The sequence below is a fragment of the Miscanthus floridulus genome, chromosome 1 (assembly GCF_019320115.1).
Source record: "Miscanthus floridulus cultivar M001 chromosome 1, ASM1932011v1, whole genome shotgun sequence".
Lineage (NCBI taxonomy): Eukaryota > Viridiplantae > Streptophyta > Magnoliopsida > Poales > Poaceae > Miscanthus > Miscanthus floridulus.
Genome location: NC_089580.1, coordinates 36683602 through 36824267, shown reverse-complemented (window position 1 = coordinate 36824267; position 140666 = coordinate 36683602). Strand labels below are relative to the sequence as shown.

Here is a 140666-nt window from a genome sequence, read left to right as displayed (position 1 = left end):
TTTGGCAAACTACGTGCTCAAGTACATGACATCACCGAACGAGAAGTAATCGAAGCTTTCTCTCACGGAATCATGGCTAGGTGGCAATTTTAGGACTTCTACAAAGAAAATCCGAGAAACAATAAAGAATTCAGACGTACAGTAGAAAAGATTATTACTGCAGAGGAGAAGACACGAGAAAGCTTCCCGGATAGAAACAACCGAGACAACCCGGACAAGCAAAATCATCGAAACATCGACAGCTGGCGCATACAAGTTGATAACTGAAGATGGAAAAGAAGTCAACAATACATGGCACATCAGCCAACTAAGAAGATTCTACACATGAAAACAACTCAAGGGAGAATATATATACAAGCCACCAGAGATCAACGTTCATGATCAATAAAGATGGTGTTCCTCGACAACATATGTCTTATTATGACTTTTCCCGAGTTGTTTTCACTAAACAGACCGGCCAAGAGCAAAAGAGCTGAAAAGATGCTTGAGCCCGCCGATGAGGATAGCTAATAAGCTAACACCTGAACCAAAAAGCAAAATGGCTGAAAACATGCCTGAGCATACTGGTCGGGAGCAAAAGAGCTGAAAAGATGCTTGAGCCTGCCGATAAGAGTAGCTAATAAGCTAACACCCGAACCAAAAAGCAAAATGGCTGAAACTACGCCTGAGCATATCGGCCGAGAGCAAAAGAGCTAAAAAGATGCTTGAGCCCGCCGATGAGGGTAGCTAACAAGCTAACACCCGAACCAAAAAGCAAAATAGCTGAAAATACGCCTAAGCATACCGGCCGAGGGCAAAAGAGTTGAAAAGATGCTTGAGCCCGCCGATGAGGGTAGCTAATAAGCTAACACCCGAACCAAAAAGCAAAATGGCTGAAAATAAGCCTGAGCATACCGGCCGAGAGCAAAAGAGCTAAAAAGATGCTTGAGTCCACCGATGAGGGTAGCTAATAAGCTAACACCCGAACCAAAAAGTAAAATGGCTGAAAATACGCCTGAGCATACCGGCCGAGAGCAAAAGAGCTGAAAAGATGCTTGAGCCCGCCGATGAGGATAGCTAATAAGCTAACACCCGAACCAAAAAGCAAAACGACTGAAACTAAGCCTGAGCATAAATCAGAGCAATTTCAAGATAAGACCCTCCAGCTCCTTGTTCCAAATAGCAAGAGGCTCGGGGGCTACACTTAGAAGATTCCAAGAAGCACTACATGGTTTTGCTCAGGAAAGCACTCAGACGACGCTTGTACCTACTCGGTAGGACCTGAAGGAACAAGACGAGGCTTCTAGAACTCAACCATGAAGTGCTCGGGGGCTTATCGACCCTAGGATGTTTTTGTAACCAGGGAAAGGACCAGATGCTGACCACATCCCGAGTTAAGCCAAAAAGAAGAAGCTGAAGATACTTGAGATCGCCGGTCCTAAGTCTTTTCAGTACTAACAAGAACACAAAGTTTGTCAAGACAACGATCTATACCGAGTTGCTTACAAGTCACAGACGAAAGCTAGACAAGCACTCATTAAATCAAGAAAGTCTGTTAAGACAACGATCTACATATACCAAGTTATTTACACGGCGCATATGAAAGCCAGACAAGCACTCGACAAATTAAGAAAGTTTGTCAAGACAATGATCTACAAATACTAAGTTGTTTACATGGCGCATATGAAAGCCAGACAAGCACTCGACAAATCAAGAAAGTTTATTAATACAACAATCTACAAAAACTGAGTTGTTTACACGGCACAGATGAAAGCCAGACAAGCACTCGACAAATCAAGAAAGTTTGTCAAGACAATGAACTACAAAAATCGAGTTGTTTACATGGCGCAGATGAAAGCCAGACAAGCACTTGACAAATCAAGAAAGTTTATCAAGACGATGATCTACAAATACCGAGTTGTTTACACAGCACGGACAAAAGCACGACAAGCACTTGATAAAATCAAAGACATCTAGGCAAAGAAGACATCAACGAAAAATAAAGGATCTTCATTCAAAAAGAAGTATAATATCCTTATCACAAAGGCTGGCGTACAAAGGTCAATTACATCAAGCATCGTCATCAGGAGAAGAAATATCAATATAAAGATTATCCACAATCCTCCTGGCTAAATCTTCGACCTCAGGCTCCACCTTTTCAATGGCATCCAGATATTCTTGACTCTCGGCTTCCTCCGTAATCTTGGACAAAGGGACCTCTAGAGCAAGAACATAGATCTGGGCAAGAACATTTCTAGTACATTCAAGATATACAAGAACTACAAAATACGCCCGAGGGCTGCTCTACTTCAGAAACTATCATATTCATGACTACGGAGATTTTAGACCACGCAACAAAATGCTCGATGAATCAAAACAGCATACCAGAAGGGTATTTATAGACCAAAGAAGCGGTGCACATGAACCGGTGAAAGGTCCTAATGGCTAGAGGGGGGGTGAATAGCCTAATAAAAATTTCTACAACAACACTTAACCAAATGGTTAGACAATTATGAGGCAAAGCGAGTGTTGCACTAGCCTACTTAAAATGCAAGCCACCTACCACAATTCTAGTTTAGATAGTGTCTATTCACACAATAGCAAAGACACTATCCTATGTTAGTGTGCTCTCAAAGACTAACTAAAGAGCCACACCAACCAAGCAAGCAAGCTCTCACAACTAGCTACACTAAAGAGCTTATCAACTAGTTTGCGGTAAAGTAAAGAGAGTGGTTAGGATAGTTATACCGCCATGTAGATGAAGAACCAATCAATCACAAAGATGAATAACAATGAAGACCAATCACCTTGGAATCAATGATGAAGACAATGATTTTTTACCGAGGTTCACTTGCTTGCCGGCAAGCTAGTCCTCGTTGTGGCGATTCACTCACTTGGAGGTTCACGCGCTAATTGGCTTCACACGCCAAACCCTCAATAGGGTGCCGCACAACCAACACAAGATGAGGATCACACAAGCCACGAGCAATTCACTAAAGTACCTTTTGGCTCTCCGCCGGGGACAAGGTCAAGAACCCCTCATAATCACCACGATCGGAGCCGGAGACAATCACCTCCTCCGCTCGACGATCCTCGCTGCTCCAAGCCGTCTAGGTGGCGGCAACCACCAAGAGTAACAAGCAAAATCCGCAGCGAAACACGATCACTAAGTGCCTCTAGATGCAATCACTCAAGCAATGCACTTGGATCACTCCCAATCTCACTATGATGAAGAATCAATGATGTAGATGAGTGGGAGTCCTTTGGCTAGGCTCACAAAGTTGCTATGTCAATAAAAATGTGCAAGAGTTGTCCCTTGAGCCAGCCATGGGGCTATAAATAGAGCCCCCATCAAATAGAGCCGTTATACCCCTTCACTGGGCAAAACGCGCTCTGACCGGACGCTCCGGTCATACTGACCGGACGCTGGCCCTCAGCGTCCGGTCGCCCAATGGACACCACGCGTCATCAGCTTCAAACGCTGTACGTCAGATCCCAACGGTTATGACGCTGACCGGACGCTCCGGTCAAAACTGACCGGACGCTAAAGCCCCAGCGTCCGGTCGTTTCCAGTAAGCTCCCCGAGGTATGTTTTTCCGACCGGACGCGTCCGGTCCACCTTGACCGGACACAGCCAGCGTCCGGTGCTCAACCCTAGCCTACTGTGCCGTCTGACAGCTCGACCGGACGCAGCCTTTCAGCGTCCGGTCGCTGAGTGACCCAGCGTCCGGTCAGTAGACCGACGCCAGCATCATTTCGACCAACTCCATTTCAACTCTAACTTCTTCACCCTTGCTCAAATGTGCCAACCACCAAGAATTTTGCATCCGGCGCAATAGAAAATAGACATTTCATTTTTCCAAAAGCGCCGAATCCCGCCTCGCAAGCTCGGCGGGAGGGAGAGAGGGACCCAAACCCATCTCAACCCTACAAACACCTTGTGCACATGAGTTAGCATATTTTCACAAATGTTATCAAGGGTGTTAGCACTCCACTAGATCCTAAATACATATGCAATAAGTTAGAGCATCTAGTGGCACTTTGATAACCGCATTCCGATACGAGTTTTACCCCTCTTAATAGTATGGCTATCAAACCTAAATGTGATCACACTCTCTAAGTGTCTTGATAACCAAAACAAAATAGCTCCTATAAGTTATACCTTTGCCTTGAGCTTTTTGTTTTTCTCTTTCTTCTCTTCAAGTTTAAGCCCTTGATCATCTCCATGCTATCACCATTGTCATGTTATGATCTTCATTTGCTTCTCTACTTGAAGTGTGCTACCTATCTCATGATCACTTGATGAACTAGGTTAGCACTTAGGGTTTCATCAATTCACCAAAACCAAACTAGAGCTTTCAACCGGGAGCACCAACGGAACAAACCTAACAAAGGACACAATGAAAAGATAGAATTCAATGAAAGAGGACTCAGGCATGAAGGAACAGTACTCAAGAACAACCATATTGGGAAGAATATACCAACACTGTACAACTCATTAACAAACAGCGTTTACACTCAACCACTACCATACAACAACATCTGACAACAGCAGACTACCAGAGAATATGCCAAGACCCTGCACCTGAGTTCTTTTTGGGCGAAAGAACCCGGATATACGCTCGGGGGCTGCAACAGAAGAGGATTCCTCCCATGTAATCCTAGTAGTAATACTACCCTATAATCCTACTAGGACTCTATATTATAAACCAACTAGGACTCTGGCCTCCTGACTATATAAAGGAGGGCAGGGTTCCTGAGCCCAGACAGAACATAACGTAACAGAACACTTCACAATCAATCCAACGCAAAGGCTAATACCGACTGGACATAAGGCTATTACTCGATCACGATCGAGGGCCAGAACCAGAATAAATCGACTGTCTCTTGCATTAATCGTCGAGTTCTGCATACGCTGAAGCCCAAACAAACTACCCCAGGTACCCCGTGGCAGGCTATCGGTGGTGAAACATCGACAGTCAACTGATCCTGTGAATTCCTCCTGATGCGTGCCAGTCAATTTCACATTCAATTGACAAGAAGATAAAGTTTATCAGTAATTTAAGGTGAAACATACCGGTCTTTGCATAGACAGTTCCAAGTATGCCACTTCGGGAGCAGCCAGACAAGAAAATTGACTAAATAGCTGATACGCACAGAAATCGGTTGTTACGGACAGTAGTGCTTATGGATCGCGATTGATTTTATGTTGATAAGTACAATGCCCGCAGATGTAAGTGAAATCATCAGCTAGATGGATATTACCAGTGTAAATCATTGAGCCGATGAATTTAATAAAAAAGGATATAACATGTAAACAAATCGACTGTCTAGTATAAATGGATCTATAAACGCTCTGAATCTAATCTGTTACTATCAACAGTGAGGTTTGACCGGATCAATGACAGCTATGATGATAATAACAAACTAAAACCTTAGAATCCATAGAACCATCTACACATCGATAGGCTTTCTAAAAGACACGCTATATATGCGAAAGCTCAAAGCGGATCGACTGAAATAGCCGATTTTGGTGAAAATGGACTACAACGTGTGAACAATCGACTATTTCACGTGGATAAACCTATAAACTCATTAGACCTAACCTGCTATCTGTAACAGTGGGGTTCGACCAGATCGATGCAACCATGATAAAGACAACAAATCAAACCTTTAAAGTAAACAGATCCATTCATATTTAACAGAATCATGGAGACACACTATAGGCGTTAAAGCACAAGCGATCGGCTATTTAGTCAATGCAGACATAGCAAATAGTTAAGGTCACGCCTAATCAAGAACAAATCTACTAACTAGCATCCTCCAATCTACAGTGCCATCAGTGGGGATCGACCGGATCGTTACAACCATAATAGCAAACTATAGACCATATTTAACTAACCAATAAACCTCTTCAAGATCATACATGCCTTAACCATGCGCTATGCACGATCAAGGTCGAAGTAAAAATAGTCGATGAAACATAACCCGTCGATCAAAGTAAGAAACATCGTATTGTAACAAAGCAAACGACAGACTAAAAGGATATATGGCCAATCTAAATCGATCTCGACCGGATAGATTGATGTTGCTGTAAACTAATAATAATAAGAACATCAGTAAGATCAGTAACTTAATAAATCTACCCGAAGGACGTCACCCTTAGATATAGCCGATAACTTGACCTTAATCTAATTCGAGCAGTGGAGGTCGACCGGATCGATGCAGCCGTACTTGAACTAGACAAGAGTCGATAACTAGCTTATACTAGAGTTCGAAGTGGAGGTCAAACTTAACTGATATAGCCATAAAAATAGAAGTATAAGCTATGATGGTACTTACAGACAAGCCGGAGGTCGACCGGACTGATACAGCCCTGCTTGTTGAAGAACTCGCCGAGATCTACACTACTGCTACTCCTAAGGGTTGGCACGGAGCCGAAAAAAGTAAATTGTATTTGATTGATTAGATTCTCTTTTATAATAGCCGGGGTCCAATATTTATACCTAGAATCTAAGCATGAATCCTACTTACACACGACTCATTATAATCTTTAGCATAAGAGAAAATATTCCTAATTTAAGATAACTTAGACCCTAATCTTCCCCTTTTTGTAGAGTCCGACATGTTTCTCTCGATGTTAACCGTAGCTTTTTATCGTTATCTGCTGGCATTATCCGAAGAGAGCCGATTCTAGTGCTGCATTTGAACCAGCTAATATCGACCTTTATGCAATCGATTCCACGATCTTTGGGAGCTTTGAGTTCCCGCATTTTTCTTCTCAAATTTTGGTGTAAACATTAACCTAGATCCTCTGTTGATGCATATTTACTGTACCCTCTTATATTTTGAATTGAATATATAAGAGGTTGTATACAACATTAAATCTGTAGTTTAATTGTTATTTTGCCTAGCTTTATTTTTCTAAATTGATAGTAGATTAATTCTAAAAATATTTCTATGCTTTGAATTTAATTCTGAAAAATGCTAGTGCAACCTCGTCATGTATACCATGTATTTGCAAGAGTAAATTTTTTGAATGATTACACAAAAACATGGTATAACGTATATGGGTTCTCTAAATCCTGTAGACCTTAAACTTATCACCTTTGAGAGACCTATATTTATTTTTCCTAGCATAATGAATTTTTGGGATGAATGAATGTTTGGTATTAATTCTAAAAATTTGCATATACCATAATCCTGAAAAATGATAGAATGCTTCTAAGAATATTTTGTATAACCATCCACTATCTTTATGCACCTTGCTACTTGTTTACACGCAGTAAACCTATACGCACATGATTCTAGTTATAATGATATATATGAATGATAGAATTATATAGCATGGTCATTGTTGAATCCTAGTTGGATATTCTACTACCACCGAAGTGGAGTAGACTCAGGCACTATAGTTCCTGGTATTACTCTCAATAATGAGTATGTGGCTATAATAAATTTCAAAGGTCATATGGGACTAACTTAATGAGAAATTTTAGAAGATGTCATATATTATGATTGCATAATGTTAGAAATATTAAAAATTAAATTTTCATGCTTATATGGCCATATGGGATATAAATGCTACTCTATATAATACAATTAGCTTGAAGCTTTGTGTTAAAAGTCATAGAAGACGAGATGATAAAGACAATTTTGTCTAATTCCAGAAGAAATGTTACTTGAAATAGAAGATCAAGAGTATTGAAGTATTATAAGTATCTAATATCATCCAGAATTACTCAATATCAAGTAGAAATTGAGTCAGAATTTTTAGATAGCTCTATGAATTAGGATATGTGACTTGCATATATTATACTCTTAAAAGAATCGAGCAAGCACGAAGCTGCTAAATGTCAAGAATTGAAGCTAAACATGTAAGAATGGATAGAGATTAGAACATTTAAAGTTTCTCTTAAAGAAGAACTTAAATCATGTGCTTATAGATTTGTTTCTTTTAAAATTCATATCCTAAAGTATTGGTATAGTGGTGGTAGTGCTTTAAGTTTTAATTCTCGCTGAATTAAGGGGATTATGTAAACTCATAGAAGAGTTAATGGTTACTTTATTAGCTTGAAGACTAATACGAAGCATTTAATATTCTTAGTTGCATTTTTTACTTGTAGTAATATATGTTAATCTTGCATGAAATGAATTATGTTTTACATATAAATAATTGCCTATTGTCTATCTAAATAAATTTTGTATTAATTTTATCCACAAAGAAGCCTCAATTAACTATGAAGATTATAGTTCTTTGTGCACTACTACCATGTAGGTAGAAGGAAAACTAAATTTCTAGAAGCACATGAACAGTGGGACTATACTAGCATATTAAATGATCTTAGAAGGATCAATTTAGCCAAAAAATAGTATAATCCTAAAACTAAGTATTGAATAATTTAGCTCAAAAACTAGAAGTTTATGTCCTACCATGAATATATTGTTGTACACTGAATAACACACTAGATATGTGAATTTTATGCCAGCACCAATGAATACTAGAAGTATGATTGGAATCTATGGAACATTAGAAATGATTATTCATACATGATGCATTTAGCATATTACTACATGAAGTAATTATAGCATGAAAAGAGGGAGGAATTTTGGGGAAAGGCGCAAGAAAATATGGGTAATATATATTTAATAGACATAGCCGTTCTAAATCTATTTTTAAGTGCATGTATCAGGACTTGAAGTCATAACCGTGTCCCTTTCAGGTCGTTCTCTGCATTGCACTAATTGCATGCGAGCTTGTAGGTTTGTATTTTTTGTTGTTATCTATTCCATTAGATTGAATACCAACATTCCACATTACATATGAATGTGTATTACTATGTTGTGCTCTCAATGAGCTGCAACTACCTCTACTCTTGTATGAATATTAGCATAAGCGCTATATTTGTAGCTAGTAGCTACCTTTGCACTTCCCTCATAATTAAATTGGCTAGATAGCACGCTATGTCTATATAGTTCTCGTTGAACTAAGAAATATTTTGCTTTCAATGCATTGCATGCATAAGCAATGGATTAATCTAGGGCCAAATAGCCTAAGATCAGGGGGAGTGAGTTAATATAAAATTAGCTCAATGGAGACTAACCTAATTAATGGGATGGATAATTGTGGAATTAAGATGGTAGATAACACACCTATAATGATTTGGGATTTAAGAAGAAAAGGCATTTGGAAAATTTTACATTAATGGCAATTAGAAAGTCTAAAAGAAATTCCACGTAAGTTTGAATGTTGCGTATTCTATATTTTTTGAAGTATATGGTCCATTTTTATGTATGAGTACTTGGAATCAATTATTTTGGTTAAACAATAAAGAAGCTAGACAATGAAATAGTTTTCTAAATTATGATATGTGCAAATCAGGGGAGAACATCCTTGAGTTTATAGGAATGCTAAACATTCTTAAGTGCACTTTATGCATTCTAGCTCGCTGCATCAATGGATAATAACCCATGTGTTTAAATATGTGCGTTAATATTTCCAATAAATCTCTATCATAGCATATATGGATGGGCCTCCACTTGTAGTTGGAGATACATGAATTTGATTTTTAGCCCATGATAGGGGATATCTCTTGAAGTATACTATTAAAGATCTAATAATATTGGTATTAGGGGGAAGAGAAAGCCTATTTTGAATGCCAATTATTATTTCCACGAAAGAAAAATGATCTTAAGAGAAAAATATTCCTTGAAGCTTGAAGCAGGAATAGTATCACTGCACTAAATCAAACAATAGTTTAACTAATGCTCTTGTGAAGCATAAAACGGTGCATATGCCAGATATTTTTGAAAAACGAGAGGAGTAACTCGAAGCTACAACCCAAAAGTTGTGTTTACTAGTAGTAAACTAAATGTTGTATACTATCAAACTAAAATCTATGAGGACATCTGTGGGTTCTAGTTTAGTGTATACTTGTTAAATAAAATAAGAATAAACTCCATTTTCATGAAGAGTACACCTCATTAATAATGTTAAGCACCTCATGAAGAGAGACATCGTGAAGATGAAAACTAACATACTATGCGCACACATCATTAGTGTTGGGTATACAGACCAACAAATTATCTCTTGTTTGGAAAATAACAAAGAGATAGAATAATCTCACAATGTGAGAATATTGGAAGAAAATAATAGTTGTCGACAACACTACCTCTATAATTGCAAATGTTTCTCTTATGAGAGAATCTGGATCCGGAAAACAAAGTCCATAGCAAAGTCGCTTGCAGCGATTATATCGGGTCAATGAATAAAGCAATTGAGGCTGAATCTCCTACTAAGAAGAAATAAATGCTCTGCTATATCTCTGGCAAATGAAATGAATGAATATGAAATATGTAGTTAATAAGTGGATTATGAAGATTCATATAGTTCCTGAAGAATATAAATCGCAACATATGGAAATTAAATCTCATATACAAAGTATTAAGAAGTCTAAGATATAATATATTTCTGAATGAATATTGAAGTCTCAGAAGAGCATGTCCTAGAAGGAATAGTCATCGAATGACTTTATAGTGAATAACACTATCTCATCGTGTATATCACATAATAATCTCTCTTATAGTAGAGAATATATCTCATAGAAAAGAAATATTATTCACTAAGAATGAGAACATCCTTTAAGGATTTAATCGATGAAGGATTTACCGGTCGATTCTTGAAAAACACCATTAATCACTGAAGTGAATGTAGACTCAGAGAGAAAGAAAATGAGGAATCCTAAATACTATGAAGGTGTCATATAAACACTTAGAAAGTGTATATTGTAAAACTAACAATGAAGTTTTGATATCATCTGAATACCATAGAAGGTATAAGAATAATGATGACTTTGGCAATTAAATTATCCCCTAAATGCCAAATGCAAGACTGGATTTATTATTTAGTGGTATAATTAAAATCTCAAAGATTTATAGAGCATATAATTTGAAAATCCACTAAGGAAAAATTATCAGTATTCAGACTCTAGTATAAGTTTGATACGCTATCTAGAAGATATTGAATATTAACTTATTTACCCCCATAATCCTCTAAAAGGATTTATTACCCTGAAGGATAAAATTTATTTGTTTTGCACAACTAATAAGTGGTTATTATGCATGAAGCATATTGCTCTTGTTTATACCCATATATAATTCACAGAAGAATTACGAGCTAACTTTTTGAAAGATATAGTATTGGGTGCTACATACCATTAATTAAGTACACATTTATGAAAAGTGTGGTTTGAACAATGAAGTTCAAATTTTGGCTTTACAAGGGGAGCATATATTTATTGAATCTTGAAGATAAACCACTGGAATTACAAAGATCAAACAGATCATATTTGCTAAAATACTAAAGTTTATGCATAGATCATGAAGATCAATATATATTTATAAAGAATAGAATATCCTAAAGAATACATAATCAAGAAGGTTAAATGTTGTACTTTTTTTTCCCTATGTGAGTTTTTACTTGAAGATTTCTCACATAAGGTTTTTAATGAGACAACATGTGCAATGCAATTAACGAATGCGATGTACTCTTTTATCCAAGAACCGTTTTTTCCACCAGGTTTTCGGATGGAGTTTTTAATGAGACATGTGCATATCATGGTAATCGTCCAAGAGGGAGTGTTGTAAAACATACGAACTCTATCCTAGAAGGAAATGAGGAATCCTAATTCTAGTCTGTTTGTACGTAAGTTCTTGGCAAACTCTTAGACCTTGGCAGGGCTATATATACATGGGAGCTATATGTTGTAATCACTAATATTTAGAGAAATAAAGAATAATCTCTCTATCTCTTGTGTCTATGTATTTCACTTTCTATCAACTATATTAATCATGAGAGACGAAGAGGGAAATATCCTGACCGCTGGCAAATGTTTTATAGGCCCTGTTCGGTTTGTTGAAACTTGGCTGAAAGTGGCTGAAAACACTGTTTTGACTGAAATGTTGTGAGAGAAAAATAGTGTTTTAACTTGGAAAAAAAAAACCAAATAAACCGGATATAAGGTAAGCCAAACGTGGCCAGCAGGTTGCTCTGCAATTCTGCACCTATTCACGCCCGTACGTGGGCCTGTATGGCTGGGACAAGCCAGGCTGTATTGGCAAGGAAATCAATCACGCCCGTATATAGCTTTGCGTTAACATAGAAAATAAGCCCAAGTGATACAAAAAATCCACGATCAAAGAACACTACCCAGCAGCTGAATGATTTGACAAGTTAATAATGGTTGAAGACAAATTTGCTCCCATTAATTAGACGGGAAAACAACAGCTACAGCCCATGGTCAATGCACCATTGCATGAACAAATTAAAATGGAACTTTGGTTGGAACAAGAAAAGAAAACAGTTTCGTCCACTGCATTTTATTTCATGCATTCCGATTTGCCGTAAAGAGAATACTTGCGACCATGTCTATCCAGCACTTTAGGGAAGTGTTCTCTGGTAGAGTGGAAGGGCTCCCAGTGCTTCACGCTCAGCGTTTTCCTTTTTCACCTGCAAGAAATTTGAGATATCAAACAATAGCCACTTCTCATATGAATTCAGACAAAATAAAAAAGGGAAACAACTTTGCTGCTTTTAAGACTAAATCAAGAACTCTGCAGCATAGTGCTAATCAACAGCTTGAGCTAAGGAGTTTGTTAAGCAGTGACACATCCAATCACATGTCTGCAGTTAAAATTCTACTCCTAGAGTCACAACAAAAATCATGTTAAGTTGCAATGTTGTTTACAAATTGGTTATTGTACACAATATTAGAAGCACGCCATATATAAGCTGTCCAAGAATTTGTAAAAGCTACGATTTCTATCTTTCACTGAATATTGGTTTGCAAAAGTAAAATAGCATCAATATGATAGTGACCATGAAAAGGAGTGAGACCAAGTAAAGGCCAATGTACTGCACACAAGAACAATTCATGATAGCCTGAGATGAACTTTATCATTGGATGCCACATGATATGATAATGATTAATGAACTACCTAATACAATGGAAATGATAATAATTAATGAACTACCTAATACAATGGGGGTAATGCTTAATACTCCATCCAATCCAAAATATATTGCAATGCACATTTTCCCTGATTCTTCCATGTCTACCTCTACTTAAATGCTAACTAATCAATGCAGTAGACTTGTCAGTTGTACCCATATTAAATCTAGCAATGACTGATAGGCAATACACTCCCAAACTTAATTTTTATCATGTAGATTAGCTTCCTTGTACGCATGAAAAAGAGGGAGTGGAGTAACTCTAATGCAAAGGCATGTGAAAATGCCAATGGCATGAAGTAAAACGATTCTTACCAGAGCCAACATGTCACTTAAATATCCTCTGAATGGAACCTGCTGTGCCTGTACAAAAAAGGTAATGTTTCACAATATGTAAGTTTACAAGATTATATTAAACATTATTTTATGATACTGTAAGCATTACACAATGTGAAAAGAGTATCCGGACACAAAACTCAAGTCCATAGTTGATAACGATATGATTTCACACATTGGAAATTCATATTTTAATTTTTTAAATGAACTATTGGCTTTACATACTCCCTCTATTTTAAAATGTTGGCATTTTAGCTTTGTCCTAAGTCAAAGATCTCTAACTTGGATCAATCTATAATACCAAAGAAATGTACTATCAAGAGATTTAATGGTGAAACTAAGTTCATGCTGTAAATGTTGGTCCATTTTATATATAAACTTGGTCAAAGTTAAAGAAATATGATATAGAACAACTAAAATGACCTAAATTTTGGAATAGAGGGAGTGCATAACAATATCTGCAAAGCTGAAGAGTAGAAACAAGATTCAGATATAGCATTCATCTAAACAACTAAGTGGAACATCTTCAAGGCAAAATGTAGGACGAACACGAACATTAATCTAGAACAACGAAAAGAAATTCACAATCCAAAATGGTGCACTGAATTAAAAAACTGCATAAAATGCCTGAAATAACCGAAACAAAGTCCCTCCTAGCCAATGTCTACATTTGGAGACTGCATATATAAAGACAGGCTCCACCATAAAAAATCCTGGAATCAATCTGCTCATCAGCCTGAAGGCAAATGCTACCCTAACAACAGAATCCTGGAATCAATCTGCCCATCAGCATGAAGGCAAATTTTCTCCTAAATTCCTAAAAGCAACGGCGTCATCACCCTAATGCTTACTTCGATCTCATCTCTCACCAAAACTTAGTTGAAGTGTCCACCCCTATTCAGAATCGTTGGCCTCCTTTGAAACTTCAGGCAAGTAGAACCATATGAATCAAAGGTACAGCCCAAGCCCAAACACATCAGCGGACACATTTCACTTGACATGCAATCATTCGCAACATTACACCGATAATGAGTCACGTCAGGAGTAGTTTTCAGTAGTGCGACCTCGGACGCTACCGTCACAACAACCACGACCATAATACGAATCGAGAGATCCAGATCAAGGGGAAATGAAGGGGCACGAACCTGGAGGTGCTCGGGGAGGTACTGGTGCTTCAGGGAGAGGTCCATGGCGCGCTTGAGGCGCTGGATGCGGGCATCGACCACCTCCCTAGGAAGCCTCCCGAGCGCCTCCTTGATGTCCAGGTCGAAGTAGGGGTCGTACAGGTCGTCGTATCTCAGCCCTGTTAGATCGGATCACCGGATCACACGCACGCAGCAGATCCGAAACGCACCGCCAGTCAGATCAAGGGAACAAGAAGAAAAATGACGCAATCGCAAAGGGAACCCGGCAGGATCGAGGCCGTCTCGGATCCGGGATTACCGTATTTCCTGAGGCGCGAGGAGACGGCGTGCATGTGGAGGCGCGCGAGCGGGTTGCGGCGCGGGTTCACCAGCCAGTTGGACAGCGCGTTCATCAACGACGACATGGTGGCGGCGCCGGGAACGTGAACCTCTTCCTCGTCTTGTGCGGCGGCGGGACGCGTTGTTGTCCTTCACGAGAAAATTGGCTATTTGCCATTCGGCTTTGCAAAATTGCCATTTAAAAAATTGACTTCGCAATATACACTTTGTTTTTTTTTTTTGCCATAATCCTTATTTAGCTCCTTTGTTTCTATTTTTTGGATTGTCCTCCACGCGAAAAGACATTGCTGTCCTTGGCTACTGGGAGACGTCCGTTTGTACCTTGGCTTAATCAGACGTCAGAAAGATAGTTCAAATCCATATCCACTCGCAAACTGCATCGGACGTCAGAAAGATAGCTCAAATCTATCCACTTGCAATGGCAAATAACCAATTTTTTCCTGCATCGGACGTCAAAAAGATAGCTCAAATCTATCCACTCGCAAACGAAGAACGCTCGCGTGCCCTAGACGTCCACGATGTAGGGCGGCCGTGACGCGGCACCACCGGCGGACGCGCTCGCCGCCGCCACACAACCACCCGTGCTCAGCGCCGCCACGTCGTCACCCGCGCTTGCAGCGACCACGATGGCCGTCGGCACGACCATGGAGGAACTCGCAGCGACCTCGGCAGCCGTCAGCACGACCACGGTGGAACTCGGAGTGACCTCGCCGCCCCTCGTCTCATTTCACATCGTGGTGGATACATGTGATGCTGGCAGAGATAAGCTAGAACAGTTTCAGGAATGTACATGTGACGCTGGCAGAGATAAGCTAGAACAGTTTTGAGAAAATTTTGCGTTCCTGTAGTACAATTACATTATAAAATATATTGCTCCGTATTCTCGTTCCCTTCCAAAAACATGACGCTGATCTTTCTGACGTCTGACGAGGTGCGAACGGTGATCCACCCGACGTCTCCCAGTAGCAAGGGCAGAAATGTTTTTTCACGTGGAGGACAATCTCCAAAAACAGAAACAAAGGAGCTAAATAGGGATTATGGCAACAAAAACAAAGTGTACATGTTTAGACTGGCAATTTTGCGAAGTTAATTTTTTGAATGGCAATTTTGCGAAGCCCATCGTTTGCAATGGCAAATAGCCAATTTTCTCGTCCTTCACCTATAGTCGTCCATGCAGCAAGAGACACGGCGACACGGCACGAAGCGTGCTTTTTTAGTCCGACACGAGCACGGCACGACCCGGTGACATGCGGGCCTGGGCTGGCCCGGCCCGAGGGAGCAAGCTGTGCCTGGGCCGCTGCTCAGGCCCGTGGACTGGCACGGCACGGCACGGCCTACGTCAGCCGGCTCGGCAGCGTCTCGGCCACCCCCCTTCCCCTCCTCACTCCACTCCTCCCCTCCCGGCCCACTGTCCCCGCGGCCCAGCTGGCCGGCCCACCGTCCCGCTCATATATGAGCGGATGAGCCGCACCCGCACCCGCACGCCGCGGCCGCGGCGGCTCTCCCCCGCGCAACCCCACGCAAATACGCAACCACGCTCGAACGCTCCCACTCCCGAACCCTAACTCCCCGTCTCCATCTCCTCCGCCTCCCCGTCTCCATCTGCTCCACGTCCCCGTCTCCCCGTCTCCAGCATCAGGCATGGCTGGCGCTGGGCGGCCCCGATCTGCTTGCCCGGCGACCATGGAGCCTCCTCCATCCCCACCCCAGGCGCGCTCGCGGCACACATGGCGGCCCCTTCCTTCACCAGCAGCAGCGGCCCCTTCCCCCCCCCCCCCACCACCAGCGCCGGAGGTGGCCCCTTCCCCACCAACAGCAGCGGGTACGGGACGTGGAGGCACTCCGCGCTGGGCAGATCTACTTCGTGCTGCCCGCGGCCACGGCGCCTCCTCCATCCCCACCCCAGGCGCGCTCGCGGCACACATGGCGGCCCCTTCCCCCACCACCAACAGCGGCGTAGGTGGCCCCTTCCCCATCAACAGCAGCAGGTGCGGGATGCGGAGGCGCTCCGCGCTGGGCAGATCTACTTCGTGCTGCCCGCCGCCGCACGCCGCCGCGGCTTGCGGCTCGAGGAGGTCGTCGCGCTCGCCGTCAGGGCCTCCGCCATGCTCTCCTCTTGGGCCGCCTCGGCCGCAGCGCCTGGCCTACCCTCTCTGGCTCTCTTACTTCCCCTGCTGATACGGGCCTCGGGCCGGCCTGGCCTGTTAAAAAGGCCGTGCTTTCCGGGCCGGCCCGGCATGGAAAGTGGCCCGACGGGCCGTGCCTAGGCCGTCGGCTAGGCACGGTGGACTGGGGCGGCACGGCCCGTCGTGCTCTACCGTGCCGTGCCCTACCGGGCCGTGCCTGGCACGGGCCCGTGCCATGCCGGGCCGGGCGGCCCGAATGGCCAGCTATACCTTCACCTCCTCGCTTTTGGGGTAGAGAAGAAGAGGAGCGGTGGTGGGCGTGCGTGGGTGCGTGGACGCCGTCTCGGGCCAGGGCCTTTGGGAACTAAATGGGCTGGGTACTAATAGCCGGCCCGCACCGAAGAATTTGTGGCCTTATGGGCTTGCCCATCGTGTTCGGTTTGGAAAGCCTCTGCAGTGGATACGATCGCAGACGGAGAGTCGCCGCTCCGATCTCGTGCGCGCCGATGGCGGCTGGCGACGATCCGGTGAAGCACCCTCCCCAGTTTCGGCGAGCGAGGTGCGAGAAGCTGCTAGGACGGAGGCAACGAGCGCATGGACCGGTGAAAAGAGACCCAAGATTCAAAGCACACCTATACCTACTGTGGATCTCGGCAAAGTTGCGCGTGATGATGCCGGCCGTTCTTCCGGCGAGATTGTCCACGGACAAGACCAAGAGCAAATCGAAGGCCTTGATTGGGATGGCGAGAAGCTCACCAAGGAGATCGATGGTTTGCGCCAGTGGATGGAGGTCTCGTCCCATGATGAGGATTATGCTTCTGCTCATGACAATGAGCTTTGGGTTCAGTACAATGAGGAGCAGCAGACAGCATTGAACCAACGCCTCGCCCTGTGTCGCATCAGGGTTCATGAGGTAACTTTTTGTTACTATTAGAGCATCAGATGTAGAATGCCATGTCAAGATCATACAAAGTTAAACTTTGTTTTGGGGACGTTGATACAGAAGCAATACCGGGCTATGGACGTTGCAAGTCTGTTAAAGCTATTCCCTCCCTCGGTTCTTGAAGACAATTGGTACTATGATCATTATGAGTGCCATTTTGATTGGTTCTTTGACCCTGCATATTGCAAGCTTCCTCATGTGGAGGATTACCAGCGCATGGTGCTTCGTGTTACTGTAAGTGTTAAACAACTATATTCCTTAGTATGAGTTGCTTTCTGTTTTGACTGTTGTTAAACAACTTATGCTTGAAATCGGAGTGAATACAACAAAAAATTGCTGCTAAGCCCACGTGGCCACATTCAGCATTGTATGTTGTGGACTTGTGGTGGATCTCTTGTTCTCCTGCAATAAAGGCAGAGAGTTTCCCCTCTGACGCCGCAGCCTGGGACTAGCTTCCTAGATTGGTGGCTGTCGCGCCGCCTTCTGCTGGGAACAGCGCGTCGTAAAGGCTTCGACTCCCTCACTATCCTTGGATCGTGGTGCCTATGGAAGGAGCGAAACCGGAAGGTGTTTGATGGCGTCGGACGGTCAGTTCTCGCGGTCGCGGACTCCATAGTGGAAGAGGCGGTTCGGTGGTCTCAAGCCGGGTACGGCCACCTAGCTGCGCTCTGGGCGGCTAGTGGCAGCGCCTGATCTTCGGCAGCCCTATCATCGCAAAATGTGTTGTCATGTAATATCGTCTTAGCCTTAGCCTTACCGTTTTTCGTTTCCTGTTGCCTGGTTAACTCGCATCCTAGGCCAACCGGAGTTACCGTTGTAACAACTCTTACTTCTACTTAATGATATACATGCCAATGCATGGTCGCGAAAAAAGTTTCCCCTCTGATGAGCCCTATTGATATAATTGCACGGTTGGCCCCTCTGATGCCTACCTATGAGTTTCCCCTCCTTTTCATTTTGCACCATCGCCCCTACTGCATCGGTGGAGCTAGAAATTTCATACCAGGTGTGCACGGGTGCAAGACTAACATCACATACATTGGAAATAAACTGCTAATTATGCTTGTACGGTAAATACAAACAGAAAGCTAACAACCATGTCATCAAAACGAGTTATTTACTCTCTATTCAGAGAAAGGCAATAGTGTACAGGATATCTTTGATACAGATGGTGGAGAACTTGTCCTGTCATGTACATGACCATGTGAGTTTTGCGGCCGGATCGATGATATATATATTTTTGAACTGTGGATCGATGATATATAGAACTTTATGGGCAGATAAGTAGTGAAATCACTACATTCAGGCACCTATGCCCAAGAATTCTTTAGCATGCAGGATTTAGCTTATATGCAATTAGCTGATGCATAATGACAAACCCAAAGTTTAGGTGTACCTGTGCGCAACGGGCATCCCTCCTAGCTCTGCCACTGCCCTACTGTTTCTGAAAATGTTTGCAGTTTGCACCATTGTGCCTACTTTGTTTACAAACCATGCAAATGCAAATAGGTAATCCTTGCAATGTGCCACGTAATACATCATTCTAAACTTTAAACCTCCACAAGGATGATAAACTTATCCCATAGTTGCTAAAGGTGTGAGACTTTTAGGAGCAGATGATGCCATGGACTGGCGCAATAGACTGGACAAATTAGTGGTCTATGCATGAATGCTGTTGCTAGCAATGAATGTGCTACTGATAATGTTTTCATTGTGCAGGTAGAGTTCGAAGGCTTGGAAATTTGCCCCTACGCTTGTAATACGCTTGCGGATGACCAACAATTTGTCCAGTTCTGGGAGAAGTTGTCAAGAAAAACTAAGGTGTGCATAATATGATTGTTGTACACTTCTGTTCATATGTCATCATATTCTGATTTGCCTTCTTGTCTCATGCAGTTGATTGAATTGTACATAACAGAGAGGTCATGTGAGGTAAATATTCACCAAAAGTCTCATGGTTAAAGGTTTCATTGAATGCATTTGATTCTTTACTCTTGCACCTTACATTCTAAAAGCCGCTTTGTTGTTTAGCGTCAAAGAATTGAGAATGTGCTCAGGTATAATGCATTGAAGATCGCAGAAGAACTTCCCTCTGTTTACAAAACTCCAATTGTCGCAAGATTCATGGTAATGTCCTGCCATCACATGTTAATTTAGTTGGCACTGCAAATTATGACGATGTTTGATATTTTTACTTTTTATTAAGGAATTTGTGTAGGGTGTGGTGGATGATTATACTTATGCTGGTTTCCTTACTAAGATGTGGGAGCTGCTTGCTAAGCAACAGGTTTTATTCTTGCCTGAATATGCTAAACCGGGGATGTTGTGTTTTCCCCTCTATTTGTTCAAGCTTTATATGCTTGCTGACAGAGACATTTCTTTGCTTTCAACATTGCTTAGATGAATTTCACAGATGCTTTGAGGTACGTGTACAATGAAGGCAAGTATCGGTCCATTTTTCTGTGGGGAATGGGATCTGAGTTGGAACCGAATCTATTTCGAATGGAACAGCATGTAAGTTGCCTTTCTTCACACATGTTATGTTACTTCAACTCTTCTAGTCCCACCCCGCCCTTCTCCCACCCCCAAAACTATTTTATCACCTGTGTCTAATTCTTTCATATGTTCTTGGTCCAATATAAAACCCTATTTGGATCGCATTGTTGAAAAGGTAACCTTCATTTACATGAGATCAATGTCTAATATGGGAATGTTTCTCCACAATAAAGCAACTTGTTGTAGGCTCAAGATGGTGATGCTCATCAGTTGGTCATGGACACCATTGTAGAAAATGTCAGTGGCTTCTTTTCCTTTCCGAGATGTTAGATGTACCTCTGTTCTGGCTTTTAATGCACGTTCAAAATTTACTTTATTTTGCTGATGTGGAAGCTAAATTCATTTTCAGTTTTGGAAACCAAGGACATACTATGAGTACGTGAGAAAGAAGATGCGTATTGCTGAAGAAATCGGTTTGATCCCCAAGCAACCCCCCCACAAGTATGCACAATTTTTCTAGATTGCGTGTTTATATAGCCAGATCAGACATTTTTAGATTAATTAACATACTATTTATAATTCTACCTTTAGGCTCTACACCCCCGGTTGTTACGATGCTGAGCGACGATGAAGACTTCTGGCGGGGAGATGGCGTGCTCTGCTGAAACTCAGGAGGAAGCTGCGCCTAGAACCAGAACCGGTGCGCACAGGCATCTGCTAGTTGAGCATATAAGCGACACAGTGACAGTCGAGGAGGCATCTCGTTGAAAGCAAGAGAAGAGAATGTCGGTTTCATCCTCGTGGGCCTGCAGATGGGCCGTCCTCTTTAAGGCTTTGGACCTGGCAGCATTCTAGCGATCTAGTATAGTACTTCCTCTGGTCTCAAAAATAATATAAATCTCTCTTCTCAAGAAGTCGAAGATTCTTAATTTGACTAAATATATATAAAAAATTATTGATGTTTATGATGTGTAATAAGTATCATTAGATTAGTCATAAAATCTGTTTTCACAATAAACATATCTGGGGATCTAGATGTAGATAATATCTTCTATAAACTTAGTCATACTCAAGATTTTTGGACTCCTCGCGAAGCAAGATTTACATCCTTTTTGGGACTGAGGAAATAGTATACTGTATAAGTGTTCTAAAAAAAATCAGTATACTGTATACCGATGTTAGCGTCTGACATTTCTACAGTAGCACTAGTACGACACTATCACTTTGGCGTCCGTACGGCCAAAACTCGCTGATGCAGAGAATAAAGAACAATTGCTTGTACTAAAAAGTTCGCGTTGCAGTCCAATAGTACTAACTTTGACAGGAAAAGAAACTCACAATCAAGGTAGCAATCAGTAGACAATAACTACCATCAGTTGTGAGGTTCTCTCAAAGGTCACCATCCAGAGGCGGCCATGCATTTGTCTGCACTTACCGGAAACGCCACATTGCATAAGCTTCAAAGATTAGGCAAGGCAACTAATCAAGTTGCGCCCATACTAAATTGGTGTAATGAATGGGCATGCACTAACACAACACACTAGTGAGTAGTGGCACTCTGTTTATTAAAGAAAACCAAGCATCAGCTGGCTTAATGAGACATCCAAAACTTTCTGTATGGAAAGGACGCTTACATTGATTTCTGCAGGAAGGTTCTGCTTGAATTTTTAAAGAGTGAAGTGATCAAGGATCAAATCCTGGTCTGGCCACTTTAATGGAAAGGAAAAATAATAAATTCTTGGCAGCCCCAGCACTGAAAGAGGGCAAAGAAAGAGAGAAAAAAATTAGTGAAGAATTTAAGTTTGATTGAGACAGCACAACAGCAAGGCAGCTTTGCAACAAAATTCATGACAAGAAATTTCATCGAGTTGCAATTGGAGAGTTTTATGAGGTTATCAATATATGAGGGTTTTCCGCTATGGCATCCCATACCCATATAAAAACAATTCAATGAACATCACTGCCCACCTAGAAGACTGTTAACCCATGGCTTTCTTGGTTTAATATTGCTCATCCCATTTCCAGAACCCACGACTTGCTCGGCAGTAGGTGACGATGATATTTGGCAATCTTAAGCTGAAAGGGAAATGCTAACAGAAAATGGGAAATTAGGAAATACTGGACATGCAAGTGATGAAATATGAAGTGGTGTTCTTATCAGTGAAGAAAAAATTGGTGGCTAAGAGAGGTTCAATTTATTGTTGCCGGCTCAAAGATAATGCCTCATTCATTTTATTAATTTTTCAACATCAGAGCTGAAGTGGTCCATCAGTTGGAAAAGCTGTTAAGTTTCATGGTCCATTCTCAGCGTCAATACGATCTCGTATGAAAAGCACTAGACCTGCACCCAACTTATTGGCTGGGCAAAGTCGGTAAACAGAAGGTGTGCTTAAAACCAGAAGAAATGCTAAAAACAATCCAAAAATGCACAAAACAATCTCTTTTTGAGTATTAAAAGTATTCACAAAACTGAACAGAATTCCCGTTGACTAGAGTTGCTTCATCTGGACTTCAGAATCCCTCATCAGGATGATCAGCTTGCTGCAGAAGACAAGCACATTCAGGTGCCCACAGACAAGCAAAAAAAAGGGCAGCTACCTGTGTTACAAAACCTTGATGCTCACGTATTCACGTGTCCTGATTCCTTAAAACTCCAATTCGAACTTTTCCACAGGTTCAAAGTTACATTGAGATGTACTCTATTTTTTTCTATCCAATAACAGCTGCACTAGATGACAGTTTATACACAGGAGAACAACACCAAGAAGCAACTCAATGTTTTGTTGAACGCTATTTATCACAACAAATAAAATGTATCAGAGCTGAAAATAACTCAAAATTGCACAAAAGGAAGACACGAAAGAATCTCTTAGAATAAGTTGTTTTATCTCAACTTCAGGATACTCATCAGAATGATCAGGCTCCTACAAAACCTAGGCACATTCAGGTGCCCACAGATAAGCACAAAAAGGCAGTTATCAGTGTTACAGACCTTGATGCCCACGTCTTCACGTGTCTTTATTCCTTAAAACTCCTAACTTTTTCACAGGTTCAATTCAAAGCTATATTAAGGAGATGTATTCTATAAATTTGCTATTCAGTGACAATTGTGAGTGCTCATAAGACAAACAAAAGGAGAACAGACGGAATTCAAGCTGTTGGACGATACTATCATGGACAAATAATCGGAGCTTTGATATACTTTACATAATGACAACATTCTCTTTCTTCAGCATTGCCACCGATGAACTATTTGATCATCAGAATTATCCTCCCTCAAGGCACAAGAAGGGTGAGAAGGAACAGGATATCACATAACTTGCCAACTATCCAAACCAAGCGTTTATAAGAGATGGCAAAACGAAAACAAAATGAAATGAAAGAACATATATTGGAGAGCCTCCATAGCATTCTGATGAACAGACACTCAACAAAACGTCTTTTGTTAGCACTAAAGAAAAGGAGGCAGGTGCAGAAGCAAGTTGTGATCCTGCAAAAAAAAACCTATTCAACCTTCCACGCATGCAGGATCAGCGAGAAACCAAGACCTTGCAACTGGGACTCCCTAAAAATCTGCGTGTAGGACCATGGCAGCGACTTCTCAGGTGCCTGGCATGTCTGAAACATGAACACCGCGTTGCTCGCCGTTGATCCAAAGAGCCAACTGTGAACATCCCAGAACACCTCCACAGGCAAGCCATCAACGAGAATTGTCTGATTTCCCCTAAACTTCCACGCCAGGACGCTTCACCTGCATCACGGGCTTCTTATCAACTCTTATTTCAAGACATGGATCCTTCAAGCCGACGGTATCGCACTCTATGGCAATGTCATGGAACTGGCCATTGTCACAGAATTGCGCCTTGGTGGAGTAGATCTTCTTCCCATATATGTGCTCCCTCCTCACCACGAACGCGGCATTCAGCATCGACCGGTTGGCTCCAGTCTTCCTGTACGCATCCTTCTTCATGTCGCCAAGCAAGAGCACGAGCTCAAGGTCGAACACCACCGCAACATAGAACCCCTCCACCGGTTCTGGCCCGGCGCCGAACTTGGCCCCCGACAGGTCCCAGAAGATCTCGATCTTGCCGTCCTCGACGTCGAGGCTCTTGGACCCCTTCTTCTTGGAGAAGAGCCACGGCTTGATGTCCGCCTTGCAGAGGCAGTGGCCTGACAAGTCGTCGACGCCGATGCTGAGGCCCTGCCCCATGAGGCTCTTGCTCCACGTGAGCGAGATCACGCAGGGCCGGCCCGAGAACTGCGTCTGGTAGAGGCAGGTCACCAGGTTCTGCGCCGCGCCCTTGCCGGCGCTGGACGACGACGACGACGCGTCCGCGATCTGGACGCCGCTCTCGCCGAAGCAGGAAGGGAAGTCCCTCATGGCTGCCTGGCCCGGTCGGGGTCCTTCGTCGAACACCTGGCGTGCAGCCGCCCGCCGCTTGGATCACAGCTCAGAGCACCGCTCCTCACCGCAGCAATCCACACCGCCCCGCGAGCCCGCCTCGCAATGCCGGCGAAGAGATGACCAGCCGCGCACAGATCGGGCAAGCAGATACGGAGGCCGCCGTCCGAGATTGCTCGATCCGGCAATGCCACCTCTCGCGGACGCGAGATCCCGCTTTTACTTGCGAAAGGCAGCACCGACAACCGCCCGGAAATCGAGGGGCAGCGGAGGGAATGGTGTCGGAGCAAGATTCCTTCACGGCCCCGCCCGCCCCTTCCTTTTCCACCGCGATACGACACAGCGGCGCCGCGTAGGCCACCTTCTTCGCCGCGAAACCGCGGCGACGGAGCGATCTTCCCTCCGCCGGGACTCCGTCGAAGGACGGCTCAGCCCTCCACCTTTATACCACAGCAGGCGAAACAGAAGCTTTCCCCAAGGCCAGGCCAGTCGAGGCGAAGGCTTCAGCTTCAAGGCAGAAGAAGCAAGCAATCACCGGTAGATGTATGGTTGCACACCCATGGCCATGGGAGAGTGGATTGAGAGGAGCAAGTGGGGGAGAACACTGGCAACCACTCCAACCAGTGTACAGGCTAGAGATGAGGGAAGAAATGCACCAAGCAGCCGCAGCAGCAAGGAGCTCAGAAGAAGTAGTGGGAGGGGTGGAGGTGGTGGTTTGGGAGGGGAAGGAGACAAAAGGTTAGCGAGAGGAGGGGATACAGTACAGCCATACAAGATACAGCACGCGCTGGCAGCCAACTCACTTCACTTCATCAGCTCAGGCTGCTCAGCTCATGGAGATGGAGGGAGGGAGAGGGCATCTCAGCAGCTCAGGGCAGGGCAGGGCAGGAAGAGCTGCAGGCTGCAGCCGCTGGATCGCTGCTCCTCAGTCCTCTCTTTCTGTGACTGCTGCTGCCATGCCATTGCCCAGTGCTACTGTGACTACCGCGCGCTAGGTACCACTACATTTTAATGCTAGGAGAGGGACTGGACTGAACTGCCTCTGTGAATTGTGATCTTGCAGATGATATTCACATCTACTGATTGTACTCGCAAAAGATCTTGAAATCTGGGACTATGAACGGCCAGCCAATCAGGAAAAGGAATCGGTCAAAACACTTGAGCCCATGCCTCAAGAAAACTCAGACAGACAGACAAACACAAGTGAACAGGTGACAAATTGCTGTAAAAAGACAGGCTTGTTTACTCTCGCAAAACCCACATGGAGGCCCTTTTTTTTCCCCCCAGTGGCTATGTTGCGCTTGCAGGATGCACATGGCGTCACTTTCTCTCCCTCTCGAGCTCTTTTTTCCTGAATTTTTCTTTACTCCGGAGAACCGGTTCACATGCAGTACAGTGGAAAATGACTGGAGTATGAGCCCGGCACACAAGTACAGGTACACCGTGAGGTGAGACCATCTCTCGCTGTTGTCTGCTCTAGAAAAATTATAGGCAGGCATGCATGCCGTCAGGATTTTTTCAGAAAAATGAAGAAGCATCGTCACTTGCCCCACTTGCTCACGGCTTATATGCTTCCCCCATGCTTGACTTTGCTATGAATGTTCAAGTGGAAATGGAGTTTTAATTTCTTACACAGAAAAATTGGGTGACGCGTGCGCTCTCAATCATTGCTTCTACATATACCAACTTATTTACAACACTCGATGGTTTTGCTGCATGACTGAGAATGTAAACTATACAGCATGTCATTTCAGAAATATTCCATCTAAGCTATCCTCATCAATAGTAGGAGAAAAGGATAGTTTTTAGGGGCAGTTTAGCAAGCTGTACTACTATGGCCTTTAATTTTCATGACGTACTTCTTTTTTTAAAAAAAAATAGACAAATGGTATAGTTCTTTTTTTTATCCCTAGGAGAGCTGTCTGTGTTTTTAGTCTGTACTTTTGTCTTCCATATGTTCATGGCTTAGAGCCTGTCTTTAAAAAGATGTAATTTATATATTTAATTATAGTCAAATTATTTTAAGTTTATAAAAATAATATCACCGTATATGACTCCAAATAGCTATATATTATGAAACTATATTTCAGGATGAATGTAACGATGCTTAGTTAGTAAATAGTAATTAGTATGAAAAATATTGATATTTTTTATATAATTTTGATCAATCTGTTAAATTGTCTGACCTAACATTATTCTAAAATTGGATCTTTTCTAGGACGGAGGGAGCAGTACACAGCAATATAGAGTGAAAATACAGATACACAGTGGTACTGGTACCATGCAGTGAGGTTTGGCTAACTGTAATCAATGAGAAGGACAACGGTTTTCTTGGATCTGGGCCCGTTTCATCCCATCCGTTAACTGCACGCCCACGAGGCCGCATTTATTCACCTCCTGGAGATCATAATCACCCCGACTTCACTCTGCTTCGTCTCCAAGCAAAGGTACACAAGGACACAGTTTCCTCTTCACATCAGTACATCGCATTCTTTTTTCTTTCTAAAGATGAATTCAATTCAACACAGTTTCCCCTTCACATCACTTTTTTTTTTCTAACGATGAATTCACTTCAACACAGTTAACTCTCGTTGAGAAGTATATTTTTAAAAGTTCGGTGCATTGGAGGAGCTGATATGAAAAGGAAAGATTTGAAGAACTTAAATCCCTAGAATTTTAACCTCAAACTATTTTCCTACGTTTGATTTTTGTGGTGAAGTATATGTACTTTTTATGATAAATGTGTAGAGTGTGACTGTGTAGGCCCGTGAGCCATATATGCACATCCCCTTTATCTTGCACCTACTTCACTAGCTAGAACTAAGTCCCTCTTTGGTTTCTACAGACGCTCCTAAAATTCCTGTCACATCGAATGTTTAGACACATGCATGGAGTATTAAATATTTACTAATTATGAAACTAATTACACAACTTGCGACTAATTTACGAGACGAATCTTTTAGGCCTAATTAGTCCATGATTTGACAATATGGTGCTACAGTAAACATATGCTAATGATAGATTAATTAGGCTTAAAAAATCGTCTCGCAAATTAGCCTCCATCTATGTAATTGGTTTTGTAATTAATCTATATTTAATGCTCTTTATTAGTATCTAAATATTCGATGTGTGACATGAATTTTAGAAGCGACTAAAGAACCAAACACCCCCTAAAGCAACAACAAATAAAGAAAGGCAACACTTCTTCGTTTTAAAGTGGGGGTAGCTAGCACACTAACACACCATGAGGGTACAAACTTGGTTGTTCATGGAGACTAGGGTCCCATGCATCTCAGGTTCTCAATAAATTACTCGCCTAGCTAGAGCCAACTACCATATACTACTTGGCATTGGTTATTGGTAGGTGTTGCCCTGCTGCTGCTTAGTTTCCAGTTCTTTTATTTTCCTCGGACAGAGTGTTAATATGATTTTGTAGACTCAGATTTGAAAGTACTTACTTCTCTAATAGTAGAGTCAAAGGTGAATGTAGTTGGAGATTATTTTTGTGAGTTGGGGTAACCAATAGGCTGACCTAAGCTTTTTCTTCCCTAACTAACCTTTTGCTAACATGGTAGTATACCAATTGGAGGATGGTGGGAGCTACCGTTCATAAGTTAGTTCCAAAAATGCAGAAGCTAACAAATAATCTATACGCTTAATTAAGGATTTAATATCCAAAACGTTTCTCTAGCTATAGAGCTCCTCCTCCTAGAGATCTCTCTTCCTCTGTCTTTGCTACTGCTACGAGAGGTTGTTACCTTAGCTGATAGGAGTAGCTAGCTAGAGAGGAGTGACTACAAAATGCACACAAACCTTCAGATGATCACTTGGCGATCGACACACCATGTTAGTCCAGGACTACTGTGCTACTAGCTCTTCCAAGTAGAAGCATGCATCATGATGTCGTCCATTCCATCTGGTTGTCACTTTGCTTTCGGACCCTGCTGGCAGTTTGGCGTGTACGTATACCATCATATGCATGCCCATGCAAAACGCAGGGCTTTATTTGCATTATATTGCCAGGAAATCTTTGTGCAGATGGGGGATCGCAGATAATGGTATCCACAAAAAGTTAAGGGCAGGAAAATACTCTTTGGTGTGCCGATGATGGCAGGAATATTGCGGCCGGGCTGGTAGACATCATGCATGTCCTTTTAGTTTATTTGGCATATATATAAATAAAATCCTTCATCAGATAGAGAAATGATTGGTTGTGGGTAGTAGATATGGGCATTATAAATTCACAACAGGCGATCCTTTCTGATTTCTCCAGGGCAGAGAAGAACCCAACAAATAAAACCAGACCTCGCCTTTCAGATGTTTCAGGTATCTCGCAGCCATGCGCCCTGTTCATTTGGCTGCCATGGCTGAAAGTACTGCTAGTTGATTTGTTGCGAAAGAAAAATATTGTTCGCTCACTGAAAAAGTACGGATTATAAGCCAAGCGAACATAGCGATGATTCCCCCTAGCAGCAGAATAGCCCATGCCACAAACATCATAAACCCATGAACAGCAAGCACCGGGCGTAGGTCCTCCACTGCTTCAGCCAAGCCGCTCAGCAGAAGAATCCTGATACGACGATATTAACACCTTCATGCAGTGGAAAGGTGGAGTGCAAGAACATAATCGACCCGACGACTCCTCTAAAGGTCATCTGGGCCATGGGTGCTCAATGGTCACCTGGCCCCTTAAGTTTGAAGAACATGCACTCGGACACAAGCAAATTTGTTTTATTTTTGGGGTGCAAGTACATGTATTTTGATGAGAAATGTGTAGAGTGCGACTGTGTGGGCCTGTGAGCCATGTAAGCACATCCCCTTTTTCTTGCACCTACTTCACTAGCTAGAACTAAAGCAATAACAAATAAAGATAGGGAAACACTTCTTAATTTTAAAGTGGAGTAGCTAGCACACTAACACCAGAACTTGGTTGTTCATGGAGAATAGGGGTCCCATCCATCTCAGGTTCTCAATAAATTAGTCGCCTAGCTAGAGCCAACTACCATATATACTTGCATTGCCTTGGTAGGCGTTGCTCTGCTGCTGCTCTTTAGTTTCCAGTTCTCTGACAGAGTGTTATAATATGATTATGTAGACTCAGATTTGAAAGTACTTACTTCTCTACTAGTAGAGTCAAAGGTGAATGTACTTGGAGATTATTTTGTGAGTTGGGGTAACCAATAGGTGGAGTTTGACCTAAGCTTACTTTTCTTCCCTAATTAACCTTTAGCTAACATGATAATATACCAATTGGAGGGTGGGAACTACCGTTCATAAGTTAGTTCCAAAAATGGAGAAGCTAGCAAGTAATCAAGACCTCCTCCTAGCTAGAGATATCTCTTCCTAGCTCTTTGACCAAACACCAAGACATATAGCAGCCTCTGTGCTTTGCTACTGCTACAAGGTTGTTACCTTACCTGTAGACATATAGCTAGCTAGTGATCAGTGACTACAAAACGCACGCAAGCCTTCAGATGATCACTTGGCGATCGACACACCATGTTAGTCATATAGCTAGCTAGTGATCAGTGACTACCATATATACTTGCATAGAAGCATGCATCATGATGTCGGGTGTTTAGTTGGGGGAATTTTGGATTTTGGGCTACTGTAGCACTTTCGTTTTTATTTGGCAATTAGTGTTCGATCATGGTCTAATTAGGCTCAAAACGTTCGTCTCGCGATTTCCAACCAAACTGTGCAATTAGTTTTTTTTTTCGCCTACATTTAATACTCCATGCACGTATCGTAAGATTCGATGTGATGGATACTGTAGCACTTTTTTGGAATTTAGCCTGGCAACTAAACACGGGCTGGGGATAGCAGATAATGGTATCCAGAAAAAGTTAAGGGCAGGAGAAGACTCTTTGGTGTGCTGATGATGGCAGCAAGATTGCGGCCGGGCTGGTATACAGCATGTCCCTTTTAGTTTATATTATTTGGCATATATATAAATAAAATCCTTCATCAGATAGAGAAATGATTGGCTGTGGGTAGTAGATATGGGCATTATAAATTCACAACAGGCGATCCTTTCTGATTTCTCCAGGGCAGAGAAGAACCCAACAAAACCACACGTACTACCATGAGATTAATAATTTACTTATTTGTTTACATAAAAAATCAAACTTGGCTTACAGCTAATTTGTCAGTCTAAAGGCAAAATAGTACAAGAATTCCGTGTGAACATTTTTATCAGTTGTGTTTTTTTTTATTATTTTATTGTCGTCATGTGGGGGCATTCTGTTTGAAGCAAAATAAGGTTTGCTTGCTCCCGGTTTGGTGGCAATGATCGCAGGAAAAGGCAAAAGTGATCAAATTAAGGGCCGGCTTTACAGGAAAAAGCCTATCAGTCCAGGATAAAAAGTGTCAGCCGCGCTAATGATGGCTTTGTTATGATCACTGACGCTGCACTTCCAGTAGTACCGCTGTGTAATATGAGCCTGTAAGGAGCGCGCCAGATGTAGGAAATCAAATAGTGCGATCCTTTTCTTTTCTTTTCTTTTCTTTGGAAGATGGCAACTCAGCTGCTGAACTAGATGTCTGGATCCATGCAAATATCTTCAAGGATCATGCATGGTTACACGAGCACTGTGATGCTATCTATTGTCATAGCATGCATGTCTGAGGACTTTCACTGAAACGTGAGAAAGCCTTTCAGACACATGTACAGCAAGCGTGAATCGTCCCAAAATTAGTCCTAGGAAAACTGGGAGAATATTATTTTAACCTGTGGACTGGCAGCCTGTTCGCTTGCTCGTAAACGATCGTAAATTTCCAGCCAGAAACGGTGTTTTTCTCTCACACCAAACCAGCCAGCAATAAATAATCCACGATCGTTTACGGCCTCCCGAACAGGCTGTGGTTTGGTGGAGGCCATCACCTACAATAAAAATGTCATTTTTATCCCACTGATCTGTCTTGAATTCTGAAAAAGTGTCACTCTGACTAGTCACATTGTGTGTGTGGATGCTCCAAAATACCATGTCAAATAGGAAAGAAAAAATAAAAGAGGTGACAATTGAAAAAGATTTTAAATTTAGGTGTCAAATAGAAAAACATGTCAACAAGTGGTCTGGATGCCCTTCCAGGTACCACACCCCAGAAGGAGGAGTCCGAGGGTGTGAGATCTGATATCGCGAGGCCCAACTCCCTTAGGGCCCCGACGAAGAGTAGGTTCAAAGCACTGCCACCGTCGACTAGGACTTTTCTGAAGAGCACCTTCTGGACGGTTGCGTCGAGGACGAGGGGGAAACGCCCTGTGTAGGGTATGTCTGCCCACTGGTCGGCCCTGCTGAAGGTGATGGGGACCTCGGACCATGGGCGATAGCTGGGGTCCGCGGTAGTTTCTTCTGAAGCGACGACGAGCACTCGTCGGGCGGCGAGCTTCCGTTCCCTTCTACTCTCAGTGGAGGCGAGGCCCCCGAAGATGGTGGCGACCACCTTATCGTGGTCCTGAAAGGCGTTGTTGTTGTTCCCAAGTGGTCGGCGGCCTCCGTTCCCACCGTTGGTGTCGTCGTCCAGTTTTTTTGTCTTGGAACTCCTTGGCTAAACCGAGGCAGTCCTTCATCTTGTGTTTGACGTTCTTGTGGAGGGGGCACGGGCCGTCGAGGATCTTCTTGTACTGCTCGTCGTAGTTGCGCTTGGCGCACGGCTCATTGACGTTACCGACAAAGTGGTCTGGCCGGCGGCGGCGATTCTGACTTGGCTTGGATCCTTCTGGCCGATCACGGGCGATGTCTCGGTGGAAACTTCATTCGTCATAGCGGCGCTCGTTGTGGTGCCGGTTGTCAGGGCGGTCGTCGTAGCGGTGAGGCAGGCGATTGGTGCCCGCGTCTTCGTTGAAACGTACTTTAGCTTCCTCCGCGTCGGCGTACTGGTTGGCCGTCGTGATCATCTCGCCGATGCCTGTAGGTGGCTTGCGGTTGAACTTGGAACGGAGCTCGCTGTGATGAAGTCCCCGGACAAAGGCGATGATGACCTTGGCTTCCGTGATGTTGGGGATAGAATTCCTCATCTCAGAAAAGCGTCTGATGTAGCTGCGGAGGAGCTCGGACGACTTTTGGTTGATGCGGTTGAGATCGTGCTTGATGCCCAGCCGCGTACATGTAGCCATGTAATTATCAGTGAAGACTTTCTTCAGCTCTTCCCAAGATCCGATGGAATCTGGGGCAAGGCTTATAAACCAGCTCATGGCGGCTGGCGTGAGCATGACGGGGAGATAATTCGCCATGACGTTGGTGTCTCCTCCAGCGGCGCGGACAACAGTGGCGTAAGCCTGCAGCCACTGAGTTGGGTTCATCCTTTCCTCATAGGGCTCGACCCCGGTGATTTTAAAACCACGGGGCCACTGGAGTGTTCGGAGCGCCCTGGTGAAAGCTGGGGGACCTTCCGGGTTGTCGGCGCCGTTGTCTACAGCGTTGCCGGCGGCGATCGGCTCCAGAGCTGAGTCTGGATCACCGTACTCTCGCTCGTACTCCTGGCGGCGGCGTACTTCATCTTCATGGCGGCCGAAGCAACGCTGCTCGATACGCCATCGTGCATCCCGAAGGTTACTGAGGTGCACTCGAGCGTCCTGTTCTACCTCCTGGTCGTGCTGGCGATTATGCTCGGCTCGGTGGCCCCCAGCTCCCCCCTGGAGAGGTAGTGACTGGTCGGCGAAACGACTTTAACTGGGGCGGCGATTGGATCTAGGCACAGCTGATCGTCGAACGGTGCTGGTGGAGCACGAAGGTCTTTGATCCTCTCGGATCTCATTGACTTGACAGTATGCTGCTTTGTGTGCCACTTTAAGCATAGCGGCGACCTTGGCGAGCTCGGGCGTCTGTGGGAGGCGGGCGAGTTCGTTGGCTGCCACCGCTAGATTGGCGCTTGGAGTCTTGAAGACATCGTGGCCGTCAACGCGGAGAAAATCTTCGTCGAGGTTGCGATGGAGTGGCCTTCCTTGTGAGTCAAATTGGTTGTCGCGAGCAGCCTTGGCCATCGCAAGGGCGCGCTCGTTTTTGCGGCGCTGCGCGCGGTTGACGTTCCTGTTTTCACGAGCGGCGCGTTCCTCATCGGTTTCACCGTTCTAGGGGGGAGCTGTCGATGCTGACGTTGAAGATCGCGCCACCCCGAAAAGGCAGGAGAGGGGGTTGCTCGGTGAAGGTTTCAGCGAGGGTCTCGGTGGAGCCCTAGGACTCGAAGTCCGGATTCTCCTCTAGGATGGTTCGGAGGGATGCTCCGGGACCTCGGCTTGCATGCAGCATGTTGACTGTTGGCGGGAGCTGATCGGCAATCTGGTCGGCAAGAGGATGGGTATCCCCCACCTAGTCGGCGAATTTGCCCCTTAGGGCGTGTTGGTATGTAGCGGCGGCGTTGTCGAGCCCGTACGGCAGGGCCGTAACCCTCGGAGTTTGCCGAGCAGCTTCTGATAGATCTAGATCGGAGGGTGGTCGGCGCTGCACCAGAGTGTCCAGAGCCGATTCGGCGATGGAGAGGCAATCGGCGAGCTTCAGACCGACCCGATCGATGGATACGATCATATCGTCGTTGTTGATCTGCCTCCTCTAGTAGCGAGGAAGTAGGCGGCGAGTTGTCGATGAAGGCGACCTCGGAAGCGGTTTCCAAGATCGGATCTGCAGCCGCGGGAGCAGGGGTGGTCGGCGCAGAACGGATCTGCACCGACTCGAGGAGCTCTCCGACTTCGTCAGCGTTGATGACCCACGAGATGGATCCGACCGTGAAGATCTGGCCGGGCTGCGGGAGGGACGAAGAGCCTGCAAAAAAAGTCATCTTGTTCGACAAGGAAACAGCACGTACACCCCTATCTGGCGCGCCAACTGTCGACAGAATATCGTCGGCAGTCCTTTAAGGGGTATCCCACGAAGGTAGATTGATCGGCAGAGGAGCGCGTGATCAAGAACAAGAAGGCAACAGAGACACACGAGTTATACAGGTTCAAGCCGTCAGTACGACGTAATACCTTACTTCTGTGGTCTGCTGATTTGTATTAGCTATCGTATAATATGCCGTGATTTTGGAGGGGGCCCTTGCCCGCCTTATATAGTTCGGGGGCAGGGTTACAAGTCGGTTAGATCTGAGAGATAACCGAAAAGTAATAACAGATTACAAGCATCATGGGATCATACATATCCTAACAGATCACGGTAGCATCTTCAGGATATCTTCCCCATATCTTGCGGAAGGCGCCGAGCAGAGTCGTGCCCCGTAAGGCTTCGTTTTGTGGGTTGAGCCGCCCCTGGGGGTGCAACCCATATGATCTGCCGTGGGTATCCGGGGTTGTACCCCAAATAGGAATTTTTCTCGTACCTAAACTAGCCATCTCAGCTGGAAGCTTTTGTTTTGTAATTTTGGGTAAAGTGACTACTGAACTCCTCACTCACACCTCAGCGCTAGCGGTCGTCAGTCAGGCAGTCAGCACTCAGCAGCAGCATGACTACCCAGTCGTCCAGTACCAGTCCCAACTCCCAACCCTGACGCGGAGCCACCATGCTACGGCAACCGCTAGCTGTCCCTACGCCGCGGCCACGGCTGGCCGCCACTCACCCTATCTATCACGCCCACGGCGTGGAAAGTCTGAACTGAACTCATCGTGCCGCCACACCACAGTGCACACAGCACAGCACAGCACAGTTCTGAGCATGCAGCAGGGGCACTGCACTGCCGCTTCGCTTTGCTTCATCTGCACTTATCCCTAGTCACACACACACGCACTCACGCTCGCCTTTGCTTCGATTGCAGCCAGACAGCTCCACTCGGCCTGTTCGCTTCGTAAACGATCGTAAATTTTCAGTTAAGAACAGTATTTTTCTCTCATATCAAATCAGCCAGCAGTAAATAATCCACAATCGTTTACGGCCTCCCGAACAAGCTGCGCACGGACGACAGTCCAAGAACACCCGGCTCGATCAGGGGACAGGGAAATCAAAATGCTTTTTGCTCCATGTCATCTCCTGCTGCATCACCCACTCGTGCTGCTGGCTCGATGCGAGTGGTCGAGTTGGGCACCGTTTTGGATGTCAAATTTTTTGGCAAAACGCTACTCTAGCGTTTTCATTGTTATTTGATAATTAGTGTCCAATCATAGTCTAATTAGGCTTAAAAGATTCGTATCGTGAATTTCATCTAAACTGTGTAATTAGTTTTATTTTTTATTTATATTTAATGCTTCATGTATGCGTCCAAAGATTCGATGTGACGGGAAATCTTGAAAATTTTGGTATTTTGGAGTGCAACTAAACAGGGCCTTGGTTTGCGAGAAAATTCCTTCATTGCCATTGAAAACTATAATAATCCTTTTATTGCCATTCAAAATTATATGTTCTCTTCGTTGCCATCGGTTTTAGATTTTTCGTTTCCTTGTTGCCACTGCTGTTACAGAAGAGTCACGGCGTGACTTCGCTCACATTCCTGACGTCCGGACACCGTCCGACGGTTCAAAAAAGTAATTCTCTGTTCTCGGCATCTAGCATCTGGCCACGCGCCATCACCGCCCTCCCGCTCCGCTCCACACCGCACGTCACGCCGTCTCTCTCTCTCTCCACGGCGTCCTTGCACGGTCGTGCATTCGGGCGGCGGCGATGACCGGCCGGCGGCCTGCGTCCGGTGCGCGCGTCGCGTGCGCAGTGCGGTTGCAGCGGCGGCGCGGCTCTACACCGGCCGGCAGCGGCGGCCCGGGCGAGGCCACGGCGGCGGCGGCGCGGTGTGTTCTAGCGAGGGGACCGCGGGCGCGGCCAACCAGGGGGAGTTCTAGGTGCTCAGCTAGCGTCGACCAGCGTGGTTGGTTGGCGCAGAGAAGATGCGAAGGCGGCTGTCCACGTGCGTTGCGATGCTGCCAGCACGTGGCGACGGTGATGATGGCGTTCCCGGCGCTACGAGGAGCCCTGGAGGTCGTGGCCACCGTGGAGCCCGCGGCGGCAAAGTGGCTGCGCGCCGAGGAGATCCAGCGGATGGGCCGCCTCAACAACTCGGCGCTCGAGGAGCGGGTGAAGAGCCTCTACGTCGAGGCGCAGGTGTGGCGCGACCTGGCGCAGTCCAACGAGGCTGCGGCCAACGCGCTCCGCGACGAGCTGCAGCAGGTGCTCAATGCCCAGCAGGCGAACTCGCAGGCGCCGCTGGCGCTGGCACCGGCAGCACCGACGACGACGAGTCGTGCTGCTGCGGGGAGAACGACGTCGCCGCCGGAGCCGGAGCAGCAAGCGCGGGGGAGCACGGGGAGGAGGCCGGGACATCGTCGCTGCCCGCGTATGGGAGGACGTGCGCGGTGCGCGGTGTGCGGCGAGGGCGCGGCCAAGGTGCTGCACTGCTGCTGCTGCCGCTGCCGTGCCGGCGTGCCGCCACCTGTGCGCGTGCGCGGCAAGGGCGTGGGTGCTCGGGCGTTTTTCCGATGAGATGGCAGAAGCAGCCGAGAGGACGAGGTGGCGTTGCAGGCGGCGACGTCGAGGAAATGGGCGGCCTGGCAGATGTAGAGCATGATGGGGACGTCGTGGCCGTCGAGGAGCTCGTCCACGTCCCGGCGCAGCGGCGCCTCCGAGGGATCGGCGGCGGCCAGGCGGAGCAACGTGCCGTTGAGGCGCGCCAGGTCGAGCGGCAGCGGCGCCGGGGGCTCCCACACGGGCGCGGGCGCGGGCGCCACGGCGCGACGGAGCGCGGTGGAGAAGGAGGCCGCGCCGACGAGCACGACGAAGATGAGCACCGCGAAGGAGCGCCGCAGCGGCCGCTTCATCGCCGCCGCGGGCGCAGCAGCCCCAGCCTAGGTCTAGCTGGGTCGGAGCCGCCGCATCCGCATGGGGGCACGTGCATGAGGCATTCCAAGGAGTGTCCGTGCGACCGAGCCGGGCCGAGCACTGTCCGAGTGGTGGAGCGGGCGCGGGCGCGGCCGCGTGGGGGCAGCGAGTTCTTTATCGGTCGCCGTGCTTGCGTGCGAGGTGGGGTTGATTGGACTTGGGGTTAGGCAAACGGGGGATCCAATGTGCCCTGCTCCGGTTCGTGCATCAGGCGAAGTAATCATTTTGCGTGGGTGGCCGGCGGCCAGCGTGGGTGGGGCCCGCCAACATGCCGGCACGATGTGACAGGTGGGCCCGTCGTACTGTACGTTTTTCCCTCCTTCCCAGAGTTCAGACCTTCACCAAGCTGCCATTGCTGGGCACTCGCCATTCGGCAGGCGAGGCGGGAGGAAGAGACGACGTCGGGTAATGGAGCGAAGTCACGCCGTGACTCTCTCTGTAACAGCGGTGGCAATGAGAGAATGAAAAATCTAAAACTGATGGCAACAAAGAGAACATGCAATCTTGAATGGCAATAAAGGGATGATTATAGTTTTCAATGGCAATGAAGGAATTTTCTCTTGGTTTGCATAGCGTACTACTCCCTACCTGTACATGCCTGCCCTGCCAACAGCAGGAGGTCTATTGCACGTAGCGTCACCTTTCGGCTGCGCTCGTCGTCGTCGTTGCTTGAATGCTTGCTTGTTCAGCAGCTAGCCGGCCGGCCGGTCTCCGCTTTCCCCGGCCGCCTCCCATTTCCATCCCATCGCCTCCTCGTCACTACTTCTACCACCGTCGCGTCACCGTCACCTCGGTCTGCGCGCGTGCACGCACTCCATGCCTCGTTTCGTCAGTCTCCATGGATGAGGACAAGGAAGAATTGGGGATGCACGCCGTGCGCAATGCATGCAACGCCTCACCGCGCCTCTCCGGTCGCGCCCAGCAGCAACGTGATGATTAGTAATTGGGAGAAATTGTTGCCGCCTGCAGCCTCGACGCGAGCAGCCCGCCCGGATTCGGCTCTCGGCTCTCGTATACGCACGCAGATCCTACGACAAGCTCATCATGCATCGCGTGCTGCGTGCGTGCGCCGTAGCCCGCAGAGAGGACCTCGATCAGTGCCTCCGTCCTGCTGATACGGTGATACCCATCGATTTGGTGACCAGATCCTCGTACATGCATGTAACCGATCCCAAATCTTCATGGTGATTTTTTTTAGGAATAAATATTCATGCTGATACCATCATAACAAACGCACGCATGCGTGAATGCAAAATGAAGAGGAGATTTTGAACCTTTTGCCGCCTTTAAAGAATAACGTGCTGCTACCATTCTTTGTCTGAGTTTACAAGTGGTGAAGTCGGAGTTGCTCTTTTATAGGGTTCAACACCTTAGAAGACATGTTCCCTTGTGGGAACGGGAACGTAGAACGAACGAAAATTGAGGTGTTATTTTATAATTTGGGAACGTAAATGTTCCTGAATCGGGAACGTGGACGTTCACGAAACGATGTTACGGGAACGAGGAACGTGGCCATGTTCCACGTTTTCGGTTGATAAGGGTTCAACGATATATATATATGATAAGCTACGATATCTTCCAAGATGTGTTGTGTATGCTATGTGTAGGTGGCGGTGTTTGGGTGGGATTGGTTGAGGTTCGCTGTGGAAAGTCAAAGTCGTTGGTCGTTTTTGTGGTAACGAAGCTCAGCAACGATGACACATGACCGACTCTATCATGGATCTTTGTTGGGCGATATAAGTTAGTGGAATGATCTGAGGTTATTGTCCGAGCTGTCGTGCTTGTTGGGATCGAATGTGTACCGCTCTGTGTGTAACCGTAGATGCGGTGAAGGCTCCTCGCCTTCTCAGTAGATGCACCGCAGCGGGGAGACGCCGGTGCCACGGTGTAGAAGGCGTCCAGCGCGGTGGAGACGATCACCAGGGGCGCTGTGGAGACCCTGCAGAGGGAGCGGCGGTGGTGGGGCACATTCCGTCGCTCGCAGCAGCTCTTTTGATCGGTTTAGGGTTTACTGTAGCGGGATGGCGGCTCCGTTCAACCTCATGAAACGAGCCCCGATCCCCACCTTCTCTATTTGTATGTGCTGTGCGACAGGGACCCACCAACCAGTTAGGGTTGGGCTCCCCCGATCAGGGAGCAGAGGCAAGGGCCCAATAGACCGTTGGGCCTATTGGTGGAGATCAACTAACATTCTCCCCCTTGATCTCATTTCATCTTTCACTTTTATATCATTTACTTTTGTTCATTCCATTATAAATTAGCTCATAGAGCATGTCTCATCGTCACGGTCCATTGCCGATAGACTTAACAACTACAACTCACTACTCTGTTCTAAAATAGATACTTATCTTTGGGCCTTCTTTTGTCTAGGAATTTTAGGCTTTCCCTTAAACCCATGCTAGCTACATGTTCTCTGAACATGTTGGGTGGTAAGCCTTTTGTAAGCGGATCCACGAGCATCTTTTCTGTACTTATATGCTCAAGACTTATGACTTGATCCCGGACTTTATCTTTCACAACATAATACTCTATGTCAATGTGTTTGGCAGCACCATTTGACTTATGTTGTGAGCATCCTTTACTGCCAGATTATAATCGCAGTATAACTTTAGTGGTCTATAGATGTCGTCAACCACCTTCAAACCGGGTATGAACTTCTTTAGTCAGTTCACCTGTCTATTGCCTCATAACACGCTACAAACTATCATACATTGTGGACGATGTACCGACGATTCGCATTGAGCTTTTTCATGAAATAGCTCCCCTTTGCGAGATGATAGAAAATCCACGTCTGGATATGAATTCACTCTCGCATAATCAGAATCTGAATAACCCACCATGTGGAGTGAATCAGATCTTCTATATGTCATCATGAGGCCTTTTGTTCCTTGCAAATAATGCAAGACTTTCTTTACTAATTTCAGTGTTCTATTCCAGAATTGCTCTGGAATCTGCCAAGTAAAACCCGGTAACAAATGCCAAGTCAGGGCGCGTACATACTTGAGCATGTTGTAAGCTTCCGACAGCTGAAGCATATGGAACCACTTTAACTTTATCGATTGAGCTCATATTGGTTCTTGGGGTATTTAAAATCCTCATATCTGTCATCCTTGACTATAGGAGCAGGTGAGAGACTATATTTGTGCATACTTAATTTCTTTAAGATCTTTTCCATGTATGCCTTTTGTGACAGTCATTATACCATTTTTCTTCTATCTCGGTGAATCTCGATCCCTAGAATGAACGAGGCTTCGTCAAGATCTTTTATATCAAGTTTTGAGGACAAAACTTCTCTGTCTCCTGTAGTAGACTGACATCACTACTAGCAAGTAAGATATCATCCACATACAGGACAAGGAAAATAAACTTCCTATTCTTAAACTTTGCATAGACACAATTGTCCTCTACATTCTCTTTTAAAACCTAAAATTTTTTATTGACTGATCAAACTTCAAGTACCACTGTCTTGAAGCTTGCTTTAATCCATAAATGGATTTCTTTAGGCGGCATTCCATTCGTTCTTTTCCTTCTATGACAAAACCTTTCGGTTGTGCCATGTAAACATTTTCCTCTAAGTCTCCGTTGAGAAATGCCGTCTTTACATCCATCTGATGTAATTCTCAATCGTAATGTGCCACTAATGCCATTATGATTCTGAAGGAAACTTTATATGAGACTGGAGAAAAGGTCTCATTGTAATCAATTCCTTCTCTTTATATAAAGCCTTTTGCCACAAGTCACACTTTATATGTCTCTATATTCCCTTGAGAGTCATGTTTAGTCTTGTAGACCCATTTATAGCCTACTATTTTGACTCCTTTAGGAATTATTTCCAAATCCCAAACTTTATTGACATTCATCGATTTCATTTCATCTTCCATGGCCTCAAGCCACTTTGATGAATGATCACTTCTCATGGCTTCTTCAAATGAGGTGGGATCATCCTCCATTTAAAATTCTTTAGTGTTATACACTTCATAATCAGCAGAAATAGCTGATTTTCTAACTCTTTGAGACCTACTAAGGGCCTTCACATTTGGCACATCTTCTATTTGAGGCTGTTGTTGCTCCCCCTCATGTGTGGTAATATGTTCTATAGAATCCTGAAGAACAGGTTCCTCATCGTCATTCATTGTTGTCACAGGTGGGATAACAACAAGTGCTGGCACCACAGTATCTAGCAATGTCGGTGTAGCGACAACAGGTAATGAGAAAATTGGCTTATGAATCATTGGAGTGGGCGCATACACCCGCTTCACTTCAAGGTCAATTTCTCAAGCTACCATGCTCCCCCTCATCAATTCATTCTCTAGGAAGACAGCGTGTCTCGTTTCCACTAACTTTGTATGTCTCTCTGGACAGTAGAAAACGAAAACCTTTTGACTTTTCTGTGTAACCAAACAAATGGCAACTTACTGTTTTGGGATATAACTTTCCAATGTTTGGGTTAAACACTTTAGCCTCAGCAGGGCTCCCCACATTCACGGAAGTGGTTTAGCGAGGGTACTCTTTCTGTCCATAACTCATACAGTGTTTTGGGCACTGACTTTCTTGATACTCTATTGAGAATATGAGTGGTAGTTTTAACGCCTCCATTCACAGGCTCAACTATAAGGTAGAGTAACTTATCATACTGCCCACCATATCCATCAGGGTGCGATTGATTCTTTTAGCTACTTTATTCTGCTGAGGTTCATCCGGTGTAGAATACTGGGCTACTATGCCATTCTTTTAGGGTATGCCGACCGCAGTACTTCCCCACGGTCAGACCTGACTATCTTAATCTTTAATATCTTGAATTTATCCAGTATATCTTTTCTTTCTTTGATTGGATAAATATAGCCATAATGGGAGTACTCATATGTGAATGTTATGAACGAATCATAACCATCCACACTCTTTACAGGAAAGCTGATCATAGATGTCTGTGTAAATAATCTGTAAAATTTCTGCGCTTCGTTTGTCATCTTTCTTAATCTTCTTTACATATTTTCTTTTATGCATTCACTGCATTGAACTTAATCTGAGAGCTCTAATGGAGGAAGAATATCATTCTTAACTTGTCTTTCTATTCTTCCCCTCGAAATATGGCCTAAACGACAGTGCCATAATTTCGACAACGCATCGTGAGCTCTCTTATGCCACATTTTCCAGATTAACACTCTGTGACCAGCTGCTTTATCAGCTAAGTGGCATATGTCTTTGAAGAGCCAGTGAACTGACTCTTTATTCTATCGAGGTACTCGGTGACCGTGTCACATTCTGGGATTGAGCCCACAATTGCAGGTTCAATCATGTTCTTTATCACAGCCAAATATTTTTTGTTTACAATGATCCACTTCCTATGCTCAAAAGCCATAGGATATCTTTTGGGATTCAAAATCCTTTTCTTTAGTTGCCCAAGTGGCATCATTCTCTTTTTGTCTCCCTCACTGGTGCCACAATCTCAGTGGAACACGGTGAGGTGACTACCCAGTCCACCTTTAGATAAGATGAAAACCAGGTCAAAACTTTTCTTAACATAAAAATAACACCATTTGCATGCCTTGATTCCAACGTTGGTCAAAATCAAAACATACAATTATTCTTATACACTAATTCTATATCACTGTTGGGCAGAAATAGAATTAATGCATAAATCTTTAACTTTTATAACTATTCTTACACACTAATTCTACATCACCGTTGGGCAGAAGTAGAATTAATGCATAAATCATTAACATTACAATATTGTTATTAACAACGTTGGTCAGAAAACAACAACATCATAATCATATCTAAACTCTTTTTCTCCAATTAAATACCACATTGATTCAAAATAACCGGAGAATCAACAATTTCTTTAGCAGCGGAAAAACTTTCTTTTGCTCCAATTAAATATTACGTTGGTACAAATTAACTAGAGAATAAATAATTTCTCTAGCTGTGGAAAAACTTCTCCTTTTCTTGAATTTTACCCACAGGGAAAATTATATTTTCTATTTCCTTTAATCCATTAATCAATTTTCAGGAAATAAACATTTACTAGAAAAACTTTTCTTTTCTCCAGTTAAATATCATGTCGGTTCACAATCACTGGAGAATATACTTTTTCTTTAGCAGCGAAAAAACTTTCACTCAATTTCTTGAATTTTACCCACAGGTAAAATACCTTTTTCTATTTTTCTTTTGAGCCAATTTGCATCTTCAATTTTCCAGGAAGTAAAACCTTTTCTGGGAAATAAAAATGAAAAATGACTCCTTCATTTTGGGCTCAAAAACCCTGACAACGGCTCGGCCCAGCCTTACTCTCAGGCCGGCCCATCTGTCTCGTGCGCGCTGCCTTCCCAGGCCGCAATGTGGGCCTGGGCCAGCAAAGCGCCGCTGCGCGCTCGCCCGCCTGGGCTGAAAGCCGGCCCACTACATCTGGCGCCATTGGATCTGATCAGACGGTCGTCCACACGTTTCGCTCGGTATATAAACCATCGCCGCGGCTGTGAGTCCCCGAACCCTAGCTCATTTCGCCGTTTGCTTTCTCTCTCTTCTTCGCCGCTCTCTCCTCTCTCTACCTCGCTCTCTCTTCTCAGCCGAGCACAACCGAGCGAGCGACGAGAGCGAGTGGAGGCGGTGGAGCGAGGCGGCCATGGCGTCGTCGCCGGCCCCCTCGTCGGCGCGCATGCTCCCCAACGGGTGAGCACGCCGCCGTCGAGCGGCCTGGCCGCGGCGCCCTTCTTCTCCTGTGCCGGCGAAAGGTTTTCTCGATGCTCGACGTGTTCTTTCTTTTCCCGCGCCGACGAAGGGCCATCCGCATGACGAGGTTTGTCCCTTCCCCTTTCCCTTTCTCTTTCTCCGATTTGGATTGATCTCTGTTTTCCGAACCGGAGGTGGGGATTAGGGTTAGGGTTAGGGTTTCTTTGATTCCTTTTCTTTCTTTTGATTCGACCGGTTAGGGATGGGGAATCGTTCTAGGGTTTGGGTTTGGGCCGACACCTTTTCTTTGTTCTTTTCTTTTGTTTTTTTCTTTGATTTGAGTTCTCCAAGATTATCCCCTTTCCCCTCTTCGGATTTGGGTCTGCTTTTCTCTTATCCGAACAAGGATTTAGATCTAGGGTTCGAAATCCGACCCTCCCCTTTTCCCCTTCTCTGATTTGTCTTTGGATCTACCATCCGAATCGGTTCCCTTCCCTTTCTTCTCCTTTCCCCTACTCTGATTTGGATCTGATTTTCTCTTATCTGAACTGATGTGGGGAATTAGGGTTTGGGTCTGGGGTTCCTTTTCTTTTGATTTCTTTTCTTTTTGGAGTTCATCCGAATGGCTTTCCCCTTTTCCCTTTCTCCACACGAGTTAGGGTTAGGTCTTAGGGTTCGGCCAAATCCGAACCCACTCTTCTTCTTTCCTTAGATCCGAACTGGATCTGTTCGTTTCTTTACTTTTGCCGTGCGCCGTCGAACGGTGCGGCTTCTTTCCCCCACGCACGGTGGCGGTGATGACCGGTAGACAGTGATGTCCGTCACCCCGGTCACTCTTTTCTTTGCTTTTACCCGGTTAGGGTTAGGATTACACAGAGGCAACTGGCTCTGATACCATTGTTAGGATCGAATATGTACCACTCTGTGTGTAATCGTAGATGCGGTGAAGGCTCATCGCCTTCTCAGTAGATGCACCGCAGCGGGGAGACGCCGGTGCCATGGTGTAGAGGCGTCCAGCGCGGTGGAGACGATCACCAGGGGCGCTGTGGAGACCCTGCAGAGGGAGCGGTGGTGGTGGGGCACATCCCGTCGCTCGCAGCAGCTCTTTTGATCGGTTTAGGGTTTACTGTAGCGGGATGGCGGCTCCGTTCAACCTCATGAAACGAGCCTCGATCCCCACCTTCTCTATTTGTATGTGCTGTGCAACAGGGCCCACCAACCAGTTAGGGTTGGGCTCCCCCGATCAGGAAGCAGAGGCAAGGGCCCAATAAGCCGTTGGGCCTATTGGTGGAGATCAACTAACAGTGCTATATTTTTTCACCGGTTTCTTTCTAATAAACCATACAGGTGTAAGGTTTTAGGGCTCAGCTTCTCTCATAAACTGGGTTAATTAATTGAATAGAAGGAGCTTCTCATGCCCTCTCCGAAGAAGAACGCTATATCCCACACTGCATGCATGCGTTGGCGTGGCAGAGCAGATCACGCTAGAGCATGTACGAGGGGTTTGCTAGCAACACATTTCACATGTGAAAAGCTTCTTGCGCCATGGAGAGTGGTGTGACCAACCTTGCATAATATCCTTTCCATCCGGCCTGTTGTTGCGCTCGACTCGGCAAAGATTTCACATGAGATTGCATTTCTAAAACTAAACCGAGCACATGCGACTTCTTCATGGCTTGATGCGATGGACCAACTGAATTCGTTGATCGTATAGTCGAGCGGAGCCGCCCGAACGAGTAATCATCCCATGCACCCGTCGTTAGACGACAGAGCTGCTTTAATTTCCCGTCAACCGATCTCTGCGATGGCGACGAACACGTGGTGGTTTAAGCAAAGTTAGCATCAATCGGTCGAATCTCGAATGGAAAGGGGCCGGGCCGGGGCTACCGGCTACGTGGACGATGGAGGTTGGACAGGCACACGTGGGGAGCCGCCGCCATGGCTGCGGTCGACCGGCAACTAAGGGCCTGTTTAGAATTCAAAAAAATTTGCGCAGTACCTGTCACATCGAATCTTGCGGCACATGCATGGAGTACTAAATATAGACGAAAAAAAAAACTAATTACACAGTTGGTCGAGAAATTGCGAGACGAAACTTTTGAACCTAATTAGTCCATAATTAGACACTAATTACCAAATACAAACGAAATGCTACAGTGAGTTAAAATCCAAAAAATTTTGGATCTAAACGGGGCCTAACCCTTTTTCCTACAGGCGCATGGCGCACGCCTCGAGCCGCGCCTGGATTTGTCTCGCTCCCGCGGACTCGAGCGACGCCCCGGGGGATTCCTGCCTAAAGATGGCAACCGGCCCCGATACCCGACGGGTATTTGATCCATTAGAAAACAGAGATGAGATTATATTTTTATCCGTGGACATCTAAATGAGCAAGAATCCATCCCCGGCGGATATAGCGGGTACAGGAATGTTCCCTGTTTATCCGTCCCCGTTACCCGTCGGGGAACCCGACTATTTGAGCTGTCATGCGAGTATTAGGCTCGAAGAAGCTCATCATAGGTATTTTGGTCCAAATCTGAACAATCATATATATAGTTTGTGTGTTCTAGGAACCCTAGTTTAATTTTTTCTCACCATCTCCGTCAGCAGCACAAGCACGCCTGCCTCACGAACGCTCGTGTCCACCGCTTTCTCAGTTCGGTCTCTCTGCCACCTTTGCTCGTCCTCCTCGCAACCAGCGGCGGATCCAGGAAATATTTTAGGGGGGACTGAACAACACTGCTGCTGGATCTTAAGTCTCAGCCCCCCTACACTATAGAACTTTGCCTAAAAATTCATAGGGGCTCTACAGTAATTTGCACTGATTCGGTTTGGGTAGGGGGGCTTGAGCCCCCCCCCCCCCCCGCCCCACCGCTGGATCCGCCCCTGCTCGCAACCTTACTCCTTCTCCTCGACATCTCCGAGACTCCGACACTTATACCCGGGTAAAGAAGAAACGTCTCCGATTGCAAAGCTGCGACCCCAAGTATCCTTGTTTACCGGGTATGCAGTACTCGTCGGGTATCTGTTACCCGACCGATGCCCGACGGGTACGGAGATGGACAAGAATCTATACACATGACAATTAACGGGGACGTAGACATGATAAATTCTCCGTAGCTAAAAAAAAAAAAGTTCCAGTTATACCCGATAGGACATCCCGTTGCCATCCTTGTTCCTGCCTGCTTGGCCCCTTCGACCAAGGCTCCTGCACGAACCACCGCCGACTGGCAGGGCCGTCCTGCGGCGCTGGAGTTGCACACCCGGCCAGTAAAGTCCAGCGAGAGGAGACCCGGAATGGACACTCAAGTTGCAGTGCGAACTGCGATGCCAAGTGTTGCTCAAAAAAAAAAAACTGCGATGCCAAGTTGACAGAGACACGCACGGGTGAGGGTGAATGCAAATGAAATGACTGTAATAAATCCCAGCGGCTATTCATCCGTTATTTTCGTTTTCACATTTGCCAGCTGTGTCGGGCCCACCTCCCCTGGACGGGTCCCAGCCATTGCTGTCCCGGAGCACTGTTCTAAGATGGCTTTGCCTTCTCGGTTGTTCGTTCTCCTTATCGTCTGGTGGCAGCCAGGGCACGTGGATGCAAGATTTTTTTTAATCACTCCTGTTTTTCTTTTTGACGTGTCGCCCTTCACAAGTCACATCCTTGGACGATTACCCTGATGTCTTCTCTCAGATTTTTCGACGGGGTTAGTGGATCGAGCGATGAGAAGAAGATCACTGTCGATCGGTGCCGTGAGCTGTGTGCTGTGCTAACCGACAGACCAACAGTCTATCATGGCGAGCAGATCCAGACATTCAGTGATGACATTCTTACGAGTTGATATTGATCTATATATCTGCATCTGATATATATCTGTTTTATATATTCATATGACATTCTTACGAGTTGATCTATATACAGGTCTAGTAGTAGGAATATGAAATTGTACATGATGCTAGAGAGCAGAGAGCGGTAGCATACACCTTAGTGTCACTGGGAGCTGGGCCCTGTCCAATATAAACAATCTACAAAGAATACTAGATCTATCTAATGATGCTTCAAATTCCAAGTTTCGGCAGATCAAAACCCTTGGTAGTACCCGCCGAACGATATGCTTGCCCGTGCAGATGATGCGCCTCCCATGACCGACGACATGGTCTGGTTCAGCCAGGAGGCCTGCTGCACAACCTGTTGGATCTTCTGAAGCACATCGAACAACCAAAACTCTGTCAGTCAGAACTCCCCATTTCTCTAGTAGCAGATTCTTTTCAATATTTTTGCAGCAAGGGATAAGTGGAGCTACGTTCAGTGACAAAAAAGAGAGAGATGAAGGCATCACATCAGGGAAGAGCCACGAACCTCGTCGTCAGCATACATGTGCTGGAGCTGGATCTTGTGACCCTGCCTCTTGTGCAGTTGCTGCTGCTTGCCACCAAGCAGCAAGATGCAGAACGTGGCAGCTGCAACCCCGAACGAGCAGAGCGCGCCGACACCATTCACTCTCAGGCTCCCCATGCCGAAGCCAGTCTTGCTGACGCCTTCTTCTTCTTCTTCCTCCTCCTCCCGAGCACACTGACTGACGCCATCAGGTGCCGCAGCTTCAACCAGCACGTCGCCGTCCTCATCGGCCTCTTTGACGGACTTGATCGTCTCCTCCTCCTGTTCTTCTGCTTCGTAGACCAGTATCTCGGCCACCTCGCTCGCGAGCTCCTCCCGCTCTGATTCGACCGCCACGACATCAATGTCCTTGTAGTCGGCTATCGGATCACCTCCATAGGCATCTTCTGATGGTAGCAGCAGGAGTGGTTTCTTGGCTTCCTCATCTAGGATGAAGTAGTCATAGGGAGGAGGAGGGTGAGACGACGTAAGGCCGAAGTGGTCCATGTCGATCACGACCAGCTCGGTCCCGAGCAAGAGCTGGTCCTTACCACCGACAACGCCATGGCTGCCATTGCTGCACTCCGAGCCCATGAGGAAGGAGCTCCTGTGGTCAGGCAGGAGGAGCTCCCAGTCGTCAAGGCTGATCGCGTCCATGGAAGCGCCTCTGCTCATGCTCATGGGCGAGTTTTGGATCAGGGATCTATATAGTAGGACGCTTGCAGCGATGATACCTAGAGTGGTCAAGAATGGATGCTTCCCAGGAAATAACACGACTGGTGGCGCGGAAGGATACTTTCTTTTTTTCTGGAGGGAAACCGCCGGTGGGAAGTGGGGAGTGGGAACAGGGGCACTTGCTGCCTGCACCCGGGGAGGGAGATGGGTAGATGTAGATAGCAAACCAAATTTGAACAGTTTTTGTGTGTCTACTGCTAGGTGGCAAGAGTGAAAATGTCCTTTGGGGCCTACCACTGCCCACTGGAGAATGCTTCCTTCATTTTTACTCAAATCACTTTTCATGTTTCTGTATGTACGATCCAGGCAGGACAAAAATGTGAAATGTTTGGTCTCCTTCATATTAAGAAAGAAGTACTCTTTATGTTAGTGATTTAAAATCTACTTAGCTACACAAATATCAAATGGTTATAGTAAGAATTTATTCTTATTCTCCCAAAATAGTTGCTACCGATTTAAATACTGCGTCCAAAGGTCAAGAAAAAGACACAGCAGCGGAAAACAAAACCTATGGTAGTCTTATTTAGACAGCCTTAAAATAGTTCACAATATTTTGTTTTCCAAACTAAATCTTATCCGGTGGTGCCAGAATTTCTGAGAAAAGTTACTCCTTCTGTCCCTAAAAAAGAGTTATTCTTGCTTCCAAAAAATCAACAACTTTTAACTTTAACCAAATATATTTAATAAAATATTAATATTTATTGTATATAATTAGTACCACTAGGTAGATCATTAAATATAATTTCATAATAAATATATTTAGAGATATAAATGTTGCACACATTTTCTACGAACCTAATCAAAGTTGAAAAAGTTTGACTAGCACAATTTCAATAGCAACTCTTTTTTAGGGACAGAAGAAGTATACACTCAATGTTACTTCTTAGTCATATTTAGACAACATAGCAAACTCATTAAATCTTTCTCTATCAGCAGTTGTCTTGTCAGAATTAGGGTGCCGCTGCCACCAAATCCGGATACACGTCCATCATTTTCAAGTTATTATGGGAAGGGTTTCTAGAATGTTTTATGCAAGTCAAATAAAATAAAATTCATAGAAAAGCAGATAACAGAGGCAAGTCAAGCAAAGGATGCGATAAACAAAATTAACATGAACAGAGAAAGGAACATATTACATGGCCTTGTTTAGTTTCTCCCCTAAAGTTTGGTCCCTATCATATCGGATGTTTGAACACATGCATGAAGTATTGAATATAGACTAAAAAAAACAACTAATTACACAGATTGCGACTAATTTATGAGACGAATTTTTTAAGCCTAATTAGTCCATGATTTGACAATGTTGTACTACAGTAAATATGTGCTAATGATAGATTAATTAGGCTTAATAAATTCGTCTTGCGGATTACTGAAGACTTCTGTAATTTGTTTTATTATTACTATCCAAATAACCCATATTACAACCAACGTGACACCCCCTAAATTTTTGCCAATGGATTTAAACACCACCCGGACAGGAGACACACGTACCGTACTGAGGCTTCGGCAGAAATGAAGTAGAGATGTGACCATAGATAGCGAATGATCATGCTGGAGAAGAATCATGCACGCAGCAATGTAAACCTCAGAGACAAAATTTGTCAAAAGAAACAACAAAATTCAATTGAAAAGAGAGTAAGTCAGATTTCACATGACCTTGCATCTTCCAAACATTATAGTGAATTAGTGACCTACAACTAAAGATAGGGACTGAGTTCCACAGAGTAGGGCCCAGCTTTGCTCTTCAAATTGGAGTATAATAACAAAGTGAAACCAAGTTCTTTAATGGAGATTACAGTGTAAACTACCAATACAGCACCACAAACAACAGAGAGAAATCATAAAAACCTACTAAGATGTTCATGATACATGGCCAAATAACTCTAGTTAATGGACAGGAAGATTAGGCGTTGCATCAGCAAATGCAGAGGTATTCCTAATATACAACAGCACATGATGTCCTCAAAATTTACATGCCTGTAAGGTTTCCCCACTTCCTGACTGCACAGAAACAGTGCTACATAGCAGGATGGGAAGCAAAGATTAAATAGTTTTGCACCATGTGAGCAGCTACCCTAACAAACATCTCCAAAATGGCTAAGCTTGTCTCGAAGATGACGGTTCACCCAGTGAAACAGAAGCAAATGAAGAAGCCCAAGCTCGAGCATTACTAGCTCCCTTCCTCAAGTCCGTTGCCTTGTTGCTCAGTCTCAGCTTGCTCCAAAGCCTCCTCATATCAAGAACATTCAAGGCTCGTTCCAAGAGCTGGTTTGATCCCTTACGGATCCCTAGGTTCAAGTTTTGGACACGGACAACTAAGAAAGCTCTCAGATGAGACATGACAACAGGTATGAAGTGCGCTGCAACCTTCAGGATGATAAAAAGAACAGCAACTAACAAATACAGCTCATCTTTGGCCATTTCACGCAGAGAATGATCCCATGGCATAACTGAGCTCAAGCTTCCTGTGCTCTCTTGCTGGACAACATCAATATATGCAATTGGATCGAGACCTGCAGCAGGAAAACACCCTTCAGAAATAGGCTTTCAAGTACTATAAGCAAATCAGTGATATAATTATCCACAAGACAACAAATGTAGCATCCGCCAATTGCCTGTTTAGTAGTTTGGAAACTGGAGTTATAGAGCATGCCTCATTGCCCCTTAAACTATTACCCCATGCCGCTGGTGTACACACAAGCATCAATCATTTAAAGACCTCAAAGAGTAGAATGTCATAGTAAGATTGCAATCTTGGTGCATGGCCACATGGGGGTCAAGAGCATCATGGAGATTATTCGTTCAAGGGTACAGCTGATTCACCATTAGACAGCAGCAATAATTTCCAAGGTCAAGAACCAAAAAGAACTTATCCAATTTATAATAGCAAAGCAATAATTATCCAAATAAGTTCCAGTAAAGGGAACCCAGTGACTGTATGCTCAATCATAAGTTTTCTCAAGTCTCAAGTAAAGCATATTTGAAAGAATTCGTGGTCATTTAATAAAGCTATGTATGCATGAACAAGGTGAGCAACAATGGTACCTGTAGTCTCTTTATAGAAATTGACCAGAGAGTTAAGATCTTTTGAACCCCGATATTGAACCATCGTAGTCTCATTTACAAAAAGAATGGCTGGGAAACCACGGACTCCATATCTTGAAAGCAAACTACAGTAAGCAGATGCAGTACAATGAGCTATATAAATCCACTGAACAAACAATGTTTGTTCAAGAAGGGACAAACTGTCTCAATTCAACAGTCTAACACTAACGAGTTCAACATTCACAAACCTTGGTGTAGCAGAAGATTCTTCAACAGCAAAGTGATGTATCTGAGGGTACATCGTGCTGAGAGCTTCAAATGTTGGTCGGAATTTGCTCGAAAATGGACACCATGCAGCATAAAAGAGAATGGAGTATGAAGCACCCCTCCTTCGATGGTTCAACTCAGTATCAACAGCCTCTCCTCTCACCTTCAGTAGAAGACAAGGTATATAAGAAACTACAACTTTCATAATTTGCAATACAAACTATCCACATTCATTGCACTGCCAGAAAATTTAATTTATTAATCGTAAACAAGGCACTTCGTCAAGTCAAAATATGCCCAACAGCGGCTAAAAGGAAAAGATGGTTCATTGATCTGCAGAAAATTAGCGCACACAAATTGCAGGGTGTCACCTCAGAAGTAATAGTTTTAGGTTGACACTACTTCCCATTTCAGTGCCACAATTAACCAAAAGTTAAGTACACGTAATTTAACCATTTGTCTGACAAATCCTATTAAAATTTGCAATACAGCTTTTCAGCTCTGTAAATAGGTGCACATACTATCACCACCAATCAAATATTGAAACATCATAAAATATATGCCACAAGTTTGGTGGAAACTTTCAGAATCACTGCATGTACAAGTAGGTTTTCACTTTTCCTAAAAGTTTAGATATGGCTGTTCGGCTTACCCAGAAACCGGCTTGTTCGGCTTGTTTTTTCAGCCAGAACAGTGTTTTTCTGTAACAACAATTCAGCCAGAACAGTGTTTTTCAGCCAGTTTCAGCCAAGTTTCAGCAAGCCGAACGGGCCCTTTTTTTTTTGACAGAGGTACACTAGCCTTCTTCTGTTTATTATATTGGCCAATTGCATTCATCAACAATTTTTCCACGCCAGCAAAGGTTTATTGAGAGACATGGATTACTCATTTGCCATGGTTTATTGCATAGTCGTGCTTCAAAAGGTTCCCATAGTACTAATTTTGTTGTTTCATCAGTTGTTAAAGAGGGAGGGTTAATTAGTAAGGCACAAGATTCGCACTTGGCTGATAATATTTGTGGCCAGAAAAAAGAAAATCACGGCATCTTTGCCTGTCTCCCTCTAATATCGCCTAGCTAGCATGCAAATCGTATATATCGACGGCAGATTAAAAAGAAAAACAGCGCTTCGCCACTAATTGCCGCGTCGACATGTAACGATTTTGACAGGAAGAGGCCGCCACCGGCGAGAGACGCCGCGGTTTAGTCGCGGGCTGGTTTGGTTCGCCGATTAGGCGGTGGACCTACCTCGAGAGGCGGGGACGGCTCGATCCGGATGAAGGGGCAGCGGGACCCGACGGCGTCGAGGAACGGCGGCGCGCCCCTCCGCGCGCACGTGCCCGCGGCCGGCGACCCCGCGGCGGTTGCGCCGGCAACGGCGGCGATGAGGGCGACCGCAAGCGCGGCGGCGGCGCAGCGCATCTTCTCTCGCCTTCTCTCCCCCCTCCCTCCTCTCTCTCTCCATCTTTCTCTCTCCCTCTGTGTCGGTTCAACTTCTACCGCTTCGGAATTTTCTCCGCGTGTGGAGGCTGGATTTGCCGAAAGCAAAAATCCGCGAGGTTATTTTGGGTGCGGGCGCGGGTGGTGGTGGGGACACGTGCGTGCTGCCGCCTGGTTGGCAGGGGCGCTGCAGCTGGCGCCTGGCGGCTCACTCACCTCGGGCAGGAGACAGCGGGGGCCCACGATGGGCAGCGCCGCAGCGGCTTTCTTTCTGGCGCCTTGATTAAGTTTTTTCACTCTCTTTTCGTCACATTAAATCTTTAGACACATACATGGAGTATTAAATATAGATAAAAAAAATAACTAATTATAGTTTAATGGTAAATTACGAGACGAATCTTTTGAGCCTAGTTAGACAATGATTAGACAATAATTGTTAAATACAAACGAAAGTGCTATAGTGCCAAATACTAATTCCTAACCTCAAACTAAATAAGGCCTGGGTTTCCAGGACCACCCAATCAGAAAAAAAAGTGAGCGAAAATGACCCAGTTCGTGGGGCCTGAATCCAACCAAAATGTTGGGCTCCGCCCATATGGTGTCCTGCTCGGTCCCCTCTCTCTCCTCTCCGCGAAGGCGCAAGCGCAAAAGGGAGCAGCGCCGACTTCACAAAGCAGATCCTCCGGCGGAAGGTTCTGGAGGCTTCCCGCCGCATCCCTCTCTTCTACGCTGCGCACAGCGGCCGCGCCCATGCGGTCGCCACGCTCGCGGGCGCGGCCGCGCGGTGGGCCCCGCCCGCCAGAGCCCCCGCTCCGTGGGCTGCCACCCAACGCCGCGGCGCCGAGATGCTCGGCTCCGACGTACGCACGAATTCCCCTGCGACTCTCGTCTTCCTCTATTTCCTGTGATCATTCTCGTTCGATCTGTGTCCCGGGTTTATCTAGGGTTTATAATGGCTTTGGTCCAGTTAGCTGTTTTAGTTACACATGTTCTATTTAGTTCGCCACGGAAATGGTAAAGATGACTTGCTCATCATTTGTATGCGGAAGGAATGGTTAGTTGCTCTTTTGTTTTCGGGGGAATTTATATTCAGTTAAGCCTGCAGAAGCATGTTATATGGAATGTAATGCAGGGTATAGCTGCGGGTTTATTACCGTAGTCATCATCATACATCTACCGAATTCATGTCATGATTTAAAATGTGCAAATTGTGTAATACATGGCGCAGTAAGCGCATGTGCATAAATGATTGTTTTGTGTAATACTGACATCTGTCCTCTGTTCTCTAAATGCTTTCTTCAGTTCTTTCTTTTTTCTGAAGCATTATGTGCTGATTAACTCTGGGAGTGTCTTCATATATTGCAGGTAAAACTTGAAAATGTAATACAAAGAAGAGGTGTGAGCTTACATCTCGTGTTTAACTTTTTCTTTCAAGTATCTTGGACTATTACTCACTTGTCCCTTTGGCCAACCTTAAAATTCAAGGTCGCATCTATCAAGTACGGAAGTTCTTGTAATATGCATTCATTGGTAGTCACTGTTTTGGTGAAGTTTGTTCTTCTACCTGTGTTCGATATAAGAAAAGCATTGCTTGTGCTCTGTTCAGGTAATAAAAGCACAACATTCGCATCAAGGAAGAGGAGGAGCCACAATACAGATCATTCATTTTATTTGTTTCATTGTTTATTTCCTGCAGCAATTGGTGCCACATACTTCACTCTCACAATTTCAAGTAATCAATGATTATTCTATTTTATTTTGAACATTTTGACTATTGCAGGTCGAACTGAGGGATGTTGACACTGGAAACAAAATAACAGAAATATTTCGTACTGATGAGAACACCACCATTCAGCTGGACGACTCGTTTGATGACACTAACAGGCGCTTTGTACGAAGGATTCAAGAATCAGAGGTCAGAGAAGCCTTAAAAAGGATGAAAGGGGGCAAAGCGATGGGCCCTGATGGTATCCCAATCAAGGGGGATATAGCTATAGTATGGCTAACCAAGATGTTCAACAATATCTTTCGATCGAACAAGATGCCTAAGGAGTAAAGAAGAAGCATATTGGTACCAATCTACAAGAACAAAGAAGATATTCAAAGTTGTACTAATTATCAGGGAATTAAGTTGATGAGCCACACTATGAAGTTATGGGAGAGAGTCATCGAGCAGCGCTATGAGAAATGACACAAATATCAACGAACCAATTTGGTTTCATGCCCGGAAGGTCAACCACAGAATCAATCTTCTTAATAAGATAGGTTATGGAGCGGTTTAGAGAGCAGAAGAAGAACCTCCACCTGGTTTTCATTGACTTGGAGAATGCTTATGATAAGATACCAAGAAATGTTATATGGTGGTCTTTGGATAAACATAAAGTTCTATCAAAGTACGTGACTCTCATCAAGGACATGTACAACAATATTGTGACTAGTGTTCAAACAAACGATGGTAACACAAATTACTTCCCGATTAAAATTGGACTTCATCAAGGGTCAGCCTTAAACCCGTATCTCATTACCTTAGTAATGGATGATGTTACTAGGAACATACAAGGGGATATCCCTTGGTGTATGTTGTTCGATGATGATGTAATATTAGTGGACGAAAGCCAGACGGGAGTAAATAGGAAACTAGAGTTATGGCGGCAGACCCTTAAGTCTAAATGTTTTAGATTGAGCAGAACTAAAACCGAATACATGAGATGTGACTTTGGCGGAGTTGTACAGGAGGAGGGAGATGTGAGTTTAGAAGGTCAAGTAGTGCCTACGAATGATACCTTTCGATATCTGGGATCGATGCTATAGAGGGATAGAGATATTGATGCAGACGTTAGCCATAAAATCAAAGCAGGGTGGATCAAGTGGCGACAAACTTTTGGCATTCTTTGTGACAAGATGGTACCACAAAAGCTAAAAGACAAGTTCTATAGAATGACGATTAGACCGGTTATATTGTATGGAGCAGAATATTGCCTACAAAGATTCGACATGTTCAACAACTGAGTGTTGCATAAATGCGTATGTTGCGATGGATTTGCGATCACACAAGAATGGACCAAGTTCGGAACGATGATATATGTGATCGCCTAGAGGTAGCACCAATTGAAGAAAAGCTTGTCCAACATCGGTTGAGGTGGTTTGACCATGTCCAAAGGAGACCTCCAGAGGCACCAGTGCATTGTGGAGTCCTAAGCCAAGCTAATAATATGAGGAGAGGTAGAGGAAGACCGAAATTGACATGGGGAAGACAATAAAAAGATATTTGAAAGCTCAGGATATGCCTAGAGATCTATGTTTGAATAGGAGTACTTGGAAAAGAGCTATTGAAGTGATTGAACCGTGACTTGGAGGTTCTTGGTGGGTTTCAACTCTAGCCTACCCTAACTTGCTTGGGACTGAAAGGCTATGTTGTTGTTGTTGATCTTAGAATGAATTTCAAGAGCAGAAGTTGATCCATAGCAAGAAACATAAATGATTAATGCCAAAAGGAAGGGGCAACAAGGGCCGCTCTACACCTCTTACTGGTAGGAACAGGTGGCAGGAATGGCCAGACAATCATGTACGGCACATCCTAATGTGTCCAATCATTCCATGTAATGATTCCCAGTAATCCCATGTCGGTGTTTTGGAACCGGGGGGCCCTCAACCAACGAGTGAATTTGTACTGCGTGTCCCTAATCCCGGATGGTGATGCAAAGAGACACAAGGTTTATACTGGTTCGGGCAATCGAGGCCCTACGTCCAGTCTGAGAGATTGATCTTGTATTCCTTGCACCGGAGTGCTCGTAGTAGGGGGTTACAAGCTGAGTGAGAGAGGGAGCTAGCCCCAGGTCTCGGCGAGGGTGGTGCGAACTGCTTGGGACGTTGCTCCCAAGCAGCGTGGAAGTGCGTGGTTCTATCGGTGTGTTTGTCTTTCCGCCCCCCCCAGAAATGGCCCTGGCTACCTCCTTTTATAGTTACAAGGAGGAAGCGAGAGGTACATGAGAAGGCTACTATTTGCTGACGTATTCCGCTCCCAGAAGCAGTATGGCGTCGTGGGAGTTCCCGTCGATGTCTAGTCGGTATGGTCTTCAAGGCTGACGACATGCTGCGCTCTTGTACTTTTGTTGACTTGGTGAAGTGCCGAGGCCTGGTGGCTGCTGTAGTAGGCTGTGTCGAGACCTATCGCGCTGAGGCCGAGACCCGCTGTGCTGAGGCCTGCTGTGCCGAGGCCTTTAGCGGGTGGCAATGTGAGGTCTGGGCGGCCATCGTCGATAGTTGATTTAGGCGGAACAGTGCCGAACATGCGTCTACAGGATACGGTGCCCTGTATCGTCAGTAAGGGATGGTAAAAAGGCGATTTTGACCGTTGTCCTGTCGCGGCATACTGCCGATCGTGGCTTACGTAGTGAGGGCAGCTGGGTGCATTAATTGGATGCGATAGCCTGCCAGAGTGACTTTTGAGGCGGAGGTGACGAGATTGCGGGACGAGCCCAGCCTCGGGCGAGGCGGAGCATGGCCAGTTCGCCCGAGGCCCTACCGGGAGTCTCGGGCGAGGCGGAACTCGGTTAGTTCGTCCGAGGCTCATCGGGGGTCTCGAGCGGGGCGGAGCGGTCGGTTCGCTGGTCCCGAGGTCACAGGAACCCGGTTCTGACTCCCCACGTCGTGTCCGTCCTTGGTGCAGGAGTTTAGGTAGCACAGTAGTCGGTAACCCTTGCACAGTCCCGTCGTGGATGGCAGGGTGCTGACGTGACGGACGTCTGGTCTGCCACGTCGCTGCACTGCGCCGTCGTGTGATTTGTCGGAGTGGTTGAGTGCCTCGATGGGACGTGCGGAAGTGACATGCTGGTCGTACTCGGTCTTGTGCGTCGTGGGGCTCCAGTACGGCTTGATGCAGGACATGGCGGGCGACGTGCGGGTTGCCGTGTAATGACGTCGTAGGGGGCAGCGGCTCTGCAGATGCCGAGGCCGAGCCATCGTGGGGGGCTCGGTGGTCATGGACCCTCAGGCTGCCGAGCCCGTGAAGCAAACTGTCGAGGCCTTGGGGGGAGTTATTGGCCTTGGGTACTGATTCCGAGGCTACAGTAGCCCAGATGTGGCTCCCCACGCTGCATTGTCCTTGGTGCAGGAGTTGGCAGCATAGTGAGGCATGGGCGTCACGGTGGTTAGTACAGTGGCGGGTAACCCCTGCCCAGTCCTGCCTCCTGTCCCATCGGCCATTCTGCTGTACTGTGCCGGGCGTGCGGCTGTTGTCAGGGGCAGCAGTTGGCTGAGTTGACGTGACACGACGTTTTGCCGGAGGGACGGGAGAAGGAGGAGGTAGCGGAGTGCTGCCGAGCCCGCCTTGCGCGAGACAGAGGGTCGGTGGCCCGGCCGAGGCCTTTGGCGGAGAATCGGCCGAGGCCCGCGGCGATGGGGCCTCGGGCGAGTCGGAGAATCGGCCGAGGCCCGCGGCGATGGGGCCTCGGGCGAGTCAGAGGATCGGCCGAGGCCAGCAGCGTTTGGCTGGTTTCGATCTTTACGAAGTCTAAGCAGTCGTTTTTTGGATCTTGCTTAGGGTACCCCTTCTCACGGTATCCGACAGTAGCCCCCGAGCCTTAGGGGGAGTGGAGGCACTCCCCCTGAGGTTCTGACGAGAATTGGCTCTTGATAGTTCCTGTCGGGATGGTGTTTTGTTTTCGAGGTTTCGGTGGGTGCGCGCGAGCGCACCCGCCGGGTGTAGCCCCCGAGGCCCTGGAGGAGTGATTTCACTTCTCCAGGGGCTTTTTTCTCTTTCGAGTGGGGAGTTACATTGTGTTTGCCGGGCCCGTGGGTGCGAGTTCGGATCGCAGGGCCTCGACGATGCTGCGGGAAGAGCCCCTTAGCCTCCGCCTGGAGCGAGAGGGCCGTCAGGGGTTCACCCGGCTTTTTGTACGACCCTCGCGCTTCCTTTTCGTTCGGAAGGAGGGTTTGTATTGCCGAGCCCCCTCGTGTGCGAGCCCAAGTCGCTGGGTCTCGGCAAAGTTCGCAGGAGGAGCCCCCGAGTCTCTCGTGCGGAGGGAGAGAGCGGTCAGAGGTCCCCCTGGCTTTTGGTTCGCCCCTCGCGCGTGAGGGTCTGTCGGCCGAGGCCCCCTCGGGTGCGAACATAGGTCGCGGGGTCTTGGCGTCTTTTGCAGAAGGAGCTCCCTAGCCTCCGTACGGAGCGAGAGGACCGTCAGGAGTTCTTCCGGCTTTTTGAACGACCCTCGCGCTTCCTTTTCGCTCGGAAGGAGGGTTTGTTTTGCCGAGACCCCTCGTGTGCGAGTCTGAGCCGCTGGGTCTCGGCAAAGTGTCGCAGGAAGAGTCCCTTAGCCTCTGTGCGGAGCAAGAGGGCCGTCAGGGATTCTCCTGACTTTTTATTCGATCCTCGCGCTTTCTTTTCGCTCGGAAGGAGGGGTGGAATGTGCCACGCTACCCTCGGTGGGCGCGAGCGATGGCACTTCCGGTGAGCTGTTATCGGGTAAGTCCGAGTGGAGGCCCGTACCCCGTTCGCTGGGGGTCGGCTAGCGATCCGGAGACGCACTCCAAGAGTACCGGAGGGTTTCTCTAGTGGGTGCCGAGGCCGTTCGCTGGGCCTCGGTGGCTCGGTGCCTCCCTACGGTGGGATCCCATTCGGAGACCTCCCTGCCGGTCTCGGACACGATACAGGGCGCGCTCATACAGGCTTGCCCGTAGTCGTCCCTGACTCTTTTGCCCTGGGGCGGCTGTCGAAACCCCCGGGGGCCCAGCCTTCGAACCCCTGGACCGTAACGGGCTTGGGTCGCTTGTCTTTATCTCGGGTGCAGGAAGAGCCCCCGAGCCTCCGCACGGAGCGAGAGGGCGGTCAGGGGTCCTCCCGTCTTTTTTGCCCGTCCCCCCGCCCGTCCTTTTCGCTCGGACGGGGGGGGGGGCTGTTTGCCGAGCCCACTCGTGTGCGAGCCTGAGCTGCTGGGTCTCGGCAAAGTTGCAGGAGGGCCCCCGAGTCTCTCGCGCGGAGCGAGAGAGCGGTCAGAGGTCCCCTGGCTTTTGGTTCGCCCCTCGCGTGTGAGGGTCTGACTGCCGAGCCCCCCTCGGGTGCGAGCCTAGGTCGCGGGGTCTCGGCGTCTTTTTGCAGAAGGAGCTCCCTAGCCTCTGCACGGAGCAAGAGGGCCGTCAGGAGTTCTTCCGGCTTTTTGAACGACCCTCGCGCTTCCTTTTCGCTCGGAAGGAGGGTTTGTATTGCCGAGCCCCCTCGTGTGCGAGCCCAAGTCGCTGGGATTCGGCAATGTGTCGCAGGAAGAGTCCCTTAGCCTCTGCACGGGGCAAGAGGGCCGTCAGGGATTCTCCTGACTTTTTGTTCGACCCTCGCGCTTCCTTTTCGCTCGGAAGGAGGGTTTGTATTGCCGAGTCCCCTCGTGTGCGAGCCCAAGTCGCTGGGACTCGGCAACGTTTCGCAGGAAGAGTCCCTTAGCCTCTGCGCGGAGCGAGAGGGCCGTCAGGGATTCTCCTGACTTTTTGTTCGACCCTCGCGCTTCCTTTTCGCTCGGAAGGAGGGGTGGAAGATGCCACGCTACCCTCGGTGGGCGCGAGCGACGGCATTTCCGGTGAGCTGTTATCGGGTAAGTCCGAGTGGAGGCCCGTACCCCGTTCGCTGGGGGTCGGCTAGCGGTCCGGAGACGCGCTCCAAGAGTACCGGAGGGTTTCTCTAGTGGGTGCCGAGGCCGTTCGCTGGGCCTTGGTGGCTCGGTGCCTCCCTACGGTGGGATCCCATTCGGAGACTTCCCTGCCGGTCTCGGACACGACACAGGGCATCCCAAGCGTCTCGCTTGCTTGGGCCTCGGCCTCGCATAGGCTCGCCCGTAGTCGCCCCTGACTCTGTTGTCCTGGGGCGGCTGTCGAAACCCCTGAGGGCCCAGCCTTCGAACCCCTGGACCGTAACGGGCTCGGTGCCCGGTTCCTTTGCCTGAAAGGAATCGGGTGGGGGTTACCTCTCTCCCTGCGGTTAGCAACGGCAGGCGCGCCTTTTGAGGCAGCTTTTTCGGGGAGGTGAAACGGCGCCTGCTGCTGCTGCGGTTGGGCGCGACGTGGCGTCAGTCGACGGGACGTAGCTGCACGCGCAATTAATGAGGAGGGAGTGGGCGGTAAGACCGGATCTGGATAACCGCGCCGGATTTTCTGGGGGAAACTTCCCCGATTTCGTCGCCCGGCGGTTTCGATTCGTCCCTGCATAAATACGCAAACAGCCTCGCCCTCTCCCTCCTTACCTTTTCCGCGTTCGCTTTTGCTGCCTCCGTGCCGTCGCTGAGAGCATAGAGCGCCGGGGAAGAGAAGTGCGAGGGCGAGAGATCGAAAGAGAGAGGGAGAGAGATTACCGCCGTAGCAGCGTCCTCCGCCGCGCAATGGCTGGTGGTCCCGTCATCCTCCCGGCGGATCCCTGGGAGCGGTCCGACGTCACCGAGGAGAAGCTGCAGTCGCTCGTGGAGGCCGGTCTTCTTCGCCCGATCACCGACCCCGACGAGCCGGAGTGGATTGCTCCGGGGGACGAGTCGGAGCCGAGGCCGCGCGACGGTTACGTGGTGAGCTTCGTCGTCTTCCACGAGCGAGGCTTCGGGTCGCCGGCGGATAGCTTCATGCGGGCACTCCCGCACTATTATGGCGTGGAGCTGCACAATTTCAGCCCCAACTCCATCGCGCAGGCGGCCATCTTCGTCGCCGTCTGCGAGGGGTATCTGGGGATCGCTGCCCCACTGGGAGTTGTGGCTCCATTTGTTCCGAGCGACGTTCACCTCCAAGCCGGGGGGAACGAGGGGGGCTCGGAAGGCGCAGAGGGCCGGCGGCTGCACCCTCCACGTGCGCCAAGACCGGCAGTCCCTCTACATCCCGGCCCAGCTGTCAACGTCCAATCGTCGTTGGTATGACTGGCTGGTTCTACCTCCGCAACGACGGCGGAGGACTTCCCCCTTATACCGGGCGGGTTGTAGAGAGTCAACCGGAGAAATGGGGGTACGGCGTCATCAAGGTCGACCAGCCTAGGCTGGAACCGCTCTTGAGGGCCTTGGGGAAGCTGCGTGACTGCGGCCTTTCGGCGGCCGTGGTCGTGGCGGCCTTTCACCGCCGGAGGGTGTTGCCGCTAATGGCCCTGGCGGCGGCGGCTGTTCGAGATGACGCCGAGCGACCCGGTCGCCGGTATCAAGATGTCCGCCTTCGCCCTTACCGACGACGAGACCCTGCGTCGGGTGAGGGAGGCGGTAGACGGGAAGCCGAGGCTCGATGACTTGACGCCGTTCCCGATGCGCCCGTCGCGGGGGTATGTCTCGCTGGTAAGTTGGATGTTGTCGAGGCTTTCGCGTCCTTCTTGTTTTTCGCCTTTTTGGTCTGTTGTCTTACTTCGTCGTTCTCACAGGGGATAAGAGACGTGCGAGGCTCCCCGCCGCCCGTTCCTGAGGACGCCCGGCGGCGATCAGTGAACAGGGCGCGTGCCGAGGAGGAGAAGAAGAAGAAAGATGCCCAGGAGGCGAAGCGCACGAAGAAGATCCTCGCGCGCGAAAAGCTGGACGCCCGTCGCCGGCGCCAGAGGCTCGACGGTCTCCCTTTGGAGCCGTCTCCCTCGTCGTCGGTGTCGGATTCTTCGAGCGACGGCGGCGGGCGCGAGGTGGGGACGGCCTGCCTGGAACACCTCCCCGACATCAGGGAGATGGTTCCCGGGGCGCCGGCAAGGAGCCTGACGCCCCTAGGAGGAGGAGGAGGTGTCCCGGGGCCAGTGGTGGCCCGTCCCGGCGCCGAGGCCGGCACACCCGAGGCGCGGGTGTCGGAGGAGCGTGCCGTCGGCCCGATGGGTTCGACGGTGGAGGTTGAGCGGGTGACGGTGGGGGCGACCCCATTATCTCCGCGAAGGGTCGAGGAGGTGCCGGGGTCCGACGGGGACCAGCTGGCGCTGGTGGACACCGAGGCCGCGCTGCTGCCACCACCGCCGCCGTTGCAGAGGAGGCGGACGGTGTCGAAGCGGTTGCATCCCCGTTCGCGGTAAGCGTCTTTCCTGGCGGAGTCCGCTTCTTGTTTGCCCCTTGGTTGCATGCTGACCTTGGGAGTGTCTTTTCTTGCAGCCAGACGCTTCTGGTGGGAGACCCTCCCTTGGCGCCCCGTAAGGCGCTCAAGGTGAACGTTGGCTCTTCCGCCCATCAGGCAGCGGAGGCGCAGGCAGGCGTGCGACGCGGCGCGGCGTCGGGTGAGGCCGTTTCGGAGGAGGCGGCTGCCCAGGAACAGGGGGCCGAGGCGGCCGAGCGAAGTGAGGCTGGGGCGTCTGCCATTGCCGAGGCCACTGAGGGCGAGGCCGGAGCCCCCAAGACCTCCGACGTCAGGGCGGTGGACGCCGAGGCCATCAAGGTAGAGATGGCGGAGGCCAGAGCCCTCGGGTCCGTTGAGACCGAGGCGATGGAGGTGGAGACGGGGCAAATTTTGGCGCCGCCCCTGGTTCAGACAATCTCGTCTGATGATTCCTCCCGAGGGAAGGAGGCGGCGGACGTCGAGGCGGCCAGTACCGCGGAGCAACCAGTCCCAGATCCCGCCGAGGGGAGTTCGGCTCTTGTCCGGCTACGGCCCGAGCCTCGCGGGTGGAACTTCCCGCGTGTTTTCTGGCGGAACCGGGCTGACCCCGAGGGGGAGCCCGTGTTCGCTCTTGAAGATACTGCAGAGGGGGGGCATTGGGACACCCTCGAGCAGTACCGCCAATTGGCAGTGCGGTCGCTGCAGACAGCGATGACTATTATGGGTCAGGATTTGCCCGGTGTCACGCGGGTAAGTACTTTCCCCTCTCGTGCCGCGTTGTTTTCTCTCCGAGCCCGCTCGCAGTGTTTGACGTGTGTTTTTTGTTTTGCCTTCTTAGGAGCTCGAGACCCGATCCCTTGGGAAATCGGTGTTCCTGCGAAATGAGAGGGATATCTGGGACCAGCTCCGGCGCCAGAAGGGCTTGCTTGCCGATGCCCAGGGACTATTGTCGGCGCGGAGTGCGGAAGTGGAGGACCTCCGCCTTCGTTGTGCTGACATTCAGGCGGAGTTGGCCATGGCTAAGGAGCAGTCCGCCCCTCTGGTGGCCAAGATCAAGGAACTGGAGGAGGAGCGAGACTCCTTCAGGCTTCGGGCCCAAGAAGCGACGGCCTCTGCGAAGGCCACAGCCGGGCAGCTGGGTGCGGAGCAGAGCGAGCATCAGGCGACAAAAGTCGCCCTGGCAGAGGCTACCAAGGCGGCCGAGGCCTCTCGGGTCGAGGTCTCAGCCTGGAAGGGCAAGGCCGAGGGTAAGTTCCGCTGAACCATGTTCCTCGTTCCATTTGCTCTTTTTGTCCTGGTTCGCGCTTGACTCCTGACCCCTTGTTGCGACGTAGATCTGGAGAAAGAGGCCTCCCAGGCGGCTGAGGCCTCCGTCGCGGCGCAAGCAGCGCTGGATGTCGAGGTCCGGGAGCACGAGGCGCTGCGCAGCGCTGTCCGGTCTGCCTGCGAGGCTCTGGACGTCGAGGAGGTCCAATCAGCTAGCTCCCTTGGGAGCCGCCTCATCGCGTTGAGCGGCCACGTCCGCGAGAGACTCCGAGGGGCGTTGCACACGGGTGTCAAGCGCGCCCTGGCCGTCGTCTCCTCGCACTACGCCATCAACCTCGAGGCTGTCAGCGACGGCTATGTGTTGCCAGAAGATGACGAGGAGGCTGATGCAGAGGTCGTGAGGCTGTTGGAGGCGGCCGAGGCACCTGGCACCGCGTTGGCCAAGCTGTTCGAAGAAGAGGTGGTCCCTCCCGCGCCAGCCGCCGATCCTTGAGCTTTGACCTGGGCCAAAAGGGGCCATGTAACCGGATTGAGTTAGTTGCCGAATCGTGACGTTTTTTGTGGCCGTCGAGGCCCTTAAAGTATTTGCGTATGTGTGCTTCTTAACCGTTTTCCATTCTATTTCTAAGTCCGTGCCCTCTGTCTCGATCGCGAAGAAATCCCTCGGAACCTAAGCCGTCCTTCGGCGAAGGGTGGTGAGGGAGCTGCCGTAGCCCAGAGGCGTAGGCCGTTCTCACGACTCGGCCGGCCCTTTGGCCTCCAGACAGGCTTTTGGTCTCTGGGTTTCTTGCGAAGGTCCCGTCGGAGCGCGAGAGAGTTTGGCGTGGAAATTTTCGGAAAAACGGTTGAGAAATGGTGTCCGGGACTTAGGGGGGTTCCCCCTTTTTAGCCCCCGAGGGAGGCTCGACTTTGCAGAGGCAGAGCCGAGTCTCCCTTATTGCGTTATAGTGACGTCGAGCCCCTATCGATAGACAACCTCTCTGCAAAGAACTTCCTCGGAACCTAAGCTGTCCTTTGGGCGAAACGGTGGTGAGGGAGCTGCCGTAGCCCAGAGGCATAGGCCGTTCTCACGACTCGGCCGGCCTTTTCGCCCTTGAGACGATCTTTCGGTCCTTAGGTTCTATACAGTCGATTTGTCTATAAGGGGGTTCCTCGAAAGATTATAACAACTAAAGAACGCTTCTTTATTGTATTTCGAGAAACAATGTAAACAACGTTTGGAAATTTAAGGGTAGAAACGACGTAGCTGTTCTATGTTCCAAGCGTTGGTGAAGATTTCGCCCTTCTCGTTGGCTAACTTGTAGGTCCCGGGCTTCAGCACTTGAGCGACGATATACGGCCCTTCCCAGGGTGGGGTCAGCTTGTGGCGGCCCTTGTTGCTCTGCCTCAGTCTCAGCACCAGGTCGCCCACCTTCAGGTCCCGGCTTTGGACGCGCCGGGCTTGGTAGCGTCGTAGGGCTTGCTGATACCTGGCTGAGTGTAGTAGCGCGACGTCGCGGGCTTCCTCCAGTTGGTCGAGGGCGTCTTCGCGGGCAGTGCGGTTGCTTTGCTCGTTGTACGCCTGTAGCCTCGGGGAGCCGTATTCTAAGTCAGTGGGGAGGATGGCCTCGGCTCCATAGACCAGGAAGAACGGTGTGAATCCCGTGGCTCGGCTCGGGGTATTTCTTAGGCTCCAGATGACTGACGGGAGTTCGGCAAGCCATTTCTTGCCAAACTTCTTCAACTGGTTGAATATTCTTGGCTTAAGGCCTTGTAGGATCATGCCGTTGGCACGCTCTACTTGGCCATTCGTCCTTGGGTGCCCTACGGCCGCCCAGGCCACCCGGATGTGGTGGTCGTCGCAAAACGTTAGGAACTTGCGCCCGGTGAATTGTGTCCCATTGTCAGTGATGATGGTGTTAGGAACCCCGAACCTGTGGATGATATCCGTAAAGAACAGCACCGCTTGCTCGGATTTGATCTGAGCGATCGGACGAGCCTCGATCCATTTGGAGAATTTGTCGATAGCTACCAGCAGATGGGTATAGCCCCCGGGTGCCTTCTGCAGAGGCCCAACCATGTCCAGTCCCCACACAGCGAATGGCCATGTGATGGGGATGGTTTGGAGGGCTTGGGCCGGGAGGTGCGTCTGTCGAGCATAGTACTGGCATCCCTCGCAGGTGCGTACTAGCTTTGTGGCGTCGGCCACCGCTGTTGGCCAATAGAAACCTTGGCGGAAGGCGTTACCTACGAGCGTCCGAGGCGCCGCGTGGTGCCCGCAGACTCCCGCGTGTAAGTCCCGAAGTAAGGATTGGCCAGCCTCGGTGGTGATGCATCGTTGGAGAATACCAGATGGGCTGCGCCTATATAACTCGCCGTCGCAGAGGACGTAAGTCTTGGCGCGTCGCGCAAGCCGTCGGGCTTCGGTTCTGTCAGCAGGAAGCTCTCCTCGGACGAGGCGATCAAGGAGAGGGACTCGCCAGTCCGTTCCTTGGTCGGCCTTGGGAGGCTCTTCGTCAATCGCCATCGCCTCGGGCTCGGCTGGCGGGGTCTCGGCGGCAGAGGGGGCCTCGGGCCCTGCGGTGGGCTCGGCCGATGGGTCCTCTTCCGTCGCCGAGGCGTAGTCGACGGATGGCTTGTGGAGGTCTCTGGCGAAGACGTTCGGAGGGGCCGGGGTCCGTGCCGACGCCATCTTTGCCAGTTCGTCCGCGGCCTCGTTGAACTTTCGTGCAACGTGGTTGAGTTCGAGACCGTCGAACTTGTTCTCTAGATGACGTACCATCGCGCAGTACGCCTTCATTTTGGGGTCATGGCAGCTTGACTCTTTCATCACCTGATCGACGACGAGCTGCGAATCACCCCGTACTTCGAGACGCCGTACTCCAAGTTCGATGGCGATTTGCAGGCCGTTGACGAGGGCCTCGTACTCGGCGACATTGTTGGAGGCGGCGAAGTGAAGCCGGATCATGTAGCGCATGTGTATTCCGAGGGGCGAGACCAGGAGCAGGCCCGCGCCGGCCCCAGTCTTCATCAGAGACCCGTCGAAGTACATGGTCCAGCATTCTGATTGGATTTGAACGGGTGGCAGCTGTGTGTCGGTCCACTCGGCTACAAAGTCGGCCAGGACCTGTGATTTGATCGCTTTCCGAGGCGCGAAAGACAAGGTCTCCCCTATGAGTTCGACAGCCCATTTGGCTATTCTACCCGACGCCTCCCGGTTTTGGATTATCTCTCCCAGAGGAAAAGACGACACCACAGTCACCGGGTGGGACTCGAAGTAGTGACGCAGCTTGCGTCGGGCCAAGATTATGGCGTAAACCAACTTCTGGATGTGGGGGTAACGTGTTTTAGTCTCGGAGAGCACTTCGCTGATGAAGTAGACAGGTCGCTGGACGGGCAGAGCGTGTCCCTCCTCCTGCCTCTCGACGACTACGGCCGCGCTGACCACTTGGGTCGTCGCGGCGACGTAGAGTAAGAGGTGTTCGCCCTCGGTGGGCGGAACCAGGACGGGGGGGTTAGTGAGCAGTGCTTTGAGCCTGGCGAGGGCTTCCTCGGCCTCGGCGGTCCAAGAAAAGCGCTCGGACTTTCTCAAGAGGCGGTACAGGGGTAGGCCTTTTTCGCCGAGGCGCGAGATGAAGCGGCTCAGGGCCGCAAGGCATCCCATGACCCTCTGCACGCCTTTGAGGTCTCGGATCGGGCCCATGTTGGTTACGGCCGAGACCTTCTCCGGGTTGGCCTCGATCCCACGTTCCGAGACTATGAATCCCAAGAGCATGCCTCGGGGAACCCCGAAGACACACTTCTCGGGGTTGAGCTTGATGCCCTTCCTTCTGAGACATGTGAAGGCAACCTCCAGGTCGCCGACGAGATCGCCGGCCTTCCTGGACTTGACTACGATGTCATCCACGTAGGCCTCAACGGTTCGTCCGATATGTTCGCCAAAGACTTGGATCATGCACCGTTGGTAAGTGGCCCCTGCGTTTCTGAGGCCGAACGGCATGGTTACGTAGCAATATATGCCGAATGGGGTGATGAAAGAAGTCGCGAGCTGGTCGGACTCTTTCATCTTGATTTGGTGGTAACCGGAATACGCATCAAGGAAGGAGAGGGTTTCGCATCCTGCGGTGGAGTCGATGATTTGGTCAATTCGTGGTAGTGGGAATGGGACTTTCGGGCATGCTTTATTTAGACCAGTGTAGTCCACGCACATCCTCCACTTGCCACTTTTCTTCCTGACTAGTACAGGGTTGGCCAACCACTCTGGATGGGATACTTCCTTGATGAACCCGGCTGCCACGAGCTTCTGCACTTCTTCGCCGATGGCTCTGCGCTTCTCCTCGTCAAACCGGCGCAGGCGCTGCTTTGCCGGCCTGGAGCCTGGCCGGATATCTAAGGCGTGCTCGGCGACCTCCCTTGGTATGCCTGGCATGTCCGAGGGACTCCATGCGAACATATCGACGTTCGCACGGAGAAAGTCGACGAGCACGGCCTCCTATTTGCTGTCGAGGGTGGCGCTGATCTTCAGTCCCCGACCGTCGGGGACGGTGGGATCGACTGGGACGACCTTGACGGCCTCCGCGGGTTCGAAGGTCCCGGCGCGCCGCTTGACGTCGGGAACCTTGCTACCAAGCTGGTCGAGATCGGCGATGAGGGTCTCGGCCTCCACGATGGCCTCGGCGTACTCGATGCACTCGACGTCGCAGTCGTATGCATGTTCGTACGTGGACTCGACGGTGATGACGCCGTTGGGGCCTGGCATCTTGAGCTTGAGGTAGGTGTAGTTGGGGATCGCCATGAACTTGGCGTAGCACGGGCGCCCCAAGATGGCGTGGTAAGCCCCCTTGAATTCAACTACCTCGAAGGTGAGGGCTTCCTTACGGTAGTTGGATGGGGTGCCAAAGCAGACGGGTAAGTCAACGCGTCCGAGGGGTCGTGTGCGCTTCCCTGGCACGACGCCGTGGAAGGGCGCGGAACCACCTCGAAGCCGTGATTGGTCGAGCTCCAGGAGCTCCAGAGTGTTGGCGTAGAGGATGTTGAGGCCGCTGCCTCCGTCCATGAGTACTTTGGTGAGCCGGGTGTTGCCGATGATCGGGTCGACGACCAGCGGGTACTGCCCGGGGTTTGGAATGTAATCAGGGTGGTCATCCCGGTCAAAGGTGATTGCTTCCCGAGACCAATCGAGGTACCGGGGGGTGGCTACCCTGACCGAGAAGACCTCCCGGCGTTCCCTCTTTCGCTGGCGCGCCGTGAGGCATGCCGAGGGTCCGCCAAAGATCATGAAAGCGTTGCGTACCTCGGGAAACCCATCATCTTTATCACCGTCCCTTTCGCCGGCGCCCCTTTTCCTGGCCTCATCGTCGTCGGGGAGCCCAAGCCTGGCGTAGTAACGCCGGAGCATGGTGCATTCCTCGAGGGCATGCTTCACCGGGCCTTGATGGTAAGGACAGGGCTTCTTTAGCATGTCGTCAAATAGCCCGGGGCCGCGGGGGCCTCGGGGATTCCTGCGATCTGTTGTGGCGACGTGAACGGCCTCGAGGACCTCCTGCTTCCCCGGGCGGCCCTTCTTCTTTCTCTTAGGGACGCGGGTGGGCGAGGCCTCGGGGGCCTCGTCCTTCTGCTTCCCCTTGGCGTCGTTGTTGGGGAAGATGGCCCCCACCGCCTCTTCGCCCGAGGCGAAGTTGGTGGCGATGTCGAGGAGCGCGGCGGCAGAGTGCGGGACGTTGCGCCCTAACTCTCGGACCAAGTCCCGACAAGTGGTGCCGGAGAGGAAAGCCTGGACGATCTCCGAGTCACCGACGCTGGGTAGCTCGGTGCACTGTTTGGAGAAGCGCCGGATGAAGTCTCGGAGAGACTCGTCCGGCTTCTGGCGGCAGCTCTTAAGATCCCAGGAATTCCCAGGGCGCACGTAAGTGCCCTGGAAGTTCCCGACGAAGATCCTAACCAAGTCGCGCCAGTCGTGGATTTGCGAGGGGGGGAGATGCTCAAGCCAGGCTCGCGCCGAGTCCGTCAAGAGTAAAGGGAGATTGCGGATGATGAGCAGATCATCGTCCGCGCCACCCAGCTGACAAGCCAGGCGATAATCGGCTAGCCATAGCTCAGGGTTCGTCTCGCCGCTATACTTGGTGAGGTTGGCCGGCTGTCGGAACCGGGCGGGGAAAGGAGCAACGCGGATGGCCCTGCTGAAGACCCGAGGTCCTGGCGGCTCAGGGGAGGGGCTGCGGTCCTCACCACTGTCGTAGCGACCGCCTCGGTGCGGGTGGTAGCCTCGGGCGGCTCCGTCGTCGTGGCGCCGTCGCCTGCCAACTACCTCGTGGTCGCCTTGTACCTCGCGTCGGTGTCCAGGTCGGTCGCGCACCGAGGGGGCCCTGTCGACCGTCGGCGCGCGAGCGGGCTCGGGACGGACCGAGGCATCCTGGCCTTGGCGAGGTCGTGCCGTGGGTTGCTCCGAAGTGCCTCCGCGCCGGCGGGAGGCGGAACTTTCGGCCTGCTGCACTGCTGCGGTCTCGAGGAGGTCGCGGAGCTCTCCGCGGACCCGTCGCCCTTCGGTGGTGGAGGGCTCGGGCATCGCTCGGACCAGCATCGCAGCAGCTGCGACATTCTGGCTAGCGCGGTTAAAGATTGGGGGTGGCTCTCCGCCCTCGTTGTCGTTGATGCGGTGATGAACGTCGCGGGCCCGCCCTCGGGCTCCTCCGCCCTCACCGCGCCCTCGCTGCTCCTGCTCGAGAGTGTCCCGGAGCTGTTGCAGAAGGAGTCGGTCCTGTTCGACCTTGGCCTGAAGCTCGCGGAGCTGCTCCAGGTCTGGGCGACGATGCCCCCCGCGGACGAGATTCTCGTTCCGTGCTGCCGGGGCTACGAGACGCGGAGGTGTGGCATCACCCGCCCCCGCCCGGGGCGGTGAATGAGTGCCTGTCCTTTCTTCCTCTTCGCCCACCGTTGGCATCCCGAGCCCGACGTGGAAGCACTCACGGGATGGATCGTAAGTCCCTTCGTCGTCGGAGTCGGAATAGCCGAGGCAGTAGTCGCTTGCGGCCAAGAATTGGCGTAAAGCCCCAGGGTTGTGGAGTTCGGAGAAATCCATCCCGGGCCACGCCTCGTCCTCGTCCGAGGGGTCGGAGTGGGTGCTCAGGTCGAGAGCGAAGCGCTGGCGGCGTTCCGAGGGGTGCTCGTGAGCGGCAGCGTAAGCGTAGGCGTAGGAGGTGGCGGCATTTCTCAACCCAAAGGGGTATGGGAACGGGGCTGTCTCCAGATTCTGCCCCGCCGGGGTCGGTTCTTCAGGGAGTGGCGGAGCGGGGTTAGATGACTGGGCATCGCCGTAAGCCCCCGGCGATTTTCCTTTGTCCAGGCTCAGGTCAGACAGGCCCCCAGCTAGGGACCTCGTACCAACAGCTGGTCGTAGGATATCGGCGGGGAGTGGTGTGCCGCCCCGGGCTCGCGTAGCGTCGGGGTGGCCTTGCTCGCGCCGTGCCTGGCGAGCGTGGCGAGAGCGGCCGCCCGGGCGCCGCCTGCGCCTGGGCTGCCGGGGCGCGACTTCGTCGTCGGACGGTGGGGTTCGAGGAGTGAGGAGTACCATGTCGTACTCATGCCCTAGAGACATGAACTCTAGGCTCCCGAACCAAACTATGGTGCCGAGACGCAATGGTCGTATGTGGTCTGCCATCCGGAACTTGCTAGGATGACGAAGCTGACACGCAGAGTCCCCTACCTGGCGCGCCAACTGTCGGTGTTTTGGAACCGGGGGGCCCTCAACCAACGAGTGAATTTGTACTGCGTGTCCCTAATCCCGGATGGTGATGCAAAGAGACACAAGGTTTATACTGGTTCGGGCAATCGAGGCCCTACGTCCAGTCTGAGAGATTGATCTTGTATTCCTTGCACCGGAGTGCTCGTAGTAGGGGGTTACAAGCTGAGTGAGAGAGGGAGCTAGCCCCAGGTCTCGGCGAGGGTGGTGCGAACTGCTTGGGACGTTGCTCCCAAGCAGCGTGGAAGTGCGTGGTTCTATCGGTGTGTTTGTCTTTCCGCCCCCCCCAGAAATGGCCCTGGCTACCTCCTTTTATAGTTACAAGGAGGAAGCGAGAGGTACATGAGAAGGCTACTATTTGCTGACGTATTCCGCTCCCAGAAGCAGTATGGCGTCGTGGGAGTTCCCGTCGATGTCTAGTCGGTATGGTCTTCAAGGCTGACGACATGCTGCGCTCTTGTACTTTTGTTGACTTGGTGAAGTGCCGAGGCCTGGTGGCTGCTGTAGTAGGCTGTGTCGAGACCTATCGCGCTGAGGCCGAGACCCGCTGTGCTGAGGCCTGCTGTGCCGAGGCCTTTAGCGGGTGGCAATGTGAGGTCTGGGCGGCCATCGTCGATAGTTGATTTAGGCGGAACAGTGCCGAACATGCGTCTACAGGATACGGTGCCCTGTATCGTCAGTAAGGGATGGTAAAAAGGCGATTTTGACCGTTGTCCTGTCGCGGCATACTGCCGATCGTGGCTTACGTAGTGAGGGCAGCTGGGTGCATTAATTGGATGCGATAGCCTGCCAGAGTGACTTTTGAGGCGGAGGTGACGAGATTGCGGGACGAGCCCAGCCTCGGGCGAGGCGGAGCATGGCCAGTTCGCCCGAGGCCCTACCGGGAGTCTCGGGCGAGGCGGAACTCGGTTAGTTCGTCCGAGGCTCATCGGGGGTCTCGAGCGGGGCGGAGCGGTCGGTTCGCTGGTCCCGAGGTCACAGGAACCCGGTTCTGACTCCCCACGTCGTGTCCGTCCTTGGTGCAGGAGTTTAGGCAGCACAGTAGTCGGTAACCCTTGCACAGTCCCGTCGTGGATGGCAGGGTGCTGACGTGACGGACGTCTGGTCTGCCACGTCGCTGCACTGCGCCGTCGTGTGATTTGTCGGAGTGGTTGAGTGCCTCGATGGGACGTGCGGAAGTGACATGCTGGTCGTACTCGGTCTTGTGCGTCGTGGGGCTCCAGTACGGCTTGATGCAGGACATGGCGGGCGACGTGCGGGTTGCCGTGTAATGACGTCGTAGGGGGCAGCGGCTCTGCAGATGCCGAGGCCGAGCCATCGTGGGGGGCTCGGTGGTCATGGACCCTCAGGCTGCCGAGCCCGTGAAGCAAACTGTCGAGGCCTTGGGGGGAGTTATTGGCCTTGGGTACTGATTCCGAGGCTACAGTAGCCCAGATGTGGCTCCCCACGCTGCATTGTCCTTGGTGCAGGAGTTGGCAGCATAGTGAGGCATGGGCGTCACGGTGGTTAGTACAGTGGCGGGTAACCCCTGCCCAGTCCTGCCTCCTGTCCCATCGGCCATTCTGCTGTACTGTGCCGGGCGTGCGGCTGTTGTCAGGGGCAGCAGTTGGCTGAGTTGACGTGACACGACGTTTTGCCGGAGGGACGGGAGAAGGAGGAGGTAGCGGAGTGCTGCCGAGCCCGCCTTGCGCGAGACAGAGGGTCGGTGGCCCGGCCGAGGCCTTTGGCGGAGAATCGGCCGAGGCCCGCGGCGATGGGGCCTCGGGCGAGTCGGAGAATCGGCCGAGGCCCGCGGCGATGGGGCCTCGGGCGAGTCAGAGGATCGGCCGAGGCCAGCAGCGTTTGGCTGGTTTCGATCTTTACGAAGTCTAAGCAGTCGTTTTTTGGATCTTGCTTAGGGTACCCCTTCTCACGGTATCCGACATCCCACAAGACTATTTGACACTAAAAGAAATAAGATAATCCATCCCTGAATTAAATCAATGTGTGTTCATTCAGGAAGCAGGTACATGTTTCCCTAATTCAATTCAAATAATTTTTCAATGAAAATGGTCAAGAGAGTGAGCTTTTGAGTCGGTCATGGGGCTTAAATGGAGGCCCCCTTGAAATAGAGTCATTGGCTCTCTGCCCTCAGCTTTTACAGGGCGATCAGACGCACAGGTCACGCTGACCAGACGTAGGCCCCTAGTGTCCAGCCATGGATCTTCATCCACGTTTCCCCTGGATTCAACGTCAGCCGCCTGATCCCAACGGTCGATTCTCAACGCCCTCATGGTTAAGTAATGACCGAACGTGCTAGTCTTAAAACCGAACGAGCCGATCAGCGTCAAGCCCCACGCGTGCACGCCAAGGCCATAGCATGACTAGACGCGCTGCTTCACTCGGCTTCTCTGCGTCAAGTCACTTCCAGTAAGTATCCAGAGCCGATTTTTCTAGACCGGACGCACCGGTGAGTCCGGTCACCTCTACCTCGCTCTAATGCTTGCGTCAGCATATGTCACAACCTGACTGGACATAGACCCTACACGTCTGGTCACAAACACTATTCAGCGTCTGATCGTTCACAAAGACCAGGCCATCACTACCCAACACTGCCCGGACGTAGGCACAGAGTCCGGTTGCTACGAGAACAGCATTCGGTCACTGTTTTCTAGGGACAAACACCTCCTTCACTTCACCAACTTCTCCACCATTGCTCAAATGTGCCAACCACCAAGTGTATCACCTTATGCGCGTGTGTTAGCATATTTTTCACAAACATTTTCAAGGGTGTTAGCACTCCACTAGATCCTAAATGCATTTGCAATAAGTTAGAGCATCTAGTGGCACTTTGATAACCGCATTCGATATGAGTTTCACCTCTCTTAATAGTATGGCTATCGATCCTAAATGTGATCACACTAGCTAAGTGTCTCGATCACCAAACCAAAAAGCTCCTGTAGAATATCACATTTGCCTTGAGCTTTTTATTTTTCTCTTTCTTCTTTTCTAAGTCCAAGCACTTGATCATCACTATGGTCACACCATCATCATGATCTTCACCATTGCTCCACCACTTGAAATAGTGCAACCTATCTCATAATCACTTAGATAAACTAGGTTAGCACTTAGGGTTTGATTAATTCACCAAAATCAAACTAGAGCTTTCAGGAGAAAGCTTCATAATCTCTTAACAGTTAGGTGTCCAAGCCACAGTATTATATAGTTAACTAAGCACATGCTTGTTATAAATAAATGCAGGTATAAAAGGGTCATGCTGGATAATGGTCTTACAGTGCTTGTAAGTTATCGACCACCATTCTATAGTGTTTCCTTTATAAGAGTGTTGTTCTCTTTATATGTATAGAAACAAAACTGATTTGTAGTTGATGATTTGGCACAACTTTGCACTTTTCTATATTTTCGTTTAAAGTTTATGCACATAAGCCTTATTCTCATGATTCATTTACCTCTTGCACTTTTTGTTCTTTTGTTGACTAAATTTTGATGCCACTATAAACCTGGTGTTGGCCAGGTAGCACACACAAGTGGGGAATTTTAGTTCTGCCAGAGGGCAGCTTGGCCTTAGCCGCTTATTCTCATTTATAGGAAAAGCAAACTTGGGATACAAGAAGGTCCTCAACCACTACAACATATTCTAACTGCATAAAGCATATACTACTTAGATGCTAAGGCATCAGCTAAAAATAGTAAAAACCTATCTAGGTAAAACTCATTCTTGTGAGAAATCCTAGACAGAGAAAAAGAGTACAGCCTAGCTCCATAGAAATTCATTGTCCTTACATCAAAGTTCACAAGTCCAAAATATTACAGTCCTGTTACATAAATCATCACTAAGACACTAATCAAGATAAAGTTCTTCAAATGCTTCTTCAAGTTTCTTGTCATCCACCATGTGTTGCAGCCTTGCTTCAGCAGCCTCCCAATCTTTGATGTAGGTTAGCATCTCCACCATCTCAGGCTTCCACCTCCTCCGTCGTTCCTCGATGATCCTGCCAGTCATATTAAAAGTAGATTCTGAAGATATGGTAGACACAGGAACAGTTAAAATATATTTAGCCATGATTGACAACACTAGATATGTGAGTTTGTGTTGATGCCACCAGTTAAAGATGTTAAAATCATCATTTAACTGGTTCACAGTGTCATAGTTCAAGTAAGAAACAAGTTCAGAAGCATTAGAAACTAAAGAAGTTGCAGCCTGCAGCAGGGCAGTTGTAGAGATATCTCTAGTCATGCTTAGAGTAGCAGCTAGAGGATGCATACCACCGGTAGAACCACCACCACCACCATCATCATCATAAATTTCATCTCAAGCAGACCTTTTCTTACCAGATAGGTTAGGAGAGACAGTCCTCCTCAACCTAACAGCTCTATATTTCTCCTCATACTTATTGAAAACATTAGTAAGTCAAGCTCTAGTGCCAAGCTAGTAAGTAGTATAATTTGTACCAGTAAGGTTATCCAACCTTCTAAGCACTCTATTGAAACCTTTTATTTTAGCTCTAGGGTCCAGGATGAATGCAAAAGAATAAAGTAAGGGTATGTCCCTCTAGTATTTATTATATTTGTCTATCATAGGTTGAACCACGGGTCTGATGTGACTGTCATTAGTATAATTATTTAGGTGTATAGCAATCTTAACAAGATAATGAATCATAAGTGGAGATGTAGGATAGTACACACCAGACAATGCAACTGTAGAACCATAAAACAATTCAAGAAATTTAAGCACTTTTTCTGCCATAGCCCAATGTTCATCAGTTAAAAGCAATGGACCACCTTCAATCCTAGGATATTGAGCATGCATGAAAGTAGTGAATGTGACCTTATGAGGAAATAAATGTTTAAGCATTAGATATGTAGAATTCCACCTTACCTCCATGTCTAGCTGAAATTTTCTAGGCCTAACATCAGTGGCAATGCAGTGACTTTTATATGCAGTAATTCTCTGGTTAGATGAGTTCAAAAATGATATTGCAGTTCTAAATGTTTCAATCAAAGGCTTAAGAGCCTCAAGGGCCTCATTAACAATCAGATTGATAATATGACATGCAAAATGCTGATGCAAGAACATTGAATTAACTGTAGTAAGGGATGATACATTGTTTGATTATGATTCAATAGGATCATCTACAACCTCAATACCAAGATATTTAGATAGCATAGGTCTAAGTTTACGCATGACAGAAACATTAGATGATGCATTGTCTAAAGTAACAGCAAACACCTTTTCAGTCAAACCATAATCTGTAAGCACAGATACAACACGGTTAGCAATGTTTTGTTCATTGTGGGACACATCAATAAGCACAAGACCAAGCACCCTCTTCTCTAGTTGCCAATCAGAGTTTATGTAATGAGCAACAACACTAAAATAGTCCTCTTTGGCATTACCAGATCAAATATCAGAGGTCAAACAGACACAATTAACAGCAGAAGAACCAAGATTATCAACAAGCTTAGCCTTGCGATCAGTGAAAAATTTAACCATGTCTCTAGTGGTGGTTTGCCTAGAGACATGAACATATTTAGAATTATTAGCAGTTATAATGTACTCTTTAAATGCATCAGTTTTACCCATACTGATAGGAACATCTAGCCCAGCAAGCAATTGAACAAGTTCAGTACGTGCAACCATAGGACAATACTCCCAATTACACATACTACCATCAGGATTAAAAGAGATCTAAGACTGAGACATACAATTTTTTTCACGTCTACTGGGGCATTTATCCCTATGCCGGATGAGGTGACCAGTGCCACCACTAGAGAGAGCAGAATATTGCTTAGAGCAATGGATGCACTTAGTGGCATACCTGACCTTCTTACCATTGACTTTTTTGAAGAGCTTCTTAAAATCTAGCCACGCTACCAAGGTAGAGGGACAAGAGCGCTTGGTGCTGTTCTCGTCCTCTTCACCTTCCTCATCGTTTGTTGTCCCGCCTTCTTGACCATCGCCGACATCAATGGGAGCTTGAGCGCTATGGCCGAACAACTCATCGACGCCCTCGCGTAGGTCGTCCTCATCGTCATCTCTGGCCAACCCGCACAACCGCCTCTCTTCGTTGGCGCCGACATCAACCGTTTTGTCGTCGGAGCCGGAAACAGATGAAACATTTCAAATATACACTTACAACATACGTGTATAGCCAGTTAAAAGGTCCTAATGGCTAGAGAGGGGTGAATAGCCTAATAAAATTTCTACAACAACACTTAACAAAATGGTTAGACAATTATGAGGCGAAGCAAGTATTGCGCTAGCCTACTCAAAATGCAAGCCACCTACCACAATTCTAGTTTAGATAGTGTCTATTCACACAATAGCTATGACACTACCTTATGTTAGTGTGCTCTCAAAGGCTAACTAAAAAGCCACACCAACTAAGTAAGCAAGCTCTCACAACTAGCTACACTAAAGAGCTTGTCAACTAATTTACGGTAAAGTAAAGAGAGTGATCAAGAAGGTTATACCGCCGTGTAGATGAAGAACCAATCAATCACAAAGATGAATAATAATGAAGACCAATCACCTCGGAATCAATGATGAACACAACGATTTTTTATCGAGGTTCACTTGCTTGTCGGCAAGCTAGTCCTCGTTGTGGCGATTCACTCACTTGGAGGTTCACGCGCTAATTGGCTTCACATGTCAAACCCTCAATAGGGTGCCGCACAACCAACACAAGATGAGGATCACACAAGCCACGAGCAATCCACTAGAGTACCTTTTGGCGTTTCGCCGTGGAAAGGTCAAGAACCCCTCATAATCACCGTGATCGAAGCCAGAGACAATCACCACCTCTGCTCAACGATCCTCGCTGCTCCAAGCCATCTAGGTGGCGGCAACCACCAAGAGTAACAAGCGAAATCTACAGTGAAACACGAACACCAAGTGCCTCTAGATGCAATCACTCAAGCAATACACTTGGATCACTCCCAATCTCACTATGATGATGAATCAATGATGGAGATGAGTGGGAGGACTTTGGCTAAGCTCACAAGATTGCTATATCAATACAAATGGTCAGGAGAGTGAGCTTGAACCGGCCATAGGGCTAAAATAGAAGCTCCCACGAAATAGAGCCGTTATACCCCTTCACTAGGCATAACACGGGCTAACCAAACGCTTTGGTCCAACTGAACGGACGCTGCTCCTCAGTGTTCGGTCGCCCGATGGCGGCCACGTGTCTCTTGTGTTCAACTGTGAATGTTTGATCTCAATGGTCGAAAAGTTGATCGGATGCTCCGACAGAGCTGACCGGACGCTGGACCCCCAGCGTCCGGTCGTTTACAGTAAGGGTCCAAAATATGTTTTTGCCGACCGAACACGTCTGGTCATGCTTGACTGGACACAGCCCAGCGTCCGGTGCTTAACCCTAATTGTTGTGCCAACCGACAATATGACCGGACGCATCCCTTCAGCGTCCGGTCGCAGAGCGACCCAGCATCTGGTCAGTTGACCAACGCCAGCATCATTTTGATCAACTCTATTTCACCTCTAACTTCTTCACCTTTGCTCAAATGTGCCAACCACCAAGTGTATCACCTTGTGCACATGTGTTAGCATATTTTCACAAATATTTTCAAGGGTGTTAGTTCTCCACTAGATCCTAAATGCATATGCAATGAGTTAGAGCATCTAGTGACACTTTGATAACCGCATTCCAATATGAGTTTTACTCCTCTTAATAGTATGGCTATCAATCCTAAATATAATCACACTCTTTAAGTGTCTTGATCACTAAAACAAAATAGCTCCTACAAATTATACCTTTGCCTTGAGCTTTTTGTTTTTCTCTTTCTTCTTTTCAAGTTTAAGCCCTTGATCATCGCCATGCCATCACCATTGTCATGTTATGATCCTCATTAGCTTCTCCACTTGAAGTGTGCTACCTATCTCATGATCACTTGATAAACTAGGTTAGCACTTAGGGTTTCATTAATTCACCAAAACCAAACTAGAGCTTTTAATCTCTCCCTTTTTGGTAATTGATGACAACCCTTATACAAAGATATGAATTGGAATTCAATTGAATCCATGATGCTTGCCCAAGCATATTTACTATGTGTAAAAGGATATGGATAAGTTTCATGAACCCAAAATGATAACAATTGCTCCCCCTATATATGTACTAAGAGTTTGGATTGAAGCTTGCACATATACTTAGATAGGAAATATATGAGTCAATGTCTACCAAATAATGCTAAGGTATAAAAGATGGACCTTTGAAGCGTGATACCAATCGGAGTGCATCAATATACCATCCTTAGCACCATGGTTAGCTCAATATCACTTGGAAACATACTTTGGAAAGATACCACTTGTAAAGACTTACTTAGAAATGAAAGTTATCTAGTGATTTCATTTCATCATTCAATCTTACAACTAACATTCATCACATAAGCATGGATGTTTAAATTTAATACTTATGCCATGCAAGCAAACATATGAAATGCACATTTAAATGCACCATGCAAGTTCATGAGCCTGCTCCCCCTACTTATGTGCTCAAAATTTTAATTGATCCCTTTTCTTTGTCATATCTCATATCTCTCCCCCTATGTCATATATCAAGATATCTTTATGTTTCACTCCCTTTATGATATTTCTTTTCCTTTTTCACTATCTTTGTTACTATCTTTGTTTCTCTCCCCCTTTATCATCAATGACCACAAAGGTTCTAAATATAGATAGTATTACATGTAGGGTCGAGATTATCAATGTCAATTAATAGGGTGAGGATTATTTTTCCAAATTTGGTCTAGTCTAGATCATTTACCAAAGATATTTAACTCGGTTTGATCTAAGGACAAGCTTCTTCACACCTCCAAATAAGGGTTATCTTATACCATGTTGAGTTAAACACTTATAGCTCATTTTCTAGATTAAACACTAGGTTTACAAGCCCATAAATATGTCATATGCCATTACTAGATCAAGTCAAGCATAGAAGCAATTGTGATATCATATAGACATCAAAATCATTTGATTTTCATGAATGAGCCTAATAAAATAGAATCACTTGAAAGGTTCTACTAAGATTGAAAATATGACTAGATGCACTAAACATGTCCTTAGCAAGGATGTATGCCTTGCCAATCAACTTTTACCTTGGATTGTTCGAAGGAGAGGCATGTCATATGAGTGGGGGTGCATCAACACATATTTGAGAAATCTAATATGTAGAGGCGGCTGGTGATACGAGCCACCCCTACAAATGGGTCGATTTGTAGGGGCGGCTGGTATGTAGAGGCCCCTACACACCTCTCAAGTCCAGCCACAAAATAGGCTTCTCAAATACTCGGCCCGTCTCACGGCCTGGTCGGCCCACTCCCTGGGGCTAGGGTTTTAACGAAGCGTGTAAGAGCTCCCACCCGAGCATCCACCCACGCCTCCTCCAAACCCTAGCACCAGCGCCTCCACTTCGCTTCCTCACCCCATCTCTCCACTCAGGTATCCCATCTTCGCCTCTGAGTCCACCATCGATCTGGCACCGCGTTCTCTGCTTATTATCTCCCCGTGCGCTGGTTGCTGATCCATGCTCTACTTTTCCGAATCTCCTCCTTGGCCGCAGGGTCCGGCGACGAAGGGAAGGCAAGATGTACACCACGAGGAAGAAGATCCAGAAGGAGAAGGGCCTTGAGCCCTCCGAGTTCGAGGACTCCGTCGCCTAGGTGAGCTGAGTGCCAATCCCCCTCCTCTCTCCTCCCACTGTTGTGTTTCCTTTCCTTCGGACTGGTGCTCTGTGTGTGGTTGCCCATGTGTCGGGGGTGTGATGTGTTTTCGGCTGGTTTTTTGTTGTACCCGTAGGCTTTCTTTCGACCTGGAGAACGGCAACCAGGAGCTCAAGAGCGACCTCAAGGGCATGTACATCAACAATGCTATGTAAGGTTACCGTTTCTTCCTACTATCTATTGTCGCCTGTTGAGATATAGTAGCCTGTGGTTTTTAGTTTGGACATTGGGTGACGATGCTTGTTGTGACTTTGCAGCCAGATGGATGTTGCCGGGAGCAGGAAGGTTTTGTGATCCAAGTCTCGTACCGCTTACGCAAGGCCTTCAGGAAGATCCACGTCAGGCTCGTCAGGGAGCTTAAGAAGAAATTCAGCGGCAAGGTGAATTTCTCATTTTGTTTTTCTACTGTTGTGTTTAGTTTATATGCTAATTATAGCTACTGCATAAGCTAGGACGAGGTAATGGACTTAGATGCCGTGTGGAACTCTCAGCATAAAATTGGTTGTCATGAACAACTAAGCTGTGGTCACAACTTATTGTCAATACTGTCGTCCTCATATATGTAGTCCATTCCTTTGGCCTATTTCAATGTTTGAATTATTAGTTCTTGATGAAATGAGAAGAAACTTCTGACCCTCTTTGTCAATTTATTACATGTTGGACATATCTACTTGTACTACACATACTACCTTTATTTTTTGTTTTGTTAGCATTGGAGTGCTTGCTTGGTCTTTTTTGATATAGATATATGTTTTGTTGTCATAATATGAGTCTTTTTGTTATTATTGTGATCCTTGTACTATAGAAGATGTTTAAATTTTTTTGGCTAAACAATCTTATTTGAGCCACAATATTACTGTCAAGTTTGCCAGGATACTTGATCATGTATTTTACTCATCACAGGATGATTTGAGGGAGCACGTGTTGGTAATTTATTTTTTTGTGGAAAAATGTACTGTAGTGGCGACTGGTATTGTAGCCGCCCATACAAATCGATTTTGTAGGGGCGGCTGATAACACCAGTCGTCTCTACAAATCGAGGGATGGCTGATAACACCAACCACCTCTACAAATCGATTTGTAAGGACGGTCTGAGAACCGCCCCTACAAATATATGATTTATAGAGACGGTATGATAGGAACGACTGACTGAGCCACCTCTGTGAACCATCGCCAGCGTCTCTACAGATGCTTTTTTTAGCAGTGGACGTCTACGCAGTGTGAGCCACAGGAAGATCTTCACGCGCAAAGGAGCCCAGGTACCCCAGATACGATCACATCCTGGGATAGGGTGAGATGCCGAGTGGAGCGCCAGGTACGCTGAACGCGTGGAATAAATCCCGTCAGTCGTCCATCGCCATACCATGCGATCCTCCACATCGGACAACTGGACAAGTCGCACCTGGTCCCAGATCTTGAGGTACTAGTACTCCACAACGGCCGGTACCGTCAAGCCACCCGCGAGTTGCTTGATCCAGGTGTTGTTATGAAGCGCCGCTGCGACGGTCGTGTCGCGAATGTGTCGTCGGCTGACGAAGCTCGTCAAAGTCGGGGCAAGGTCACTGATGGCTTGACCCTGCAGCCAACGACCTGACCAGAAGTTCGTCGTCCTTCCGTTTCCAACGATGGTGTAGGTAGAGGCCGTGAAGAACGCCTGCACATCGCTGGACACGGTGATCGGCAGCTCTGATCATGCCCGCTGTTCGTCCGTGTGTCGGAGCCACAGCCACCTTGCTTGGAGCGCTATTTCGGTGAAGTAGAGGTCCGGAACGCCAAGTCCACCCAGGTCTTTCCGCGGATGGATTCGTCTTTCCCGGTCCAAAGGAAGCGCCTGCATATTGCATCGATTTCCTTTCTTGCCCAAGGCGGCAGGCCGTCCGCTATCATGGTGTAGATAGGGACCGGCGAGGACGGACTTGATCCATACTAGGCGCCCGCTACGAGCCATGAGCGGCCCATGACATGTCGGCAGCCTTCTTGCGACGGCGTCGACGGTGGCCTGAATCCGTGTCCTGGGCACCTTCCTTGTGCTCAGCGGCAGACCAAGGTAGGTAATTGGGAACTCCACCAGCTGGCAGTCCAGGATTGATTGGAGCTGCGGCAAGCTGTCCTGGTTGCCGAAAACCATCGTGATAGAGCATTTGCTGAGGTTAGTTTTGAGGCCCGCCTCACCGAAGATCCTTAGGATTTCTTTGACCGCCACAGCTTCCGTAGCCTCTGGATGGACGAACATTATGACGTCGTCTGCATATAGGCTGCAGTGGTGTTTGATAGCTTGCGTCTCCATTGGCCGGATGACCCCTTGGTCGCGTGCAGTGGAGAAGAGCCTCGCCGGGATCTCCATGGCCAGTATGAACAACATAGGCGAGAGCGAGTCGCCTTGACGTACTCCTCGCAAGTGTTGGATGGGTGCCCCTGGCCGTTGAGGAGAATCCGTGAAGTAGCTGATGAGAGCAGCGTTGCCACCCACCGGCGGCACTGGCTGCTGAAGCCGAATGCCCTTAGGGTGTCCAATAGGAACGGCCAGGCGAATGCTTTAGGAAATATCGAGCTTGAGCAGCACTTTTGGGATCCTGTTCTTCCTCAGGTACACTGCCGCCCTTTGCACGAACTTAAAGTTGTCATGAATCGTGCGGCCTCTGATGAACGCGTTCTGATTTGCTGAGATGAGTTCCGGCAGCTTGGGCGCTAAGCGCGTGGCCATCAGCTTGGAGGCGAGCTTGTAGCACTAGCATGCTTCTAGGTTATAGTTTTAGTTTGATCACCGTCGTCCTTAGTTTTTTTTCTCTTTATTTTTTTTACAAAGATGCTGGAAAGCATCCTCCTATATATGTAGCTTAAAAGACATAACAAGTCTCCATAATTTTGGTCACTTTACACACAATTTATTTTTTCGAAAGAAACATGTAGGATCTCCCCCTGAACGCATCACCTGCACACGGCCGCCGACGCCATCAGGAAACGACACATCACAAAACGTTCCAGTGTTTGAAGTTTTGAGCCACCAGGTCATGCATGTGCATGGCGTGCTCGCCTATCCAGAAGCACATCTTTCGTCTTTGGTCTGAACTCTGAACCAGTGGTAGCTGCTGATCCGCTTGCATTTCGCTGGTTATCGCTGTGCTTTGTGAAGGCGATGACCATGCCCGTCTGACGATGTGGGCACACAGCAAGATCCACCTCAGCTCCCTGCTCCCGGCTCAATCTTTTTCACGAGCCGAGCCGAGTTGCATATCGAGCCGTCAGCCGAGCCACCTAGGTATCCAGCCCTACCTGCCGTGCTGTCCTGTCCGTGTCCGGCTAAGGGGGAAAAAAAAATCCCGAGTCCCTTCCGCGTCCGGGTCGCGATCGCCGAAGAACCCTCGCACGAGGACCGAAGGAGACAAAATCGCATCTCCTCTCCTCCCCTCCTCTTCCCGAGCTCCGGGCACGCCGCGCCGCGCGACAATCAGGTCGGTCTCCCTAGCTCTCCCCTCCCGAGATTGGAAAAAAAATGCCCTGCTCGTGCTTCGTTTTCGAAGGGCGGGGCTCCCGCGGGAATGGGGGGCTCGGTACGGCCGGGTGCTGGCGGCGCCCGATCCGAATGCTGCCGGTGGCTTGTCGCGTTCTCGTCGGGGGCGTCGGGTCTCGGGGATTCTGTGTTGCCATGGTCCTTTTGGATCCCTAGGGTTACGGGTATTCGGCTGTGGGTGGGAGGCGTCCCTTCGCCTGCATTTGTTGGGATGGATGCTTGGAGGGAGGACAGGGGGGCATCGGATAGGCGAATTGAGTAGCTATGGATTGTTAGCCTTTGATCATTGGGTCAATAGGAACGAGCTCCTTTCGGTCTTCGGGAACGGGGTCCATTTCTCTGTCCCAAATTCGTGTTTTGTATATCTAGGGATGACATGTGACACTAAAAGGTGATACTGTTCTTCAACATTAGAAATTAGTCTACCGTTTGTTCTATTTTCACTTCCTTTGTATTCTATCATGCACATTCTGCTTTGCTCCATGTTAAGTTCATGTGGTCAGAGCTTTACATCAGTTGATGGTTTGTCAAAATAATTGGCAGGTTATCGATTTGGATATATGGACAAGGCGTCTGAAGATACTCAGTGAAATGGATAAGAAGAAAGCGTTCGATGACACTGAACCAGGACCAGCTCCTTCTCGTGCAGTCGACAGATTTGGTTTTATAAAGCCAGAACAAAGCAACTCACCTGATGGAATTCCAAAAGGCAAATCTATACATGAACGTGAAAGGTATGACCTGCCTTACAAGACATGTATTATCGGAATGTGTGGGCTGTATGAGATATTAGGGTCATTGTATCTTCTTGTTTCTACCAATTTGATATGTTAGTCTATTCCAATAGGTGGTTGTAAGATCATCCTAGATTCTATTTTCTTCTTTCTAGCAGCTTCTTGCTACATTTCTGTGCATAAGATTGGGTCTTAGCTTGGTCAGCACTTACTGGTAGAATGGTTCTAATACATTAGACTGCTTCACTGATAAAGTACACTTTTTATTACTACCTTTCTCATGCCTCTGACACCATATTATCATTCTTTTCCGGTATCAGACTATTTACTTGTGTAAATCAGTTACTTCTCTTACTGCACCTTCTGACCTTCCTTTTTATTTCTCTAAACAAGCTACCTTACAAGGTCCTTTTATTCTATTTTCTTTTTTCTGTTACTATAGGGAGGAAAGAAGGATAAGAAAATGGAGGAAGATGATAGGTGTTGGTGGTAGTGACTGGAAGCATTATGTTAGAAGGAACCCTCATGTGGTTAAAAGGCGAATAAGGAAAGGAATTCCTGATTGTCTCAGAGGACTTGTTTGGCAGTTGATTTCAGGCAGTCGGGACCTCTTACTAATGAACCCAGGGGTTTATGAGGTACCCATAAGGATCCTTTTTTTCTTACATCTTCTGGCATTCTATATGATTGTGATTTGCCTAGTTATACTAGATTGAGAAACAGGGGAACAAGTGAACAGCACATGAAGTGGCATACATGCATTATTGTTAAATAAAATATTTGAACTTTTTAAAGATTATATATATACTCACATCAACATTGGATCCTATTGAATCCCATTCTTGAGGTGCAAATTTGTACAGATAACTCCACCATGCTTTTATTGACTTCACTGAAGTTTGTGGCTAGTCTCTTAAGTCCTGATAGTTTTGAAGGAACTAATGTCCTATTTTTTATAGTTTTGTATCTATTACAGTTTGCCTTTATATTTCTTAATGATCAGAGTACTATGTAGACTAGTGCTCTCACTATTGATATATATTACTCTTATTTGTATCATTGTGCTATACTTTGGGCAGACACTGGTGATATATGAGACATCGGCCTCTGAATTGGAAATTATTCGTGACATATCACGCACATTTCCATCTCATATATTCTTCCAACAAAGGCATGGTCCAGGCCAAAGATCCTTGTATAACATTTTGAAAGCATATTCTGTCTATGACAGGGATGTTGGATATGTGCAGGTTTGTGTTGAGTCCAGTGACCTAATTTTTGGATACAAAGATCTCTCTTGAATAATATTCTATTGTTTATACAATTCATTTAACAGGGTATGGGATTTATAGCTGGGCTGCTGCTTCTTTATATGAGTGAGGAGGATGCATTCTGGTTATTAGTCGCATTGCTGAAGGGAGCTGTCCATGCACCAATGGAAGGCTTGTATCAGGTAATCATTATTATCTTGGGATTACATTTGGATTTCCAGTTGTTATAATTTGAGGGCTTCATAATGCTTGTTTCATGGCTGTCTTTATTGTCTATCCTATCTAACGCATATAAATTTGAAACTACTAAGTAGTAAGTAAAATATTTTCCTGGCTACTCGTATTCCATCAGTGTTCATCTTCAGTTTGGAGTGATTAGTAATGCTGGAGATGCAAAATTGTAAAATTTCTTCTTTTCTTGAGTAAACTTACATACTATAAACTTCTACTGATCTGTTTTTACCCTTGGAACAGGCTGGTTTGCCGCTCGTGCAGCAATATCTGTCTCAGTTTGAGAAATTAGTTATGGAGCTCATGCCAAAATTGGGACAACACTTTGTTGAAGAAATGATAAACCCAAGCATGTATGCAAGCCAATGGTTTATCACAGTTTTCACGTATTCCTTCCCATTTCATCTAACTCTTAGAGTTTGGGATGTGTTTCTTTATGAGGTTAGAATCTTATCCTGCCATATGTGTATTTCGTGTTTAGATTGCATCTTGGTTTATTTGACTTTTCTTTAGGCATTATTGCTTCATAAATAGTATACTCTCTTATATCTGTACAACTCCTTTCATTAGGAAACCCCACTGGTTTACATAAAGAGTTTTGACTTAAGATATACTACCTCTGTCCACAAAAGAATTCAATTCTAGGTGCAATCTTGGTTAACGTGTCTAAAGTTTGACCAAATATATAGGTAAAAATATTAATGTTTATGACACCAAATAAGTATAGTATGAAAATATATCTCATAACAAATCTACTGGTACTTATTTGATATTGTAAATTGTAATATTGATATTTTTCATTTATAGTTAGTCAAACTCAAGATACTTTAACTTGTTACTGTGCTAGAATTGGATTCTTTTGTTGATGGACGGAGTAGTTATATGAAATGGATTGCTGTGCTACTTTTGTCAATGGATTGGTTGTTCCTTTTCTCAGTACCCTTTTCATGTGCGACCAAAACTTTTTGGCTTGAAAGTTTATTTCATATGATCAGGTTATTGTTTAATGTGTTATATTCATTTGAATTTTTAGGTGCTAATCTACCAATCTGTAGTTGATGTAATACCAAAAAAATACTGATTATATCGTGCACTTTCTGATCTGGTTGCTATTTCTTATTTCTGGTTGATACCTAACAGGGTATTAAGGTTGTATTCCAAGTTGGATTGGCTCTATTGAGATTCTGTCATGATGATTTGGTTAGTATTTTGTATCATCTATCACTTTCGCTTGAGACCATATTTGAAACAAATATTGAGAAATACTGAATTGCTAATCGTCAGGTCAAATTACCTTTTGAGAAACTGCTACATTCCTTGAGAAATTTCCCTGAGGAGGCAACAGATCCAGATGTATTATTGCCACTTGCCTTCTCATTTAAGGTAATTCACTTCTTATTGCGCAAAACTTGTGTTTGGGTGCTTGCTTTTGGATAAATGTGCTCTTGCATGTATCATATTCATGTGTTTCTTTTAATTTTCCCGTCATAGCAAAAACTAAAAGTTGACCTGTGCTGTTTTCTGAAACTATTTGCATTTGTTGCCTTTTGGCTTTGGGTTACAATGTTCTGTCTCCCTTTTATAGTAAGATAAGAGAACTCATTAGTATGGTATAAATTAAAGGTACTATACTACTATATCAATTCTCTTAGTATAAAGTATTCTTTTAACCTATATGTTTCAGTAATCTTCTTTATGTGACTTTAATGTTGATGCATCTGTTTGCTAGCTAATATTTCGAATACTGTGGTGCTCGATTAGTTTGCAATATAGCATGTTGCACTGTTACCTCTGTATTTTGTATTTCACTTGTGTCCCAATAGAGCATTGAAGTAGCAAATTTAGATAACTGGACCCCAGCATGTTAGTTGTCTCGCTTTGTTACATTCAGACTGTGAAAGAAAATCTAGCAAACTCCATCTGCTTTATCTGGGTTTCATTTGACAGTCATGAAAATCTGCCCTACATGGAAGATAATAAATACCATGGTTCTGTCGTATTTTTTTCAGGTATCGACTCGTCTTGAGGAGCTTCAGAAGGAGTATCAGAATCCAGGGGCAGGCACCAGTGAAACTTCAAGTAGCAAGCGGCTTCAGCCTCTCATATCGAAAACGATGAGCAGGGTTGGCAGCCGTGTGGTGTCAAACTTAACTGCTGACAGAAAATGACAGACATGTTCTTTTGTTAAACAAGCCACACCTTGTTGTAACTTCCATGTACATTGTATAGAAAGAATGGCCTTTATTCCCATCCTTTGTTCTTTGTTTTTGTTACCATTACATTGCTTTTGTAAACCGAAGTCGGTAGAACCGCCCCTCGAACTAGGTGGGGCGAGGGGGTTCCTGATGTACTCATTTCTGAAGAACTGTAAATACTTGTGGATCAATGCAATGAAGTGATGTTTCAATGCTTTATTTGTGAAAAGACTGGCTGTACAAGTTAAGATTGGATCCACAAATACTGCTAGTGTCGACCAATGTTAAATCTGCAGTGCATTTTTTTTTCTTTCCACCCAGCAAATATAATTGATCTTCGGTCTCCCTTCTCGCAGAATTAATTAGGCAGAGCTCCTGCCATAAGTCTGAGAACATAAACTATTTTTGGTCTCATTTCCATTTTTTTAAAAGCCATTAATCTTGGCCTCAGGAAAAATATGATTTGGTGATGTAGCATTCAATGGTTTTGGTAACAAACGGCTCGACGCTACACCTATCAGAGACAGAAAAGGAGCTCCTACAGCGACATCCAACGAGGATGAGGATGCTCTACTGCTCTCCATTATTGGCGATGGATTAATTGAATATTGTAAGGGGATTTAAATTTGGTTTACACGCATTTATAAAATCTACAGCAGACATTATACTCTAAGCTAAATTCTGTGCAACTCTCTTGTATGGGTGAAGAATTGAAAAGAAAATCCTGGCTCTGTTATGTTGAAGTCAATGTAGCAATAAAGGATCGTTACGGTAGCAGAAACCAAAAGGAACGTATTGAATTTACTAACCAACCAACCAGATCTGTCTTCTGTCCACATGGGTCAGCAAAGTCCACGATCCTAATCTCTACTGCATCTTCTGTCAATTGATCGAACCCGACTTTTCATAAACCCGGTGTGTCTTTCCATACAATCCAAATTAATTACATGAGATACATACAGAATAACAAGGAAAAGAAAACAAGCGCATATAGATAACCACATGTCGATTAATTCCCTGTATTTCTCGATCTTTATTGGCAGCTTTATACGTAGCGTTATATCACAAAATGGCGGCATTGCAGTTCTTGTGATTTGTAAGTTGTAACCCAACACAGTCAGCACGACGTAGACCGTATGATTAACCTATTGCGTTCCAAAGCCGCCGGACCGGACGGCAAGAAGATAAAAAGTAGAGTAGCAATGGACCAGTCACCAGTGGTGGTGGCGTTTGGATCTCTCCTTTATATGCAACGCCTGCCATCGTCCAGTTCCCATCACTCTAGCTACTCCAACTACTCCGGGGAATCGTGCCTAGCCAGTCTTCTTCCTCCGCAGACTCTGCGGACGCTCGATCGCCGAGTCGCCGGCCGGCGTACGTCTCGCCCCTCCCGGCCGCCCGCCATGTCGGCGGCGTTCAAGGCGTTCCTGAACAGCCCAGTGGGCCCCAAGACGACCCACTTCTGGGGACCTGTCTCCAACTGGGGCATCATCCTCGCGGTACGTACGTATACGTCCTGCTGTCGACTCCATCGGGGTTCGTTCATCTCGTTCACTTCTTTGCCGAGCGTGGTTGCTATTGGTCTTTGCTGAGAGCTCCTGATCGTGAATCGTCTCTCTTCAGGCATGAGCTGAGCTGTTGAGCTTGAGCACCAGTAGTATCTGACGGATAGTTTGACTTGAGTGAGCGAGTCACTCTCTCTCGCAGGTCATTTGTGGCAGTCTTATCTTGTCTGAGTCGCACTTGCTGGTGTGTTTCGAATCAAACAGTTTAAGCTTGAAAATGGATGCTCTACATGCCCCTGTATACGAATCGAATCTTGCATTTCAGTCCATCCGCCGTCCATTTCCATTGCACGCCGGAATGAACGCTCAGTATAGATCACTACAGACAGACCATATATATAGCTCCACAAACTCCGCAGGCTGCAGCGCCGGACTTTTTTCCCCTTTTAATTCATCATCTCCTTTGTTTTCTTCAAGAAGTGTCGTCTTCAACTTTCATTAAGAGCATCTCCAAGAGTTTGCTATCTCAACTTGGCATCCATATAATTTTGGCAAAACAAGAAAAAATAGCCTCCAACAGTTTGACAAAACAACTTAGTATCAATAGCAACTTGGCAAATCTTCCCTCCGCGCGCGCAAATATACGCGCGCGTATACGGCTAGGCATCTGGGGCTCTTCGTTTCTTAGCGGGGCTCTTCGTTCACTTAGTGGGGCTCTTCGTTCGCTTAGCGGGCCTCTTCGTTTTGTTAGCGGGTTTTTTTTTATTTTACCAAGTCAAAAATGCCAAACTCTTGGAGATGGATTGTTTTTTTACTTGGCATATAATTTTGGGAGTTGACAAATCACAAGATTTGCCAAGTAAAATTTAACAAACTCTTGGAGATGCTCTAAGATCGACTGACTATAGGTCTATAGCTGAATCGCTCTCATGGAAAAAAAATACAAAACCACATATTATTTGCACATATATTTAATTTACTTTCTTATCAGGGAATGAATTATTTGCACGTCCCAATCGAAAAAGGGAAAAGAAACCAAAATAATGCGATGCAAGTTGCAACCAGAATAATAGACCTCCATTCATTGATATTCGACCTGTTCACGTTAAAGTACTCCCTGTGTCCCACTATATTTGTGTAGTTCATTTGGATGTGTCTAGATTCACGGCATGTTCCATGTATCCGAATACACCCTATATCTAGGTTTAGAGAATCTTTGGTGTACTTGGTAGAAAGCTAAAACGACACGTATAACCGACAGAGGGAGTATAGCTCATAATCTTACTTGCCCGTTCTAAATTATAAGTCGTTTTAGTTTTGCTCTAAATCAAACTAGTATAACTTTTTGAACAAGGTTATATGAGAATCGATAAATACCTAGCACATTAAAGCCTTGTTATTAAACCAAACCTAAATATACATTAATAATACACACATTTGATTTGATTTTTTAATGTTACCATGTGTGTCCATAAACTTGATCAAATTAAAGAAGTTTGACTTATGGTAATAAAATAACTTACAATTTAAAATGGAGAGAATATATTGAAAATACTCCATGCTATTCTTAACATGTGGGGCCTCCAATTTTAGTTCATGTGTCTTGTGAGAAGGGGTGGAACATGAAAGGGACATTTTCCCCAACCATCCTCCATCCAAAGGGGGCAGTGGGGCACAGATACCCAAGTGTCTTTTCCCAAAAAGAAAAAAAAACCCAAGTATCTTTTCGGATACAGGATATGGATTCATATACCCATATCGCTTATCGGATAGGAATATGGATGCTTAAAATCAAATATGGATACAAATATTAAGTGGATATTCAGATTTTTTTGGATAATAATATCATGATAGTCGATTGGGTATCATACTTGGATAGTTGTTTGTTTTTATGTGAGTTTTCAACCCATTCAATACAGAGTTGTAACTTTTTTCTTTAAAAATTACTTCTCTGTTAATAATATATTTACAATCTTAAATATTATGGACCGAATTAAAATTTTAAATTTGTTAGATATTCCAATATATAAATAAACATATATGAAAATTTATAATTATAACTTACAAATATTCTGTATAAATTTGAAACACATAAAAAATATTAATTTTAAACTTTACATTCAGTATCTGTAAATACAAACCATATAAATATAAATGCTCGCATTATTTAATGTTATTTGGATTTAAGAAAGATGAAATGATTTTACTAACTTTTCGCTAATTTTCTAAAATGAAATGATTTTTGAAAACACAATATCTGATTCACATTTGGTTCTATTTGTTTTCACTCTTACTTGTCCGATACATTACAATTAATAATCCCTAAGTTTTTTTTTATTTTATGTATATTTTGCAGAGTGTGGCTGATACAAAAAAGCCTCCTGAAATGATATCCGGAAATATGACAGGAGGTATGTGAAAATACATGGGGATTTGTATGTCTCATAGTTCTTTTTTGTAGTTTTGTAACCATCGCTGATGTTTATGTTCTTTTTGCAGTTTTGTGTGTGTATTCTGCGCTCTTCGTCAGGTTCGCATGGATGGTACGACCTCGGAACTACTTCCTTATGGTAACCCACAGCTGCAACGAATGTGTTCAGCTCTACCAGTTGTCTCGCTGGGCTAGGGCTCAAGGGTGAGGCTTCTCCACTAAATCTATTCAATCTTAGAAATTTCCGAAAGCTCAACGAACATCATTGGCCTTGGCCACACGTTCCACTTGCATTTCAAAACACTGTTTACGCCCCCCCCCCCCCCCCCACACACTAGTCGACATCGTCGCTGCCGCACAAAAAAATAGTCATATTTTGTAGTTCCTCTTTTCCCCATTATTCACTAAACTTCACTTTTCATAGTTTCATATGACAACCAAAACATTATGGAGTTTTGAGCAAAAGGAAAAGTAATGGATGAAGTTGTTGAGCGGTCGCCAGAGCATGCGACCCCTCCAACCACCACCCATAGCCATTGGAGACGCACTGTCTCACCGCGCATCCTTCGCCTCTGCTAACCAATTGCTAACGAGGCTTCCCTGCCCCTACTCCGCCCAACTGTTGCCTCAACCTACCACGACCAGCGTCGACTCACCACCCCACCCACTAACCACCACCTGTCGCAATGCCAACCTGTCGCCGGAGTTCTAGGATCCAGGGAGGAAGTCAACCCTAACTCGGGTGATGGTGCAGTGACAAATGACCGACCACAGTGTGGGTCGCACGTTCGTGCGACCGAACCTACATTAGTGTTTCAAAAAGTAATGTACTAATGTTGGAGTTTGGATTGTGCAGGTTTATGGAGAAGAAAGAGCCAGGAAGCCCAACCATAAAGACTGACCCTAAACCATAGTCACTTTGAACAACGATGAAACTACGAAGCTCATGCTTCAACCATATTCCCTCCATTCCAAATTATAAGTCGTTTTAGCTCTTCTAGATGCATTGTTTTTGTCATGTATCTAGACATAATACGTATCTAGGTGCATAGCAAGATCTATATATCTAGAAAAGCCAAAACGACTTATAATTCAGAACTGAGGGAGTACAATTCATGTATTACCACAAGACAATATTGTTATGATGTGAAAAGCTCTGTTATACGTGTTGTAGGTTTATTTACAAATATTGACTATGCATCGAGCAAATGGTGAGCCGGTTGAGGCCCAGGGTCCCCGCCCCTGATCTGATCATGTTCAAAGTTACGCGCCCAATCCATTATTAGGTTTAGAGTCCTCTTTCACTCTGTACTGTGTATCTGTTTGCTTATTACTTTCTCCATTAGAAATTGTAGATTGGTTTAGCTTTATCCTAAGTTGAACTTTTGCTAATTTTAAAACGTTCATAGAACATTGTATTATCATCTATAATCTATAATATAAAAATACACTATCAAAATATGTCTCGTTATATCTAATAATCAGTCTGTTCGCTTGTTGGTTTCAACCAGCCCAAACCAGCCAGCCAACAGTATTTTTCTCTCACAACAAACCAGCACCAGCCAGCCCAAACCAGCCCAGAAACCAACCAGCGAACAGGTCGAATGAGTAATAAATGTAGTTTGATGTTGTAGATGCTTGTGTATTTTTTATATATTTGTTTAAAACTAGAGAATTTTAACTTAGGGCAAAGCTATAACAACTTATGATTTGGAACGGATATAGTAGAAGAGAAGAATTTTGCAACAATTTCGAAAAAAAAAAATCTTCAAATTTGAACTAGAATTAGTATGTTGCTCTCTCCACCGTTGGATGCGATGATACCGCCGGGTCCACTTACACTTTTTAATTTTAATCCCCATTCTCCAACGTCAACTGGACAATTAGTCCTCTTCTTCACCGATTCCTCTGTTTCCTCCCGTTCTCCACCCAACTCCTCGCCCTCGTCGACTTGAAAGTCTCTTCCGCCGCCGCCGTCGACGAGAGCTGCGCTAGGTATCCCTCCCTGCCTCCTTCCTTCCCTCTACGGGCTGCCCTACGGCTGGTCATACGTCCTGTCGAGATCGCCGCACCCCGATTTCTCTGCTATTGTTGTTGAGTTCGATGTGGTGATTCGGTGTGCCGTATGCGTGACATGGGCAGGTGATTTCGGCTGCTTCCCCTTCCCCCATGGCGACGGCGCTCAAATCGTTCCTGAACAGCCCCGTCGGCCCCAAGACCACCCACTTCTGGGGCCCTGTCGCCAACTGGGGCTTCGTCATCGCGGTACGCCTCTGCAGTTCATGCTTGGGTTCTTACGCAAATCTGTGCGATTCGTGGACTTTAACAACGCGCCGAACGTAATTTCGCAATTATATTGATGCTAGCGGTGTCCGAGTTCTGTCAAGTCGAAAATGGCTTTAATCTGTTTATAGGGTGAGGGATTCGGAGCACCCCTTTGCTTTGTGAGAAACATCGGTAGGATTTTATTCTGGGAGCTAAGATGCTAAAGCAGAAGAATGTTCTTTCTTTTGGTCTAGTTAATTAGTCACAAAACATACTATTTAGAAGCAAGGACAGACGATTGCTGCCTTGTTGTATCAGTTGAATCTGCAAGAAAGTTCTTTCTCATTTCTCTTCTATGTGATTCAGTGTCTGATGTGAAACAAGGTACTATAAGTGTTAGTATCACAGTTAGGGCTTAAAGGGAGTTTCCATAATTCCAGGTGCTTCATGGGCTTGAATGCTTGACTGTGTATTTCTCTTCTATGTGCTTCAGCCTTGATTGGACTAACAACTTAATTCAAGATGTACACAGTAGACTTAGAATCTTAGATATCTTGTTTTAGGTATATTTCAAGGTGCCTGCAAATTGTATTCAGCTGAACTTATCAGATGGGTCCTAATATTGGCATTGGAGTTATTGGGCACTCAGTTGCATGGTGTAATCTGTTCTAGCTGTTAATATTTTAAAGGGCGATCTTCCTTTTGTGCATTAATACTTTGATAATGTTCGACTGTACCTTGGGTTGCTGTAAATTGTTTCTTCTGGTGGTGGGGGCGTAAGCTGGCATAAAACTACAGTGTCAGTTATCATTCTGAGTTACTCCATATTCAGCAACTATCTATCATCACATTGTTTTCTCGCGGGTGCTAAGTAACAAATGTTTGACCTGATCATTTTTCTTGTTCCAACTAAACCACCCTAAATTTCAATTATTAAACTTTGACTCTGTAAGTTGACCCTAACCTGCAAAAGTTATTAGATTTCTAGGTAAATCCCTCTGACGGACGCATTAACCATATATTTATGTATATAGTATACAGTTAGACTTTACATTTAGCTTCCATTACCCTAAGTTGTGTGTCCTTTCATTGAACTCCTCTTTTTTTTTTTCTTTTTCTTTTGCCAACTAAACTATATCTCTTTTGGTTCTGTATTTGGTTTGCAGGGTTTGGTTGACATGAACAAGCCTCCTGAAATGATATCTGGCAATATGACAGCAGGTAGGAATTACTAGGGATTGTCTCACACTGCCTATTTGATGGGTCACGTCAAACTGTTGTTGATGCTTATGTTTTTATGCAGCCATGTGTGTGTATTCTGCACTCTTCATGAGGTTTGCATGGATGGTACAGCCCCGAAATTATTTGCTTCTGGCATGCCATGCTTCCAATGAAAGCGTTCAGCTCTATCAGTTATCTCGCTGGGCTAGGGCTCAGGGGTAAGGCTTGTGAAGTGAATTTGTTCCTTCAGCATAATAGTTCAGTACCAAGTTCGCTGTGCTAACTGTTTTCCTTTGACAACTTTTTTTGAGTTCTGGTTCATGTCCTATTTATCTTTTTGATAACTAGGTAAATGCTCGTGCGTTGCAACGAGAACACATAATACAACGATAACATATGTAATGAGCGTGTGTTATACTGTTATCTAAAATAGATACCGCAATCATAATGTTCCGATCAATATTACATAAGTCTTCACGAAAGATAGATAGTTATAACTCTAAATTTGAATGCAAAACTAAAACATCAACTTCAATTGTCGCATCACTTATGCCTACGATACGCCGAAAGATAAGCTTGCACTTCTTTAGGAATCAAGTGCTACGGAAAGATAATCATATTAAGTATGTGTTTCACAATACATGTTTTAGAATCTATTCTACAATTAAGAATCTAATATCTCAATAGTTTCAACTAAGAGAACGTGCTTTGCACGAATACCAAGCTGCAGTTGGTCACCAATCAATGATGATTCAGAAGATTTTCTAGTCCAAGATGTGGCGTCTGACTTCTTGCAGCCTGAAGCATGCAAATGGCTGAAGCTGTAGTTAGAAGTATCCTGCATATAAAGTTGTTTGTTAATTTTTAAAGTTAAAGTACCATTTGATATCTGAAAAAAATATGTATCGCCGTGTGATGCATTACCTCTTTTATGGAGTTAGAACCTCTTTATATACGATATTCTTTGTGAACATATCCTTTGTCGTTTTCTTCTTCCCCTTCCCTTTCCCTTTTTCCTTGTTCACGTCCTTCTCAGCAGCCGGCACGGCTAGGATCCTAATGTTCGATCTTGCCGTAGCTCTTGATAGCGCCACATACAATTGGCCGTGCGAGAACACTGGTTCCGGCGAGTATACCCCGGCGTTAGGGATAGTCTGCCCCTGTGACTTGTTAACGGTCATCGCGAAGCTGAGCCGGATAGGGAACTGCTTTCGCTTAAATTGGAAAGGGAACATCTCATCGTCCGACGGGCATAAGGGTATACGGGGTAATAGTTATGAATGTTAAAAAAAGTTAGAGGCGGTGGGAAAAATGTTGATGGAGAAAGACATACTTGGGAAGGTGAAGGCCTACGTATATGTAGTAGAGTTCTAGAAGAGGGGCTTGTCGCATGCACACTTCTTGCTAATCATGTGCGGGTAGGATGCACACCGATATCGAGCCCATGGTGGCCACGTCCTAGAGTTGTAGGAGGGGGCAACGAACACAACACTACGAAGTCAACTAAAAATGAGGGGTCAAGTTACGCTCGGCATCATGGTCACGGATGTGACGAACCCACGACTGAAATGTTCGAAGGAGGTACGATCCCTCAACCGGCTCAAAGGCTCGGTCCATAGACAGACAACACAAACACACAACGAACCAACACACAAACGACGGCCGAAGGAGTAGCACATTTCCATAGCACAAGAGATAGACACCATAACATAAGAGGTAGACCGTCACAAAGGCACGTCACAGGCATATATAGATAGATCATGTATGAACGAGTATAGATGACAAGTATAAATAAAATGAAAAGCAGGAAGCAATGTCGACGTCGAGGATGGCGTTGACGGGGTTGAAAGGTTCGACCTTGAAGATGGCGGGGAAGGCGAGGCTCGCTGCGGGTGATCAGCGGAGCGCCGGGACGAGCTACGGCTAGCTGTAGCTAGCTCAGGCCAGTTGTGGCTTGCTGCAGCCACCCTTGGCTGGCTGTGGCCTACTGCTACCCAGCTGCTGGCCAGCCCAACGTGGTTGTAGCTAGATGGACGTGGCTATAGCTGGCCGGGAGCTGGCTGCTGTCGGGTCGGGTCGGCGTGGTCTGCCAGCAGCTGCTCCTGGCGGGTGGTCGAGTTGGAAGGCGCAGGGGCGCTGCAGGACGTCGAGGATGCGGCTAGGGTAGCCACGCCAAGGGAGAAGCAAGGCGCAACCCTCCTACAAGACATAGAACTTGGCACGACGGCCGGTCTCAGGCAGGAACACGATGGGAAGGAAGAAAGGCGACGGCTTTGGTTTACGGTGGCTCACCGACGGTGGCTGCTGTGGTCGGCGAGGTGACGGTGAGCTGGGAACGGCACTGGTGAAGGGTCCGGTGGCGTGGTGAAGATGGCGCAGCGCAGTTGTTGCAGGACGGAGGTGAAGGAGCCCGCGACGATGCTCTACTGCTCGGCGAGGAAGTGGAAGGCGAGACAGGCTTGTAGGAGCAGAGCGTGGTGGAGGTGCTGCAGCGCGGACATGGCGAAGGCGCGGCGAGGCGGGCGTGCTAGACGACGATGTCGTGGACGCGCTAGACGACGGTGTCGTAGCCATGTCGATCCTACAATGGCGTGACGAGGATGACGCAGAGGCGGTGAAGGTCGCGGACGTCGGCAAGCAGGTGTCGTAGAACGGAGGCAAAGGCGCGGTGGCGGCGTCGCGGCCCTGGACGGTGAGGCACGTTCACATAGGGGTGCCGGTGCGTGGCTGCCGTGTCCGTCGTCGAGGTGGCCGCGGTGAGCTTGGACGAAGGCATCCTGAGGCGCTGTGAGGACGACGTCGTGGGTACGGTCACGAGTAGGGCATCGTCGGCGAGTAGCTGTGGCCCGGCTTCATTGCGGCATGGCGAGGAGAAGAGGTGGACGCGCGGGCTCGAGGAGGCGCTCAGTGAGGAAGAGCAGGGCTAGAGCAGAGGCTCGCGGTGACAGTGGCCTCAGGTCGCGGGTGTGGAGGCGGGTCTCGGCCAGTGAGGACGACGAGGGCTCGGAGTGGAGCACGTCGAGGCCACGTGGTGGGAAGGGCGGCTCGAGCCCCTGCGCGGTGATGTGGCTCTCCGCGACATGGCCTTGGCCACTCTAGCGATGGCGAACGGCACCTCAACGAGGAAGCTCGGGGTGGTTGACTCGGTGCTGGCTCAGTGAGGTGCTTGGTCGCGGTGGCGTGCAGAGAGGAGGGAAGGGGATGGCGGCGACGCTGGGAAATGGAGAAGGGAGTGGCGGTGGCTAAGGCCTCTTATAGGCACGGAGGGTAGGGTTCTCGTGGTCATCTCGACGGTCGTGCCGTTCGATGTGACGACCGAGACACGCGGCGGCCGATCCGGGGCTTGGAGTACGAACATCGAGGTGTCGGGGTACGATCGCGGGCACGCGTGGAAACGACGGCGGTGACCTGAGTGCGATGTGAGCGCGCAACACGCGCTTAGGGTTTCAACCCAGGGCATGGCGACTAGGCCTACGAGGGCCAGCGAGTGGGCCTACGGGGGCGATGGTGCGGAGCTGGGCCGTGGGCTACGTGGCGGGAGGCAAGCTTCACGCTCGCGTGGGCCTTCGCGGGAGTAAGCGCGAGGTAGGCCAGGCGGGGGCATTGCTGGGCCGCTGGGCCAAGAAGAGGGGGAGGGACGCACTGGGCTTGCCATGCGGCTTGGGCCGACGGGAACGGGAAGGGAGGGGTTGAGCTGGGCTGGTCCAGATGGGGTAAAAGGAAAAGGATTTCCCTTTTATGACTTAGAGATAATTTGGGAGGGATTCAAAAGGGGTTTGAAGGGAATTCAAATAGAGGAGTTGAGGAGAAAAGGAAAAGGGACTTTTCCATTTATATTAATTAGGTCTCAGGGAATTTGAAAGGGAATCCAAAGGGGAATTCAAGAAGGGGATTGAAAGGAATTTCACTACGGATTTGTGCACCCCAAACTCCAAACAAGACTCAACTCAAAACCAACTCAAGAACACGGACACTCTCTTACAATCATATCTATATGTGTGCACCAATTTATTAGTCATGTTCCTTGGTTGACTTAGGTTTGACCTAGCGACTACATGTTTCACACATTTGCAGGAAAATTTTAAAAAGTTCGTATTTTTGGTTGTGCGAAACTCCGGGTTGTTACAATCACTGCCATCAGACAAAAACAATTCATGACCTACTGTGACTATAGCCAGGCAAATATAACACTTTATCTGTGTTCTTTTTCCTAAAGTTTCCGCAAACCTACCACCAGACAATATTCATAATATAATTGAGTTACTATAGACAAATTTAATGAATGAACATAGAAAAAAGTCTACTGGACTATGAGGAAATAAAGTCTAGATACCGATAGCTAAATTGTAGCATTTGTGTTCATGTCTATGTGGCTAGATGCTTTGTGACTGTCACATCGGATTGTTCAAAAAATAGATAAAGGTCATTCCCACGTGCATTTTTTACTTTCAAAAAAATATTACTTTCAAAAATTCCCACATGCATTTTATGGTGCAGAGATAACTTTGTGACCATCTCTTGGTGTTTCGTTGCTAATGAGACACAATCAACCAGTGTTATTAAATTGGTGACCATCAAAGCCAGAAAATAAACTAAAAAATGAATAGTGTGACACAAACTATGATGGCCCATAGTCCCTCACCTTATATCTTAGTTTTCGCCCAAGTGAAATTCATTGATGTTGCTATGATGATCTCACGAGATGGTAATCGAGTGGCCGTGAAATTGATCGATGTTGCTGTGATGACCTCACGAGATGGTAATTGAGTGGCTGCAAAATGACTTCTCCCTTTAATTGAAGACATATATACAAATTAGTTTTGTTCCACAATTACATGATCGCAACAGATCTGATGGACAGATATTCTACACTGTATATTTGTTCCTTCAGGCTTGATCTGCAGTCATGTGCTCACACTGTATATTTCTTTAATTGATACCATTCACTGAATAAATGGAGATCAACAGATATGTGAATCAAAGATGGGTACAAGAAAAGTATCTGAAGATTTTGTATTCACTTACACAAGAAAGCATTTGCTTCATCTATGAAGAGGAGCAAACCCCTATCAGTTTTCTTAGCCCAGTCGAACAACTGATGGGTCTTGGTGACTTCTTGTGGTCCCAATGATGCAACATCTTCACCAGTCATTAGTACATAAATCTAATCGCTGTAAGTGATAACAATATTAGTGGGACTGTAGTATTTCGAAAGTTTTTATTAGTGTTGACTTAGGCATGGTCTATGTATGTAACAAACAGAATTGCGAGTTAGTACCTCCACGCTGATCCTAGTGCTCGAATGTAGATCCTCCATGGTGGTGGTCCTCGTGCTCGAATGGAAACCTCCGTGTGGGAGCCCCAGACCTCTGAGGACAGGGAGAGAGTGACGGCCCGATGTGGCCTCGTCGTGATGTCGGTGTTGAGGCCCACGCTCCTCCTCAGCAGATCTGAGCACCGGGGTCGGGACGGAAGGGCTGTGCGCGCCATCATCCACCGGGATGCGGTCCAAGATGAAGTTTGTGCTTATCTGTTCCAGCCGAATATATTCTCAACATGGCTCAACAAAAATAAAAATATCACCTGGTCTATAACTTGCATGTCAGTTTGACAACCAAGTTCGGCCGGCTTGATTTCAGATCACAAAGCACATAACTTCTAAATTCACGGCAAAGCAGAGCATTTGTAACCCCACCTCGTGCGGGGAGGTCGTATAGAGTGTGCAGCAGGGAGCACACCGTCGCCACTGACACCAAGGTACCAGGAGCACTGCCACTACTACTGAAAACATGCAGTTTATCACTGGCACCGAAAGAGCGATAAACAATCTCATTAAGTAAGCAGATCAAAAAATTCTTTAACTAAACTCAGAAAATTATGAAGCAGTGTCAAAATATTCTTTAACTACACTAAAAAATTATGATATTTTTACACGTGTCACAAACTATGATGGTTCACGGAATGCAGAAAGTTGTAGCATTTTTACACCTTGCTATCTAAGTATGTATACCAATCAACTATTTTGTAAGTATGTTCTATACTGTTCAACTCATCAATCACACAATATATTCAATTTTCATGGTCCTGCTTGCCAATAACAATCACAACTTGGGCACAATGAGTACCACAAGAGTTCAGGGAAAGTTGTATTATCTGAAGAAAGCTATTGAAGAACAACATGGCATCAATCAAAATCTTCGAACCTAGATCCAACTATACTATCACACAGCTTGTATAATTCATATGAGATTACGACAATCCAGCTGGCTGCATATGGCTGAATCGAAACAAAAAGAGTCAGGAGAATTTTTCCAAACACATTACCTACACTCGCATTTAAGCAAGAACGAACCAATAAGGGGGAGATTGAAAGCTCTAGTTTGATTTTGGTTAATTGATGAAACCCTAAGTGCTAACCTAGTTTATCAAGATAATTATGAGATAGGTAGCACTACTCCAAGTGATGAAGCAATGACGAAGATCATGACAATGGTGATAACATGATGATGATCAAATGCTTGAACTTGGAAAAGAAGAAAGAGAAAAATAAAAGGCTCAAGGCAAATGTATAAAATGTAGGAGCCATTTTGTTTTAGTGATCAAGACACTTAGTGAGTGTGATCACATTTAGGATAGATAGCCGTACTATTAAGAGGAGTGAAACTCGTATCGGAATGCGGTTATCAAAGTGCCACTAGATGCTCTAACTCATTGCATATGTATTTAGGATCTAGTGGAGTGCTAACACCCTTGAAAATATTTGTGAAAATATGCTAACACATGTGCACAAGGTGTTTGCAGGGTTGAGATGGATTCGGCGCTTTTGAAAAAATGAAATGTCTATTTTCTATTGCGCCGGATGCAAAATTCTTGGTGGTTGGCACATTTGAGCAAGGGTGAAGAAGTTTGAGTTGAAATGGAGTTGGTCGAAATGATGCTGGCATCGGTCTACTGACCGAACGCTAGGTCACTCAGCGACCGGACGTTGAAAGGCTGCGTCCGGTCGTGCTGTCAGACGGCACAGTGGGTAGGGTTGAGCACCGGACGCTGGTCTGCGTCCGGTCAAGGTGGACCGGACGCGTCCGGTCGAAAAAACATACCTCGGGGAGCTTACTAGAAATGATCGGACGCTGGGGCTTCAGCGTCCGGTCAGTTTTGACCGGAGCATCCGGTCAGCTTCGTAGCCGTTGAAATCTGATGAACAACGTTTGAAGCTGGTGACGCGTGGCGTCCATCGGGCGACCGGACGCTGAGGGTCAGCGTCCGGTCGGTATGACCGGAGCGTCCGGTCAGAGCGTGTTTTGCCCAGCGAAGGGGTACAACGGCTCTATTTGATGGGGGCTCTATTTATAGCCCCATGGCCGGCTCAAGGGAGAACTCTTGCACATTTTCATTGACATAGCATCCTTGTGAGCTTAGCTAAAGTCCTCCCACTCATCTCCATCATTGATCCATCATCATTGTGAGATTGGGAGAGAATCCAAGTGCATTGCTTGAGTGATTGCATCTAGTGGCACTTGGTATTCGTGTTGCGCTGCGGATTTCGCTTGTTTCTCTTGGTGGTTGCCACCACCTAGACGGTTGGAGCAGCGGTGGAGGATCGGCACGAGTTGGTGATTGTTCGTGGCCGTCTCCGGTGATTGTAAGGGGAGTTGTACCTTCCCCGGTGGAGCGCCGAAAGATAACTCTAGTAAATTGCTCGTGTCATTGAGTTACCTCACTTGTGGGTCGGTTCTTGCGGTGTCCAATCGTGTGGACGAGGTTTGTGAAACACCTCTTAGCCGCCGAACCACCAAGTGTGTCGACACAACGGGGACGTAACGTGTTGGCAAACACGTGAACCTCAGGAGAAAATCGATTGTCTCTTGTCTTTGGCATTCTCCCAGTGATTGGCTATATATTCATCTTGTGATTGGTTCATCCCCTACACGTCGGTATAATCACCTTACTCACTTATTTACATTCTTGCAAACTAGTTGACACAAGCTCTTTAGTGTAATTAGAATTGAGAGCTTGCTTTATTATTTATATTCATCTAGTTGAGCTCTTTAGAGTAGCAAGGTTAAGAGCTCTTAGTGAGTAATTGCATAGCAAGTTTGTGTGCCTAAGTAATCATTGCAACTAGAATTGTTGGATAAGTGGCTTGCAACCCTTGTAGAGCTAGAGCAAGTTTGCATTACGCTATTTGTCATACTAATCAAATTGCTCTAGTTGATTTGTAGATTTTTAAATAGACTATTCACCCCCCTCTAGCCATACTAGGACCTTTCAACTGTCTAGAAATTGCATAAGTAGACTGAACAACAAATTACGAGATGTCAGCAGCATCTAAGCAAGGGCGAATCAAGGAACTGTCTAGGAATTGCATAAGTTGGTATATGTGTCAATCAAGCATATATACAGAAGGAGCGAGCGAGTCAGCACTTGCCTCCATCGTCACGGCACCAAGCTGCACCAGTCCTCCGTCGGCACTGCTGCCGTTGGTCGTGGACTCCGTGCCATGTGATTCAACCGCACGACGCCTCGCCAATATCAGCAGGCCTCCTCTGGATCCCTCTCCGCTCTCATATCTCATCCGGCTGTCATGGCCGTGGACGCCGGCTCGAGGACGGCCTCAACGTCGGAGGAGGCCGCGCCGGATCGCGGGCTTGCGGCTCGGGGCGGATGAGGCTGTGCCGGATCGCAGTGTGGGCCGTCGGATATGTGGCTGCTTCGCGGTCGCGGGCGCAGGGGTCGCAGGCGTCGCGCCACGTCCGACAGTGGCACGGCGGTGGTGGCTTGGCGAGGTCGTCCGACGGTGGTTCCTTGGAGTGAGACGAGCAACCCTAATCACTGGTGTTGGGCGTGAGAGAGGAGGGGTCACAGGGGAGAGGAGGGGTCGGCGAGGTTGATCGCGGCGCAAGGAAGGCTGGGCGTGATTGCCGCCCAAGATCGATGGCGAGGTTTCATGCGAAATGACTTCCCTAAAGCGTGATGTCGGTCCCACGAGGCGGCGCCTTTCATCTGTGGAGCGATGGGCTTCGCACGATCTCTGACAGAGTGATGAGCTTTGGTGTCGCACCCGTGGACGGAATAATTATGAATGTTTTAGTTGTAGAGATATTGAAGCTAGCACATAAAAAATGTTGATGTCAGAGTTTGATTTTTGCAGGTACCTGGAGAAGAAAGAGTCAGAGGCTCAACAGTAAAGAGGGTATCCAACACTGCAATCACTTGTTCAATAAAGAAAATATGCTGTGGAAAACATTCATTCTGTTGTCAACGCTTAAGGATTTGTCCGTGAAGTGGTGCCGACAGTGTTCCTTTAGTGAAAGCATGCAGTTTTTGTATGCTTGCGAAATGTGCTGAGGAAATTTCATGATACCTAGTGCCGTTACAATCTTCTGCTTGCTTTTCTGTGCATTTGCCAAGGCACATTTGGTTTAAAAATGTGTTATGCAATGAATTTCCCCAAATATGCAGCACATTGCTGCCTTCTTACTATTTGTTTTAACTGGCTCATGTGCCCAAAATGCTTTGTAAAAGCATTGATTGAAAAAAAAATCCATCTTAGGTCACAATGTAACTTTTAGACCTGGATAAAATTACAAATTTCATGATAGAAATTTATAATAACATTGTTGGGTTCACCACCACCTCTTAGCAATAGTGCTCAATGATTATGGTTCCCTCTGTTCTAAACTATAGACCGTTTTGACTTTTCTTTATACATAGTTTTTTATATACATAGCTTGAACTTATCAGATCGGTTTATCAGTCATGGTAGAATATTTTTCTCTCACAACAAAATAGCAGTCAACTTATCGGCCGCAAAAACCATCAGTTGAACAACACAATGTTTTTAGATAATTTGGAATGAATGGAGTATAATGGATCATGTATCTGCTCTCCTCCCCATGCTTGTACTCTCTGGCGCTTGCGCGCACAAATGTACTCTACCGATGACAATTGTTTTGGGGATTGTTCGAGTGGACACACTTTGCACCTAATGGTCCCTTAAACATTAGTGATCCTACTAGTTGATAGTTTTGCTGACCATGGTAAATCTTCCATATATTTCACCCTTGCGCACAAACATTTAGATTAAAAAACCACAGGGTAGTTGCACTTGTCTCCTATGAAACTCAGAAAGGTCTATCTAGAGTTGTCAGTGGAGCACCGATCCCTACTTCTCCATAGAAAATTGTAACTTTTTTCTCTCATGGGCGAAGCCCATTAATCTAGCTCAATGCTATTGTCATGTCATAACCTATAATAACTAGTGATAAGTGGCGTAGCTTGAACAAGATCTCAGGGCAGAGTGGCGTGTGTGTGGAAGAAGGGGGTTGCAAGGATATACACAAACATGGAGTATATTTGATGTTATTCTTAGCATGCATATGGTGACAATTAGTGTTTAATGAAGCAAATTTCAAGACAGGGACCATGACCACCGTTGGCTTCAAGGAAGCTATGCCTCTGACCCTGAGTGATATGATGATATATATATATATGATCGTTTGATGCTTATTTGATGATAAATATAGTTTACAATAAATTAACCATATACATGGCAATATGTTGCATGAGTTATTTATTACTGGTTATCTATCAAGGTTGATCCCCATCAGAGATTTATTCTCTAGGAGATGAGAATAGGAGAAATGCTCTTGGAGACATGAAGAACCAATACAGAATCTCCCGTTCCAATCTCTGTACTTCTTGTGGTTGTTGGCTTTACTGAACCTGGTCTGATACTCCCTCTAGTCCTTCAGTCCCTTAGATATAAATAGTTCTAGAAAGAGTAAATTGCACCGATCATGCATACTTGTATGATGATATCACTTTAGCCCAACAACTTGCAAAATGTGGAAACTAATGGGTGAAGATGAATGTGTGCGTGTACAGTCATATGTATGCCACGCAGCGTATTTTGCCATGTCGGTGACCTACGTGGACTGTGGCGGTCACAGGTTAAAAATGCAACTTGACGTTCCTGAAGGCTGAACCTGTTCCACGGCGCCTCCCAAATCCCTGCGACCCTGCCCCCAACATTCGTGGGATGAAACTAGCCAACGGATTGGACATGACGGTAGCACAACTGTGGGTGGTGTTGTTGCTACAGGCGATAGTGACCGCCCGTCCAGCCCTAGCCACCTCCTTGTGCACCAGTCAACATGCCATCCAGAACCTGCATGCAAGTCGTATTGAAGCCGAAAGCCGTGCTGACAGAGCCGAGTACCGATCATATCAGAATTGAACAACGAACCAACAAAGGCTAGGTACGACGGGTGAAAGTTTCTCTTCTAGAAATTCTTCTTTTTTTGAACTTGAGTAATTCTCATTGCACTCGTGATGACAAATCGTCAACAACAATTACATTGACACAATCCGAGGTGTTGCACGACAAATGCTCTTCCCCTTCTGTGCTACCCACACCAACAGCAGCAAGGACAAGAGCTGCTTTGTTACAATTTCTGGGAACATGAACACACTCAAAACTAATGAAACTAGTAGATGCTATGAACTTCAACTCCTCTACAATGCCACCAGCAACTGACACATCAGTTATTCAGATGAGAGTGCTTGTTTAACTTTCAGCGCATCCGTCTCCAAAATAAGCCGGCCAATTCCTAGATTACAAGCAGCTTGGACTCCCTGAAGACAAGCAATTGCTTCCGCCTGGAAAGCATTCAGCAAATGATTGACACGCCCCCATCCACTTAGCACAACATCTCCGTCGTTGTTCTTGATCAGAAAGCCCCATGTTAGTTGATCTTTACTAATAGGCCCAACGGCCTATTGGGCCCTTGCCTCTGCGCCCTGATCGGGGGCGCCCAACCCTAACTGGTTGGTGGGCCCCTGTCGCACAACACATATATATAGAGGAGTGGGGAACTGGGCTCAGTTAACGAGGTTGACCGGAGCCGCCACACCCACCTACAGAGAAAACCCTAAACCGATCCTAAAGAAGTGCTGCCAACGACGGGATGTGCCCCGCCACCGCCGTCGCCCCTGCAGGATCACTACCGTACCACTACGGGTCACCACAGCGCCACTGGGTCTACACCGGGCCACTGGTGATCGTCTCCACGTCGATGGACGCCTACTACACCGATGGCATCGGTGTCTACCCACTGAGGTGCATCAACAGAGAAGACGAGGATGCTTACCCGATCCTACGGTCACAAAAAGGTACACATCGATCCTAACAATGGTACCAGAGCTAGGTTACCTCTGTGTAACCCTAACCCTAATCGGGTAAAAGAAGAAATAAAGAGTGACCGGGGTGGCGGAAGTCACTGTCAAACGGTCGCCACCGCCACCGTGCGGGAAAAGTGCCGCATTGACACGGCAAGAAAGAACAGATCCGTGTTCGGATCAGAGAAGAAGTAAAGGAAGGGGAAAAGAGGGATTCGGTACAAATAAGAAAAGAAATCAAAAGAAAACCGAACCCTCACCCTAGATCCCCTTTTCGGGTGAACAAGCGAAAAGAAAAGAAAGAAATGGGATTCGGCTTAGACCCGCTCAGATCCAAAGGGAAAGAAGAAAAGGAACCCTAGATCCAAACCCTAATTCCCTACATCAGTTCGGATAAGAGAAAAGAAAACTCAAATCAGAGAAAGGGAAAAGGGGTAGGTCGTTTTCCGAACCCTAACCCTAGATCTAAACCCTATTCCCATCCACTGGTTTGGAAAAGAGAAGAACACAGTCTAAATCGAAAAGAAGAAGGGGATGGGAAAGGAGAAAGGGAGAAGGGGAAAGGAACCAATTCGGATGGGAAGGGAACCCATTCGGATGAACGAAAAGAAAAGAAATCAAAAGAACAGAAAACCGAATCGGCCGAATCGAATCGAAAAGCGAAACCCTAACCCTAATTTTGACCCCATCCCCACCACGGGTTAATCCCAGAAGAGAGAAGGGGACAGGGAAGAAGGGGAAAGGGGGACGGACCCACCTTCGCCGGCGCGGGAGAAGAAGAGCCTAACCGGCCCTTCGCCGGCGCGGGAGAAGAAGAGCTGAGCCGGGGGGACGCTGTGGCCAGGCCGCTCGACGGCGGCGTGCTCACCCGTTGGGGAGCACGCGCGCCGGCGAGGGGGCCGGCGACGGCGCCATGGCCGCTCCACCGTCGTCGCTCTCGCCGTCTCGCTCTCGGTCAACTCATGGTTGTGCTGCCGCTGAGAAGAGATGAGGTAGAGAGAGGAGAGAGCGGCGAAGAAGAGAGAGAGAGCAACGAAACAAATGAAACTAGGGTTCGGGAGGACGTGGTCGTTGGCGGGTTTTTATTCACCCGAAACGAACGCTCGGCCGTCCGATCAGATCCAACGGCACCAGATGCACGGGCCGACTCGCAGCCTAGGCGGGCGCGCGCGGTAGCACGACTTTGCTGGCCCAGGCCCAGGTTGCGGCCTGGGTGTGGCCTGCGCGCGCGCGGAAAGCTGGGTCGAGCCGGCGAGACAGTTTTGGGCCGGCCTGAGAGTAAAGCTGGGCCGAACTGTTGTTGAGGTTTTGAGCCCAAAACGAAGGAGTCTTTTTCATTTTTATTTCCCAGAAAAGTTTTTACTTCCTAGAAAATTAAAAATGCAAATTGGCTCAAAAGAAAAATAAAAAAAGGTATTTTACCTGTGGGTAAAATTTAAGAAATTGAGTTAGAGTTTTTTCCGCTGCTAAAGGAAAAGTATATTCTCCAGTGATTTTGAACCGACGTGATAATTAACTCTAGAAAAAGAGATTTTTTTCCAGTAAATGTTTATTTCCTGGAAATTGATTAATAGATTAAAGAAAATAGAAAAAGCAATTTTTCCTGTGGATAAAATTCAAGAAAAAGAGAGTTTTTCCACAGTCAAAGAAAATATTGATTCTCCAGTTATTTTGAACCAATATGGTATTTAATTGGAGAAAAAGAGATTTAACATGATTATGTTGTTGTTATTTTCTGACCAACGTTGTTAATAATAATATCATAATTTTAATGATTTATGCATTAATTCTACTTCTGCCCAACGGTGATGTAGAATTAGTGTATAAGAAAAGTTGATAATTTTAATGATTTATGCATTAATTCTACTTCTGCCCAATGGTGATGTAGAATTAGTGTATGAGAACAGTTGTAAAAGTTAATGATTTATATATTAATTCTATTTCTGTCCAACGGTGATGTAGAATTAGTGTATAAGAATAGTTGTATATTTTGATTTTGACCAACGTTGGAATCAAGGCATGCAAATGATGTTGCTTTTATGATAAGAAAAGTTTTGACCTAGTTTTCATCTTGTCTAAGGTGGACTGGGTAGTCACCTCGCCATGTTCCACTGAGTTTGTGGCACCGATGAGGGAGACAAAAGAGAATGATGCCACTTGGGCAACTAAAGAGAGGAATTTTGAATTCCAAAAGATAGTCCTATGACTTTTGTGCATAGGAAGTGGGTCACTACCAACAAAAAATATTTTAGCTGTGATAAAGAACATGATTGAACCTATAATTGTAGGCTCAATCCCAGAGTGTGACACAGTCACCGAGTACCTCGATAGAATAAAGAGTTAGTTCACTGGCTTTTCAAAGATATATGCTACCCAGCTAATAAAGCAGCCGGTGATAGAGTGTTACTCTAGAAATGGTGGCATAAGAGAGCTCACGATGCGTTGTCGAAATTATGGCACTGTTGTTTAGGCCATATTTCGAGAGGGAAAATAGAAAGACAAGTTAAGAATAATATTCTTCCTCCATTAGAGCTCTCAGATTAAGAATAATACAGGGAATGCATAAAAGGAAAGTATGTAAAGAAGATTAAGAAAGATGACAAACGAAGCGCATGAATTTTACAGATTATTCACACAGACATATGTGGTCAACTTTCCTGTAAAGAGTATGGAAGGTTATGATCCGTTCATAACATTCACAGATGATTACTCCCATTATGGCTATATTTATCCAATCAAAGAAAGAACAGAAGCATTGGATAAATTTAAAATATTAAAGATTAAGATAGTCAGGTCTGACCGTGGGGGAGTACTACGGTTGGCATACCCTAAAAGAATGGCATAGTAGCCCATTATTCTATACCGGGTGAACCTCAGCAGAATAGAGTAGCTAAAAGAATCAATCGTACCCTGATGGATATAGTGGGCAGTATGATAAGTTACTCCACCTTACAGTTGAGCCTGTAGATGAAGGCATTAAAACCTCATTCATATTCTCAAAAAAGTACCAAGTAAGTCGATGCCCAAAACACCATATGAGTTGTGGATAGAAAGTGTACCCTCACTAAACCACTTGCGTGTGGGGGGGGAGCCCTGCTGAGGCTAAAGTATTTAACCCAAACATTGGGAAGTTAGATCCCAAAACAGTAAGGTGCCATTTCTTTGGCTACCCAGAAAAGTCAAAAGGTTTTCGTTTTCTACTGTCCAGAGAGACATACAAAATTTATGAAAACGAGACACGCTGTCTTTCTAGAGGACGAATTGATGAGGGAGAGCATGGTAGCTCGAGAAATTGACCTTGAAGTGAAGCGGGTGTAAGCGCCCACTCCAATGATTCATGAGCCAATTTTCTCACTACCTGCTATAGCTGCACCGATAGTGCTAAATACTGTGATGCCAGCACATGTTGTTATCCCACATGTGGCAACAATGAATGACGATAAGGAACCTATTCTTCAGGATTCTATAGAACCTATTGCCACACATGAGGGGGAGCAACAACAGCATCAAATAGAAGATGTGCCAGAAGTGGAGGTCCCTAGAAGGTCTCAAAGAGTTAGAAAATCAGCTATTCCTGCTGATTATGAAGTGTACAACACTGAAGAATTTTAAATGGAGGATGATCCCACCTCATTTAAAGAAGCCATGAGAAGTGATCATTCATCAAAGTGGCTTGAGGCCATGGAAGATGAAATGAAATCAATGAATGGTAATATAGTTTGGGACTTAGAAATAATTTCTAAAGGAGTCAAAACAGTAGGCTGTAAAATAGGTCTACAAAACAAAACTTGACTCTCAAGGAAATATAGAGGAATATAAAGCGTGACTTGTGGCAAAAGGCTTTACACAAAGAGAAGGGATTGATTATAATGAGACCTTTTCTTCAGCCTCATGTAAGGATTCCTTCAGAATCATAATGGCATTAGTGGCACATTACGATTTAGAATTACATCAGATGGATGTAAAGACGGTATTTCTCAACGAAGACTTGGAGGAAAATATTTACATGGCACAACCGAAATATTTTGTCATGGAAAGAAATAACGAATGGGATGCCGCCTAAAGAAATCTATTTATGGATTAAAACAAGCTTCAAGACAGTGGTACTTGAAGTTTGATCAGACAATAAAGAATTTTGGGTTTAAAGAGAATGTAGAGGGCAATTGTGTCAATACAAAGTTTAAGAATGGAAAGTTTATCTTCCTTAACCTGTATGTAGATTATATCTTACTTGCTAGTAGTGATGTCAGTCTACTACTAGAGACAAAGAAATTTGATATGAAAGATCTTGACGAAGCCTCATTCGTTCTAGGGATCGAGATTCACCGAGATAGAAGAAAAAGGGTATAAGGACTGTCACAAAAGACATACATGGAAAAGATCTTAAAGAAATTCAGTATGTACAAATGTAGTCCCTCACCTGCTCATATAGTCAAGGGCGACAGATATGGGGATTTTAAATGCCCTAGGAACCAATATGAGCTCAATCAAATGAAAGTGGTTCCATATGCTTCAGCTGTCGGAAGCTGGCAACATGCTCAAGTATGTGCGCGCCCTGGCTTGACATTTGTTATCGGTTTTTACTTGATAGATTCTAGAGCAATTGTGGAACAGAACACTGAAATTGATAAAGAAAGTCTTACGTTATTTGCAAGGAACGAAATGCCTCATGATGACGTATAGAAGATCTGATTCACTCCATATAGTGGGATATTCTGATTCTGATTATGCGAGAGTAAATACATATCCAGACGTGGATTTTCTATCATCTCGCAAAAGGAAGCTATTTCATGGAAAAGCTCAAAGCAAACTGTCACTACATCGTCCACAATGTATAACGGTTTGTAGTGTGTTATGAGGCAACGGGCAGGTGAACTGACTAAAGAAGTTCATACCCGATTTGAAGGTGGTTGACGACATCTATAGACCACTTAAAGTTATACTACGATTATAATCTGGCAGTACAGTATGCTCACAACATAAGTCAAGTGGTGCTGCCAAACACATTGACATAGAGTATTATGTTGTAAAAGATAACGTCCGGGATAAGTTATAAGTCTTGAGCATATAAGTACAGAAAAGATACTCGTGGATCTGCTTACAAAAGGCTTATCACCCAACATGTTCAGAGGACATGTTGTTCAGAGAACATGTAGCTAGCATGAATTTAAGGGAAAGCCTATAAAATTCCTGGACAAAAGAAGGCCCAAAGATAAATATCTATTTCAGAATAGAGTAGTGAGTTGTAGCTGTTAAGTCTATCGGCAATGGACCGTGACGATGAGACATGCTCTATGAGCTAATCTGTAATGGAATGAACAAAAGTAAATGATATGAAATTGAAAGATGGAATGAGATCAAGAGGGAGAATGTTAGTTGATCTTCACTAATAGGCCCAACGGCCTATTGGGCCCTTGCCTCTGCGCCCTGATCGGGACGCCCAACCCTAACTGGTTGGTGGGCCCTTGTCGCACAGCACATATATATAGAGGAGTGAGGAACTAAGCTCAGTTAACGAGGTTGACCGGAGCCGCCACACCCACCTACAGAGAAAACCCTAAACCGATCCTAAAGAAGTGCTGTCAACGACGGGATGTGCCCCGCCACCGCCGTCGCCCCTGCAAGATCACTACCGTACCACTACGGGTCACCACAGCGCCACGGGTCTACACCGGACCACTGGTGATCGTCTCCACGGCGATGGACGCCTACTACATCCACTGAGATGCATCAACAGAGAAGACGAGGATGCTTACCCGATCCTACGGTCACATCGATCCTAACACCCCAACCACCACACTTCTTTTCTGGGATGAAAGAGGCATCACAATTCAGTTTCAGATATTCCTCCGGTGGCGGAGCCCAGCGCACCACCTTTTGTACCTGCGCTCTTTGCTGCGCTTGTGAGGGATCACCCATCTCCCCAGCATAGATTTTGATAGCTCTCGCCACAATCTCTGCTGGACGCCTGCGTCCCTCCTCCCGGACAAGATTTCTTTTTGTCCAGATGAACCACAGAGCAATGAGTATAAGTTGCCGCCTGTCATCTTTAGCCTTCAGTATCTGTTCAATCACATCGCGAGCTGTACCAAGGCCGCACAGGCTCGTCCATTCCTTTTTCCAGTTTCAATTCCCTCCAGATTTGTTTGGCCAGTTTGCACTTCAAAAAAAGATGGGCACCATCTTCATCCAGTATATTACAAACCGGGCACGTTGTGTCAAGCTTCATTCCCCTCCGTTCCAAATTTTTCCTCAGCGGGTGACTGTTACGAGCAAAGCCCCATATGAAGTGCTTCACCTTATTTGGGCATTTAGATTTCTAGATCTTATCCCAGATTGGATCGACTTCTGATGTGCTTCCCCCCTGCACACTTCCTTTATCTTTCTTGCGTAACAAATCATCCCGACAGATTTTGTAGGCGCTCTTGACACTGAATAAACCATGATCATCATAGTGCCAAGCAAGAAAGTTATCTCTCCCTTCATGCACCGACAAAGCCAATATAATCTCTGCATCCTCCTCCCAGAAAATATCCCTGACCAATTCAACATCCCAAGAGCCGGTCACTGGGTCTATTAGATCAGCAACATTTGTTAGGACATTTCCCCTTCTAGGGGTGATCGGTCTTCTCAATATGCCTCTAGGAATCCATGGATCAGACCAAATCTTGATATTTCTTCCATCACCAATTCTCCATATAACTCCCAACTTCATCACCTCCAAACCCCTCAATATGCTTCTCCAAGTGTAAGACACCCCACTCTTCGGTTTGGCCTCCAAAACTGAAGTATTTGGATAATATTTGGCCTTCAGATGTCTAGCACGCAGATAATCCGGTTTATCCCATAATCTCCAACACTGTTTCTCTTCTAGAAATTCTAGGACGACTTACAAGCCACGAGCAAGAGTGCCCTCATTAAACAGGTGGGCCACCTTCTGATTGACTATATTGCTCATTAGCTGTTGGGCTAATCCTTGTTATTAATGGTTTTTCTAAGTTGAATGGTTGTTTAGGTTAGGCGGCGTTACTAGCGCCGGACGTCCGGACATACGCCCGCAGCTACTTGTTTCCCACGTGTAGCGAGCGGACAGCTCGGACCTTAGCTTGCTCCGGGGACACCACGCAGGCATCATGCCACCATCGGCCCAACACCCAGGCCCAGCACCTCCGCGGGCGTCAACCTACTCGTCAGGTAGGGTTTCCCCGTCGAGCTCGAACTGTGGTGGTGAGATGGAGGGAAGGGAAGGAAGGGGAGGGAGAGGAGAGGGCGAGGCACGACGTGCGAGGTAGGAGCCGAAGCCCTGCAACAGGTTGGTGTCCGCCAGCCACCCGGTGCCATTGCAACATGTGCAACACCCGCTCTACTTTTGAGACATTCATATGAAACATTTGCAACATACATCTGAAGGCATATAAAACACTTGAAACATGCGTCTGAAACACTTGCAATGTGAAACATATGCAACATCCAAATAAACACACTTGCAACATATGCCTGAAAAAAATAGATAAAACATTTGGAACAGATGCTTGCAACATACGTGTATAGTCATTGCAACATCTGCAACATCCTGATATACTTTTGCAATATTCATATGAAACACTTGCAACATACCTTTGAAACATCTGAAACATTTGAAACATACACTTGCAACATTCGCTAGTTAGAGGGACGTCAATGGCCCAGCGTACACCCAGGCCTCCCCTTCCTGCCGACGAGTGAGGTTGATGGGAGTGCAGGCGTAGGACTCCCCAAGCGCAGGCGCATGCCTCCTCTTCCGTGATGGGTGAGGTGGATGGGGGTGCGGCGCGGAATGGTGGCGCGGACCGCGAAGCAGCCAGGGATGGGGTGTGGGTGCGGCGCTGCCACGCTGGAGAAGGCCACGGTGGGTGGTGGAGACGAGCGGCTCTGTCTTTTTTTTTTGAGATACAGAGGCAGAGTGCGGGTGCACTCTGAAGCAGCGAGCGGAGTACGGGTGCAGGTCGTCCGAAGGGATGGACACCCACATCATATCATTACCGTTAGGTTATACTACACAGTTCCCACACAGTTACGACAAAAATCGACTAATTAGTTGTAAATTTGGGCACATATAGTTTTTAGAAACATTTATATTTAAGGATAAATTTTGGACTTTTCAAATGCTTTTGTATTTATTTAAATAATGGAGAGTAGTTATGAGTTCAGATAGGCCCTAGTTAAATCAACGAAACCTTTTATAAGCCGCACATTTGAAGGGAGTAAGCTAATGATATTTATAGGTTGAGTGGTTGAATAGTTTTTTTGAGGTCAACACTGAGGGGGGAGAAAATCCACCCCACCTGAATTTTCATTCCACAGATGCTGAACATGATGAGGGGTGGAAGGGCGTGGTGCCAATCCCAATACAGAGTTACGAGAAGTACATGACAAATAGGAGAGAGAGAGAGATTACAACACATAATAGAACATGATTCAGCTTTTAATTCTGCCTACTAACCAAAGCGACTGCAAGCACCACTTCCTAACCTGTGCCACCACCAAAGACATACTCCAAAAATTTCCACACCACATGCAGTTGTAAGGTATTGAGTGGGATCCAACAGACGGTAGCCAGGAAGCTGCAAGGCATTGAGTCAGAGCCAACATACGACAACCATGAGTAGTGTCGCCTAAGAGCGCATCTGGGCTCCAACTAACGCCCACCAACGCCATTTGGGGGAAGGAAGCCTCAAATGGGAAGGGTCGCCAGGAGGAGAACGAGGAGATCCAGAGAGGAGATCAAGGTCCCCGCAACCCAGCATATGATGAGGCAAAGCACTCAAGTGATCTAGAGAATGATGGAGCAAGCCGTTGATGGCGAGCACTTGACAGCAAGTAGTGTTTGCAGAAGCCAAGGGGTAGGAGGGTAGCCATACCAACAACAAGATGGGGAGAGAGCAACAGAGGAGAGCACAAGGCCGCGTGGGGGCATGCACGGAAGTAGGTGTGCTTGCATCAATGCCTTCAAGAAGGAGAGTGACGTCCACGGACGCCACCATCGATGAATAGAGCACCAGGCCCATAAGGGCTTACGCCCAGAACCTGCATAGCGGATGCAGCAAGCTCGGATTGGCCTTCGCGATAGCAGGAGCTAGAATCTGCCCCTCCACAGTGGCGCCCTCAGGAGGGACACAATGTTGTTGACGCCGACACCACTAGCTCTAGATAACTAGAGCTAGATTTTCACCAGAAGGAGAGGGACAGTACTATAGTTATAGGTGGGGAGCCTACATCGACGCCTCCAAGGAGGTAAACCGCACCGGAGGGCGTCGCCGTCGGTCGGGCATACAAGGTCGTCCATGGCTTTCGCCTAAGCTCCCCAGACCCATGAACTATAGCCGGTCGTCTCAGAAAACCAAGAGGACGAGCCCGGAGTGACACCGCGCCCATTGCCCACCTCCCGATTGGGAGCTCGAGCACCGGGAGCACGGACAAGCAGTTCCAGGGGCGGAGCTAGAGAAATATTGATGTGGGTGCGGCCGTGTGGGCTTATTTCATAACAATTACTTAGATATATATTCACCCGATAGTGTAATTAATAACACTATTCGACCCTTTTCATTTGAGACCTACTAATTAAAAATGATGTATATCAATAATGAAGTAGCGGTAGTATGCTTACCATTTACCAAAATATAGTTAGAGGATGCTACAATTACAAACAAAAGATTGTCGACATTGACAAAGTTCAATCCTCAACCACAAGATCCTCTTTGTGATTTAAAGAAAAAGAGAACAAACTATTCAATTTTATGCAAATAAAGAATGATTCATTGAAAAAAGAAAAATAGATGCATTACGTTATCATTTGTAACTAGGTTCAAGCCAATTTCTAAACTCATCGAAGCATTCCGATTCAAACATTTTAGGATTACCTTTTTTTCCTATGTTGAGGGAGACCTTTCTATATTTTTTCTAGCATCCATAAGAATATTTAAATTTTTAGTTGCTTCCACCGACATCAATTTTCAAATATCAGAGAAAGAATCAAATAGCCTAACCCTAGAATCCGAACAGATAATGAAGAAGGTAAGAACCACAAACTGAAACCAATTTAAATACTCAGATAGCCAGATTAATGGAAAATTGAAAGTAGAGAATTTTTTAAGTCTTATTTTGCCATTGAATCTTGATCAAGAAGTTAAGAACAAAAGCACGAAGGGGGTAGGGACATAGGGCAGCACTCCTCTCTCCTCTCTCCTGGTGTTTCAATGCTTCAGACTTAGCACCTAAGATTGTCTCCAATAGATGACTCATATGGGTACCAAACCTAAAATGGATAGCAGGAGACCTAAAATTAGTCTCCAACAAAGTATCTATACGGGAGACTCATTTTGGGTTGCCTGAGAGGCATAACCCAAATATGGGCCGCACTTGCTTCCACTGACCGGCTCGCCGCTCGCCCGCGTCAGCCTCCACGCGCGCACACGCCGTGGCACACAACCGCGCCACCATGGTCGTCGGCCGCCGCACCCGTTTGCTCACCTCACGCCGGATCCGTGGTGGGGGCTGCTGGATCTGGGTTCAGAGGGCTCGGATCTAGTGCTTGCAGGTCGTCGTCGGCCAACCTTGCTTTGGAGAAATTCAAACTCGAACGACGAAGAGGAGGGGAGGAGAGGTAAGGGGAGGTGGAGACTGCTGCGGAGGGCCTTTTTGGGTGCCGCAGCTGGCCGCCACCACCGCTAGCCGAGGAGCGGCGGCGGCGGCGGCCGGGGAGCCGGCGTGGCGGGGTCCCGGCGGCAGGGCTAGGTCGCCCCCGAGTTGCCTGTATGGAGACGACGTGGGGGAGGAGGGGGATTCTCTGTAGCAGTTTTTCCAGTGGTTGAATAGTTCAAAATAAGTTTTCAATTAAACTATAATCTACGTTGTTTGGATTATCAAGAGTTTTTTTCTAGCTGTTAGCAACTTAGGTCCTGTTTGGCAGGGCTTCACTTCACTAGTGAAGCCATTTTTTTTTTGCTTCAGCTCCACAAACAGTTTCATCGGTAGAGCTGAAGCGGTTTTGGTAAACCGTTTGGCAAAATGGCTTCTCTGTGAGAGCATGTTTTTAAGGGCCTGGAGGAAGAGCCAGGAGAAGCCACTTTTTTTTTTTTTTTGCCTCCATCCCACCTCAAATCACTGTGAGAGCATGTTTTTAGAGGCTTCATAAGTGAAGCTATTTTACTTTATCCTATTTAATAGAAAACAGCTCCAAATAACTCCTGAAGCCGATAGAGAGACCCTGCCAAACAGAGTCTTATTTTATGCATCCAGTGGCGCCATAGTCACCTCAGCACGCGAGCTCTACCAAACGGCAAACGGCACTCGGCCGCACGTGCCGGAGCCGGGGGGCGTCGTGTCCAAGACCACACCTCCTACCCACTCGATCGAAAAGAACCCCACCTGCCCCGAGCCCGCGACTGCTCAGCTTCCGCGCGGCACGCACAGAAACGGTCAAACCTCACGGCAGGCGGCAGGCCGACCGAAGAACGCGAGCGAGCGAGCAAGTGAAAGGCGATCGCTAGCCGCGAGCGCGGGCGGCCATCATGGCGGCGAGCGCGAGGGGGAGCGTGTGGAAGATCCAGCCGCGCGACGTGGAGGCCGCGGGGCTCGCCGCAGCCGACGCGGCCGCGTTCCTCGCCGCGCTCCGCTCCGCCGCGGCCGCCGCGGGCTCGGGAGCCACGCGGGACGCCGTGTGGGCGGCGGTGGCCGCGGCGGGGGTGCTGCGGCCGGAGCACCCGCACGCGCTCCACCAGCTCGTCTACTACTCCGCCTACGCCAGGTGGGACCGCGACGCCAGGGGCCCGCCGCCGTACTGGTTCCCGTCGCCGTAAGTCGATCGCCGGTCGCGCTCTTATAGTGATGTTGGGACGTGAAAACAAGGCAGCTTGATTTCTAGACTTCTAGTAGCCTAGTTTGCACCCATATGTTTGCCAAGTTTGCTCAGCTTGACTATTGTGTGATGTGACTATGACATGCATTGCAAATCTCAAGCAGTACCCAGCAGCAGAAAAGCAGCTAGCTAGGATGTCGATGCTTTTGCTGTATCTAATATCGAGTATGCTGTATGTAATTAGTGGCATAAGTGTTTCAATTCTCTCAGAATTGACTGTAAGCAAACAAACCTGGGGAGATTGATGGAAGCAAATGGACCAAAGCTGTTAGGATCATCATACAAGGACCCTATATCAAGTCTTAGCCACTTTTACAGGTTTTCCGTAGAGAACCAAGAGGTCAGTTACTCTAAATCACTCAAATATGTACAAGTAAAACGCCAAAACAAAATTTCTGTCTTTTTTCACGATTTGTCATCATAAAGTGTGATCCTACTCTCCTATGTGATTCCCTTTTTAGGCCTACTGGTCAATGGTGCTAAAGCAACTTGCAGTCAATTTTAAACAAGAACCAATGTCAATTCTAAGTACATCAGATAGATCAAAGAAAGGGGGGACATGGCTTCAAGGTGCAGTGCTCAACATTGCTGAATGTTGTCTGCTGCCTTGTCCTTCCCTGAAGAGGACAGATGACAGTACAGCTATCATCTGGAGGGATGAAGGCCTTGATGATTATCCAGTGAACCATATGTCACTGAAGGAGCTTCGCACTCAAGTGATGTGTGTTTGTCATTTCCAAACAAAGAGTTGAAGTATATCTTTTTTTTTCTGTAAATTATTATTCATGGTGGCTTTCTAACCTATGTCCTTTGTTCAGAACTGTTGCACATGCCTTAGATGCCATGTTTGAGAAGGGCGACCGGATTGCAATAGACATGCCTATGACATGCAATGCAGTCATCATATATTTGGCGATCATCCTTGGTGGCTTTGTTGTTGTATCTATAGCAGATAGTTTTGCGCCTCAGGAGATTGGTAGTCGTATTGGTGTCTCAAAAGCAAAAGCAATTTTTACCCAGGTGAGAGATTAAGGAAGCCTTTCATGGTACATCTGTTTAGTGCTATCTGTGGGCTCATTCTGAATTACACAAACTTCAGGATTTCATTGTTAGAGGAGGGAAGAAAGTTCCACTTTACAGGTATGACTGATCAGTTAGTTCAAATTCATGCTCTGGTAAAATTAATCTGTTCATTTAAAAAAATGAGAGTTTGTTATTTATTGTACAGTTTTGTACCTAATATGTAATTTTTACAGTTTGCAGTTAAATAAGATCTAGTCCTATGAAACCATCTGCTTAGATTAGTTGGACAGCTTTATATATACCTTATCTTTAACTGAACTAAAATACTTGTACATACTAACCATCACCACACATCTGAGCAGTTTATAATAATTCTATTCTTCAGCCGTGTCGTACAAGGGACTTCAGCTAAAGCTGTTGTGATTCCTGCAATTGGAGACTCTCTTGGAATTACGCTAAGGAATGGTGATATGTCCTGGAAAGATTTTCTTTCTCGTGCTGCTGGAAGGTAGGTGCTCAAGTTTTGTCTCTTTGTCACACATGAATAGATGGAAATTTGAGCTTTGGTGATTCTGAAATTCTGAGCACACCTTCATGGCTTCATTGCAAAAGAAAGGCAATTTCTTCATATAAGGTACATATATCTATTGGATTTGCAGGTCGTCTTCTTATTCTCCAGTTTATCAATCTGTGGATGCACTAACTAATATACTATTTTCTTCAGGAACAACTGGTATGTCCTAGAACCCTCTTCCTTTTCCCATTTCTGCTTGCCCTATATTTGAGGTTCACATTTGTTAATTTCTGTTCCATTTTTTTCTTGTGAAGGGGAGCCAAAAGCAATACCGTGGACACAACTTTCTCCCATAAGATGTGCATCTGATACCTGGGCGCATTTGGATGTTCGTCCATGTGACATAGGTTGCTGGCCGACTAATCTGGGCTGGGTTATGGGACCAATAATCATATACTCATGCTTTCTAAATGGGGCAACTTTGGCTTTATATCATGGATCTCCACTTGGACGCGATTTCTGCAAATTTGTACAGGTGTGTTTGGCATAACGTGCACCATCATCTGCTTTTCAGCTGACAAAAGGATCCACCCTTGCCACTTGCATATATTGTAGTTCTGTAAGTTTTGAGCTTCAGTATGTTATGTTCCATTAGTCACCTTGCACGTAGCATGGACACATCTTACTTCACATTTGTTTGTTGATAGCTCTAGCATGCCTCTGCTGAATAACCACCCAATCTCAAACCTTGACGCACTATTATAATCTTTAAAGAAAACACTTGACATGCTTGAAAAATCATTTTTCTTCAGTCTTATATGCTGAAGTCCTTTTATGCTGAGCAATGCATTCCTCCAAAATATTTTGCAGGATGCTGGTGTGACTGTATTAGGAAGTGTGCCTAGCCTGGTGAAGTCATGGAAAGCTGGGAACTGTGCTGAAGGGCTTGACTGGACCAAAATCAGGTGAGTGGCACCTATCAGAATGTATCCATCTTCATCCCAAGCTGGTAGAAGGACAGCTACAGTATTATTCTTGCAGAGTACTGGGCACAACAGGGGAGGCTTCTGATGTTGATGACAATCTGTGGCTAACTTCGCGTGCCTCATACAAGCCCATTGTTGAGTGCTGTGGGGGCACAGAGTTGGCATCCTCATACATTCAAGGGAGTCTTTTGCGACCACAGGTCTTTGGAGCTTTTAGTGGCGCATCAATGTCCACTGGGTTTGTCATACTTGATGAACAGGGAACTCCGTATGTAAGTATTGTCCCTTAAAATTTCCATTTTGTTTAATGCATTCGAGGCATAACCAGCTAAGTTCGCTATGATAGCCTGATGATGTACCTTGCACTGGAGAAGTGGGTCTCTTCCCTTTGTATTTTGGTGCTAGTGATCGGCTTCTCAATGCTGATCATGACAAGGTTTACTTTGATGGAATGCCCATTTATAAAGGAAGGGTATGGACTTGCATATCTTCTCGTTTGTATATTTATTTAGTAAGTGTTTCCTATTTGATTTTATTACATAAACTGTGTGGATATGTCACTGCTTGGCTATCTAGTATATGTTATAGTCTGTCATGAATTTTCTTTCACAGAACATATACAATATCTGCATTGTTCACGTGTATAATTGTTTGCTGTACAAAATTGGAGTACTGAATGCAGTGACATTCTATTAGAAGGTATAAGTTATAAAACAAACGGGTGAATAATCTTTACTTTCCAATTGTGTTATAGCAACTCAGACGACATGGAGATATAATCCAGAGGACAGTAGGTGGGTACTATATTGTACAGGGAAGGGCGGATGACACCATGAACCTTGGAGGAATTAAGGTTGAATGCCCCTCTTTGCAAAGTGTTTAATCATTTGCTATCATCCTTGTGTTACATGAAGGAAACCATAACTTTTATCAGCTGCATATGCAGACCAGTTCAGTTGAGATAGAACGGGTATGCAACAGAGCTGACGAGTGTCTGCTAGAAACAGCAGCAGTTAGCATCAAACCTTCTGGTGGGGGGCCAGAACATCTTGCTATCTTAGCAGTGCTAAAAGATAGATCGGCCCAGTATGACGTGAATCTTCTCAAGAGGAAGTTTCAGACAGCCATTCAGAAGAACCTCAATCCTCTCTTCAAGGTATAATAAGACCTTCCCCTTTCTGCCATTGAGGTCGAATGATCTGATAAACATGTGTACACTAAAATCACTGGAATGGTCAATTGATCTTACAGGTGAGCTATGTCAAAGTCGTTCCTGAGTTCCCAAGAACAGCTTCGAACAAGCTGCTGAGAAGGGTTCTGAGGGATCAACTAGCGCAGGAACTCTCAAATCGCAGCAAGCTATGACCTTTGAGATTGTTCTGCCTTCTTTCAACGGAGGACTTCTCATGTGTCGCAATAAACGACTGCTTGAATAAAGGAGGCGTCGTTTACCGCGTGTTCGTTGTTGATGATACTACTTGAATAAAGGAGGTGTTGTATTATATTCTCAAAGCATATCAAGATGATACTACGAAATTTTCCCCTTTTTTATAAAACTTCAAGCCTTATACGCTCGTTGTCCTTTTGAAAAGGGAACCATAGTCCAGAGAACGTTTGTAAAGGGCAATACATTTTATTTGGTCATTTGAAAAGGGAACCATAGTCCAGAGAACGTTTTGTGAAGGGCGGGCCTGATGCAAGCGGTAGAGTCTTACCGCCTGTGACCGGAAGGTCCCGGGTTCGAGTTGCGGTCTCTTCGCATTACACAGGCGAGGGTAAGGCTTGTCACTGACACTCTTTTTCAGACCCTGCATAGAGCGGGGGCTCTCTACACTGGGTACACCCTTTATTTGAAAGACTCAAATTCAAAGAACCCAGATGTTGCACTGGGGTTGTGTGTGTCAAATGATAGCGTTGATGGATAAACCGGGTGCATGCATGATAATTTACTGCAATTTTTTTTCTTGAGAGGCAAGTGAAAGTCAATGGCTCGTCGTATCATACTGTTTGAACATCTATCACTAGTTAGCCTCGTTTGTGACTTCTGAGAGGAGTGCTTGGATTTGGAATGCAGAGCTGTTGCGAGCTCTTCTTCTCTAAACAAATGTTTATCAGAACACGCATGACATGTCCCAGAAATAAGTACTGTTCGCTGATTTGTTGTGAGAGAAAAAATACCGTACGCTGATAAGTTAAAGTGAACAGGGCCGCATGCCAGTAAGAATGATTTGTTGTAAGAGGAAAATACAATAGTCTTGGAAGATCTAGGTTTAAGGGACTATTAAACAACTGTAAAGCCTGTAGGCCTTGTTTGTATTGAGCCCTAACGGGCAGCTTGTCAGCCAGGCAACCATCCTGGCTCTAGGCACCGTTGGGTGGGCCAGGCAGCTAGCCAATCAATGAAAACAACCTCGTAATGTTCATAGAGATTCCCTTAATTGGTATGCAATGTTTTGATCAGTATTTTTCTCCACTAACTAGTGATGTTCAAACACATAGTGTGATGTTGTTAAAAGAATTTTTGCTTCTCTTGAAAAAGGGGAAAATGCATGCTTTATTTATGTACTTCCCGTACTTATCCTGCAATTACTCTTTTGATAATAACAGGTTAAAGAAAATCTTGGTCCCTGCTTATACTGTGACTCTTTGAGATGCTAAGAATTTGTCTGAATGGAATTATTGTGTTTGAATGAAGGTACGCGGGCAATTTCTTCTCTAGACCTCTAGTCCTGCAACGTACTCCTATGTACAAAAAAAATGGCATTTGCATCCCTTACGTCATCATAAATTCATAACGCCCAATCTTTCCTGCAATAAAGTATTATTACAGGTATACTCTTCTACTGTACAAGGAAATGCACATTTGCATCCACGTACGTCCAATCCTATCGTACATTCGCATACATGATTTCCTGCAAAATTCTCTTTCTCTAGGGCCGTTCGGCTGGTTGAAATTTCAGCCGGAATTCACTATTCATAGATGAAATTCACTGTTTATCTTTTCACAAATTCCTCCAAATTTATTCAGATTCTTCCAAATTCCTCCAAGTGAACAGGGCCTCTATACTATAATATGGGACAAAGAACGGGAAAAAAAGTCGAGTAATAAAAAATAAGAATCTGTAATTAATAATTTGTGTAATAAGTCTCTGCACGCCCAATTATTCTCGTGACTCAAGTCAAGCAAACTTAACACACAAATGGCCAAGCAAGTCACGCCGTCGCGTTTGGAAAAATAAGTCTGCTCTCTCAAATACTCGCAGACGGCCGTGCTCACATAGCACAGGACCGCAGGGCCAATCCTGACTTTATGCACGCCACGCCTGGAACAATTTGTACTAGCAGACGGCCAAATCGACTGGCGCGAAGCTCAGTTGACAGGAGGAGCAGGACGAGCCAGAAGTTCTTCCGCACCACACGTCAGAGACGAAGGAGTCAAAGATTATTCAAGATGATGCACACTGTTTTCTTTTTCTTTTTTTTTTCATGATCTTTTCCTTGTATATATATGTACATAACAGCCAGGACAACCACGCTTACATATGCTACGGTGCACTATGAATATACATGTGAAACTGAAAACGTATGAATCTATGGACTATGATGATGTTGATGTACCGACCGAATTGTCTGGTTTGGCAAATTGTTCCGCTAGTGTTATTAGTAACAAAGCCGAGAGTTCAAAAGTCTGACGAGTCCATTTGGCTGAATCCAGTGAATCTGTTCAACGTACGCAATCCAATTCCGATGTGCTTGCTGAGTGCTGACACTCCGATTGACAGCTAATATAGCTATTATCTTACTGCATCATGCACCCACACTGCAAGCGATATGAGATGGTGAAGAAACAAAGAATAGAATGTTCCGAGGCACTCACACAAGTCTCATAGATACGGGGTATATAGCAGTATATTCGTATCGTACCTGCATCCGCCCGTCCTCATTTTTTTACTGCATACAGAGAGGAAAAGTAGTCAACTTGTGCTGGGAAGTTTCTTGGTTGGCACCTGGCATGACATTGGTATGTGAAGCAAAGACAGCAGCCTTTACCCTGTTGTGCTGACCTGCCTTGTTTGGTCCTTCAAACGTCACTAAACTATACTCCCTCCGTACAAAAAAATCAGGTCGTTCTAGCTATTTAGTTAGTTTCACAAATCAAGTCGTTTAGCACTCCACCACAGCGTTTTGGACGGGCTTACCCCCATCCCTCCCGTGTCCCGCCGCTAACAAGTCCCCAGGACATTAACTCGCGTCTCCTCGCGCGGCGCATCCAAGAGGAGAGAGACTGCGCTTGCTTGCTTGTGCATCAGAGAGGAGAAAGACTGCGCCGGCCGCGCATCCGGAGTCCATCGCGCCGGAGTCCGTCGAGTCGTCAGAGTCCGCGCATCCGGAGTCCGTCGAGACGTCGGAGGTCGCGCCGCCGCCGAGTCGTTGGAGCAGCTCGCGGCGGAGTCCGTCAAGTTGTCGAGCCTGACTCTGTACCGGTGGAGGATCGTGCCGGAGTCCGTCGAGCAGGACGCGACGCGAAGCCGTGGACCTTGCAGCTGCACGGACGTGTGAGAGGACTCCAAGATGGAGCACTAGAACACGTGAACCTAGAACACATCAGTAAAGTTCATGCAGGCATGCAGCGAGCGCCATGCAGGCACGCAGCTATCTGCACAAGGAAAAAAAGTCGGAAAAATTCCCACCAATAAAGTTCATGCAGGCACGCGGCTATCCGCTGCAAGGAAAAAAAATCGCAAAAATTTCCACCAAGAGAGAGATCGAATCCTGGACTTCATGACAAAGGCCTCACTGCACTGGCCAGCCCAGCTATGAAAGATTGTCGAATATGTAAAACCCTCTACACTATTTAATAAGGTCAAACAAGAAAAAGTACACCCTAATTAATTACTCCTTGATACGCTAAATCATGTCCAAAACGACTTGAATTTTGAGTATGGAGTATGTGAAACCCGCTACCCTATTTAATGAGGGCAAACAGGGAAAAATACACCTTAATTAATCACTCTTTGGTATGACTAAATCATGTCCAAAACGACTTGAATTTTGAGTACGGAGGAAGTACCGTAGAAGAATTAGAAAGGGAGAAGGACATATAAACCTCTCAATCAAGCATCTAAATTGTACAAAGATGTGATTGCATTATGCCTGTTTATGTAACTGGGACCGTATAGTTGACAATGTTAAATCCAACCTATTTAGATGAGTTAGATTAAAAAAAGGTTCCTACATTTATGGATAAATTTCAAAACCCATAATAATTCCTTACATTTATAGATGGGGTGTATACATTTTTTTCTGAAAAAAAGCATACCTCTTTCTTTACAAAAAAAAAGACAGTAATTAGACGAAACAATCAGAACCTTCTAAAGTCAGCGTCAAATCCCCAGTTCCGCCCCCAAAAACAAAGCAAACCGAAACTACCACGAAACAAAAAAAGAAAGAAAGTCCACCAAGACCGAGAGCCGCGGTCCAGAGCGGGGGGCGGCCGGCGACAACGAAACGGGCCAACGCCACCACCTCGTCCTCGGCACCTCCCCCCATTGCCGACCCGTCCAGCGGTCCAGGTCCAGGTCCCCCCGCGATCCAGACGACCCCGTCCGCCTCGGCCTGCGCGCCTCCCCGCTACATACAAGAGTCCGTCCGCCAGCGCTGCGGTCCCAGCGAGCGAACCACACCCCCCCCCCCACCCCCCCCCCCCCCCCCCCCCCCCCCCCCCCCCACCACACACACACACACTATCTGCGGCGCGGAGATCCTGTCCCTGTGCCCAGGACCGGGAGGAGCCAGGCGCCGGCGTTTGGAATTGGACATGGAGGCGGCAGCGGTTGTGGGTTTGGGCGCGGGCACGGGTGCGGGCCTGACCAGGTGGCAGGCGGCGGCGCTGGCGGCGGTGGGCGGGTGGGTGTGGGCGGCCTCCTTCTACGACCTCACGCGCCGGACGCGCGCGCTCGTCCAGCCGTGGGTCACGCGCCGGGTGCACGCCGAGACGGCGGCCATCCTCAAGTTCCAGGTCCGATCCCCTCCGCGTCATCTCTCCTCTATGGTCACGTAATTTCTACTCATTTCTAAATTCTAATTTCTCCGACGAACAAATTAGCTGCATTACGATGCTTCTCTTTAGGATTGTTGAATCTGTACATGCTGTAAACGCACGATTGATGCTACCTTTTTGCTTGGCCGTCGCGTCCTTTATGTCTACTATAGGATCTGCAACTTTGTAGCAAGGGCCGGTAGAATTAGCTCGTCGATTAATTTAAGATGAACTTGGCTCCAGTTCATTCTCTTACTCTAAATTGAACGGATTGGCAATTAGGCAGTAAACAAGGTTGTCTTGTAAAAACTCTGGTATCTTAGTTTTAGATTTCCGTATCTTCGGTGTTTCTCAAGTGTTGAATCATTGCAGAGGTTGTTGGAGCACAAGTTGTTGGACAATTTCTTCTCTGTGCTGTCATGCGTTGTCTCCGTGCCCTTCTACACGGGATTCCTCCCTCTTCTCTTCTGGGTATGTCTTCTGTCTCCTGGCCCACTGATTTGATTGCCTTGCTTTCTTTATTTTCTGTAATAATTCCGCTTGATTCTGAATTGTTATTTTTAAAAACAATATCTTGTAGAGTGGACACGGCAGGCTAGCTAGGCAGATGACCCTCCTCATGGCTTTCTGCGATTACCTCGGCAACTCTGTCAAGGTTTGCCATCTGTTCATAAAACAATTGAAGGGGTAGGCTTTAGTTTAATCGCTGACACTCTTGATCTTTCTGAATGTAGGATATGGTGTCAGCCCCTCGGCCATGCTCTCCTCCTGTTAGAAGAGTGACAGCTACAGAAGATGAGAAGGAAAATGCCATGGAATATGGGCTGCCATCATCGCATGCTCTCAACACTGTTTGTTTGATGGGGTATGTTCCTGCTCTTATTTCGATAGGGGAAGTTTGAAAGGAATTGTTGGCTAATGCTGTTTCTGATCAATGCAGATATCTATTACATTATGTCCTCACATATGGAGAACATGGCAGTGTCATAGTTGCTGTGGGTTTATCTCTAGCTTTCTTACTTGTTATGCTAGTTGGCATTGGTGAGTTAGAGTTCTCAACGCAACTGTTTTTCTCGAGTTATTGAAATATAGTGACGATTTGGTTTACCTTAAATTGGCAGCAAGGATATATTTGGGTATGCACAGCTTGACCGATGTTGTTGCTGGAATTGGTTTTGGTATTGTCATCCTTGCATTCTGGTTGGCTGTCGATGACCATGTTGATGCCTTCATTGTCTCTGGGAAAAATGGTACATCCATACACCTCAGTGCTTGCGTGCTGCAAATTTTGGAGGCACGTAAGGTGTGGCGTTGAAAGTTGAAAAGTATCCTAACAGCTTTGAGCTTTCCCGCTTTTGCAGTTGCGACCTTCTGGGCAGGCCTTTCTCTATTGATGTGCTTTGCATATCCGAAGCCAGAATTCCCTACTCCTAGCTTTGATTACCACACAGCATTCAACGGAGTCACTTTTGGAATTGTAAGAGCTCTGTTTCTGACTAACGTTGCTTAATCGAAACTTGCTCACGTCATACTTGATTCTGGTCAAACTGAAGTTGTTGATACATTCTTCTGTACTAACCTTAGACTAGAAAATGAAGCTAGTTTAAGATTAAAAAAATATCATGGCATGGATTCTGGTTAGTTCTCTCTTTGCTTAACCATCTGGTTATAATATTCTCTAGTATCCATTTTATGATGGAATGCATAAAGTTGGTCAGTGGCTAAACATACTGCCCCGAGTAAATTCTGTGTTATTACAAAATTAGTTTTATACTGATGATTTAGGCTAGTGAATCACTTTCTTGGTATTCAAAAAACAAAACTCTAGTCCTCTTCGCCTATGTTTTGTTTCATGTATCAGCATATCCTGTTCACTATTCTGAATCATGTGGTCTACCTGAGGTTTTTCTGACATCTCTTTCTGACAAACATGATTCAGGTATACGGTATCCAACAAACCTACTTCCACTTCCACACCCCTGACGCCCCCCTCATCTTCAGCGCCCAGCTGCCCCTCCTCACATTTGCCGGGTGCGTCCTCGTCGGGATCCCAACCATCCTGGTCGTGAAATTCTGCAGCAAAGCGCTCTCCAAGTGGCTGCTGCCCGTCATGTGCAGCACCCTGGGCATCCCCATCGTGTCGTCTTGCTATGTCCCTGCCCTGAAAGTCGATGACAGCAGCAGCAGCAAGAACAGGCAGGCCGCCGGGTACCTCCAGCGGCTGTTCTCCCGCTTCCCGCAGAAGGCGTACGACGTGGACACGGGCATCAGGTTCGTCCAGTACGCCGGCCTCGCGTGGTCCGTGGTTGACTTGGTGCCGGCCATATTCGCCCATCTGAACTTGTAGCCAGCTACTTAAAATTTCGATTTCTTTTTTTTGGAGCTCCCAATGCGGTGCTCCTACTCGTAAGACATGGATCATCTTATGAGGTTGTAAATGAGTAAATCCGATGGTCTGGCCTTTATTTTTTGTATTGTATGTATGGTTGCCTAGCTGTTCTCAGCAGGGGTGTGTTGTTTCTGTAGAGGTGTCCAGTAAGTAGCGATTAGTAGTATCATTGTTCGATTCCGTGACAGAAGTGGAAACTACGGCACCACGTCTAGCTTGCACTGGATTCTCTGATTCTTGACATCAAAGAAATGCCTTTTCTTGCCTTGTGTCCTAGTACTAATGTTGGGTAGACCATGGATGCGGACGCGAGACCATGGATGCGGACGCTCTTGTGCAGAAATACGTTGTCATAATGGTGTTCGCCATGAGAAAATGATGGAAGCATCTCCGACGTGCGACGTGGCAAGGCGGATGAAGTGACGATGCATTCGTGACCATCGCTTTTTGACGCCTAAGCTGGGGATTCTGTATGCGACTGGAACCAGTAATCCTGAAGCCCAGCTCCGCCCGGCAACGCGATGTGCGCCTGCGCCAGCGTTAGCTGGTGGCGAGAGCGACACGGGAGAATACCGAGCGCCCAACGAATCCAGGCCTGTTGTCACGTGCAGCTGTTGTCCGCTTGCCCCAAACGACATGGCACCTGGCACGTTCTATTGGCAGGGCGGCAGGCGGCACACGGCACCAGCCCCGGCCTCACAGAAGCTGGATCCTACCTTTTTCAATCAACAAGACAAAAAAAAAAGAAAAAATTAGTTTCATAGCACCGAAAAAACACGAGATCCGTAAAATACCATCGAAAGTTCATCGTACCGTAAAATACCATTGAAAGTGAGCATCTGTTCCGCAATCTAGCACTATGTTACTTTCGCTGTTAACGTTGTTTGTTGGAGTCGGTCTGAGGCTCCAAGCTGCACTTCACCTCGGCTGCCCCGTCGGCCGCTGCCTCTACTGGGCCCCTTGCTCCACTCGCTCAACGCTGGCGGCTGCCATGTTTGTGGCCTCTCCGACGACTACGGCCCCACATGCTGAGAGTGGCCGCACCCCGACCTCCCAAAAGGCCTCGAGGCCCTCGACTTCTCCTGCATCGCACTAGGCCAGACTTCCTTCGCGGCATCGGCAAGCTCGGCAAGACCAGCAGGAGCTGCTTGGGCACCGTCGCTCACACCCATGCCCACGCCCTTCAAGAACGTCGCCACCAGCCACCGCCACGCCTGCGCCGTCGACACGTAGGGTAGCTTCGCCTGTTGGGGCGATGGCGCAATCCTCGAGGTGCCGACGCACAAGACATGCTGACTATGGCGCTCGGTGTGGCAGAACCACCCGAAATAGCATGCTTCCGGAGGCGCTCGTCTTCCACCACACCCTAAGCACCCCGAAAGATAGCTACATCGGACGGTTCCATCGAGCACACCACAAGGGAGAACTCGAACCATCCACGTTTTTCCTCCAGGATCTAATAATAAGAACGAGTTTACAATACTTAGTCCATTTCATACAACAAGAGTTCTCAGAAATACATTATTACAATACCAAGTTCAGAGTGCAAAATTTAAACAGCGGAATTAAAATAAACATCTAACGATAAGATACAAGGATCCTTCTGTGCCCACCAGAAGAATCCTCCACACAACAGCTACTTCTCAAGCTGCACCTGCAATAGGGGTAAATAAACCCTGAGTACACAATGTACTCGCAAGACTTACCCGACTAGTGGGAATAATTTTCCGACTCTAAGGATATGATAAGCTTTATGGTTTGCTGGGTTTCCTTTTTGCAAAAAAACATTACTAGTAGTGAATCCTTATGTATATATTTTATTAGCAGTCATGATTAGTTCATTAGCTAACCATTCTATGTAAGCACCTATTCTACTTTCAAGCAAGAGTTGAGCAATTAGATCCACTTCACCATCTTTCATCTTCCAGTTCTTACTACGGTGCTAGATCATAGACAAGTCGTACCATATTACACGGCGATTCACGAATCAATGTAGCCCAGCTGGGTACCCTGAAACACACGCCCCGCTTGTACCCCAGGCACAAGCAGGACCAAACCACCACTCTTCTATCAAGGGATCCAGGTCCCCATCCAAACTTGGACTCCAAGCCCCCACACCTGAGTCTCGGACTCAGTATGGTGCTTAGACCTTCACTATCCCCGCCTCCAATCAGTCGGTCCGGAAAGAGCCAGGACCCACGACAAGAGAGCAACGAGCCTTCCCTGCTCCCATAAACAAGTATGTGCTCAGGATAATAAATCTATGACCTGACTAGAATCCAATGCAACGGCCGGTCCTTAACCGACATAGATAGGGAAAACAGTGTAACCAAGCTATGCCCCATTGGCCGCGGGACACAACTATAAGGAAAATGGACCATATGCCCATTTACTTTGGATTTTAGTGTTTGATGACCAACACAACCAAATTGAACTAATGAATTTGCAAGTAATTGTTTTGTAGTTCAATAGAGTGCAAGACGTGATTTGGATAAAGGCGACATGATGATCCCACGATCAACACCATAAGCAAGACCCTAGAAGCACAAGAGAAGACCCAAGATATCAAGCAAAGTCCAAGCATGAAGATGGGAACCAAGCCGGACGTAAGATCACGAAGAAACAAGCTCGACAGAGGTGACCGAACACGGCCCTATGAGGACCGGACACGTCCGATCAGTTGCTCGGCAACAGTGACCAGACGTTGAGCAAGGCAGTGACCGGACGCACGGACTTCACTGTTCATCGTCAACGGCAACGCTCTCAGCGTGACCGGATGCGATGGCAGGACGACCGGACATACCAAGAAGTAGTGTCCGATCATGTCCAGAAAGATTCCAGAGCGGCACTAGCGTGATCGGACGCGTCCGATCGAGTGAGACCGGACTCGGCCTAGAGTCCAATCAGCGCGCGTGCTCCAACAGTCGGTAGGACCGGACGCATTCGATCGAAACGTGATCAGCGTCCAGTCACTAGCAGAAAGTTAGGTCTCGGGTCCAACGGCTAGTTCCCACTTGTGGGGCTATAAATAGACCCCCAACCGGGCATTTGAGGGGTGGAGACCTGAGGAAACATACCAAGGGTATTGATATACCGGACGCATAGTGCTTAGTGATACATTCAGTGATTAGCGTAGGTGCTTTGCAAAGTGCTTAGGTTAGTTAGACCACCGCTTATGCGCTTGCTCTAGGTTTAAGCCTAGTGTTTAGTGAGGTTTGCACACCTCTTATTACTCGGTGCTTGCGTGCACCATTGTTGTACATCGGAGGAGCTTGTAGTCTTACGAGATCACACCAACCGCGTTTGTGGTGTGGCCGCCACCATGTACCGAAGGGAACAAGGCCCGCAACGGTTCGGCCGGAAGCTTGATAGTGAAGACGACAGGAAACGGTCTGGGAGAGGCTTGCCGGAAGGCACACCGGAGATCCACTTGCGCGTGGGAAAGGCCCGGGGCTATCCACGGAGTTACCCGACCGGGAGCTTAGCCCTTGTGAGGGATTCCTTGTGAGGGGCTCCAACGAGGACTAGGGGGAAGCTTGCACACTTCTCGATACCTCGGTAAAAATACCGGAGTCGTCGACGGGAGTTTGCATATCTCTACCTTACTCTTTAGCTTCCGCATTTACATTGCAATCTTGGTTTGTGCTTTACTTTTCTAGCTTAGTGATAGGCTAGTTGATAGGTTTGGAACATAGGTTGCATAACTCCTTTTTGCGGTAGAGATGGCAACACACTAGCAAACCCGTAGTTGCACATTTAGATTACTTTCTTGCATAGGTTTTGACTAGGTAGAAAAAGAGGCCATGTGGTAGAACCGTCCAAAATAACGCACTAACGAAGGCGCTCATCTTCCACCAGACACTAAGCACCCCGTAAGCATGCTACAACAGGCGGTATCCGTCGGGCACACCCCAAGGGAGAGCCCAAAAGATCCACATTTTTCCCCAAGGATTCAATAATGAGAACGAGTTACAATACTTAGTACATTTCATACATCTAGAGTTCTTAGAAATTCATTATTACATTGCCAAATTCAGAGTGCGGAAAATTAAACAGCGGAATGATAATAAACATCTATCGATAAAGAACAAGGATCCGTCTGTGCCCACCAGAAGAATCATTCACACAATGTTACTCCTCAAGCATTACCTGCAACAGGAGTAAATAAACTCTGAGTACATAATGTACTCGCAAGACTTATCCGACTAGTAGGAATAATTTCCCGACTCCAAGGGATATGCAAAGCTTTATGGTTTGTTGGTTTCCTTTTTGCAGAAAGCAATACTAATAGTGAGTCCTTATTCATGTTATTATTAGTAGCCATGATTAATTGATTATCTACGCATTCTATGTAAGCACATGTTCTACTTTCAAGCAAGAGTTGAACAATCAGTTCAGTTCATCACCTTTCATCTTTCAGTTCTTACTACGGTGCTAGAATTTAGACAAGTCGTACCGGATTTTCCAGCGATTCATGAATCAATGCCCCCAGTTGGGTACCCCAAAAATACACGCCCCGCTTATACCCTAGGCACAAGCAGGACCAACCCATCACCCTCCTGTCATGGGGTCCAGGTCCTCGTCCAAAATTGGACTCCAAGCCCCCGCTCCTAAGTCCCGGACTTAGTGCGATGCAAAGACCTCCACCATCCCCGCCTCCAATCAGTCGGTCCAGATAGAGCCAGAACCCATGACAAAAGAGCAACAAGTCTTCCCTGCGCCCATACCCACGTATGTGCTCGGAATAATAAGTTTGTGACTTGCCTAGCGTCCAATGCAATGACCGGTCCTTAACCGACATAGACAGGAGAAAAGTATAACCAAGCTATGCCCTATTGGCCGTAGGACACAACCTCTTACACCCACCAATACCCAAACCATATCCCTACCTGGTCATCATCTTTTTCTTTCCACCATTTTATCATAAGTGATCATAATTATCATCTATTATGAGTAACGGCAGGTTACTCACGCTACCGAAATCCTAAGCATAGTAGCTACTCGACCTGTACTAGTGGGACTCATAGGTAGATATATTTATGCATGTAGTTTCCATAAAATGCATGTAACGTAAATGCACAGCATATATATATATATTCAGTGATCATTAAAAATATGGGTTATGCACCGGGGCTTGTCTTGGGCAGGCGGTGGGTCAACAAAGTCAGCACCAAAAGGCTCCGGGGCTCCCTCCTGCACGAGGATCTCCTCCTCGTACTCCTCAATGACCTCCTCGAAATCTTGTTCGTCCACGGGCACGAACTCTACCAACTCATGATCTACATGCATGAAATGATGATGCAACACTTAGTAATACGACAACAACAACTCTTAACATAAAAATACAGCTATCAAGCTACTAAGCGAGTTCTACCAACTAAGGTGCTAGGTTACCTACTGTTACCAATAACAAGTATGAAGCATGACATATATTATCTTAGCAACTAAAGGTACTCTTACTCTTAATACCGATTTACTCTATATATGATAAAATAAGGGTACTAGCTATTCTATTTATCAACCTACTCTAGTGCTACAAAAATTAAAGTGAGTACATAATAATCTAATGATCCTACTGTAAAAATTTCATGGCTAAAGGTATCATCAAGTTGCCACAAAAATTCCTACAAATATTAATCTACATAATACTAAGCTCTTTAATTTGAATTTATGAACCTATCATTATCATAGCTAACTGTAAACTAACTACACTAACAGATAGATGGCATTTTTGTGAACCTAACAAATTTTGTTTCATTATTTTTGGACATCTATAAGATTTAATACAAATTATCAAAGTTCAGCTCAAAACTAAATTGAATAAGCATTTATTACCTTACTGGAAAATGCAAAACCTAATTCTACCGCGTGGTCCAAAACGCGAGCGGCTGGCCTAGTTCGGCGCAACGTGCGTGCGCACATGACGCACGGCGCGGCCCACGCGGGGCGCAGCCCAGCCGGGCGACGACAGCCCACGACGGGGAGGCCCGCGTGTGTCGGTCATCTTGCGAACATGTCCTTGGACTTCCTAGTAATAGCGTGAGCACTAAGCGCACTATTCTAATAGTCAGCTAACTTACAATTTGACCCCTCCCCTTTTCTTCTTTACCACGGCCATACCCTTGGCCTCCCGTGCGCGCACCGGCACGACGACGCTGGCACCGGTCGGTTACGCCAGCCACACCAGTCCCTCCCCGCCCTATCTACGGAGCCGATACCTTACTAGGCTTGAATGCGAAGCACTGGGCCAAGGAAGCACGAGTTGGGACACCGCCGCAAGGCCGATCCACGGCGACGAAGCTCCTGCACTGAAACGATGATGTTCCAGTGAGCTACAACAACGCCGAAGAACTTGGGGTAGTGAGTGAGCTCAAGGAACTCACCACGGACACAGACGATGTGGTGGTTCGGCCAGAGGTGGCCCGAGCCGAGCTGGTCGTGTGCTCATAGATGGTGCGGTGGTGCACGACGGTGGCAAGGCTACATCAGGGGAGGCTAGGTGGTGGTAGCGATTAGGCAAAGGTGCGTAGGGTGACAAGAAAGTGGACGCTAAGTTAGCGGTGCAGTGAATTAACACGAGCAGCAATGGGTAGGGAGCTTGCCTTCAACGCATGCCACGGCGGTCTTAACGACCCGTCGAGAGGAAAACTCCAAATTGGAGCATGGAACGATGAGGCTCACTACAAAGTGGGGTCGGGCGGTTGGCTGACTGCACGATGGACCTATGGACAGGGTTAATTGGACTAAGGTGGCTCCACCAGGCCGAATTTAGAGGAGTGGGTCCGATGACCACGGCGATAGAGGAATAGGGGAGACAGGCAAGGCGTGGCTCGTCGCTGTCATGGTCGGATGTGGCTGCCACTTCAGTGCACAATCACGTACGGCTATAGGGCGATGAGGAAACGACCAACGTGCTTAGGACGGTGGGCCGTACAGCCATAATTGGCAAACCAACGATGGTGGCTCGGCTCTACGCCATAGTGGCATGGCGCCGGTCAGGGTAGGCAACAGCATAGTGTCACGATGAGCACGGATGTGATGGCAAGGCAGGCGAGCAAGGTGACATGCGAGTAGGGCCAAGTGTGGCCACGCGCTCACGGCACCGCACAAGTGAGCGCGAGGCGGCAGGGCGGCAGGCGGACACGACGGCGGTGGCAGAGCGCACGCGGGCTACTTCGCACAAGCGGCCACGGCTAGCAGTAGTGTAGTGGCATGATGCGCGGGGTCAGCAACATGATGAAGCGGCTCTAGTGACTGAGCCAGGGCAACGGGCTCACGACGACGGCGGTGCTGGCCGAGTAGCCAGGTCGCTGGGCGTGGCGTGCGCGTGCGTGTGCGTGTGTGGGTGTGTGTGGGTGCTTGCATGAGCGCAGCAGTGGTGGTGCAGGCCCACACGGCGGTGCGCGTGTGCGTGCTAGGGGTAGGCCAGTGCCACGTGCCAAGCCGAACCGCAGCCTGGTGA

The 140666-nt window shown here is 47.1% G+C and overlaps 10 protein-coding genes, 1 long non-coding RNA gene and 3 pseudogenes across 14 annotated transcripts; 9 read left to right on the top strand and 5 right to left on the bottom strand.

The window, feature by feature from the left end:
• Window positions 1–12215: 12215 nt before the first annotated feature.
• LOC136479178 (cytochrome b-c1 complex subunit 7-like) lies at window positions 12216–17226 on the bottom strand. The gene is made up of 5 exons (XM_066477127.1): window positions 17205–17226; window positions 14768–14937; window positions 14470–14627; window positions 13304–13351; window positions 12216–12487 (listed from the first exon to the last, which is right to left on the bottom strand). Exons 2-5 carry the CDS (start codon window positions 14871–14873, stop codon window positions 12419–12421), a joined length of 381 nt encoding a protein of 126 aa, XP_066333224.1. The 5' UTR covers window positions 14874–14937; window positions 17205–17226; the 3' UTR covers window positions 12216–12418.
• Window positions 17227–17402: 176 nt separating this feature from the next.
• Window positions 17403–21448, top strand: LOC136479167 (uncharacterized). The gene is made up of 10 exons (XM_066477122.1): window positions 17403–17847; window positions 17938–18111; window positions 19597–19698; window positions 19774–19809; window positions 19909–20004; window positions 20096–20164; window positions 20278–20391; window positions 20620–20670; window positions 20783–20874; window positions 20965–21448. The coding sequence occupies exons 1-10, from the start codon at window positions 17719–17721 to the stop codon at window positions 21002–21004; spliced, it is 903 nt and encodes a 300-aa protein (XP_066333219.1). The 5' UTR covers window positions 17403–17718; the 3' UTR covers window positions 21005–21448.
• A 2099-nt stretch (window positions 21449–23547) lies between these two features.
• Window positions 23548–25890, bottom strand: LOC136479157 (uncharacterized; annotated as a pseudogene).
• A 10467-nt stretch (window positions 25891–36357) lies between these two features.
• On the top strand, window positions 36358–37167 carry LOC136454767 (probable BOI-related E3 ubiquitin-protein ligase 2). The gene has a single exon (XM_066455064.1). It carries the CDS (start codon window positions 36358–36360, stop codon window positions 37165–37167), a length of 810 nt encoding a protein of 269 aa, XP_066311161.1.
• A 10894-nt stretch (window positions 37168–48061) lies between these two features.
• Window positions 48062–49484, bottom strand: LOC136479149 (uncharacterized). Its single transcript, XM_066477110.1, has 2 exons — window positions 48584–49484; window positions 48062–48424 (listed from the first exon to the last, which is right to left on the bottom strand). The coding sequence occupies exons 1-2, from the start codon at window positions 49280–49282 to the stop codon at window positions 48305–48307; spliced, it is 819 nt and encodes a 272-aa protein (XP_066333207.1). The 5' UTR covers window positions 49283–49484; the 3' UTR covers window positions 48062–48304.
• A 1588-nt stretch (window positions 49485–51072) lies between these two features.
• On the bottom strand, window positions 51073–54157 carry LOC136479140 (5'-adenylylsulfate reductase-like 5). The gene is made up of 4 exons (XM_066477103.1): window positions 53895–54157; window positions 52630–52811; window positions 52382–52506; window positions 51073–51849 (listed from the first exon to the last, which is right to left on the bottom strand). The coding sequence occupies exons 1-4, from the start codon at window positions 54066–54068 to the stop codon at window positions 51434–51436; spliced, it is 897 nt and encodes a 298-aa protein (XP_066333200.1). The 5' UTR covers window positions 54069–54157; the 3' UTR covers window positions 51073–51433.
• Window positions 54158–54706: 549 nt separating this feature from the next.
• LOC136479133 (uncharacterized) lies at window positions 54707–55588 on the top strand. The gene is made up of 2 exons (XR_010764591.1): window positions 54707–54946; window positions 55452–55588. It is a non-coding gene; the product is annotated as an uncharacterized lncRNA (long non-coding RNA).
• A 9363-nt stretch (window positions 55589–64951) lies between these two features.
• On the top strand, window positions 64952–65850 carry LOC136482812 (uncharacterized). The gene is made up of 2 exons (XM_066480027.1): window positions 64952–65338; window positions 65426–65850. Exons 1-2 carry the CDS (start codon window positions 65107–65109, stop codon window positions 65848–65850), a joined length of 657 nt encoding a protein of 218 aa, XP_066336124.1. The 5' UTR covers window positions 64952–65106.
• Window positions 65851–82677: 16827 nt separating this feature from the next.
• On the top strand, window positions 82678–83408 carry LOC136454755 (small ribosomal subunit protein eS7-like; annotated as a pseudogene).
• Window positions 83409–84502: 1094 nt separating this feature from the next.
• On the bottom strand, window positions 84503–85156 carry LOC136454746 (uncharacterized). Its single transcript, XM_066455054.1, has one exon. The coding sequence runs from the start codon at window positions 85154–85156 to the stop codon at window positions 84503–84505; it is 654 nt and encodes a 217-aa protein (XP_066311151.1).
• A 976-nt stretch (window positions 85157–86132) lies between these two features.
• Window positions 86133–90983, top strand: LOC136479120 (uncharacterized). 2 transcript variants are annotated; one of them, XM_066477092.1, is made up of 9 exons: window positions 86133–86264; window positions 86867–87057; window positions 87500–87695; window positions 88137–88307; window positions 88394–88510; window positions 88803–89000; window positions 89700–89759; window positions 89844–89942; window positions 90569–90983. In XM_066477092.1, exons 2-9 carry the CDS (start codon window positions 86915–86917, stop codon window positions 90725–90727), a joined length of 1143 nt encoding a protein of 380 aa, XP_066333189.1. In that variant the 5' UTR covers window positions 86133–86264; window positions 86867–86914; the 3' UTR covers window positions 90728–90983. The 2 variants fall into 2 exon arrangements, with proteins under 2 accessions (XP_066333189.1, XP_066333185.1); XM_066477088.1 differs by lacking the exon at window positions 86133–86264 and having other exon boundaries at window positions 86271–87057.
• A 1107-nt stretch (window positions 90984–92090) lies between these two features.
• On the top strand, window positions 92091–107645 carry LOC136482718 (uncharacterized; annotated as a pseudogene).
• Window positions 107646–121621: 13976 nt separating this feature from the next.
• LOC136479099 (probable CoA ligase CCL12) lies at window positions 121622–126419 on the top strand. 3 transcript variants are annotated; one of them, XM_066477075.1, is made up of 14 exons: window positions 121622–122189; window positions 122463–122592; window positions 122714–122973; window positions 123071–123272; window positions 123352–123392; window positions 123661–123783; window positions 123935–124008; window positions 124104–124324; window positions 124660–124754; window positions 124831–125047; window positions 125122–125247; window positions 125530–125628; window positions 125722–125931; window positions 126027–126419. In XM_066477075.1, the coding sequence occupies exons 1-14, from the start codon at window positions 121906–121908 to the stop codon at window positions 126138–126140; spliced, it is 2196 nt and encodes a 731-aa protein (XP_066333172.1). In that variant the 5' UTR covers window positions 121622–121905; the 3' UTR covers window positions 126141–126419. The 3 variants fall into 3 exon arrangements, with proteins under 3 accessions (XP_066333172.1, XP_066333181.1, XP_066333175.1); XM_066477084.1 differs by lacking the exon at window positions 125122–125247; XM_066477078.1 differs by lacking the exon at window positions 125122–125247 and having other exon boundaries at window positions 125710–125931.
• A 4091-nt stretch (window positions 126420–130510) lies between these two features.
• Window positions 130511–133464, top strand: LOC136479091 (lipid phosphate phosphatase delta-like). Its single transcript, XM_066477069.1, has 8 exons — window positions 130511–130794; window positions 131188–131286; window positions 131396–131470; window positions 131550–131680; window positions 131756–131856; window positions 131937–132065; window positions 132177–132292; window positions 132755–133464. Exons 1-8 carry the CDS (start codon window positions 130594–130596, stop codon window positions 133160–133162), a joined length of 1260 nt encoding a protein of 419 aa, XP_066333166.1. The 5' UTR covers window positions 130511–130593; the 3' UTR covers window positions 133163–133464.
• The last annotated feature ends 7202 nt before the right edge of the window (window positions 133465–140666 follow it).

What these genes read in the sequence shown, in the direction of transcription:
- LOC136479178 (XM_066477127.1), bottom strand. Translation starts at nt 14,873, where the DNA reads ATGTCGTCGTTGATGAACGCGCTGTCCAACTGGCTGGTGAACCCGCGC. An exon ending in ACCTCCCCGAGCACCTCCAG is followed by an intron (nt 13,352 to 14,469) that starts GTTCGTGCCCCT and finishes TTTTTTGTACAG; the next exon opens with GCACAGCAGGTTCCATTCAG. An exon ending in TAAGTGACATGTTGGCTCTG is followed by an intron (nt 12,488 to 13,303) that starts GTAAGAATCGTT and finishes AATTTCTTGCAG; the next exon opens with GTGAAAAAGGAAAACGCTGA.
- LOC136479167 (XM_066477122.1), top strand. Translation starts at nt 17,719, where the DNA reads ATGGAGGTCTCGTCCCATGATGAGGATTATGCTTCTGCTCATGACAAT. An exon ending in GTCGCATCAGGGTTCATGAG is followed by an intron (nt 17,848 to 17,937) that starts GTAACTTTTTGT and finishes ACGTTGATACAG; the next exon opens with AAGCAATACCGGGCTATGGA. An exon ending in AGTTGTCAAGAAAAACTAAG is followed by an intron (nt 19,699 to 19,773) that starts GTGTGCATAATA and finishes TGTCTCATGCAG; the next exon opens with TTGATTGAATTGTACATAAC.
- LOC136454767 (XM_066455064.1), top strand. Translation starts at nt 36,358, where the DNA reads ATGACCGGCCGGCGGCCTGCGTCCGGTGCGCGCGTCGCGTGCGCAGTG.
- LOC136479149 (XM_066477110.1), bottom strand. Translation starts at nt 49,282, where the DNA reads ATGAGCATGAGCAGAGGCGCTTCCATGGACGCGATCAGCCTTGACGAC. An exon ending in ACATGTATGCTGACGACGAG is followed by an intron (nt 48,425 to 48,583) that starts GTTCGTGGCTCT and finishes GATGTGCTTCAG; the next exon opens with AAGATCCAACAGGTTGTGCA.
- LOC136479140 (XM_066477103.1), bottom strand. Translation starts at nt 54,068, where the DNA reads ATGCGCTGCGCCGCCGCCGCGCTTGCGGTCGCCCTCATCGCCGCCGTT. An exon ending in GAATCTTCTGCTACACCAAG is followed by an intron (nt 52,507 to 52,629) that starts GTTTGTGAATGT and finishes TGCTTACTGTAG; the next exon opens with TTTGCTTTCAAGATATGGAG. An exon ending in TTTCTATAAAGAGACTACAG is followed by an intron (nt 51,850 to 52,381) that starts GTACCATTGTTG and finishes TTCCTGCTGCAG; the next exon opens with GTCTCGATCCAATTGCATAT.
- LOC136482812 (XM_066480027.1), top strand. Translation starts at nt 65,107, where the DNA reads ATGGCTAAGGAGCAGTCCGCCCCTCTGGTGGCCAAGATCAAGGAACTG. An exon ending in CTGGAAGGGCAAGGCCGAGG is followed by an intron (nt 65,339 to 65,425) that starts GTAAGTTCCGCT and finishes GTTGCGACGTAG; the next exon opens with ATCTGGAGAAAGAGGCCTCC.
- LOC136454746 (XM_066455054.1), bottom strand. Translation starts at nt 85,156, where the DNA reads ATGGAGATCCCGGCGAGGCTCTTCTCCACTGCACGCGACCAAGGGGTC.
- LOC136479120 (XM_066477088.1), top strand. Translation starts at nt 86,843, where the DNA reads ATGGTTTGTCAAAATAATTGGCAGGTTATCGATTTGGATATATGGACA. An exon ending in GGGATGTTGGATATGTGCAG is followed by an intron (nt 88,308 to 88,393) that starts GTTTGTGTTGAG and finishes TTCATTTAACAG; the next exon opens with GGTATGGGATTTATAGCTGG. An exon ending in GGGATGTGTTTCTTTATGAG is followed by an intron (nt 89,001 to 89,699) that starts GTTAGAATCTTA and finishes GATACCTAACAG; the next exon opens with GGTATTAAGGTTGTATTCCA.
- LOC136479099 (XM_066477075.1), top strand. Translation starts at nt 121,906, where the DNA reads ATGGCGGCGAGCGCGAGGGGGAGCGTGTGGAAGATCCAGCCGCGCGAC. An exon ending in CCGTACTGGTTCCCGTCGCC is followed by an intron (nt 122,190 to 122,462) that starts GTAAGTCGATCG and finishes CAATTCTCTCAG; the next exon opens with AATTGACTGTAAGCAAACAA. An exon ending in CTTGACTGGACCAAAATCAG is followed by an intron (nt 124,755 to 124,830) that starts GTGAGTGGCACC and finishes TTATTCTTGCAG; the next exon opens with AGTACTGGGCACAACAGGGG.
- LOC136479091 (XM_066477069.1), top strand. Translation starts at nt 130,594, where the DNA reads ATGGAGGCGGCAGCGGTTGTGGGTTTGGGCGCGGGCACGGGTGCGGGC. An exon ending in ACCTCGGCAACTCTGTCAAG is followed by an intron (nt 131,471 to 131,549) that starts GTTTGCCATCTG and finishes TTCTGAATGTAG; the next exon opens with GATATGGTGTCAGCCCCTCG. An exon ending in TGTTATGCTAGTTGGCATTG is followed by an intron (nt 131,857 to 131,936) that starts GTGAGTTAGAGT and finishes TTAAATTGGCAG; the next exon opens with CAAGGATATATTTGGGTATG.